The sequence below is a fragment of the Urocitellus parryii genome, unplaced genomic scaffold (assembly GCF_045843805.1).
Source record: "Urocitellus parryii isolate mUroPar1 unplaced genomic scaffold, mUroPar1.hap1 Scaffold_105, whole genome shotgun sequence".
NCBI lineage: Eukaryota > Metazoa > Chordata > Mammalia > Rodentia > Sciuridae > Urocitellus > Urocitellus parryii.
This window is the reverse complement of record NW_027551821.1, coordinates 16,461-160,639: the sequence shown is the minus strand read 5'-3', so window position 1 is coordinate 160,639 and position 144,179 is coordinate 16,461. Positions and strand designations below refer to the sequence as shown.

The window sequence follows — 144,179 nt, the reverse complement described above, 5'->3', positions numbered from 1 at the left end:
TCTCATCCCTAAGGGAAAAGTAATAAGATTAATATAACATGGCCACCAAAGTTCTATTACTTGCTTTCAGGTTAGTCTGTAAAGATTTTTTTTTTCTTTTTACTTTGATTTTTATGATGCTATAAATGGAGGTGTGACATAATACATGTTTCAAGACTTCTGGTCACACTTAAATATCTACAAATAATAATGTTTAAATAGGAACATGGCTGACATGAGGCAGATCCTCTATTCATACTGTGTTTATAAATCAGCATCATATTTTACCCTACTATTTTATTTGGATATGGTTTGTTAAATTATTAATATATTTAAGGATTTAATGCCAGAAATCTATTCTCTGATATCAATATGTTGCAGCTATAGTTCCTTTTTTTCCAAACAAAGGAAATGGACTCAGAATAATATATAAGAGAAAAATAGACATCCATATGTGTATGTGTATGTATGCATGTAAACATATATATGAGTGTGTGTATGTGAGAGGAGGTGATTAAAATTCTTTGAATCAGACACAAAAACAAATGATCACTACAGATTTATGCTCATGAATAGACTTTTAGGGTCCTAATGTTAAGATAAATTATCTCAAACCTATTTCTCTTCTTGTATTATTCAGTCAAGATTAGAAGTTCGAAAGGGAGAGAATGCCTAATTGCACTCTTTTGAATGGGTGTCTGCCTGTGGGCCAGGGGATAAAAGACAGTCCTTTATAGTTGCAGAGTCACAGACTGATTAGATCAGAAGTATTTCTCCAAAGCACAATCATAATGCCATTATACAAAGGAAGAATACCTTCAGGCAGAGGAAAGCAACAAACATTTACTGCTTCAATATTCTCTCAACTCTCAAAGGAAATATGAATATAATAAAATTTTAATTCCCTTTTGTTTCTCAAAACCATTTCTTTTCAATGAAATCCATTTGATCTTCAGAATATAGCCAAGAGTGCAGTGGTTTTCAACATTGGTTTCCCAGTAGAATCTCCTTTGAAGCATAAAAAAGTTTTGACTCAGAGTGGTCTGAGGATAAGGATCAGGGTTTTTTTTTAATAAAAACTTTTTTTAAACTGCTATCTCTGCTAATTATAATGTACAGTAGAGATGAGATCAATTAGCTTTGTTGTTAAAAGACTTTGAGCCTTAGTTGGATTGCATGAATTCAAATCTCAATTAAATGCCTTACTAACCTGGTGACATTGGACAAGTTATTTAAACTCATTTGTAAATTGGACTCTTGCAAAAAATAAATAATACATTTAAATGCACAAAGTAGAGTCTCTGGCATGAGAAAAGGACTCAGCTGCTGTTAATTATCATTATTGTTGCTCAGGTTGACTTCCTTCTTTTTGAGATAAGTATTCATTTTCTTCTTTTACCATTGAGTATTCTCTAATAAACTTTATTAATGAAAGTGCAGATTGATAAGCATTTATGAGAATATAAAGCATCAATTATATAATTTGCAATATTTATTTTTTTTTAGTTGAGACATTCAGTTGTGGAATGAGTGATAAATAGGGGTTAGTTCAACTAACCATAGCAGTTGCTGAGTAGATTAGCAGGTATTACTCTCCAACATGGAAGGAGGCTACAAGTACCAACAAGGAGGTTTCTCTTACATGTGTTTCAGAGAGAATTATTATGTCTAGGGTTCTCATGCCTAAGCATGATTGTGGTAAGTATGCAGTCCCATCTCATGATGCAAGCACCTGGCTTAGAATTGCCCTATCTGGAACAACCTCCTACCTGAATCTTATGTGCAATAGTCAGTGTATGGCTTTTATGGATTGGTTCTTCCTTAAATATAATAGGTAGAGGGACTCTTGTACAGGACCTTATACAATTATATTCCTGAAGCTGTTAGCCACTGAGTTTTATCCTGGATCAGAAATTAATAGGTGATGTTTTTTACAAGAGTGGTGATAATTATGATATTATTGACAGGTGATAACTATGATATTATTGTCCAAGTTTTTGTACCAATATGATTACAATGCTAACTTGAAGTTTTCAAAGTATCTGTAAATGGCTCCACATATTACAGGTCTGGGATGAAAGTCTTTTTTATGTTGATGTAACCATTTCAGCACAAAATTTAGGAAGGAGAGGGGTTAACCTATAAATTTTGTCCTTATGTGTTACTTATGGTATTGGTTCATTTTGTGCCACCATGACAGAATACCACAGACTAATTTATAACAAACAGAAATTTATTGGAGCTCAGTTGTAGAGCCTGAGAAGTCTATGATTGAGGGGCCAGCATCTGGTGGGGTTCTTTCCTTGCATTATTTGGTTGGTGGAAGGTAAGAGGCTTAGCGCACAAGAGGGAGATGCGCTCTTCCTTTTATGATGCCATTAATCTCATCCATAAGGGAATAGTCCTTATGGTCTATTCATCTCCTAAATGTCCTACCTCTGAAGACTCTTACAATGGGAATAAAAGGGAATAAAATTCAGCGTGAGTTTTGGAGGGACTAACCATCCAAATCATAGCAACTTCTTAATTCACTGTCTACATTAGCTTTATAAAAATGGTAAAACTAGCATTGCTTTTCAAGAATTGGGTATTTATAAACTTCATACACTATTTATTTTAAACCTACAATTTTTAAAATAATATAAATCTAATTAGTGAATACAGTAAGACCTGAATGAATATTTATAACTGATGCTAAAAAGAAAATATATTAATCTCCTGACATGACTAGAATGAAATAAGCTTGATAATGTGATGTACCATTTCATGTCTAAATCCATATAATGTATAATTTAGTGAGATGATTTTTGTGAATAAAGAGGAACAAATAATATTTGAACATTTTTTACCCATTAAGTCCCAAATTTGGAATTGGATGTATATTTCAATAAAATTAACACAACTGCACTAAACTAGGTGAAAAAATAATAATCTAGAGCCAATATGTTATTATGTTGATCAGTATTATTCATATTAATTTATATTATAATTACTATATGATTATAGTCTTCTCATTATAATGATCATATTATTTTCACCAAGAGTTAAGTCATAACAATTCCAAAGTAGATATCATATCATATTCAGTATGGTATTAAAATACTCTATGACAAAGAAGTGACAGAGATTTAAAAAAAACAATCAATACTGGAAAATGTATTATGTACTTGATCATCTAATATAATATTAATATTATTTATAGATAAAAAGAAAATACTTGTTAGATGTTAGAAAAGCACTTCTAATTAATCATCCCCAAGATATTAACTTTGAAAATTGACATTCATCTCTTTTCTTATTGTAAACCTCAGTGTTTCATGATTGGTTCTTTGCTGCTTTTTTGGGATTAGTGATGCCTTAGTTTGATTTATGTTGCTATAACAGAATACTTGAGATTTAGTGCTTTACAGAAAAAGAAGTCTATTAAGCTTACAGTTCTGAAGGGCAAAAAGCACAGCCGTGGTATTGATTTATGGTGAGACCCCGATGTAGATGTCATCGCATGGGGAGTATTTGTGTGAAACAGGAGGAGTTGGGCTTGCTCTTATACATTAATGTGTTATTACCAAACTGGTCCTTCAAGAACTACACTAATCCCTTGCAAGGGTGGTGCCCCATGATCTAATCATCTTTTACAAGCCAGTCACCTCAATACTTTCACATCTTCCAGCACATGAAGCTTTGGATCAAACCAACTCCAAACTGTAGCAAGTCCTAATAAGAAATTCCTATGGGTTGCTGATAACTTCAAGGTTCCTTTTTGCTTTTCTTTTATTCTTGGAATTGTTCATTGTATCCTGACCTCACAGTTTTCTTTCTTTTCCCTAGGCCCATCTGCACAGAATATTTAATACAATTTGACTTTCAAAGAAATATGAACATTTTCAAGAATAAATATTGAGGAGATAAGAGTCATAGATGCTCTAAGACACAATTTATACCTAGAGTATGTGTTTTTTTAAGTATTTTGTTAGTTGTAGTTGGATACAATACTTTTATTTTATTTATTTGCTTTTATGTGGTGCTAAGGATGGAACCCAGTGCCCCACACATGTGAGGCAAGCTCACTACCACTGAGCCACAACCCTAGCCCCTAGAGTATGTGTTAATGCTACTTTTTTTTCTTGTTTCTTTGGAAAGGTGAGTTTCCTGGCCAAATAAATTTGATTTTGAAAACTGTTACATTTGTGATACTTTTATATCTGTTTTGTGCAAAGGAAGACTTCAACCAATACGTATATTTTCAGCAACAATAATGTGTTTAAACTTCCATGTATAGTTAGAATCTCTTGATTTTCATGTATCATTTGACTAATGGAGATTAGCTCCATATTAACTTTAATGTTTATAATTACTTAACATCCTGATGGAAAAAAATGAGAAAATATTTCCCTCTCAAAAAATGACTTAATTTGAAATATTTATAAATTTTCATTTTGACTCTTGGATTTTATGATGCAAAAAAATTAGAAAACAACACTTTCTAGTGCAAAAACTTCCCCAGAGGATTACACTAAGAATCAGAACATTTTTTTTAATTTCAAAGGATTATCTATTTATACTTTAGTTTCCCTAAGGCTTTATTCTTTTTAGCAAGAATGTATAAATATCTTATGAACTTTATATAGAACTTTAATATTTAAAGACAGTGTTTTGTAGCCCTAGGGCCCAACAGAAACTTAGTGTGAGGAGGTTTTGAAGAACAGACCAAAAAATTGGTTATTAAAACTCCTGAGTTGTCATACCCACACATATTGCTCTCCCTCCTCTAACTTCAGGAGCCCTCACCTCAAATTGTCATCACTTTCCTTGTCCCTCTTGTTATTTTTTAAGGGACACTGTAGGTGATGTACAGCAAAACATTTGCAAAGTTGAGTGGGAACAATTTTTGAAAATATATTTAACTGTTAAGGAGCTCTCCAATGTAGGGTGACTTTAGGCACTCTAGCAAGTTTTATTTGTCTAAATTATACAGGAATCATTTCTAATTCAATAATTACATCTTTAGACAAATTCTTCCTCTTCATTTGCCATGAAATTAACATTTTTTCTATGATGGAAGTGGTCTACGACATATATAATTTTTATATATATATATATATATATATATATATATATATATATATACCTTATGTTTATCTTTACTTTTGAATCCCACGTACAAATAAAGATGTTGTGTCTGCCAAAAACTAAAATGAATAAATAAATATTAAAATTCTCTCTCTCTCTCTCTCCCCCCCTCACTTTCTCTTTAAGAAAAAAGAACCATGAAAATTTTTTCAAAAGAATCTTTATTAACTTTATATTGTAACCGAAATTTTTATCTATGCATATACACCTATACTCTGGAGTCCCTACTATCTTTCAGATATTTGTTTAGTTTGGTGTGGTTTGGTGCTAGGAATTGAACTCCTTGGGCGCTTATCACTGAGTTATGTTTCCAGTCCTTTTTTTTTTTTGAGACAGGTGATATATCACTAATCTCTCAATAAGTTGCTTATAGCCTTTCTATGTTGTTAAGGCTGTCTTTCAAGTCACAATCTGCTGAGGGCCATTGCCAAGTAGGAATGACGCATCAAAATTTCCTTGCCAGCATATCCCATGTTGCTTAGAGGAAGGACTCATGGAAATGGACTTGCCTTGGACATTCGCTGTGACATTGCATGTATGTTTGAGAAAGGTGACCCTGCTCAAGGACCAGGGTGGATCTGGGTTTAGGGAGGATCCTACTGGATGGGGGCAGATCCAGGTTTAGGGTGTATCCTTCAGGTTTTCGGGAGTATCCCGCTCCTTGGGTTTAGGGCGTTCCTGGTTTAGAACAATCTGGGTTTAGGGCGGTTCCAGGTATAAGTTTATTCCTGCTGGGAATAGGGCATATCCTGCTGCCTGAGTTCCCGTTGAGTTCTGTGGAATTCAAAAAGTATTTGGGATTCAAACCTGGTGGAGTATGTGAATTTTGCGGCAGAACCTGAATTTCCCCAGAACATGTTTGTAGAGGCCGGTGTGAGTTCGGGAATAAAGAATTGCTGTTTGAATCTACAAAGCTGTGAGTGGCTCATGATCTTGCGCCCAGCCAGGCTGCGGCAACAATCCTTCTGACTTGCCTCTCCAGCCTCTAGTATATTGGCCACCACACCTAGCTCTTTCAGATTATTATAATAACCCTTTCAACAACACTGCCCAGGCTACAGAAAATCTCTTTGACTGATGCATTTTATCCCTGTGGAAAGTTTATATGAAGTAGCCAATGTAGGACTATTCTGTACAGATTTGTTGGAATAAACAGGGATCATTGTTTTTTAAGCTCCTTTCTGAACAGCTGTTTGGTATCATTGTTCATAAAAGTGCTGGAAAAAGAATGTAAATTCATTTGTTTGAAATCTACAGAGATTTACATAAGCTCAATCACCTTTTGTTCTAGAGTTTGGAACCTCAGGACATAGTAAGGTAAATAAAATATGTTAAAATTGAGATATTCAGTACACGTATTGACACACACATCCACACATACACACACACAAAAAAAACTTTCTGGGAGCAATTGGTAGTTCTTGCATTACTAATAGTGTATCAGGGACATAGTAACATAAACAAAATATGTTAAATGTGAAACATTCAATACACACATACACACACCCACAAAAAAAAAACCAAAAAATTTTTCTAGGAGGAATTGGTAGTTTTGGCTTTATTACTAGTGTATCAGGGCTGGGGCAGGATTCAGGAAGTGCTAAAATCTCACTCAAGCTAAGAGTAGTTTACTAGATTCCTCCCTATTTCACCTATAATACAAGCTAGAGTGAACTTCATCTGTCAGCAACAGCAATTGGGAAAATACGCTGGCAGATTTTTTTTAGATAAATTGACAGCTTTGATATTTGGGTATTTTTGTGTCTTGGTCACAGCTGATGAAGCACTTGTGAAAAATTTTATGGCTCCTAAATATCACCATTTTTTTGTATCATTTCTTTCATATTTCCTTCTTTTTTTGTGTGGTGCTAGAGATTGAACCCAGGACCTTGTGCATACAAGGCAAGCACTCTAAAAACTGAGCTACATCCTCAGACTCTCTCTCACATTTCTGTTCACTAGAGGTGATGATGGTAATTGGGAATTTTGTCCCAAGTATGGTACATTTCTTAAGACCGGACTAATATCCAGTGTATCTAAATCTCTCTACTCATTCATGATTTTGCCAAAGAGACACTCACAGTAGTTTTCTCTTTAAATGTATCTATAGATGGAGGGAGACTGTCTCATTTAATATTCTGCTTTATTTTCAACATCATTCCCTATTAATATTTGCTTTTTACAGTGTTGCTAAGGTTGGAACTGACTATCTTGCACATTCTGCACACACACTCTAACAGTGAACTTTGCCTCTATGTCCCAATTCTAACTTTAGGTTGGATAGATTCATTCATTCACTTCTAATGTTATTTTTCATATGGTTGGTTTTACATATGCCTTTCTATTGCTGTTAACAATACTATTGATCTACATATGATTTCAGATTTGATTTATATTATGATATATTGGTCTGTATTATTGCAATATAGTTTCATAATATACATTAAATGTGTCTCATAACAATAACTATCTTTGTTTTATTAAAGGTTTTGAGGTATTTTACATATATTTTATTTCTAAGATAATTTTTTGGTCCCTTCTTTTCTTTTCTTTTATTTGGTACTTGGAATTAAACTCAGGGGAATTGAGCCACATCCCCAAACATATTTTATATGACATTAGGCACAGTATCTCACTGAATTACTTAGGGCCTCACTTTTTCTGATGCTGGCTTTGAGCTCACAATACACCTCCCAAGGTACTGGGATTACAATTATGCACCAACAGGTCCAGCTCTCTTCTTTTTATTTATTTTTTTTATTGGTTATTCATAACATTACATAGTTCTTAATACATCATATTACACGGTTTGATTCAAGTGGATTATGAACTCCCGCTTTTACCCCGTATACAGATTGCTGTGACACATCAGTTACCCTTCCATTGATTGACATATTGCCTTTCTAGTGTCTGATGTATTCTGCTGTCTGTCCTATTCTCTACTATCCCCCCTCCCCTCCCCTCCCCTCTTCTTGTATTTAAAGAAAACATGCTAAAATTTTGATAGGAAAATATTATATATTAAATTGAGTTAAAATAGTTGTCTTTATAATGATTAGTTTTATTTACACACATGCTATTTTATGTGCTTTTGTAAATTTTTATTTAGTCTGTGATAAGTTCCACATATTTTCCTTGAAATCCATTATACATATGATGTATTTAACAGATGTAACCTCAGTATAATACTTATGTGGTATTTTGTTCTCTAATTAAACCAAAAATCTTTCTGGGCTCCAGAAACCATTTTTTTTCTCAAACTTTATTATTTTTATTTTTCTAAATCACCTCGTCTTTCCTCCTAGGCCACAGATTTCTACTGTATTGACAAGTATAGCTCTAGTCTTATGCTATCACATACTTGTATGCTGTCATTGTACACACATACAATAATTTCTACAGGTCTAAGCTGCTTGGTGAGGAGTATTTCATATATATATATATATATATATATATATATATATATATATATATATATATATATATACAGTTTTCATGATGAAATAACAGCAACTTCTACTCCATCACTTGTTGATTTTATGTATTATGTTCTTTTATTTATTATCCTTTTTATAGAATTACTTTTTCCAAATTATTGAGATTAATGAATTTTAAACAATTGAGTATAACAGTGCAGTCTGTAAATTTTCTTTTTTAACCTAAGACAAAATACATCCCAATTTTAATAGGCTTATTGTTATGTAAATGAAATTTAAAAACCTGCATATATAACACCCTTACCTGACCTTACTCTGGACTATTAATATCTGGGTGGAGGGGATCTCAAAATGATCCATGGAAAACGCAGAACAGAGATGGATCAGGATGTGACATTGGTGGATACTGAGTATGTAGTAGTGAGTATTCATGAATAAGTATTGGTGGAATAGGTACAGGTAGAGAAAAAAGTGCTGTGAAGAAAAGAGGGAAAGAATGACCAGCTCGAGAGTTCAGATTTAAAAAGTCTAATGGTGGATCAATGATAGTATGAGAGAAAAGGGTAGTTTCTTTGGAGGTAGAAATAAGGTAGAAGTGAAAGAAGAAGGTAACTCTGGCACAGTCCCAATGAGTAAGAGTCAAATGAACAAATGAACACTTCTCTCTCTCTCCCTCTCTCTCTCTCTCTCTCTCTCTCTCTCTCTCTCTCTATATATATATATATATATATATATATATATATATAACATTAGATTAAAGTCAGCCAGCCTCAGCAACTTAGAGAGGCTCTAAGAAAATCAGCAAAACCCTTTTTCTTAGAATATTTTATTAAAGGCTGAGAGTGTTTCTTAGTAAAAAAGCATATCTAATTTCAATTTGTCATATGAGAGAGAGAGAGAGAGAGAGAGAGAGAGAGAGAGAGATCTTGCAAAAATTAAAAAAAGTAATCAGTGACACTGTTAGTGTCAAGGATGTAAATAATTTAAAAGTAATAGTGAGCTAGTTGGAAAACTCATCTAGGTTATTAACTACTGCTTGGGAAGTTAGTCTACTCTCCAAAATATAAAAGTGAGAGAGAAATTCTTTATCAAAGTGTATATAAGAAAAAAGGAGTTTTGACACAGCTTGGTCAACTTTAGCAGGTGATTAGGATTCTGCAAAGATAATAAATCCTTGAGTTTTTTGGAATAATGTGATTTTACCTAGTCTTCATAAATGAAGATTGAGGCCTAATATAAATCAGGCTTGGCAAAGGAAAAACATTTCAATGAAAAATAAATGTATGAATAAACACATAAAACAATATTTAACCAAAAGTCAACATTCAGAATATTTATGCAATTATGTAATCACCAGTAATGTAAAAACAATGACAACTAAAGAAAAAGTGAATTAATAAAAAACAAATAAATAATGCAATGAATGAATTAATTAATGAATAGCTAACAAGTGCAAAGATGTAATGTGACTGGAATTGTCAAAGTCAGCTTGGAGCCATGAAAAAGTGTAAAGGTACATAGAAATGGTGTTTTACTACTTACTGAAACATACACTATGAACAATAAATTCCACTCCTAGGTGGGAAGAGTTGAACACAGAACCCATTCACCTGACTCTATCACTTGGGAACTATGCAAAAAATTATCTTTTTCTTTTCCTCAAGTTGTATTGCTGCTACCAAGAACACTACCCTCTATATTCATGCTATCATTGTAGACTTGTAGCATCTGAACCCCTCTACTGTTCAAGTTTTTCTTATTTTTTTTTCATTGCTCTTTTTCTCCCTACCCCCATATTATCCACCAATACTTATTTTGTATAGCAAAATCTACATACTCAGCAATCACAAATCTTATCTTACTATATCCATTTCCTACCTTGTGCATGACCACTTTGAGATCCCCTCCATGAAAACATCAATAGTCCAAAGTGATCAGAATGGGGGTAAAAATTGCAGAATATTAAAGGTCAGTTAAACAACAAAAAAGCTATAAAGTGTGCTTCATTTAAAGGTGAAAATAAAAAAGAAAATCTTTAGACTTCACTAGTTAAAATAAAAGATCAAAAATTTATGAGTCTCAATAATTTGAATTATACTTGTGAGTCACTTTTTGGGGGGAAGGGATATAAGAACATTGTTAAAGAGTTTAAAGTTCAAACTGTTTTCTTTATGAGACAAAGAATAGAAAAATTAAAAAAATATATATAAAAGTAATTGTGATATCATTTTCATAAAAATATATATACATATTTATTCACAAATTGCTTTAACCTTATAAACAGTTATAAGTGTCAATACATTTCTCTCTGGGCTAGGTGCTATTATTGGAAGAAAACTTTGCCTTAAAAGAACCCCATACAGATGCATTTAATGCAATTAACAGGCTAATAATAATAATAATATTAATAATAATAATAATAAGTGAGGTGAAGAGGATTTCAGGTTGTGAAGCATACCTGTAATATAAGTTACTTGAAAAGACATCACAGGAGAAATTTATACATTGTCTGAAGACATATATGTATATATTATTTATAAAAAGTGCTTGAGTTCTGTAGTGAGGGTGCACAAGTCCAATACACAGTCTTTTTTTTTTTCTTGAATACTTTTTGTTGTAGATGGACACAGTATCATTAGTAGTTTGTTTGTTGGCTTTTTTAAATATTTATTTTTAGTTTTTGGCGGACACAACTTCTTTGTTTGTATGTGGTGCTGAGGATCAAACCTGGGCCGCCCGCATGCCAGCGAGTGTGCTACTGCTTGAGCCACATCCCCCTCTTGGGTGGCTTTTTAATAGGTGCTTCGTATTCAACGTATTCAACCCAGGACCTCATGCATGCTACGGAAGTTCTCTACCACTGATCCATAACCCTAGTCCCCAAAGTCCTTTACTTAATCTTTTTTTTTTTTGGGGGGGGGAGAGTGTGTGTGTGTAGTGCAGGGGATTGAATCCATGGCCTTATATCAGCAAAACAAGCACTCTACTGACTAAGCTATATTCTCAGCCCTGATCTGTAGTCGGTTAACAATGACAATGGAGCAGCCTGTCATTTAGACTTTGATTCTGTGCCCACTTGGCTCAGGTTGGAGGCAGTGCCTGAAGCCTTGACCAATCAGTCACTTAGTTGAGAACTGTCCAATCCTCAGGCAGCCAGTGATGAGGGGGAGGGCTTCCACAATCTTCTGTTCTCTTGGTGTCTGGAACCCGCCATTGTTTCAATCTTTTTGTAGGGTTCTGTCCTGGATCCAGAGCCCAGGTGTCTGTGCTGTGCAGAATCTGAAAACAAACCACAGGGAGAACGCTGAGAACCTTGAGAGCCAGGAAATGGTAAGCGTGCCTTGTTATATTGAGACTGCTTAGGAAGGTGGCTTAAAGCTGACAGGAGTGGCAATGGTGGAAACTGGCAGTCATGGCTAGGGACTCCTCCTGGTTCTCTCCAGAGTCTTGTGGCCAGAGAGTCTCTCTGTGGTATCTTAGCCTTCACCTCCCTCTGACTAGTCTAGTGAGGCTCAGACCAGCAGTTGAAAACCTGGGCATTTTGTTCCATAATTGTATGGTGCTTTCAGCTTCTTTCTAAAGTCCTTTGTGGGATTCCATGTGCCATCAGTCCAGCATGTCTCCAGATTGCATAGTGAAGACTGAGATAATTACCAGGAGAGAACTCCAAATCCATTCATTGTATTCATGCATGAGAGAAGCTGTTAATTTTAGGGCTTGTTACTCATGAGGGTTTGTTTGTTTGTTTATTTGTTTATTATTATTATTATTATTATTATTATTATTATTATTGTGTGTATGTGTTTTTTTTTTTTTTAGTATCAGAAAATCAACCCAGAGGGGTTCATCCACTGATTCACATTCCCATCCCCTTTTTAATATTTTTATTTAGAGACAGGGTCCCTTTGAATTTCTTAGGGCCTCACAAATTTGATGATGCTGGCTTTTAACTCATTCTTCATGAGTCCTGAGATTTTTAAATATAGCAAAAGCAGTATCTCAAATCCAAACAAAAATCTGAAATCCAGAACTTCAGTTTAACTCTCTGTAGGTCTCAGAAGAAACCCCTAGTTTTCTAGCTCTCTGTTCACATATGCACATCTAGGGTTCTATTTTCACAGGGAATAAGTATAAAATAGAATAGGTAGTATAATGACCATGTAATGTGGATAATGGGCCTCACTCAAACACACCTGGTGGCTAACTGAAAGATGTTAATGAGCACCATTAAGGTTTATTTCAAATGTAAAAGGCCTTGAAGCCTTCAACAAAGTCCTTTGTCCCAGGGGTGATTTCTGATTGAATTTGAAGAAAAAAGGATGGTTCACAGAAAGAATGAAAGTGAGGCCATATGGTAGTCAGGATGCCTTTTCCAAAGCCTATTCTAAATGCATTATGCTCCATTTTCTGCCCAAAACTATCTGTAAACTTCTAAGATGGTACACAATAATGAGTTTTTTTTTTTCTGTTATCATACCACATGGTGGGCGTTCTATTTCTTCTTGCTTAAATAGATTTTTTTCTTCATAATTTATGAGACAAGCACCCAGATTCAATTGGCAAACTGAGAAATTTTGTTTCATCTCAAAACTCCACTTTCAGCATTATTGATCATTATTTTCCCATGTTTTATTTCAAAGGTATGCATCATTTATAATGTTTTTCTTCAAGAACTGGAGAGCAATTTTTAAAGATTTTAATTTATCATTCTGAGATTTTCTCATGAGAAGAAAGCAGAATAAAATTAGGTGACATTAAAAAGAATGAATCTCTCCTAAATGAGGTTTATGTGTCCCAATTAAGGATTTTTAAAAACTGTAATGGGTCATCAATTGAGGGTTTATGTATTTATTAATTTGTTTGTTTATTTATTTATGGTCAGACAATCTGGGGTTGTGGCTCAGTGTTAAAGCACCCACCTAGCACGTGCAAGGTCCTGGGTTCGATCTCAGCACCACATAAAAATAAGTAAATAAAATAAAATAAATAAATAACCCACAGAAACATTCCAAACATTTCAGGAAACTCTTTTCTTCTGGTGTGGCAGGAAAAAATAAAAGTGGGACTAACTTAAATTTAAATTACATGCAATTTCAATCTCTCTCTCTCTCTTTCTCTCTCTCTCTCTGTACTGGGGATTGACCCCAGGGCCTCATGCTTAGAAGGCAAGCACTCTACAAGCTGAGCTATTTACTCAGCCCCATTTTTGGGGGGTGGGAGACCAGGGATTGAAGTCAGGGGCACTCTATAACTGAGCCACATCCCTACCCCTATTTTGTATTTTATTTAGAGACAGGGTTTCACTGAGTTGCTTAGTGCCTCACCATTGATGAGACTGGTTTTGAATTATTGATCCTTATGTCTCAGTCTTGTAAACAGCTGATATTACAGGAATGCATCACCATGCCTGGCAAACTTCAATTTTTTTTTAAGAGAGAGTGTGTGTGAGAGAGAGAGAGAGAGGGAGAGAGAGACAATTTTTTTTAATATTTATTTTTTCATTTTTCGGCAGACGAAATATCTTTGTTTGTATGTGGTGCTGAGGACTGAATCCGGGCCGCACGCATGCCACGAGAGCATGCCACTGTTTGAGCTACATCCCCAGCCCCAACCAACATCAATCTTAAGGGCTAAAGTACACACAAATTAGATCAAAGTCCATGTCAATATCTTGGTACTATATATATAAAGTTGTTGATAGACCTTCTATTTTATTTACTTATATATGGAGCTGAGAATTGATTCCAGTGGCTCACATGTGCCAGACAAGTGAGCTCCACTAAGCCCCAGCCCCAGCCCCCTGGTACATTTTTATGGGGGATATTGGAGATTGAACTCAGGAACACTTGACTACTAAGACAAATCCCCAGGATTTTTTTTTTTTTAATTTAGAGACAGGATCTCACTGAGTTTGTTAGCACCTCGATTCTGCTAAGGCTGGCTTTGAACTTTTGATAATTCTTCCTCAGCCTCTTCAGCAACTGGGATTACAGGCTTGCACCAACACACCCAGCCCCTGATACATTTATAATACCTGTTTTATGTAGATTTTAACCAGTAGGCTTAACTTTTTTTCTAATATATATTTGATTTGAATACATAACCCAGAAATCAGTGAAACAGAATCTATTTTTTATCTCCAACACTGCTTTTGTTTATGTCAGTGTCTGAGTTAAGATTCTCCATTAAAGAATTTATTATGTCTTGTGTTCTCATTCTGACCTCCCATAGGACATAGTTCTGAGTTTTAGAATATCTGAAACAAGGTTCCCAGAGATTCCAATTTTTTTGGAGTATTTATAAAACACCACTCTCTGAGTCTTGCCTTCCAGGGACCAGTTTGAATTTTAAGTGTGTAGCTTTTGAAGGGATGGACTAATTGGATGTTTTGCAGCGGGAAGACATTTTCTGATATACTTTGTATCTAAAAGATATTTTATTTGTTTTCTTTTATTAGATACTGTGAATAAAGGTACAATAAAAATAGATGTGTGGCAATATATTTAGCAAAAGAATTCCTAATTTTTTACATATATACCCAGAGTTATTATTACTAGATTGTATGGCTTTTTTTTTTACCGAGAATTATTATTTATATTTTTTATTTATTTAAATACTGGAGATTAACCCCAGGGCAATTTACCAGTGTGCTACATACCCAGTCTCCAACACTTTTATTTATTTATTTATTTTTGAGAGAGGGTTTTACTGATTTTCTTAGGACCTTGCCAAGTTCTTGAGGTTGGACTTTAACTTGAGAATGAATGCCTAGTTTTCTACCTCTTATTCTCCTAAGCCACTGGGAGTACAGGTATGTACGATTTTGCACTGCTACCCCAAATTATTACTAGTGGATTATGTGGCATTTTTATTTTGGGCTTTTAAAGAACCTTAACACTTTTATAAAAATATATTTATTAAATTTATATTGTCACCAACATTTTTACATATTTGTGTACCCTGGAATCCCTATTAATTATGAGATATTTGCTTGGTTTGTATGGTTTGGTGCTGAGTATTGAACCCAGAGGTGCATACCACTGAGATACATCCACATTCTTTTTCATGTTATATTTTGAGACAGGCTCTCATTAAGTTGATTGTACCCTTGTTATGTTACTGAGGGTGTCTTTGTACTAACAATTTTCCTGTGTCATTTTCCATAGATTCTAGAATTTCAGGCATATGCCACCATACATGACAATTTTAGATTTTTATAATAGCCATTCCAACAGCACTGCATAGGCTGAATAAAATCTATTTGATTAATGCATTAAATCCCTGAGGCAAGTTTGTGTGAAGTAGCCAGTGTAGGAGTGTTGTGTAAAGATTAGCAAGGATTGTGGAATGTGATAGACATTATTATCTAAAGTGCATATATTGGGATGGGGATGTGGCTTATGTGGTAGTGCACGCGCCTGGCATGCATGAGGCCGGGGTTCGATCCTCACACCACATACAAACAAAGATGTTGTGTCCGCCGAACACTAAAAAAGAAAAATATTAAAAAATATTTCTCTCTCTCTCTCTTTAAAAAAGATAAAGTACATATATGCAGACAGGAATTGATATGAACATAGTTTATATACAAACAGGTATAAAAAATTGTTCTCTATGTCTAATAAGAATTGTGATGCATTCCACTATCTTGTGTTTAAAAAATAAAACAACAACAAAAAAATGCTTTATATGTTTTTCTGAGAATCAAACTCAGTGCTTTGCACATGCTAGCAAAGTAGTCTACAACTCAGACACAACTCTAGCCCATGTACCCAGCTTTTTATACTCTCTTTGTAGTAATCAGAAACAACTTTAAAAATTAAAATTGCATTTATATCACTTTTCCTAGTACAGTAATGTATTACTAACTAAAATTATTCTTAGTATTTTTAAAAATAATCTAATGGATGACTGTCATTTTTTCCAGAGATTAATTTATCACTTCTTTAGGGCTTGGTGAAGGGTCTTTTTTTTTTCACAATATTGATGTCTTCTATTATCAAATGGGTCCATGCTAAGTGTGTTGAAAATAGTGATTCTAAAAGTTCACACAATCTACACATTTCCAAGACTATAGGGGAAAGGGAAAGACAATATTCACAGCCAAGAAACCATTTCCCATGGAAGCATAGTATCAGTGTCCATCCTGGAGTGTAATCCAGATCTTTCAGTGGTAAGGTTGTTTAAGAACCACAATCATAGGTTTTTGAGATCCTCTAAAGTACACTGAATGGCTTTAAATCACTTATTCTTCAAGATAAAATTTCTGTTACCTACTTAAAAAATAAAGCACTATGAATGAGAAAGGTCAATGAGACTTAAGTTCTATGGAGGTACTGAGGTTGACCTTTAATTATGGTTTATAAATAGTCAAATAAGAACGGCCTTAGAGTTGTCTCATCTTTTGCAAGACATGATATGGAATCCTTAGATGAACTGACATGATATAATGAAAATGCATTTCAGGGAAGTGATATCACAGAAATTTTCATGGTAGAATCTTGGAAATGTGGGAAAAATATATTCATATATATATGCATTTGTATAGAAAAAAATAAGTGATGAGTACATGAGTATGAGGGTAAATTCATTGTGCCTCATGCATTGTAGGTTGAAGGTAATGATAAAGTAGTAACTGAGGAGATACAGAACTCTATAATTGTGGGAGACATTAATAGCAATTTAGAAAAAGAAAATATAGTCAAATCCCTTTAGATTTGTCTATGTCCTCTGTTCCTCTTATGAATTTGATTCTGTCAAATGAGATTATGTGGGTATGGTTCTCTCTGAATATATGTTTTCTTTTGTTTTTAGGATTATGTCAGGTCTGTCATGTCTTAAACTCACTTTGGGGGCCCTTTTACCTCCTGTTTTGGACTGCAGAGCAGAGACTCACCTCACTCATTCTGTGCAATGAATTGACTTTGTCAATCTTTGCAAACAATGATTGGAAGAACAAGCATATTGGAGGGTCTTTCATATCCTATAATATGGTTGTCAGACCCTGTGGGTTAAAGAGTAGTTACTTGCTATATTAGAAACATCTTCCCTATGAGAAGGGCTTTGTCGGAGACCAGCTCCAACAGGGGGTCTCAGGATGGTGAGGAATCAGCGAAAAGGGGGGTGGAGAAACAACACAGACACCAAAGTGAAGGTGTTGATCCCAATTTTTACTTGTGAAGTTGATCATATATACTTTTTATTTTGGCAGGCTCACAGCACTTTGTGGTTACAAAACAGGAATCATTATTCAAAGAAACAAAATATTACGTAGCTACAATTAGAATAGAAGAATGTATCTTGGCTTATGCATAAGCAAGCATTTGCACTTTCAGTTCGAGTTTTGTTTTGAGCTGTTTCTGCTTAGTTAACTTTCAATAATAGTTAGAAATGTCCCAAACTATTGGCCTATACCTTGACTATTCTTTCTTGACTTACTGACTGGAACTGGTGCCATGGTTTCGGCAAGTGGTTGACTTGTTATTAATTTTAATCAAACAAGAGTAAGAACACAAACCATTGTGCACAGGAACAAGAACAAGTTGCCCAGTACAAAGCACTAATCTGTCTTCTTAACATTAATTTTTCTTCTCTAGATTTTAATTGAATTTCTCAAAAACTTCCTTGACAGGAATACAGGGAGTCTGTTTTTAGACATTAACAATTTACACTCCACAGCTGAATCATTGCATTTAGAGCAAACAGATCCATTCTTTAGAAGTAGTTGCATTAATTGGGAAAGTCATGTTTTTTCCTTCATACTTAATGGTCATATGAGAAGTTGCAACTATACTTATTAAAGGAATACAAAAACAAATCAGCCCATTCCCAGAAACATACTGTGCTCCTCCAGAGGATGGACATCTTGCGCCATCCTCAGTAGGGCCTTGCCATTGCCTGAGTCAGGGGAGGGGCACAGCAGGGCTTAACTATATTTTTTTGTTTTGGAAGCCCCATAAAAACAGAAGAGAAGCATGTATGGTTACAAACAAAGGAATGCCAGAAGCCATTAGATAGGAGAAAATACAAAAAAATAAAATCTTCTCATAGAGCTTTTAGAGGTAAAAAGTTTATTTCTGTTTTGTGCAAGAAAACTAAAATTTCTCTTTGGGCTGACAATATTTTGATATTTTAAACTTGCAATTTCTACCTGTGTTTTGAATTCACCTATGCCTGGCTATCCCTTACCAGATAACAACCCTCTCTAAAACCTTACTGGTGCCTCATAAATTCTGGCTCCCACTGACCAAATAACAATTCTCTCTAAATCTCAGTGGCAGCTCATAAATTCTAATGTGTGGAGCTGAATTTATTTTCTACTTTGAAATGTTAGCCATGTAGATCCTTAACCTGCTATTTGCCTTTGTACTATAATTGTCAAAATCTTGCTACCTGTACATACCTTAGACACCCACCTCCTTTGTAACTTTTTGTGCTGTAAAAACTTTTTCTGAAGATCAGGGGGATGATCTCTAGCATAGCATCTTGTAAGGGACAGTCCTGGCCAGCTTTTGAGCACATAATACAATCTTGATTTAATTTGATTTAAAATTTGAGTTGGTGGTCTTTTCTTTGTGTTTTGGTTTAACATTAACCCTTTTTTTAAACTTCACTGTAAATAAAACCAAAGAACAAACCAAAAACTCCTGTAAATGAGCCAGGTGCATACAAATAGTCATTCTTTACTGAAAGCACAGTATTCATTATAGAAATGATATAAGCTTAAAAATTAAAAGATATCTCAAATATCAAGGGAGTTTAGGATTTAGAATTTTTTTCTTTCAGTATATAGGTAGTAAAATAGGACAAAAGAGAAAATGTGAAGCATAAATTTATTAAATGATATGTGAAAAAATCACCAAAATATTTATTACAAAAAATCTTATCTACAGAAATGGTTCAAAAAAGCAGTCTTTTTGTCAGGAATAAACATTTGGACAGGAATGGAAGTTTTGGTTCTCTTTTTAAGTAATTTTACTCCTAGTGAATAATCTTTACACTATTTCTGCATTTTACTGGTTGGAATTAATTATAATTCATATATCTGCAAAAAAGGTACTGAATGCAGAAAAATATTACTGCTCATGTTTAAATCACCTATATTATCTGATCTTTCCCTTTTTAAACCAAAAATCTGCATAAAACCATCTCTTAATAAATATCTCTAACTCTCTATATTAGCAGCAACTGAGTTATAAAATTTGCTATGATAACTTGTCTCTTCATATACTTAAAGACTATGAATTTGCTGCTTAGCACTTAGGTATAATTATCTATAATGTTCTCTAGTTATATATGTCTCTAAGCCAAATTTTATACCAAGCTCTTAGTATGTTCTTTAATTTCTCTGTGTAGTAATGTAGGATTTATGTCTTATTTGTGACACTTTGTTCCCAGAACTGTGTCTAAAGGGAAATATGTACAAAATGATTATCCAGGAAAAAAAATCTATCTAATATTATATTTTATTTTATATTTATTTATATGTTTATGTATACATATTTTTATTATTTAGAAACACACTTTGGTATGAAACTACTGTGATACTAATGTATTTTAGCTTAAATTGGTTGTGAGAAACAAACTAAAAAGACTTTTCTCTGCATTGGTTGGTGATTTCTGCAACTTTAGGAACCTAGTGAATAATAGCAGAAATAAATAAGTAACTATCTAGTTTGATGCAGAACCACCAAACTAGATGATGCTTCTGCTTTCTGTCTTGATTGTTAGAAACATTACTTTAAATTTACATGGAAAACTTTTGGAATTCTGTTCTGTTAGTTCTTCTACAAAATCAATGAAAGCAAAAAATAATGCAGGAAAGAAAAATAATTAATTTCAAACAATTCATTTCTTAAAATAAATATTTTTTTAAATCACCAAAAATTCTAAAATGTTAGAAAAGTTAAAAGCTTTAGAAATATCCTAAGGCAATTTATATTTTACTCAGAAGAGTAGACTATGTCTCCATCTCATTCTTCTCTAGAATTGGACTGTGTGCAAATATGAAAAAAAAGTGCTAAGATGCCCTACATGGCTTATAAGTTTTAAAATCCTGACAGGAGCTCCAATCTGCCATTTTTCTACTTTACAAAATACAAAATCTTAAATTTGTATACTTAACAAACATTTGCAGAAGTGTAATTCAAAGTGACCTAAAAAAATGAAAAAAAAATTATTGAAGGACTGACACACTGAACATGAGGGACTTATAATATTGAATCCCTTATATTAAACATCTTTTTATCATTGTCAAAATTTTCCATGTTTATATTATCAATATATTAATCAAAATTTTTATGCATTTAATAACTAATATCTAATTTCCTATTTTATTCATTCTTTTTAAAAATTAGTAGTAATTAATATTAATAATTTAATTCTCATACTTGTTAAAGTATGCAATATATATTTTAAAAGCTATGGCCATAGCAAGTAAAAAATCCAGCCTAATATCCTTTTAAGATTTGGAGCCATCTCATCATAAAGGCATAAAAAGTTAATCTCTGCTTCATTATAAATTACTGTGATTTGTAAACTTGCTTGAAATCCCTACCAGTGCCTTGAACTCACCCATGTCTGGTTTTCCCTGATGAGATAACAACTCTTCCTGAAACTTTAGCGATGACTCATAAATTCTGGCTTTCCCTGACCAAATAACAACTCACTCTGAAACTTTAGTGGTGCATCATAAATTCTGATGTTGTGATCTAAATTTGCTCCCTAAGTGCTAAACCATTTAGACCCTTAACCTACTACGTGTCTTTGTATTATGCTTGTGAAAATCCTGTTCGTGTAAGTTCACAAGTCACCCCCCTTTTGTAACTTTTTGTGCAATAAACCTACAGTCCTAGAGAACTAGAGTGCTGAATTCTTTTCCCATGGGTTTCAGGAGAGATTGTTATGCTCAAATGCGGGACCCCCAAAAGACCACCAGAGACCAAGATCAATGTAAGAACCAAAGAGGTTTTTATTGCAATCTAGGTCAGTCCTCCACACACACAGCAACTGGTGGCTTAGAGGACCTGAGCCCGGGGTTTTCAGCAGTTTTATAACTCTTTGGGGAAGGCAGGTACCCCACATACATCATAGTGTCTCTTAGCAAATCATCACACACCTTGGGAAAATCATAAACAACTCTAAAACATGATTATTACATTCACTGGTGGGAACAAGTTGGGTAAGCATGATTGGTTAGTACAAGATGGGGATTCATTTGAACAGATTGGCTTAGGCCATGAGGGGAGTATATTCTGCACTATATGATTTCCCAAAATGTTATCAACCACTGTAAACTACTGGAAGTGTCATTTGGAATCCCAGGAATTTTCCCTGTCTCATGCTGATTGGTGGATGCTAGGGGGTTGCTATGGATCCCCTTCTTTGGACAGTCTTTGCTCTGAGGTAGAGGCTGGTTTCTCACCTTTATCTTATGTTTTTTTTTTTAATGTTTTTGTAGTTGTAGCTGGACACAATACCTTTATTTCATTTATTTATTTTTATGTGGTACTGAGGATTGAACCCAGGATCTTGCACTTGGGAGGTGAGCACTCTGCTGCTCAGCCACAATCCCAGCCCCTTATGTGTTGTTTTTATTGGGCACTTTTTCTTTAGGGGTTTTCTTCCCAGTTCAAAGTTCAACCTGTCACCTAAAAAAGAACAGATCAAAAAATAAATATATAAAATTTGATAATTATTGTCATTATTTTATATTAAATCCTGAATAATATACAAGCATATATTATCCATAAACTCAAATTACTTTATATGTAAGTTTAAATGAAAATGTTCTGTTGGTTGGGTTAGTTCCCACTTATGGGAAACAACCTTGCCTTAAAATAACAGCAGCCTGAGACTCTGGGGTACATTTCTCAGATTAAAAAAAAAAAAAAAGCACTCAAAGACCTGAGATTCTAGCCTTTATTCATGCCTGGATTGGATAATAGTCCCTGTCTCTCAAAAAATTGTTCACTTCTCTCAGATTCAGTGTTCATGATCTGAAGCCCTTTCCAATCAAGAGCATTTTGTAGGAATTATCCAATCGTGTGTCATCAGGGAGGGTGGGCTTTTCACTTCTTATCTCCTGAGTCCTCCATTTTTTCCATCTTTAGTCTCACACTTCAGAGTCACATGTTGTTCTGCTTTGCAGAAACTGAGGATCCCAAGTAGTCCTACTTTTGAGAACCAGGAAATGGTGAGTGTGCATTGGCCTAGCAAGGGAGGCTGGTGGAGAAAGACTATTGGAACCACAAGACTGGCTGTGTTGAAAACAGGAGCTAGCAGATTGGGACTCTGGGAATTCTCTGGAGTCTGCAGGCTTAACTCCTCCACTGGGCCACTATTTCTTCAGCCCTACTCACCAACCAGATGGGGAACATGTCAGTGGCAGAGACTCTTTGCTGTCTTCCTTATGCTCAAAGGGAATCCTCAGAATCTGCATAAAATACTATGTGGCAGGTGTGTTCCTGCAGCCCAGTGTCTTACCAGATTCTGGAGATTTGACAGGTGGAATAATTATCAAAATCAAATCTCCAAGGTCCATTTTCCTGCAGGAGAAGAACTGTCATTTTGAGGTACCTAATTTCCTTTTGAGCTAGCTAATTTTCATTTTGACATTCTTTTATTTTTAATTTGTTCATTATTATTATTTTGTTAAAGATTGGTGAACTCAGGGATACTGTACTACTTAGCCATATCCTTGGTAGTGAAGCCAGATTTATAGATAGGTAGTTAGTGTAGTTAGGCAAATTGGGTCTAATATCCAATAAAATCAAGAATGAACACCATATTGAGAATGGAGTCCAGGATAACAGGAATTGAAAATGTCCCCAAGGCCCTAAGCCCATCCCTAGGAAATTTTAATGAAGCAGCTCACAGCTATCATGGAGATGCTAATCCAAAAGCCCTTCCAGCCCAGATTACTCCTTAAGCCCACATGTCCTCCACACTTTGGGTCTTCCCACCTACATTCCAACACTGCAAGATAACAGAACAAAGGACAGGAATGTGACAGGAATGTGGGATAGCTGAAGAAAGACCTTAGCTATAAAAAAGCTAAAAAGACCTTAGTTTAAAAAAAATCCCTTTCATGGATTTTACCTCTTTGGTCCCCTTTTTCTTCTGGTGAGAAGTCTTTTCTACTGTCCTTTAATAAAGCTTCTACTTTCCACTCTAAATGTGCCTTGGTGCACTTCTCTGGGGTTATACTTCAGGATTGGGGAAGCAAGGACTCTTCATCAGTAAACAGCCCTAACAGGTTTACATTTATTTTGAGAAAGGCCCTAGCTAAGTTGCTGAGATTATTTTTGTTATGGTTTGATTTATCTAGAATTTGCTATTGCAATAAAGCATACTGTTTTTACAAACATATGTATTCATATGGGGATCTTATTTATATTGTGATTTTTTATTATTGCAATATTATAATTTCACAATATATATGAATAGTAGGCCATGATAAGTTCCTGTTTTGCTCTTATGATTGAAAAGGTTTTTGGCTAAAGTTACATATAACTTTGTAGATGAATTTTAAAAATTTATGCTTTGGTTTCTTACTTCATTTAAAGTAAAGCTTGATGATTTTTTATTATTGCATTATTCTTGTATTTAATAGTAAGGTTTATTTTGACATAACCATAAAACATGAAATATAATTTGCTCCCCTTCAGTATCCAGTAGTTCCCCATTCCCTATTCTCCTATTTTCTTCTATCATATATTTATATATAGTTTTTTGAATTATTGCTTTATAGAATACACATAAAAGTAGACTTCACTGTGATATATTCATATTTGTACCTAGAAGTTTTGGTGAGATATATATGTTACCGCTGTTGACCGGTGACTAGTTCTTGCTTCCCCGATGTTGAAGAATAACACCAAAGAAGCACGCCAAGGCAAGGTCAGAGTAGAAATTAGAAGTTTATTAAAGGACAAGAGAAAGGACTTCTCCCAGAGGAAGAAGGGGACCCGAGAGGTGGAATCCGTGGAAGTGCGGTTGTCTCCCCTTTTTATAGTTTTGGTGATGGAATGTAGGTTGGAAGGCCCGAGGGGTGGAACACAGGTGGGCCTAATTATCACTTTTTGGGATGGGCTTATCACTTCTCTGGGATGGGCTATTTCCAAATCTGTTGGGGCTGTTGGTTAACACTTCTTTGAGGTGGACTTTGGCCTAGGGCCTTTAGGGACTTCATTAACATTCCATGAGTTGTAGTGTTTTCCCTGAGTCATTCCCAGCATGGCCTCCATTTTAGATTTCACTCGGTATTAGACCTGATTTCCCTAACTACACTGACTGCCTAACTTTATATCTGGCTTCATATTGTCGTTTAATTTGGGGGAAAATTATCACCTTTGTAATGATGAGTTTATTATTTACATGGGATGTATAATTCAGTCTTTTATGTGCTTTTTGTGACTTTTATTTTCTCATAAATTCTACATATTTTGTTTCTAACAATGTACGCATGTGAAATACCACTTGCCTAAGGCACCTATGTAAAATTTATACATAGTGTTTTATGCTCTTTTTAAAACTGGATACATTATGAAATGTGACTGGCCCCAGTGACCATTTTTCCTACAGATTATTATTTATCTCTTCCAAGATGTATATTGTATTGAGCCATGCCCTTGGGCTTCAAGTGTTTGGATGAGTACCATTGCATACTTACATGTTATCATGATCACATATGCTCTAATTTCAGTAAGTCTCTCTGATGGGGAGTATCATGTATATTCAATAGCAAAATAGTTTCCACAAATAGATACTAATTTAAACTCCTTTTGAGTTAATGATTATTAATTTGTTTTAAATGTTCATCAATATTACTTAATTTTTCTCATGATGGGTTTTTATTTTTTGTTTCTTAAATTTCTAAAGATTTTGAATTTTTATAGTTAAGAAACATATCTCATGTATAAACTTGAAGTTCATACTTCTGTCTTTTATATAATTTTGGCTTAAAAGATGAGAAAAGGATCCAAAATGCAGCTAGAGATTGATTTCAAATAAATGAAAATGTTTAAATTATTTTTTAAAATTGACTTTTTTTTTTTACTCATCATTTATTATAGGTTTCTTGTATAATTGTAAGGGTAGATTATTTAAAGTGGATTCTAGGGATTATCTTTGTTAATTACTACAGGAAAAATAAATAAGAAATTTCTCTACACTATGGCTGCAGGAAAATGAATAAATTTCTTTAAAATCATATGGTAATAAAATTGTTAAATGACATATTTATTAAACATCCACTCCTTAAAAATTTTTTTCTGTAATATTTTTGGCAGTGAATCATGAATTCTATTATGTGGACTTTGGAATTTAATATAAAATCATATGGAACAAATTTGGCCAATCCTAGAAATATTCATACATAATTTGTTGTTTACCTAATGAATTGTTGTGGAGATAGCAACTAATGAACATATTTATTTTTAGAAATAGTTACTTTTTTGCTTTTCAGTTTCTTATAAGCCTTTTAGATTTATTTCCTTACTGAGTCACTCAGGGCCACTGATGTGTTTTTTTTTTTTTTTTTTTTTTTGTAATCTGGAGGCATTTACCCTTCTAAGAAATCTGTCTTGTGAGCTCTGTTTCTGAAGAGTTTCTTAATATGAAAGAGAAAAAAGTATTTATGTTGCCCCTGAAATGTATTCTCAATGCACTCTCTTCAAAATGCAGAGAAAATAATATTTCCCCATACTGACATCCCTGTGTCAGGCGCTTACAATACATTGATGGTCTTTGAAGAAATTTTATACAGTTCTGTCTCTGGGTAGTTTTCTGTGGGATGCTGAATTGCCATTTAGTATCCAGATACCCATGTTTTTTCATCTGTACTATGGGAATAATTTTAGAGGGCACAGATGAATAATGCTCTTCATGAGGCTATGAATACCTGTACATTCTGTAGTGCACAGCTGACAAAGCCCCTGGAATACACTGTGCAGATTCTATTTGGTTAACCATTATCTGCCACTCACATAAATTTTCTTTCAAAAGCTTGTAATAACCTTTTCACTTTTGTAGTGCACAGCTGACAAAGCCCCTGGAATACACTGTGCAGATTCTATTTGGTTAACCATTATCTACCACTCACATAAATTTTCTTTCAAAAGCTTGTAATAACCTTTTCACTTTAGGCATCCATGTCATCCACATTCCAAAGTATAAAAGTTTGAATCTTTCTTTTCTGAATTCCAGGTTCCATTTCTCTTGTGGTTCAATGTGGTACAAATAATTATGTTTTTTTTCTTTCTTTTACACTGTGTTTCTAATAAAAATGTTCTCTGCTCTAAACCTATATTTCCCATGTCCAGCTATGTTTAGAAAATGACATGGATAATTGTATTTGATAATTTATAAAGGAGAGTTGAGAATAATTCTTGCTTGTGTTTCCCCTTCTTAGAAACTGAACCAGAAGTGTTCTTGGTACTGAAAAGGGAGGACCATAACTAATCATATATATTTTAAAAATGTTGATTAATTGTATATTCTCTTCTAAAAACTCTCTGTTCAGATCCTTGGCCCATTTCTTGATTGGGTTATCATCATCATCATCATCATCATCATCATCATCACTATTAGTATTATTTGCTTAGTCTTTTGAGTTCTTTATGTACCCTGGAGATTAGTGCTTTGTCTGATATGTGAGGGGTAAAATATTCCTCCTAAAATATAGGCTTTGTCTTCACCTCACAGATTGTTTCTTTTGCTGAGAATAAACTTTTTAGTATGATTCTATCCCATTTATTGATTATTTGTTTTAATTCTTGTTCTATCAGTGTCTTATTAAAGAAATTGGGGCCTAATACCACATGATGAAGATTAGAGCCTGTGTTTTATTCCATTAGACACAGAGTATCTGGGTGAATTCCTAGGTTCTTGATACACTTGGAGTTGAGTTTTGTGCATGGTGACAGATGGTGGTTTGTTGAAGAGGCTATCTTTTCTCCAGTGCATGTTTTGACACCTTTGCCTAATATATAATAATTATAATTTTGTGGGTTAGTCTCTGTGACCTCTATTCTGTACCATTCATCTGCAGTATTTTTTTTTTCAAATGCAATGCTGTTTTTGTTACCATTGCTCTGTAGTATGGTTTAAGGTCTGGTATAGTGATGCCAGCTGCTACACTCTTTCTGCTAAGGGTTACTTTAGCTATTCTTGGTCTCTTTTATTTTTCCAGATAAATTTCATTGTTGCTTTTTCTATTTCTATGAGGAATGCCATTAGGATTTTGATCAGAATTGCAGTAAATCTGTATAGTGCTTTGGTAGTACTGTCATTTTGATAATATTAATTGTGCCTATTGATGATCAAAGTAGATCTTTCCATCTTTTAAGGTCTTTTTTTTGATTTTTCTTCTTTAGGTTTCTGTAGTTTTTCTTGTATAGACCCTTCACCTCTTTCATTAACTTGATTCCCAAGTATCTTTTTTTGAAGTTATTGTAAATGGGGTAGTTTTCTTCATTTCTTTCTCATAAGAGTTTTCACTGATATACAGAAATGCCTTTGGTTTATGAATGATGATTTTATATCCTGCTACTTTGCTAAATTTATTTACGAGATCTAGAAGTTTTCTGGTGGAGATATTTGAGTCTTCTAGGTATATAATCATGTCTGGCATTTGCAGGTAAATGGATAGCATTGGAGAAGATAATGCTAAGTGATGTTAGCCAATTCAAAGAAGAATGCCAAATATAAGGAGGCTGACTCATAATGGGGTAGGGAGGGGGAGCATGAGAGAAATAGATGGATTCTCAATAAAGAAGAGGGATGGGAGGAAAAGAAAGGGGACATGGGATTTGCAAGAATGGTGGAAGATGATAGAAACCATAATCAAAAGTACATGTATGAAGACACAAATTTGTATCACCATACTTTATATACAACCAGAGATATGAAAAATTGTGTTCTATATAAGAAATAAGAATTGTAATCCTTCTGTTGTCATTTCTTTAAAAAAATTGATAGAAATATGAAAAAAAAGTTCATAAATTATATACACTAAATATGTTCATGATATATATATATATATATATATATATATATATATATATATATGTGTGTGTGTGTGTGTGTGTGTGTGTGTGTGTGTTTATATATAGATCTAGGGAAATGCAAGTCTCTTTCCTGAATTTTTAAAAATCAATTAATTTTATTAATTTGTTCTAAACTGCTAATAGAGCAGAATACATTTCACTTCATAGTACACAAATGGAGCACAGACTTTTATTTCTCTTGTTGTACAGAAAGTATAGTTACAAAACCCATGTAACTCTACTTTGTGTACAACAAGATTTTCATCTCATTCCGCCATCTATACCATCTACCATCACCTCCCTCCCCTTTGTCTTATTCAAAGTTTCTTCATTTCTTCCATGCTACCTCCCACTTCCCTTGTTGTGGTTGTGGATCACCATCCACTTAGCAGAGAAAACCTTAGGTCTTTGGTTTAGGAGGATTGGCTTACTTGCCTTAACATGATATTCCCCAACTCCATCCATTTACTTTCCAATTCCATAATTTTATTCTCTATTAATGTTCAGTATTATTCCACTGTGTAAATAGACCATATTTTCTGTATCCATTCATCTATTGAAGAACATATAGATTGGTTCTGTAGTTTACCTATTGTGAATTGTTTTGCTATGAACATTGATGTGGATATGCCTCTGTATTATGCGGTTTTTGGCTCTGGTTGGTCTAAACTGAGGAGTTGGGTATCTGGGTAAATTTTGGTTTCTTTCCAAGTTTTCTAAGGAATCTCCTTATTCTTTTCCAGATTGGTGTCACAAATTTAGGGTCCGACCAACATTGTTACAATGGGGCTTTTTCCTCACATCCTCACCAACATATATTTTTGCTTGTATTTTTAATAACTGCCATTCTGATTGGAGTAAGATTAAATTTTGGAGTAGTTTTGATTTGCAATTCTTTAATTGCTAGAGATTTTGAACATTTTTTTATTGATTTATTGATTGTTTATCTTCTAAAAAGTGTGTCTCTTCAGTTCCTTAGTCCATTTCATTTAATGATTGGGAAATTTGTTTTTTTGTATTAAGTTTTTAAAATTCTTTATATGTCCTGGAAATTAGGTTTCTACTTGATGTGCATGTGGTAAAAATTTCCTCCTATCTCTGGTATCACTTTTTGCCTCACCTTTTTTTGCTAAGAAGAATCTTTTCAGTTTGAATTCATCCCAAATAGTGACTCTTGTTTCTATTTCTTGTGCTTTAGTAGTATTCTTAAAGAAGCAAAATTTCAAATCCCCTACCTGGGATTACAGGTGTTTGACATCATGATAGCAATACAATTCATCTTCATTTCAAGCTCACTTTCTTAAGGGGATTTCATCCTAGAAAGAAAGTGTTATAGACAGGCCATTGGGTCTAAGGCCATGTAATAAAAATAAGAATATTCCATTAGTCAATTTAAATAATAGACTAAAATCTTTGGATCTGGGGAAATAATATATATATATATATCAAACACACACACACACACACACACACACACATACACACACACACACACACACACACACACCATACACTTTCTGGTGAAATCTCCTTGCCCTGACTCAGGGCAGTTTCTCTCTAGTTTTTTTTTTTTTATATATCTCAGGAGAAATATTGGTAAAAAAATAAATGTATCATTCACCTATAGATTAAAAAGAAGTGATCATGTCCTTCATCTTCCTGAACTCAGGACAAGAATAACTCTCAAATATGGTTCTGTGAACTGAGATTTTCAGGAGTCTTGACATAGTTTTGAGGGTGCTGTTCCAAAAATACATATACTTTATTAGTAATATTTTAAATACATAATTGTAATTTTCACATAGTGGAAATTATGGGTTATACTATAAAATTCAATTTTACTATTTTTATATGAATTCTAAAAAAATAATTATCTTTCCACCTCATATAATTTTAATGTTCAATTTGTTTCCATACAAGAGAAGTTAACTGAAATTTTACAGGATTGTAACTGTATTATTTCCATCCATAAATAATATACTTACATATATAATCTACACATTCAAAAGGCCTCATATGCAAGTTTAAATGCAAATGCTTTTCTGAGTTGGCTGGATTTTACTTCTCCAAGGATACCTTGCCATAAATTCGATGCAGCCTGATGATCTGGATTTCAATTCCCAGATCCTCTAAATAAATAAATAAATAAATAAATGTACAGACAAGACCCTACAATTGTGACATCATTTATTTCTGAATTTGAGGTTATCTCCTGACTCTCAAAAACTCACTAGGTTCAGATTGAGCATATGAAGACATAAGTTGTGTCCAATCAGGACCCCTTATATAAGCATTGTCCAATCTACACATATTCAGTAAAGAGAAGCAAGTTTTGACCATCTGGTGTCAAGTCTGCCATAGTGGGTATCCACTTCTAGGCTTCATCACTTATGTTCACTGAACCTGATTTTTTTTCTCCTGTATAGGTACTTTGTGATTTATAGAGAGGACATGTGGTTCCTCAAAATAGAGTAAATGATGAGTGTGCAGTGAAATCCTAAGACTGGATGGTGAGTCTGGTTGAAACTGGCTGCACTGTCTATGGTGGGAACTGGCAATGGTTTGCTAGAATCCCTGGTGTAATCTTTGGTTTCTGCATTCCTGTGTCTTCTTCTGAGAAAGGTCAGCCATGAATTTCCACTGGCCAGTCAACTGGATCATATATTAACAGTAGACACTGGAAGTCCTATAGTATCCTATAGAATATCTTGAGCCCCTATCTTAAATTCTATGTGAGAACATTTGTGGCAATATTTCCGAATCTTCTCAGATTGTGTTGTGGATTCTGGAGTGAGGAGATCATCATAATCACAAATCCATGTGTTTTTTCCTCCAGGATCAGGGTGAGATACTCTATAGGTATCTCAGTTTTTTTTTCCTCCTTAATTCATTCTCCTTCTTTTTGGAGATTGTGGTATTGTGGATTTAGCCAAAGGTACTGTACCACTTTGCTACATACCTGGTACATTTAATTTTTTTTTTATCTTCAGACAGTTGCTGAGTGTGATTTTAAATTAATGCCCCTGTATTGTGAGTTGCATTTATATATAAAATTTTAGCTTTCTGTTCAATGACAACTTCCCCCTTTTCCAGTATTATCAGTTACATTTTTGTAGTATTATCAGTTATTTTACCCATATTATATTTGAAATGAAAGTGGTATTTTCAATTGTTATACCAAAAACTGGATGAGACTTTAAAGTATTTTTATCTCTCTGGGTGCAATTATACATGCATATTAATTCCAGAGACTCAAGTGGGCTAAGTCAGTAAGATTGCAATTTCAAGGTAAACATCAGGAACTTAGGTAGACTAATTAGACAATTAGAAAAACCTGTCTCATAATTTTAAAACATGGCTGGGTATGTAGCCCAGAATTTACATGCTTCTCTTTCAAATCCCCAGTACCGTAGAAAAAAATCAAAAGCAAAAATTTTTGTTGTTGTTGTTTATAAGCATTTTACATAATTGAAAAGTAAAGAAGAATCATTTGATCTTGGAAAAATCATGTATTTCTATTCTTCCTTTGTGTCTCCAAAGGCAGACAACCTGTCAGAGTGTCTTTATGCTCATTTGTGAAATGTGTATGAGAGCATTCTCATTCCATACTCTGGTATTTTCCTGGAACTAAGTTTCAGAACTATGTAATATGAGTATGGCACAGCTGGCACATCTAATGCCTCTCATCAGTCCAGACAAGTACTTGGGGATTTTCTTGTTCAGGAGCAGTATAAATGTAGAGAGCTTAGTTTCTCAAAGAAATAACTTATAGAACTCTCATCTTCCATTTTATTAAAAAAGTCTTCACTAATTTTATAGTCTAGCACAGTGTTTCTTTCTTCCATATTCATATAATTGGAGTACTACTTACTTTTCCACTTTTTGAGAGTAGCCATTCTAACAGCTGTGCTCATGCAGAAGATCTTATAGTTGGATGGTGAACTAAAATTCTGATGCAAGCTTTTTAGATTCCAGGGTGCCTTATGCTCACTGGAAAAAATTGATATGCACCTATTTTAGAAATAAGGAGGGATCTGTGATTGTAACCATTTTTCTTCACTAATATTCAAGATTTTAGCCCATTACAATGTTTGCACACCAATGTGAAAACTGGAGATTTGCACCTACACAGTTACCAGTGCTTTCAATGCTTTGAGGTTTCAGGTGTAGTCCATTGAATGGAAAAAGTTAATATCAGGACAAATTACTTACAGAAAGAATGGGTTAGGTCTGATGTTATTAGTAAAGTAAACTGGGTGAGAGAGCTCAAGAAGTGCTAAACTGCCACTTTGGCTTTCAGTGGTGGTCTGTATTTCTCTGTTAATATTTTGGTAATGTCTAGATAAAATGTTCAACTGTCAGCAACAGCTATTTGCATTTTTAGAAAATGTTGGCAAATCCCTCTAAGGGATAAAGGGGTTCCCTTAAGATTTAACACCTCTTTCACTCTGGTCTAATGGAATAAAGCCACTGTATCTTGCATGGCCATAGAAAACCACTTATTTTTTTTCCTTCCTGGAGTAAATACTCATGTATATCTTATTCCTTCCTCTGTGTGTATAGATAAATTAGCATTTAAACTACAGGCAATTTAGAGTTAAATAATATATTTCAAACCCAAATAAATCTTCCTTTATTTATATTAACACTGGATTTGGGCATTTTGTTCCAGTAATTTTGCATATTGCTCAAATTAGGAAAATCTTCAAGTGCATTCTACTTATGTCTTTTTTTTTAAAGAGAGAGACAGAGATGTTATTAATAGTAATGTTATTATCTATATATTACACCTTGATGTATATGAGGATCAGTAAAATACAGAACTCATTTAAGTTTAGAAAACAAGTAGTTGTCTTTAGCTTTTGCTTAAATTTATTAAGCATTATCAAGTTATTTTGTAGAAATATCAGTCATAGATATCATACATGCATAGTGAAGAAATGTCATGTTTGAAAGAATATAAATGTTTTTCTAAATCAAAAATTACTATTTTCACTTTTGAATACTGAGAAAAGAATTATATGAAATCTATTTTTGATGTTTAACACTGAAGTATAATATTTTAAACTTTAATTTTTTGTTGTATTTCAGTTTACATTTAGGTATTTTTATACACTGAGCCACATTCTTAAGCCATCTCTCCACTTTTTCAAATGTTGAGACTGTATTGCTAAGTTGCTTGAAACCACACTAGGTTGCTGAGGCTAAATTTAAACTTCTGAAACTACTCAGCTTCCCAATTTGCTTGGATTACAAGCATGGACCATCATGCCAGGTTTATAGTGCATTTTTTTACCTATATTTACCTTATGTATGCAATATGTCTTTATAACTAAATATTTGTTTATATGTTAACACTCATGTATTGCATCCTGTTGTTAAATGACAGATATAATAGTGTTCCACTTGACTAAATGTTCTATGTAACAGTAAAACATACTGTTGAGTAAATAATACTCTGGCATCTGTTAATACTTTTACACATTTTAAATAAACTTAATGTGGAATACAATTTGCATAAGTCAGATCATTATTTTTTTCTGTTTGTATTTATGGTGAAATTAAGAGTTATAAGAAGGATACAGATATATGAAAATTAGCCCCAGATTTTCATATCTTGAATTATAAATTTTAAAATTTTAACTTTTTAACATTTTAGCATTTCCTAGTGATTTTAATAGACTGAATTTCCACAAACTTAAAGGTAGCTCTTACAGGAGAGAAGAGCTTTATCTTTCTTGTGTGCATAATGGGCTTCTAGACTTCATCCTCATTGGAGACTTTTCATTTCTCTGTGAATGAGGTCAATGATCAGTGTTTTCATGTACATTAGTAAATTCTGACATTCTTGTTATTCTATAGGTAGTGTTATTTCAGGGCAGGAATTAGAGAAATGGATGTGGAGTCAAGGTTGAGTGAGTCCTTATACTTATGACAAAATAATCAATGAGCTATGTTTTATAGTCTCATTTTCCGAGGACCAAGTAGTAAGAGGTAAACTGAGAAGGTTGTATGTAAAGATTACGTTTCTTATCATAAAATGTTGACTTTTCAGCTACACTGGGTAAAAGCTTCTTATACACAGAATCCATACAAAAATCATATTGAATATAATTCACAATTTTATAAACATTTCATATAATTCATGAAGAACAGAGTTTACAGCAACATATGCTTAAGAACAAGGTCTGAAGAAATTGTACACTCTCCAATATAGACATATTTATACAAATTTAATTATACATGAAACTACACTAAATGAGAAGAAAAATCAATTAGATCAACACACAATGATATAGAAATAAAAACTTGTAAATACTTAAGCAAGAGACCAATAGTGGATGAAGTGTGTTTTCCAATGCTAGGGAAAAATGGACATATAATCAGTTAAAGGTAATTTAAGAAAGATAAGTTACCCACTTGGAGCCAAAACATCATTTGAAAAAAAAAAGTGTCACAAAGTAAGCAAAGATTATTCACTTCCATTTGTATGCTTTGTAATATTTTCCAAAGGTATTCTGCTTATTTTATTGTAGTCAAATTGGGAAACAATCCAGAAAGTTAAAAAAGACAAGTATTTCTCTTCTGGTTTTAAAAGCAAGAAAAGGAATAGAGTGAGATTTATTGAGGTAGAAAATTTTACTAGTTACAGTTAAAAAAAATAACTGAGATTACCAGAGTCTAAGTATAATGTATTTCAGCCATCCCTGGCTGCACAGGGCATTTTTGCTTAACAAAGAATTTGTTCACGTATGTATGCTTAAAAAAACATTGCTGTTTTTAGTCAGTCTTTTTCATTAATAACAGTGATGTACCTTTCAACAGTTTCCAGCCACAAAAATACAAAATTTCAGAAATCTTCTTGTTCATCCTCCCTATATTATGCCACAATATTCACCAGGACAAGATAATCTAAACCTTTTGTCAGCCCCATCAAGGCATTCACTTCTGCTAATTTTAAGGCCAAACATATAATGCATAGAAAAGTATGATACATGGAACAACATAATTTTACTTAGTAAAAATAATTTTTTTGATGAAAAATATATCCCAACTCCTTTGTCTTTGGATTACATTAGAAAAAATATGAGGTAATTATACTGTGTATTATGACCTTAGGCTATGAGCCTTAAAATTACCTTAAAATACAAAAAAAAAATAATGTTTATTTTTAAATATAGTTTTTATATTTTAAATATTCAAATTCCACAGCAACCAATAACACAAAAACATGAGAAAAACAACTGCAGTTTGTTGTCTCATCATGACATTTCAATACCTGCTGTAGATTGCCTGTGGCTTCCACTTTTAATTAAAAAAAAATTATGATTTTTCCATGCAATTTGGGTGAACTGAGGACAAAATCTCTGGCATTGTACTCCTGAGCAAGCCATCATACTTGAAACAACTGAAACCCAAATCAAAATATGTTTACTCTACATTCTAATTATATCAGTTCTTAACTCATCTAGCATAAAACAAATCCACTTTCTTCTGGTTGAATATCTTGAGCTCAAAGATATGTTACCTTGGAGCTAAAAAAAGTATGACCTAAATGAAGAGATCTTTTTTGCATAAGGCAAATTGCACTTTTTGTATTGGATTTTTCTGCCTGTGAAGATCTACATTTATTTTCCTACAATGATATTATGATTGATGGTGACTTGTGTGATTACAGGAGGCTGTAAATGTGTGTTTGAGTCCTTTCCCTGGTAAAAAATACTATAATTTGTACTCTAATAGGAGACTCAAAATGGTGCTAGAAAAAACTATTTTTTAATCTTCCTCTTTATTCATGGTTTTCTAATGGTTTTGATCTAGTCAGTTCAGACCATTTCTGATTATTGGGTGTCATCAAGATGTAAATTCCCTATATAATCATTAGCAATGAGACAATTCTTCCCATTAAAAATAAAAACATTCTCATAAAATCTTTGCTATATTCTAAGGAACCACTCTTGTTTTTGCTTTACTAAACAAAATAAATTCCACCTATTTGAGTCCCAAAGTAAATGGTAATACATTAACCTAAGCACCATGAGGAATATAAGAAACACAAGATCTCACCTTTGAAATATAAAAACAAATAAGAATCAGAAATGCTAAGCCATTACCATCTAAACTATACCAGAGCTTTTAACATGTAAACTTAGATGTTCTACTCACTCTCATAGTAAGATGCCTTAGACTCAAAGATATTTAATCACTCACTAAAAGTCACTCAGTGAATGCATAACAGTTTTTATTCTAAAGATTTTACAGAATTTTTCAGTAATACATTGCAAAGTCTCACCTGTCTTCTTTAGAAATAAGAAACAGTGGTTGTTTTAGTCTGTTTTATAATGTTATAGAAAAATACCAGAAACAGTCCAATGTATAAAAAGATATATAAATGCATAAAAATATTTTCTGAGAGGCTGGTGGTGTGGCTCAGTGGTAGAGTGCTCACCTGTCACATGCAAGAATCTGAGTTCAATTCTCAGCACCACATAAAAATGAATAATTAAACAAAATAAAGGTATTGTGTCCAACTACAACTTATAAATAAATAAAAATATTTTTTGAGTACGTAGTTCTGAAGATTTAAGTGCACTGTAACAGAAACTTCTCAGCTCCTGTGACAGCTCCTTCACCTGCATTACACATGGGGTGGCATTATGGTGAGGGCTCATTTGAGAGTTAGAACATAATGAGACAGGAAGTCAGAGAAATTCAGAAAAAAGACTTGCTCTTTTGTAACAACTGGCTTTAATAAGAACTATGTTGTGCCCCATGAAAGTTACATTAGCCCTTTCCAAGAGCATCTCCCCCAATGATCTAACCACAATTTATTAGATCTCACTACTTAAATATTCCACTATTTTCCAACTCTCTCCCTTTGAAACTAAGTTCCAAACACATGAGCATTTTTGGGACATACTCAAATCATAATGAAAGTAATACGAGAGAGACAATGGTAAAAATGAGACATTGAATGTGATTTCTTAGTAGTTATAAAGATTCTAGGTACTACAATAAAATGCTTTAGACTATAGAAATTATTTTAGGTTGATATTTTATTTTAAAGACAATAGGGAATTTAATTAAATTACTTTTTGAAGAATGAATGAATTTGAATGTGACAAGACTAATGGGCTAGGTATATTAAAATAAGGGAAAAATCTGTGCAAAAACTCAATGAATGTTTAGTAAACCATGCCTAGGTATAAAAAGAGAATGCTGGGCTTTCTGATTATGCTATATAAAGCCAAAAGTTTACTGGCTAAAATCTGGTGGCCCTCAAGCCAGAGCAAATATTCCTATAAAAGATGCAGTGGACATCAGTCTCAAGAACTTCCTACTTAAAATATCTGCTTCCAAAGACTACATAATTCATAGTAATTCTCAGGAGTATTATATTTCTTTCAATTTCAATTTTTAGCTTTCTTTATAGTTATCACACCATCTCATGGCCAGATCAATATTTTCTTGAACTTCTTCATATATTAATATATACACTATCTCAGATATGTTTGTTTCTAGATTGTCAGGGATCTCTCTTAGTGAATTCTGAGGTGTATGAGAGGTTGAACAAGCATAGAAATTTGCTTATGAAAAATAAGCCATGTTGTAGGTGGGAAGTAAAAGGAGAAAAGATGCAAAAGTCCTCATCTGAATTTGTATGTGCTGATACTACACAAGGTTATTCCAATGATGTCTGGTTTGGGTTAAGGAAGCAACTTTTCTTATACACATGACACAAAGTTCATCAAATATGGTTGTTACAGACTTTTTGAGAACACCTAAATTTTTATTAGTAATTTCTACATTGAAAAACTACTGTTACCTTTAAAAAAACTATCCATTGCAATAAATCCGAAATAGTTCTTTAATATTGCAAAACAGAAAATGGCATTATTCACTGAATGCCAATATTTTCCAATAACACCTCATACCACAATATATGTACCTTATATAGTTTAACACATATAGGGATTCTTAACACAATGGATAGATTATTAAAGTAAAGAGTTAAATGAGACTCAGAAACAACTGATTATAGTAAAAATTATTATTACCTTATTTCAAATACTAGTGCACCCTTCTGCATTTTTTTTCCAAAAGTTAATTTTTTTAAACTTTGGTATGATATTTCACTTTATTTAAATACCATGATAAATAGTACTGTTTTTTTCATATTTACTCTCTGATGCATCTCAAATATATTTGCGTACCCCAAGAGCTTAGCAGATTTCTATACACATTATTCACTAGAGAAACAGTTGTTACTTCTGAAATCTATACTGTTCTTTTCAAATGAGGTCTTGCAGTTTTTTAAAAAATATCTGAAATAATTATAATGAACTTATTTCAAATTAACATATAGTGACTGATAAATATTTGTGAAAAGGATGAAGAAATAATAAAAGCATTTATATAATCTGTACAATATGGTATGTGGTATTTCATGATTTTAGCTACAAATTATTGAATATTATAACAATCTTACTATGTGAGTAAGATGTGGGTATGATGAACCGATAATAAATAAAAATTGCATGCTGCATTGTTAGTAATTCTCCAAATATTTTTTTTTTCAAAAACAGACACTCTGATGTGTGGTTTTTGTCAACTCTTATATGAATGAATGAAGCTCAGTAAATGAATAATTGGAACTACATACTTGCTTAGGGTGACTATCATTCATTGTTAAAAACCTTTAGCTATATAAAATTTTAATACTGTATGTACCATTGTGATATAATGGAATTTTGATAAAATTTACATTAATAATGCTAAAGTCTTTCATTGAGTTTAATATCAGTTTATGAAATCAACTTACTATATGTGATTTCCTCAATTCAAAGTGTCTTACGTTTTAAAAAAACTGTGTGGACAATGCAAATTAAAGTTAACATTCTAATATCAAGAGCAGAAGCACCATAGGAAAGATAAAAACAAAGAATTGGGAGATTCCATCATTATAGATGTAATTTTCTCAACATCTTTTTAATGTACCTAACCCACTATTGATAGCAAAATTAATGAGCAAACTCTTCTCGTGCTGATGGTGCATGATGCTATTATATAAAATGAAAACAAACAATTGTGTCAGAGAGGCATTTTACAACATTAGTTGAAAATACAATTGATTGATCAGTATCTCACTAACCCCAGCAAATACCTTCTCAGTGTGCAAGATAAATGGGTAAAAATTTAAAAAATCAAGTAAAATTTATGTTAAAGAATAGTAACTATTTTTCATAAGGAAAATGCTAATGTCTTTTGAAACAACATGACAAGAAACTGTGCCCTATCACATAAAGGAAAGCAACAATTCTGGTAAACTTCTTCATTTTATTCTTTGAATATGCCAAGTATTCTTTGGCAAACTTCCACTTTGCTTTCACCATTCAGCACAAAGTGTTCATGAAAACAGGAAAAACTCAGTAGATATATGATGTGGCCATAAGAAAACCTCCTAAAATATATCAATATTTGGCAAAATTTTGTCACTTGAAAAAAATTCTGAGAACACAGTTGAGGAAAAGCTTCCCTTGGGTCATAACTTAGGAGGTTGGAGTGCATGGTGGCAAGTCCTTAGCTCTGGCCAGGGAGGGAGAACACCATGGCAGAAGGGCGTGGAGGAGGAAAGCAGCTCAGGACATGGCCACCAGGAAGCAGGTGAGCTCCATCCAACAGGGACACAGAGTGTCCCCCAAACGCACACCACAGTGATCCAAGTATTCCAGCCACATCCACCTGCCTACAATTGCTGCAAGTAAATATATGTTAGTGGATTAATGCACTTTAGGTTTGTGGTCTGGTAATCTAGTCCTCTCACCCTTTGTCTCACACGTGAGCTTTTGGACCACCTCATATGTGAACCATGACAGCGAATTCCTGGTCCTGGTAATCCTTCCACCTGGTCAGTTTCCAGGGGATTTAATTACCTAATTTCATATTGACATAAAGATCCCAGGGAAATGACCGACTGTGTGAGAGGCTCATGTGCAGTAGGGGCGAGATGTGTCCAGGCTGTTGCTGGCAGCCCCTGAGTCCCCCCAGAGCAGCAGAGCCAGGCTGACAGCAGTTGATGTGTTGATGTGTCAGGTGGGAGAATTACCCAGGAACAGGGAATGACTGTGGACAGAGAATGTGGACATGTCCTCCAGGGAAGAAAAATAGCAGGTGTTCCTCCTGCTGTCCATCACCAGCACCGTGTCTGCCAAGCCTGTGGTCTGCATGTGGAGCCTGCAGAGTGCACCTCCTGTGTCCACACAGACGCAGGGCACAGAGGATGGGAAGACGTCACAGGGAGGATCATGTTGATGTGTTGGATGGGAGAAGAATTACCCTGGAACAGCGAGTGACTGTGGACAGAGAATGTGGACCTGTCCTCCAGGAAGGCCAGGCCTGAGGGAAAGGCAGTAGGTGTTCCTCCTGGAAGCTCACTGCAGAATAGAGCCAGCAACAGCAACAGCAGCCAGATCTCCTGGGCCAGCTCCTGGGGTGCTGGACCTGACCCACCCCTGACCTCAGGAGGTGGGAGGTGTGTGTCCGCCCATATTTAAACTCCCTCTATTTACAATCCCCGTGCCCTCTGTTCCTCCTTGCAGCTCTGATGATGCCTGAGGTAGAGACAGTGCAGAGTTTTCAGTTCCCAGGTGTCTGCATTGGCTGCAGCTCTGCTTCCTGAGATGTGCACAGGCCCCTTGCCTCTGGGCACACACAGGGATTCTGGACCCTCCCAGTGAATGAGGAGATCTCTGTTTGTACCTGTGCATGGTCTCCATAGAGCTGCTCCTGACCTTCACAGTGTGGGCAGCTTAGGTCAGCGACATCGCCCTGCAGTCCTGGGTCTCATTTTAGATCCAGGTTCCTGACAGGATTTCAGAGGAGCAGAGCTACAGAGCTGAGGACACAGAGAAAACCAAATGGATCACATTCATGCAGCGAGCTCTTGACCTCTCTTTTTATGAGTTTTCTCATCTGCTCCTCTGGGTAAACTAAGGTGAGAGGGTGGGCTTGCAGTTGAGTTTGTGGGTTTGAGTGTGTGTTGCTGTGCAAGTAACCCAGAAATGCTCTGTGTGTTTGTGAGATTCCTCAATTTACCTCTTGATTGTAATGTAATTATTTGTACTTTTACTGACTTTAAATAAATGCTAGAAAATTATGTGGTAAGTTAGTGGAACTTTAGAATTTTAATTTTAGGAACATTAGACCCGAAGATATTATTGTTTGGAAATTCATTTTGGGACAATGGGATTCACTATTATGACATTAACACATTTAAATCCACTTCAGGCAATTATTATAATTCTTTTAATTTCACTGTTACCCATGCTATTTCCACAATCATAACCTTAAAAAATTTCCTAGGAAGTGAGTAAAGTATGCAGAAAAATAATAAAAAGCATGACAGGAAAAAAGTTCAGGAGTGTAGTCAGCAGCTCTTTGAAGAAGCACAGAAATTATTAAAAGGCCATGACTTGAGCACTCAGTGCCTGCTGGGAAAACTCGAATTCTCCAAGACTTCTTCACCTTGAAGGGTTACAAGTTCATGCTTGGTAAATTTTTATTTCATGCTTTGGATTCTGGAGTTATATATAAAACTCAGTAACTGAATGAGACATTAAAATTTATCTTCTTCTCTTTAGAAAAAAATGTGGGCTCCTACTTCAAATGTAAATCCGTAATTCAGTTACAATTAAGACTTTTAGAAAGGATGATTTTTGTTTGTTTTTGAACTTAAAACATCCAGACACTTTAGCTCATGTGAAAATTGATTTCCGTTTATGTGACCAGTTTCTTGGGATGCTGACATATTGGATGAGGGAGCTACAAAGGCCCCTGTTCTTCTCCCTGCCCATAGACCTGGGTCAGTCTATGGCCACTGGTGCAGGACAGAGCACTGTGGAGGAAGGGAGGGCTCATCCTGCCCCCATTACAGAGAGCACATGGGTGACAGGCAGGACCTCTGCTGAAGCCACACTCAGGTGGGGCCCCTTGTGAAGGTACTGTCTCTGCCCCTGCCACAGAAGCAGCAATCAATCATCCTTCACCCCTGACAGGGGGCACCTGTGCTGCTGGGGCCACTGAGCCCCCAGCCCTTAGCACAGTTTGGGAACTTCCCTAACAAGGTCCCCAGGGCAGCTGAGCAGGTCCTGAGCAGCCCCTGCACAGAGTCCCTGTGGAGGTGCAAAGCCAGGCCTGGGTGCTGAGAGCATCTCGCCCATGTCCCCAGCTGCTGTGTGCCCTGTGCTGTCCTCTAATCTGACAGCCACCTCTCCACTCATGGGGCCTGCTGCACTGCTGACCTGGGCCTGCTGGAGGGCCACCCCGGGCAGCCCTTGGGAACAGATGGGTTGCACCTCTACTGCTCTGCCAGCAGCCCCTCAGCTGTCTAGGCTGCCAAAGTGGCCCCAGCACCATGTAGCCCCCAGGACTGTGAGGCCCAGCTGCTCCAGGAACACCTGACAAAGATGCTGTGAATGCACTCCTCAGGGGAAAAAGAACAAGGAGCCCATGGGACTCTTCAGCCACCATTTAGGAAAGAATTATTTGCATTAGGTGACACAGTAGTGGGAGCAGAATGCAAAGTTATAGCATCTACTCAACGAGCTATTTCTGAGGATTTAGAAATACAAGTGATCATGAGGCCTCCTGGACATAATCATTGACCACAGTGGAACATGAAGAAGCAGATGCATGAATTTCCAGAACTGTGCACCTTTCCCAGCTGAGCCTAGGAGCATTAAGAAGCCTGAGAAGAGCAGTGACAGTCACCCAGGTCACATTATGAGTCAAAACCCAGGAGAGTCAAGGTCAAGGGCAGATGCTTCACTGGAGAATTGTACCAAATATTTGAAGACAGTCAATGCCATATTCAGTAATTATTTTAATTCATTTTATACAGCCATCTTCACCTAGACATATGACTGGGGATTTTCCCATCCCCTCTGGCCCCACATCTGGTCACAGTACTGAGAAAGCCCCTGGGGGCCTCTTCCTCTGGTGCTGGTTAATCTTAAACATCCAGGTGGAACTTTCTCTGCAGATTCCTGACACCATGGGGACTCAGCTCTCTCCCCTGCTCCCCAAAGACAGCTGCACCCTGCTGCACCCACCCAGCTCTCCTGGGCATCACTTTGGGGCCTCAATGTGACCCTCCATTTCTCTGGATCTGTAGAGGGTCTGTAGCCTGGACATCACAGTGGACTGTCATGAATATATCCCTCCTGGTTCTGCAGGAAGATCCTAACACAGAGCCCCCACACCCCTGGGGACCTTCTCCTCCTCCTCTGGCTGCTAAAGGGCTCTTCACTCTGGAGGGATAATGCTCCATGAGCTCGGCCTGTGCACGCTTGTGATGGGGGCCACGCTGCCCTGTGCTGGGCTGTGGAGCTGTCCTGAGTCTCTGTGACCTGAGGACAGCAGGTTTTCTGATGAACAGTTGACATCAGGCACATGATAAGGGATCTGGCCCTCCTCCCTCAGTGGCCCTTGGTGGCATGACTGCCTAGAATCATCTGTGTCCTGAGCTCACTGTCTTTTTGTCTGAGTCCTGAGGAGCAAGTCTATCTGGTGACTGAATATGTGTCTCAGCATGTTTTATCCCCAGTTCTGTATCTAAGGAGCCATGTGGCCCACTGTGATGTCACTCACAGGAGCAATTGTGGCCTCACCCTGTGCTTGTGTCTGGTGAATCTCTGCTCCCTTGCAGTGGTGACTATTGATCTCTGGAGGGATCAGACTCCATGAGTTCTGCCTGTGCACGCTTGCGATGAGGGTCACGCTGCCCTGTGCTGGACTGTGGAGCTGTCCTGAGTCTCTGTGACCTGATGACAGCAGATTTACTGATGAACAGTTGACATCAGGCATGTGATAAGGGATCAGGCCCTCTTCCCTCAGTGGGTGACTGATGATGAGTCTCAGCATGTTATATCCCCAATTCTGCATAGGGCTAAGGAGACATGTGGCCCACTTTGAGGTCACTCACAGGAGCAAGTGTGGCCTCACCCTGTGCTTGTGCCTGGTGAATCTATGCTCTCTTGCAGTGGTGACTATTGATTGCGAGCAGAGGCCCCGGGTCCTAAGTCTGGAAAGGATCCACAGAGAACCTCTGAATGGAGGGGTAGTCCCAGTGCATAGCAGGAATCCATCTGAACCTCCCTCTGCAAGTGTTTAACCTGGACCCTATGACATGGGGCTCTGAATGCTCTGGTGTTTAAGATGCCCTGAAAAACTATGGAACAAACACTTCCGCCAAAGGCATCAGGGAAATATACAAACTGAATTAAAAAGTATTACTTTCCTAGGACCCAGGGGGATAGAGAAAAAGCCTCAATATCCAACAGGAAACCAGCCTCAGCCCCTCTCTGCACCTGCTCCTGGCTGAACTGAGCTCCCTGTGTCTTGAGTGCCCCCTGCTGCCCCTGTGCACAATGCAGGGAGGTCAGTGACTGGTCTCACACTGAGGAACCCACACTGTCTGTAGCATAGTAATAGGTGGCCCTGTCCTCAGAGGTCATACTGCTTGTTAGCAGGTACAGTGTGTTCTAGGCATTTTCCCTGGAGATAGTGAATTTGGCCTTTCATGAAGTTGGCATACTTTAAAGTACCACTACCCCGATAAAGTATTAGACCCACTACAGCCCCTTCCCTGAAGACTGGAAGACCCAGTAGCTACTGAAGTTGAATCCAGAGGCTGCACAGGAGAATTACAGGGAACCCCCAGGCTGCACCAGGCCTCCCCCAGACTCCACCAGCTGCACCTCACACTGGACACCTGCAAACACAGAGGCAGCCTGGTCAGGACACTGTCACTCACCCACTCTTCCTCTCACTCCTGTCCACTCACACACTCAGGGTCTCTGGTTCTCCATTCATTACCTTTGAAAACAGCCACCAGGAAAACCCAGCTGAGCACACTCTCCATGGTGAGCAGCTGTGTTCAGTCCTGATCACTGAGTGGGCTGAGCTGGGAGTCCAGGGCTGGGCTCCTGTGCAGAGATGCAGGGTCAGGTGGGCTGGTTTTCATGAGCATAGGGAGGCCCTATTTGCATGTCTTCCTGCTATATAGCAAATATGGTTGGAGGCCCAAGTAGAGCAGCTCTGAGAGCAGATGGGAATGTCATGGGCATCATGGTAGACAGAGGAGCATTAAAGAAGTTAGAATTTCTTCTAATTTAATCTTATTTTTTTCTAATCTTAATTTATTTAATATAAACACATAATCGTATGATGGAGGTGTCTTTGCTAACTCCCTGGTGCAGATATAAAATCACACAGAAGCATGAGTCCTGGTTCACTATCCAATAGCTCATGTGTGGCAAGAGTGACTGGTTATCTGTTCTTTGCTCTCACCTTGGACATGAATGCTGCCCTGTCCCTCCTCCAGCTCCCAGGTGCACACACCTGGTGAGGTCCTCAGAACCGTCCTGCATTGAAAATGTGCTTTGTGTCTTCTCCCCTCTGCTGCCACCTGCTCTCCAGGGAGGCGTTCAGCTGAGGGCCCCAGAGGCTCCCTGCAGTGAGAAGGCTGTGCCTCCCTGTGAGGGCCTCCTTCAGCTCAGGAGCATCCAGTTAGCACAGAGCCCTCAGGTCCACATGCTGTTGCCATCTGTGGTGGGCACAGGGCACAAGTTTGGGTAGGGAGAAACCCAGCCTCTGTCCTCACTTTCAGTTGTCATGGGCTGAGTCCACAGGGTGCCACATATAAGGAGGCACCCTGTTGTGAGGAGCCACATCCCCATGGACTTGGTGCTGTGTCAAAGCACAGTTTTAATTTATCCTCATTCACTCTCAGCTTGTATCTGTGTATCTATCATCCACCAAACAACTACCATCTCCCACCTATCTTTATAAGATCTATTAACAGTTCTCTATCTATCTATCTCTCTCTCTATCTATCTATCTATCTATCTCTCTATCTCTCTATCTATCTATCTATCAACTATGTATCTATCTATCTATCTCTCTATCTATCTAACTATCTATCTAACTATCTATCTAACTATATATATATATATATATATATATCTGTATATCTGTCTGTCTGTCTTCTGTGGTCTCAGGCTCCTTTTCTCCCCCTGGGCACTCCAGGCTTGTGGGAAACAGGGTCTCTCTCTGGAAGAACTGCCTTGGTGTCTTTCAGGAAGCACAACCACCTGCCACTAATGTAGCTGCCCTTTCATCCTGAGCATGTCTATGAGGGTGGACAGAATGGAGAGGACAGCTGACACCCTGGTCCTTGTCATCTGGATTCCTCCAGGGCTGATAGAGCCTTCCTGGCACCCTGAGCCCCAGTGGGACCCTAGCACCACTCAGGGGTCCAACCCCGTCTGCTTTTCTTTGCCTCCTTCCTTCTGCCATGTGCTGCTGCAGCCTCAGGAGCCTTGGTCAGGAGCAGCACCTGGGTGTTTGCACCCTGGTCTCCAGAACCTGCTGCAGCACAGCTCTCTCCTTGTGAACCCTCAGCCTCAGAAGCTGCTCAGAGCAGCACAGACTGGACTCAGCCTCACTGGTACTGGGGCCTGAGGCAGTCATAGTGAGTATCTAAAGAGGTAGACACAGCCCTGGGACTGAGTAAAGTGTTGGTCTGTGCTGGCTCTGATCTGGGAGCTGGATAGTCACTCAGCAGCTAATCTGGCAGCACCCATGGGGTAACTCTGCAGGCACAAAGTGTGCCAGAGTGTGGAGTTAGGTCTTCCTCCACCTGGATTGCAGAGGATGCCCTGGATAGCCCTAGGGCTCAGGCAGAGCTTTGTCCCATGTGTGGCCCCTACACAGAGGCCCCCTAGGGTAATAGCTAGTGGAACCTGAGAGTAAGTTCTTCTAAGACCCCAGCACTGTAGGTCTATGAGGAACAAGGCCAACTTGTATGGCAGCAGGCAGGAGATGGCACCCTATGCAGAATGGCCTGAGGCCAGCAGAGACATGGTGAGGGACAGCCTGTAGCTTGCGGACAGGACTTCTGCCCAATGTCCCCAATACTTGAGACATAGGGCCCAAGAGGCCTGTCCTTGACTTCAGTCCCATGAGTGTTGAAGAAGTTTTCATCATCACCCGATTGTCCCTTAGTGAATATTTTAAAAATACACTGTCCATAGAGGGGAAGAATGTAATTTTGCAATAAAGAATTGTATCCTGTCTTTGCTGGCCCTGGGCATGGCCCTGAAGCACAAGGACCTAGCTGGAATGAGTCAGGCAGAGGGAGACCATCACCACACCATCCCTCATGTGGGGAAGCTACTGCATCAGGTGCTGGAAAGAGAGAGGACAGTGGCCTCTGGAGATGGAAAGGTGTAGGGAGGGTGGGGGTGAGGGTGGATGGTGAGGGCCATGTGCAGAGAGGGCCTTTTTCTGGGGCTCTGCGGCTCACAGGGCACCTGTGGCCCACAGCCAGGCTGTGCTTCACAGTGACTGGGGCAGAGCAGCTGGTGGGCTCCCCACATCCAGGAGGGAGAGGTGATGGACAGCTGGGTGTGCCCAGCCTAGGACTCATCATGGGACCTGGCACCCCTGTGTCAGGGTGCTGTCCTCTGCCTCACTAGAGCTGGGTTTCAGTGTAAGTGTGAAAATACAGCTGGAATGGCCAGGTGTTGTCTGATGGAGAGAGATGCTCACATTCTTAGTGATGTTGGTGATCAAACACCCTCACATGAGAAAGACCACAACATACACCACCTCATTGCTTATTCATGTTTTTCAAAATATATTCAAATGTCAAATCCATAAGTCTAGTTTATGTATCTAAGTGAATATATTATACTCATAAAAACAGGCTTAAGCAATCCAGTACAGAATCTTTGCTATTTAGGGGCGTTTTGTATGTTAAAAGTGCTCCCAGCAACTACCAGGGCTCAGGAAGAAGCCTAGTGATCCCCCCGAGCAAGTCCTGAGAGACAGAAACTACACCACTGTGGAAATTCTCTCTTAATTAAAATGCAATATTATTCTGTTTGCTAAAAAACAAACAAAGTGTAAAATCATGATTATAGTGAGTTAATTGTAAGGCTACAAAGGACTTAAAAACAAAGGCAAATCATTGCATTTATATTTTATGTAAAGAAAGATAATTAATTGAAAGGAGTAAGCCACATACAGAAATGTCAGACACACAGAATACACAGAAGCATTTCCTCTTCACCATCTGTTTATCCTCTATCAACATGTGATAATGAAGCACCCATTTTTCTATGATTATGATGCTCAAATAAAATATTAAAAGTGATCAAAACTTGTATTCATTATTAATAAAAACATAAGATGCTTATGGTGATACAAAACATAAAACTTTAACTTAGGAAATTATAAATGTTTTACATAAAATCAGTGCTGTAGCTCTCAAACCATAATTTGAAAATACATAAAGTGATTTATTTCATGGCATGCTCCAGGACAAGCTTAGGACAATCAGGGATGTAAACATTGCCCATGGTCATCCTCACCCAGACTGGAGCTGGGCTCTAGGACAGGGTGGGCACTGAGATGAGCAGAGACAGAGCCCAGGGTGTCCCTGTCTGTGACCCTGCAAAGTAGCCACAGTGACTCGAAACCCAGGCAGACTCCAGACTGCCTTCTCTCAGCAGCCATGTGTCCTGGGGATCTCACACCCGGGGTAAGCTCCTAACCAAGTTGGGTTCAGAGTGGTCCTGGGCACAGCATGTCTCAGGGTCCTGAGGCCAGTGGCAGAGCCAACCTGCAGTCCATGCAGAGCTGACCACCCTCCCTCCTGGGTCTGTGCCAAGGAATCCCCTTTCCCTCTAAGACCTTCATCAGGTCACCCCTGTCCACAGGCCACACAGCTGCATGAGGAGTGGGTACCTCTGCCTTTTGGGGCCATGGGTTGGGGTTTTGGTGTCACAGAGCATCATCATAAGGTTAGAGCTTACATACACCAAAGTTCACTCTGAATACACACTTTCTGTGCATTTAGACCAGGTTTAGGGCTTCATGTCGGCATCCCTCAGCTCAGTCCTGCTTGGGTTTAGGGACAGAGGAAACCTTGTTGTGCCTGCTGATGGTGGCTTTAGACTATCAGCTGCATCCATGGTCTCTATCACCTACATGGTGGCACGACCGTCTGTTCATTAACCTGTGACAAGACAGACTGTGCCTTGTCATTGTCAAAGGACCCCTGTGGTTGTAAGGCTCAGGAACAATGTGGGCTATGACCTCTACATGTGCCAATTGCACAGATCAGTCACATGATGGTCACAGGGAACACCGGATTGGGAGGGACACTGGGCAGGAGAACATCCAGACCCTTCTGAGAGTGGTGGGAGTTCCCCAAGCCATGAAGTGTCCACACAGCTCACGTGATGGCCCTGAGCAGTGTCTGTCATTGCACAGAAAGCCTCAGCTAGAGAGGAGACTGTGCAGCCGCTGCTGAAGAAGAGCACTCCTGACACACCTCACCTGGAGAGAAATGAGTCGTGTCCAAGGGGAGAAGGCTTCTCTAGGACCCCCATAACTGGGGCTCTCAGGAGGAGCTGCTTGGTGAGGAGGCTCAGGACTGGGGTCAAGTTCTCTCCTCCTCTGCACCTGCTCCTGGGCTGACCTGAGCTCCTGTGTGCTGAGCGCCCCCTGCTGGCCCTGGGCACTCTGCAGGAGGTTTGTGTCTGGGCTCACACTGAGGTCCCCTCACTGTGTCTCTGGCACAGTAATAGGTGGCCGTGTCCTGGGTGGTCAGGGAGCTCAGCTGCAGGGAGAACTGGTTCTTGGACGTGTCTCTGGAGATGGACACTCGGCTCTTCAGGGGTGGGCTGTAGTAAGTGTTACCATCATAACATATGTCCCCTAACCATTCCAGCCCCTGTTCTGGGGGCTGACGGATCCACTCCTCCTGCCTCAGCCTCCCTTGTCGCTTGGATTATAGGCATGCACCTCCACACACAGGTATCTTGGTATCTTTGTCAGAATTATTTTCACTTAATGTAACTGTATTGCTTCCTTTCAATGGACGGACTTCTCCTCTTTGCATTTGGTTCAGTTTTGGGTTGCAGCCATTCCAGGGACACTGTCTTTCCCAGTGAATACTTTTCCTATAGTCATGCTTTCCTTCCTTCCTTAACTTCCCATTTCACAATTGCTAAGGTCTGAATGTTTGCTCTGTTGCCACCTAATCTCCAAGGCGATGGTATGGAGAGGTGGGGCCTTTGGAGAGTTCCAAAGATTCAGACTTAAGATTAGGATTAGTGTCCTTGTCTAAGGACAAGGAAGGTCCAAGAGACTCAATTGCCTCTCCTGCCATGTGCAGACACATCAAAAGTGCCCTCTCTGAGGAATGAGCAGAACATCAGTGCAGGTCAGAGAATCACATGTGCAAATCACTGTCCTAATGCTGAGAGCTAGTGCTTTTTCACTTGTTAGAAGGTAAGCTTTGCTCTTATCTCTTTTACTCCTATTATCTTATTTAAGTTCTCAAAAAAGGTCTAGTGCATGAATAATATTTCTCTCTCTGTTACAAAAAATAAAGCTTATCATTGGTTAGAAGCGTAGAATGGTTGGAATATCTGGGGAAGAGACAGTGGTGGAGAAGGAAGCACAGAGCAGACAGAGTATTCAGGCTGTGGAGCTCTGTATTGGAACAACAGGGCATATTTTAAATTGAAATAAATGATGTTCATAACAGCAGCCTACCCTCTCCTGTGGAATAGAAGAAATTAGAGCAAATTTTTAAAATGTCACTATAAAATAAGAATTTTTTTGATTAATTTGATTAAAATTAATTAATTTTTTTTCTAAGACACTATTTTCTAGTGTCTTAGCATCAGGATAAGGACTTTGGGGTATTCAAGGCAAGAATAAAGCCTCATCATTTTTTTTGGGTGGGGAGCAGGGATTGTATTCAGGAGCACTTGATGTCTGAGCCACATCCCCAGCCCTATTTTGTATTTTATTTAGAGTCAGGTCCACTGAGTTGCTTAGCGCCTTGCTTTTGTTGAGACTGGCTTTGAACTTGAGATCCTCCTGCCCCAGCCTCCTGAGCCACCACACTCATTTAAGAGTCATCTTTGTTCTCAGTCATAAACTCTCCATAGCCTTCCACCTGCAGGGACTGACTGTGATCTGATTTCAGGGACTACTGCGGAAAGCCTCCCGTGTTAATTTTCTAACACCAAGTAACAAAAGTCCACAAATTCACAAGCTTCAAATAATGTGAATTGACTCTCTCACAATCAATATCTGTGTCCTGAGGCACAATTTAGATGGATCTTTGGCTCAGGGTCTCATCTCACAGACTGCAGTGGTTATTGTCCAAGGTGTGGTCACCTCTAGGGGCCAAGGTCTGTCCTCAGCTCACTGGCTGTTGGCAGAGTTCACTTCCTCTGTTTGTAGGCCTGAGTCCCAGGGCTCTAGAAGCTGAACTTCCTCGCCCCATGGTGCAGGTCTTCTTCAAGGCTAGGAAAGCAAACTGTCTCCACATGCTGGAAAGGGATCCAACAGGAAGCACAGAGGGATTGCGCCAACTCATAAGGTTCAAAGGAATGACCTGCCCCTGGTCATCAGGCACAACCAGGACAAGCCATAATGGGGTGGAAGACTTCTGCATCATCTTAGGATTCTTCCTACCACACCTGAGTGGGAGGATGGGATGGTCAGCCATGGAACTACAGAAAATTTGAGGGTCAGAGAAACAATAATATTTGTCCATGTGTCTATTGGAACATCTCAGGAAAGAACACTTCCTAGTTTTGCTATCATTTAAAATCTCTGATGACCTTGTGTCCTAATTTCCTGTGGACAATCCTGACACCTGTTGTCCTGTGCACTGGTGATGGTGTGGTCTTCAATTCTCAAGGATACCTCATTTTGGATAATACATTTTATTATCGACATATTTACAGCCCTATTGCACAAAGGGGATCACAAAGCCATCAGAGCCTGGTGCCACTCAATATCAGCATCCATCTCTTTGTTCAGATGACAGGGTTCTCTAAGCATCTGATCATTTGGATTCTGTGCAGAAGGTCTACAGAGAGGAAGTGATTAGTTGGACTAAGATCAAAGGCAGGTCTACTCGGTGCTCATCTTTCTCATGATTAATGAATGAGCAGACAACCTGGTTTATGAACTTCAAGCTCTTATGTGTGCAGAGAGTGAGGCAACTTTCCCAATGCTGATCAATGTCAGGATACCAAGAACACTGAGTTGCAGCACCCAACCTGAGAGTCATAATGTGATGCAGAACAGCAAGGTCACCAAGTTATAATACTCTCCTCTAAAGCCACACATCCATGCCCCGACCTCCATGATTCTACCTGGGCACTCTTTATGGTTCTTTACTTTTAAAAAAAATCACTCTTTTTAGTTTTACATGACAGTAGAATGAATTTTGATGTATTATACATGGAGTCAACTTCCTATTCTTGTGGTTGTCCAGGATGTGGAGTTACACTGGTCAGGTATTCATGTATGAACATAGGAAAGTTCTGTCTGACTCATTCCACAGTCTTTCCTATTCTCATCCTTTCTCCCTTCCCTTCATTCATTCCCCTTTGTCTAATCCAATGAACTTCTATTCTTGCCTCCTTGCTGACTTATTGTGTCTTAGCATCCACGTATCAGAGAGAACATTCAGCCTTTGGTTTGGGGGGGCGATTATCTTATTTCACTTATCATGATAATCTCCAGCTCCATCCATTTACTGGCATCTTGATGGGTCTTTACTCCAAACACCTCCAACTGGACAGTGTAAAGGCTGTGAGGGAGAATTAGAGACCTCTGTTGGTAGAAAAGTCAAGGTGGGCTTCTCAGAGCAGAGATGAGATATGAACCAAACATCAAAGATGAGAAGTGAGTTGGATCAAAAAACAGAAAATTTAACGAAGTCCACTTTACACTCTTCAACAAGACCCCTTCTTTACCAGCTGAGATCTTGAGTTAGCTATAGCAGGGTACACATTACTCTCTAAGTAGTGACTAGAGACCACTTGTACCACTGTGTTCAACAAGGACCCATCTCCCTTCTATAGCCACAGATTAACTTCAGGCATTCACAGTAAGATTATGAGGTTTTATGAAATATGGAATGCATCTATGAATACCACAGATACTTCATGAGTGTTTTAGTCAAATTTTTCACTGCTGTGACTAAAGGACTCAACCAGCAAAATTACAGAGGAGGAAGAATTTATTTGAGGGCTCCTGGTTTCAGAGGTCTCAGTCCATAGAAGGTTGGCTCCATTCCTTGGGGCTGGAGGTGGGGCTGAACATCATGGCAGAGAGGGTGGCAGAGGGGAGCAACTCACATCATAGTGGTCAGGAAGCAGAGAAAGAGAGACTCCACTGTCCAGATACAAATATATACCCATAGCCACACCCCAATGCCCACCTCTTCCAGCCACACCCATGGCTTCAGTTACCACTCAGAGAATCCATATCAGGGGATTAAATCACTGATTGGGTTGACTTAAACAACCCAGTCATTTCTCCTCTGAACCTTCTTGCACTGTCTCACAGGTGAGCTTTTGGGGGACACTTTACCTCCACACCATAACTCTGAGACTGCCCTGTATGAAGCAGTCACTGTGTGAGCTTCACACTGGTACCAACAGAGGGAACAAAAGGGTCATTCTCAGGTCCCACAGCCTGCACCAGAACACAGAAAGGCTGCGGCCATATGAGCAGTTATGTGACGCCTGACTGAGGCCAATAAGAGGCTGCAGAAGGATGCACCACAACCCCTGCACACACACAAAGATGTTCTTCAGAGAAGTCCGTCCCATGGAAGTGACATCTTCTTGGAAACCTGAGCAAGACTCTTTGCAATGAGGAGCAACTAATGGGCTCCTGAAGCACAAACTTATGAACCTTAAAACTCTTGGAGTTTGCTGTGGACATGGGTGGAGGGTCTGATGGTTTCCTACACCTAAAGTGTTATGAACTCCGTGAGCACTGTCTGCCCCTGGCACGTGCAGAGATATTTAAGCTTTTCAGAAGTAAATTCACATTGCTCTTTCTTTGTTCCCAAAGCATGGAGTAGCATTTCAGAGAAAAACAAATACTTGAGAAAAGGGTGTTTCTTGGACACAGTCCCATTTTGTACTCAATATGCCTAATAATGAGTTCATTTGGACCATCTCTGGTCTCCACACTTACCTTTCAGAATGGTTTGCACTTTTTTGGTGGGGAGGGTATCAAGGATTGAACTGGGGGACACTCTGCCATGAGCCACATCCCCAGCTCTATTTTGTATTTTAGTTAGAGATAAGGTGTCACTGAGTTACTTAGCACCTCACTATGTTGCTGAGGCTGGCTTTGAACTCACGATCCTCCTGCCTTAGCCTCTCAAGCTGTAGGGATGACAGGTGTGTGCCACCGCACCTGGCTGGTTTGCACTCTTATTAGTAATTCAGCTATTGATCTCTGAGCATTGTATGTTATATTCTTTAGGTGGAATTCAAGATTCCTTTGTTGTATTTTCCCCATTTTAAGTCAATGTTCACATCTTTCCTTTAGTTAAATGTGGAAGATGTTACACAATACAACCATACCTGCCCTTATCAGTCTCCTACTTATCTTAGGTACTTTATGGGCATCAACCCATGCATTTATCTATACAAAAGCCATCACCTCCCATGGGCTCTGTTTTGGAAAACAGGACTACTTTCCATTGAGGACAGAAAGATCTTTGTAGAAAAACCCCTTCCCCTGATCTCTGTCTGTAGGGTTTTAGTGATTCTGTATTTTAAAAAAATAGTCTTCCATAATTAAAAATAGCTCCTTAAATTAAATTCACGCAGAATCTGGTCAGCATTCAAGGGAAAAGGACTTCATTGCAATTGATGGAGAACGGGGCCCAGAAAATGCAGAAACCTGTCAATACTTTAAAGATTCCTCTGTGATTTCAGGGCTGTCTGGACCTGGGTGGAATCGCCCCTGACAGCTTCTGGAGACGGAGCCATGCAGAGAGGTGGGGAGCCTTCGCTCAAGGAGGAGGAGATGCGCCTTGAGCTTTGATTCTCCGGTGTTGCACAGAGGACTGGCAGCTTCATCTGCCAGGGAGGAACCCTCTAACCCTCTCCTACTGTCATCCTAACTAGCATAAATGATATTTTTATGGGAACGGAACCACTGAAATTTTCATGAAGGCGAGTTAAAAGGAGACAAGTTTTGTAAGGAAATAAATCTACAAATGATAAATTCTTCAGGAGTCTTTACCCTGGAAATGTGAGGGATGTGATGTTGCAATTGTACCTTAATAATTTATAGAACGTCTACCCTCTCTTCCCCCAACTAATGCTTACCCTAGCGATCTGAGGCCCTGCTGCCAGAATACACTCTTATGAAGTGATATTTCCCCCTTGGTAAGAGGCACACAACCAGCCCCAGAAGCTATCAGTGCAAATCAAAGGTGCTTTCATCAGAGAAAGAGGAAATCTCTCCCAGTTACTTTAAATTGGGAGGAACAAACCCACAAGGAAAGGACATGGAGAGGAAGTGGCCTTGACTCCGCTACCTCAATATAAAATTCTGCCATTTGGGGTTTGAGTGCTTTACTTGCACCCAGACTAGATCAATATGCCCAAAGCAGCAGGCAAAGAAGTTAATAGTCCTTAGTTCCAATGTGAGAAGGCAGAGAGAGAATGAATTATGAACCATACTCAAGTTGTAAGACTTTTCCACTGAGAGAGAGAGAGAGAGAGAGAGAGAGAGAGAGAGAGAGAGATCGATCTTGATGTACAGGCTGATTCGCACTATTTTTTTTTTCCTGAAACGTTCTACATGGTCTTTATAAACTTTTCATGCCTTCATGTATGTACAACTACTTACAGTTCACTCTAGGCCTCTTTATTTCCTCCGATCACCTCAAGAACAGAATAAGCGGTAATCATATTCCTTGCTGCTGTCCTCTCAGATCTTATACAAAGGTCCATCGAAAAGAAGCAAAAAAAAAAGATACTATTAGATGACATGGTTTTGTCTGTGGCTTCACCAAGTGGTGATTCAATGTCTTTCTCTCTAAAATGATAGACAATTAATAAGGATGTCTGCGGCAGGGGGTACGTGAGCTTGTACACATAAGACCTTTGCAAGATGGCATACCCATCGCAGGGGCCCAATAAACATTAGCTATTAGTATCTATGGTAGAACCGAAGTTGACATACCAATGTCCTGTATTGTGAGCATTCTGAATTTATAGCACCAATGAACTTGCCTAATCTGATAATGAAATTCGGTGTCAAGTGAAGCTGACTTGATTTTTCCCTGTTATTATTCCAACCACATTGCTGTATGAACTCCGCAAAGGGTGAAGTTGAAGTTGGAGAAATAAGAGATTGAGACCAGGCAATGCTTCGCCCATCTTGCCCATGCCTCTAACTCTTCAGTCTTGTGCAAAGCTCCCAGACCACCAGGCCTCCATTTCCTTGTGTGCAAAATAAGAAGTGAATGGCTTCAGTTCTTAGTGGCGTTTACTGCTCGTGGTGTACCAGATGCTGAGAAGACCACGTGCAGAAGATATCCTTATTTGACACCCTCACCCCTGCAAGTTTATTTTTTACCTAATTTTCTGGTTTATCTCGTTATGAGGAGAAACACCCCCAATTAGGGAGAACTTGCAATAGATAATTTGCAGCTCCACAGGGCTTGGTTTCTTTTACATATCGTGATACACATGAGGTCAGAAACAACCAGCCTGGCTTTATTTACACGGTGCACCATCCTGCCATTTTGAGGACTCAAGAGTTGATAGCATATAATTTGAGAAACATTGATCAAGGTTAAACTGTTTCTTTGGCAATATGTTTTTATGTATTGAAATTTTACAGAAGGGGTAATAGAGATCTCAATTTCTCTAAAGCAATTGTCCTTCATTTTTTAGTTTTAAATCATCTTGTACAATCCAATGAAATATTCAACTTTATTCCAAGGAAAAATCCACATAGGGATATACATACAAAATAAAAAATATACCTTTGTGAGTGTTTGAAGAGCTATTAGAATCTACCTAAAGAATCTACAAAGAACTATTGGTTAAAATTGTGGGCTATAAATTAATTTGCAAGAAAATACACACTCTATTACTACACAACTGAAGTTTCCTTGTAGATGATGATTCTTATTGATATAAATGTTTGAAATTGAGAACTGTTTTCATTTAAATTTCTAGTGAGAAACAAAAGAAACTCCTCAAACTTGACTTTCCATTAAAACAGATGCTTAGAATTTATAAGGCGAACCATTTTACAATGAGACCTTGCAAAAGTAAAATTCATATACATGCATTAAAAGATAATTACCACCACACAATATTTCAGATTATTATAAATTGATATATGATATTCTTTTTGCAAACTTCTTCATTCATTTATATTTTAAATCAATAATTATCTTCAGGTAAGTAGAATTCAGAGCTACTCAGAGTGTTAAAAAAGCTTCATATGGGACTTTTCAATAGATGAATAATATTGTGACATGCATAGATATAAATTAAAATGAGTAATTTCTGCATGCCAAATTTTATTTTCTGTTTATCTTCTAGAAAGCATGAGTTTGACTCTGTTCCTTTTTGTTTGCTTTGTTTTAAGCTATCAAATGATGCTTCTCCTATTAGTACTATAAAATTTGATTATATAAACATGATATATAAAAATTTATTATAAAATACTGTATTGTGATAATAATAGTTAAACCCATTAAAATTACTTAATAGTTTGAAGCCATCATACTGTGGCTGAGGCTTCGTGTTTTCTCTGTATCAGAGAGGATATGGGTGGAAATTAGCATTCAACAAAAACCCCAGTAAAAGTTGACTCAGGCTTCATATACTATGGCTGAGGCATGGAATGCTCTAGCAGGCTAACCAGTCACAATTCAACCAGAACTCTCTGTCACTGTTCAGTGTTAAAATAGATTTAGAGGTGAGATGAAGGTATCCTGGATATCCATTCACAGGTATCAGTGATACTGGCATCACTTTATGTTTGGGTTAAATTTTAAGTTCATGCATTAACAAAGGAGGATATCATGTAGGATAGAGGAGGATAACAGGTAAGATGTCATGTCCTTTGGCTGGTGGTCAATGTATTGAAGAAGCATCAGCAAAAAATTAGAAGACAGAGAATGAAATAAAGAAATCTGTTCCTGTGAGAGGCTTTGACCTAGAGACAATAGAAGGCATGTTAGTCCTTACTGTGAAGCACTCTGCTTCAGTCCTGATTAGAAGAAGAAAACAGCTGGGAAGCAAAGCAAGAAACTAAAAATCATGACTCAACTGAGAGATCTCAAATCAGAGAGAACATTTGATCAAAGCCCTACTGAGAGCAAGGGCCCTAGGGCTGTTGATTGGAATTTCTGCATCTATTAAGATTGCTTTGAAAACTGGTAGGAAGCATAAATTGACCCAGGTATGCACAATGGGGTACTAAATGACTGAGAACTGGATTTGAAGATTGAGAGGAATGCTTTAGAATGAGATGGGCATCTCTTCATTGTAAAAGTGAAATGTGAATGTCCTTCAATAAAAGATCCTTTGCACATATTCCAGGACATATATGGGTATAGAAATAAGCTCATTCCTAGGTAAACTGACATACGTAGCTGAAGAATGGTTTTTCTATACACTGTAATAGATGCTAAAATATTTTATTGGCATTTTAAGTAAGATTTTATTCTCATAAAACATTAATCAGTAACCATATGGGGCTTTATGAGAATTGAGTGTCTATTCATATTTTAATAATTGTCATTTGGAAAATATGAAATATCTTGAGCCAATAACATGAGGGCACTAACAGGATTTATACTCTGCATAGCATATATTTCCAAAGACTGGGAAGCAGGTAGGGGACTGAGTGTGGTGTCTGCAAAGTTTATTTAAAATTTTTTCCAGAATATCTTTTTGACAAGTATTTTATAAGCTTATATTGTGATACTCAGGTAAACCAACTCACACTTATATTTTGATTTTGGCATTATAGTATACAATGACTACAATTTCAAGAATTTTGGTTAGTTAGACTAATAAGAAAATTGAAACAGTGCTAGAAGGAGATTTGTAGGATTATCTGTCTAGTGAATTTGGAAAAAATAATTGAATCTTACCCTGTTTTAATTTTGTCTGTTTCTATAGTAACCTTATTTATAGTATGCTTATCAAATATACATTTAGAGTTTTCAATATCTCCCCTGTGAGTGTAACAGATATTCTAAGCTTATAAACTATCTGATCAATATGAACCTAATGCAGTGCATCAAATGATACCAACTTTTGGAATCACTGTTAACTAGATAATTTTACTTGACTATTTGAGTGGAGTTCTTTTCTGTCATTGCACTGAATCACTCAGCTTTCTTGAATAGGTTGTGTCAAGGAAAGAAGTAAGAATGACATGATATTGAGAAACATGCACAACCTATAACATAAATATATTTTCAAGGTCATAGTAGGAAGCAGTTTGAAATAGAGAACCTAATATTTAAGATGACCTATTTATTGGCATTTCCACTTCATCACAATATTTTTTATATTTATCTTAATCATTTCATAGATCAATTTTGAATCTGAACTTGATCAACCAAGCATTTATTTGTGTTTTAAATGCTCCATAGATGCACAGACAGGATTCCCCAGGGCATCCCAGATTTTGGCATGCCAAACAAATAATTGAGGGGGAAGTGAGAGGTTTGCAGGCAAAGCCAAGGTTCATTGAATGAGAAAATACACTGGGAGAGGAGAAGGAGTGTAGCTGCACGGTGGAGCTGGCTTTTATTGAGCTATGCTAGGTCTCCCCTTACTCCCCTGGGTAGATTTGGGGTTGAATGACACCTTGATTGACAGCTAAACCTGACATTATTTCTTTTCTACTGTACACACCATAATCCCCCTCCCCCTGAAATACACACAGAAGGGAACCAAACCACAGTGTTAATGACATGTTACCTAGCAACAGGTTAGCTTTAGGTCAATCCAATGGGCGATTGCAGATGCCCAAGATTGGGGACTTCTCCTTTAGGGTCTTGAACTCCCCCAGAGGCCAGCTAACCTCCTCCCTTTAGCCTTAAGATGGTTCAGTTTGCCCTCATAGGAGGGCTTCAGGCAGAGTGATAAAGTGTGTAGTAACCTCTCTTGTGTCTTTTCTATCCCTTTACATGCCCTTTCTCTTAACAATGTAACTAAGCCATAAATTGTTTATAACTTGGGGGGAGATATCCCATTTAACAAACATTCTAGTTGAATCTCTGTATTGTTACACGATTTAGTGTAGTTAAATAACATATAAAATAAAACAAGATACCAAGTATAAATTGCTATGAACCTTACCATATTGTTGGCAGCATATTGCATAATTAACTCTATGTTTAAAGATTGGTATATTAACTGACATTATGATGTATGCTGGAAAATCAACAAAAATTAAACCAATATACTGAGTTGAAACTTGTTAGATACATATATTATATAATTGTTACTTTGTATAATTTTTACAATTTTTTCCAGCCTGGTATTAAAAGCAAATAATGAGGCTTAAAATGTTTGTATTCCTATGGAACCTTACTACTTTAATCTCTCTTTCTCTCTCTCTCTCTCTCTCTCTCTCTCTCTCTCTCTCTCTCTCTCTTTCTCTTCATTTTTCAATCTTTTGCTTATTGGTTATCCTAATTCTATTATGTGAGAGGTGAGAGAGAATGGATACAGGATAAATATAACTTATGTAGAACATATCTAAAAGGTGCAAGGATAAAATCAAGTTCTCAGGTACTGAAATTTTATTTGGAGGAAATATGTATTATGTTTAGAGACAGTTTATCAAGAAGATGGTTTCAGATTTTTTAAAAAGTACTTGATGATCTCAATTATTTTTGTCATGTGACCTGAGATTGGGGCTGGAAGAATCAGTAGAGAGGCAGTGGTCTGAATCTACAAAGCATGATATGCCAGCAAGTCTGTACCATCTGGCAGTGCATGATTAATATCAGTGTGATCACTAAAGTAAGCATTTGTCGTTTTGTTTAAGTACTTGACACAGTGCATCTTTGGGAATTTAATATCTTATGCCCCTATTCCTTCACTAAACGTATTTTTTCCTTTAATGAAAAATCAAGGAACTGATTTAAATAAGAACTTCATTTCAACCTTAAAATGTTAAATGATATGAATAAAGCATTTAGGGTAAAGAAAAGCTGGGGGAAAAAACTTGAATAACAAGATAAAAATTTACAAATAAAAATTTACTGCTATGAGGTTAGAAACACTGAGTAACACCATCTTCTTAGACTAATGGTCATATATGGTTTATCCTGTATAACAATGCCATTTGGTGTGAGTTATATAATTGAAAAGGGGGCTGATATTCTATAAAACATATAAAGTCATGTTGAAAAACTTGACTACAGTAGAGAAGACATATAGCCATCTCACTAATAATAAAGACTGGTATTTGAGCTGAGCCAAGGATGATTGAGATCTTCAATGGATCCTCACTATGCTATCAGCTGCATGAGTGAGAGATGCCTTGACTTTGTCAACAACAGCTCTCAGTATTCAGGGTTTGGCACATACTAGGATTCAATGAATATTGATGTCATGAAAGTTTAAAAATATTATTTTTTCCCTAGGCATGTTTTAAAATATATTTTTTTAAGTTTTTAAATTTTAAGCCTATCCATTTATTTTTATTTCATAAGTTAGAAAATAAACTTGCTCACTGATTTTTTCAAGCTTTCTGAAAAGGGCCCATGGGGAACATCAAGAACATTTTCATTTACGTTTCTTTAGTTAGTAAGTAGAGCCATCTGGAGCATTGGATTATTTGGCTGCTTTTCTTGAACAAGTACATATATGGAGTACAGTTTGGGAAAATAGCATCTAAGGCAACATAGACTAGAGACTGATTTGGAATTCCCTTGAGGGTACCCCTAGAAATGGCAGCACCTCAAGGAGTGACTAAATAAACATAGCATTTCTCATCAGTCTGCTATATCTGCTTCCAGACCTTGTGGCTGGAAGATGGATATCAGAATATGGCTTAAATCTAAAATAATTGAAGGCTTTTACAAGTTTAATCAAAAAGCTCAGAAAACTTGCAAGATATATTGAATGAAAAAAATCTTTGAGTTATTACCTCAATGAAGAATTTTCAGAAGAAGAAACTTCTTCTAATATCAACACTTTGCTAATGCCTTGAGTTATAGACTATTAAAACTTTTCTATTAGCATTTAGGGGTACAGGCATAAAATCATTATAAATAGTTGGACACTGCATAACAATATTCATGTCTTTTACTGAATTTTAATAAGAAAAAATTTAGTGTCATTTCATTGTTAACTTATTTGTATTCATTATAATAGCTATAATCATAATGAATTCATTTGGAATTAATATGGTTGTCACATGTACTTTCATAAGAATTTTGGTGCAATTCAATGTTAATTTAATGTTCTATTCAAATAAAGTATAACTGTTTTAAGTTATATAATAATTCTATTGTGTGAAGCTTTAAAGATTATAACAGTATAGATTCTCTCTAGAGAGATCTGGTCATCCCAGAAGAACATTTCTCAGTTTCCATAGGCTGACTAATGGCTGTTATCATAGGCTACTAATAGCCCTTACAATGATATGAGGCCTCTCCACTATGATATGGTTCATCTATCCAGTAGAAATGGAACATCAGGTTACATTTATAACTTCATAGTAAGTATCAGTTATGTGATCTTCTTATTTAGCTTCATAGTTGTGAATTGTATGAATTCACTTGTAATTAGCAATTAGATAGTCCAATGGATCATTTCTTAAAATTTTATTTAAGTAAAAAGTAAATAAGTAATATATAAATTATTACTTTAGAGATGGAACTAATATAATGACATATATTAAATGTTGAATGAACAATAATGCCAAGAAGGGCAAGCCATTTATTTAGAGAAGAGGAAGATAATAAAATTAGTCAAGATACAATGGTTAGTAAAGATAAAATAGTGGAGGATAATCAATTTAGGAAATTGTATAGAGAATTATAAGTTGAGAGAGAGAGAAAGGCAGAGAGGCAGAGAGACAGAGAATTGATAAAAATCCAACTTAATTGGACAATGTTTTACATTCTTTCAACTATGTGAGTGAGTGGGGAATACAGAAAGGATGAGAAGTTTGTTTCAAAACAAAACTAGCTTTCTAGTAGAGACTGAAGAACCATTCTTAGCTGCTTGGGTGCCAGAGTCCTCGCTTTATGACAATTCTGCTATAATGATAAATCTCATGTAGAAATGAAGAAAGAAGTGTGTACAAGCAGTGCTTTGTCTATTCTATTGAGAAGTAACACCCATGATGGGAAAAAGTGGAACTGTGTGTAACAGGGTGAAGCACAAGACTAGGCGCTAAAGAGGGTTTGGAGGTACAAGCATCTTTGCTCCTCTTCCCAGTGTTTTATTCATACCCAGTGTTAATAATCATTAATTTACATATCCATATGGTCACACATATTCTACCCACTAATAGTGTAATACACTATAAGAACTTGAACTTACATAATGCAAAATGTTGGTAAAATATGCTCATGAAAATGTGGACAGTAGTATGAAATTTGAAAATTGTTGTGGGAAAAGCCAACAACAATTTTAAAGTTTTGAATGGAACTAAATTTATGATCATAATAAAGTCCATTAATAAACTTAATGCTGCTAATGAATAATAATACTAATTCCCTTTTTTAAAACTTTTCCATTAATGTCTCTAATGATGTGACTTGGGATTTCTAAAGGCCCATAATTATTAAGCATCTAAAATTCATCCAAATCTTGTCTCTATTGTACATGTTCAAATTAAGTTTAAATTAGCATCTAGAGAAAATTTTTCTGGTGATTGTTGGTGAGAATGCTGAGGCATAATTTCTCTCTAACAATTCAACTCACATGGTGGGAATGATATGGCAAATTTTAAGGTTCTGATTTATTATATAAAAATCTCCTTTACTATCCTGAAATCATTAACAAATCCTTTCATAAAAATGAAGAGATATGATTTTGTATTTTCAATATTACTAAATTACACTCTGCAAATTTTACCCCAAACAATCATAAAGATGTTTTAAATTAAAATGTTCACCAAATTCTCAAACTTTATTTATTTTATAATATTTTTGAGGCCCATGAAAATGATAATTTTGTTCTGATAGATACGTCATTAAAAATGCTTGCTAAATGAACTGAAATATAAACTATTTTTGTGTTATTAAGGAAAACTTTGAATTCACACATATAATTATGTTTGACATCTTTATGATGGTATTTTTCATTATTTTATGAGGAAAAATAAAATGCAACCACAGGTGAAATCTTACCATTAAACACCACTCCCATGACCAGAAAAATAAGCTACAATTAAATACAGATGAAAACCATTAAAGTAAAATGCTGTGAAATATCAAATTTATACTTTAAAAGTAAAAGTTCAAATAGCTAAAACCACATTTTTCTCTAATTTACCATGTTTATATCAAGATCAGTAGGTGGTAAACAGCACCAGCACCAGCACAAGTAAACCTGATGCAATGACACAAAGGTGGCAGGGCTTCCTGTGCTTTTTGCTTGGACATGAGCTACCCTGTTTTGCCTAACCTGGATGGGTCCATGTTAAAGACAGTCAAAACTCTGAGGACAGAATTTATTCAGTCACACTACTGCAATAGGTAAGGGAATCCTAAACCAAACTCAACTTCCTTGCAATGAAAAGTAGGCGACTTTCAAAATTTTTATTTATTTACCTGCTTATTGGTTGGTAGTACAGATTGAACCCAGGGGTGACCTAACACCGAACTATATCTTCAGCCTTTTTCATTTGTGATTTTGCGGCAGAGTCCAAGACTATCCTCAAACTTAATATGCCTCTGCTTTAGCTTTCCCTGTCCTTGTGTGGAAGGCAATATTTTAACAGCTGGGATGTGCTGTGAAAGGCACTGAGGGATTTGTCCATATGACTAGGTGACCTAGACTTATTAATTGACACTCATGTGGAGGACAAACACTCCTTTCTATTTTTAAGAGACTCCTCCTTTTTTCTTCTTCCTTTCTTTCTAGTATACACATATGAGAGAAAACATTTGACCCTTTGTTATAAGGAGCAGCTTCAGAAAACACTCTAAGTCCAAATTTAAACAAAAGAGAGCTTTATTTACCTGGTCAGGGACTGTCAGCCACCTGTAGAGACAGAAGCTCTGTGGGAGAATAGCAACCCCTCCTGGCCTTCCTTGAGAGTTTAAAGAAAAAAACCACAGCTTAGGGATTTTTTTTCAGCATCATGTAAGCAAGCCAATTGCAGTAGCTACAACAGCAGTTAGTGGAACCTGAGAGCCCTAACAGTACTGGAATCTTCCAGGTGACAAGCAAGCATGTCACTGAAGCTGAAAAAGCAGCTATATTGAACAACTTAGATAACCGCATCTCTGGGGGAGCAGGTGTTAGACAATCATATCCTGAGTTGGGTACATTCTGTGGGGTACAAAGTACAGAAAAACAATGTTTTTATAAGAAAACAGCTTTCATTTCTGTTTCTCAGAAATGGGTCATGCAATTCCCTCTTCACAGAAAACTGAGATGGAGTCTGGAACAGCTAAGATGGAGTCTCTATGGCCACACTCTTTTGTTTGTATAACCACAATGACTCCATCCCCGATATCCCAGTATTAACTTATTTGATATTTACTTAAAACTGAATTTAGCTCATTTACTCATTTTCCTACTGATATCTATAAGCCTTATGTCTGCATAATCAAGCTAATATATTTGTTCATAGCCATATGGATTTAACCTTATCTATGTTAACCTATTCATCTTATCTATGTTAGCCTATATTTGTCTATAACTATACTGGCATACTGACTTATAACCTTTCACTGTTCTATATTTTTTCACAGTAGCTTAAATCCTATGTCTTACAGTTACATAATATACTACTATTACTTAGGCTTACTCCAGATGAACTATGTCCCATTGTTGCTTATCTATGTTATCTTACCTTATTACTATAGTCCATAACCTATGCCTATGACTTATTGATCATATTGATCAATTCACAACACAACAACTTGAATTTTGAATCTGGCTTATTTCACTAAACATGATGCTTTTTAGTTCCATTTATGTTCTGGAAAAATGATATAATTTTGTTCTTATGTATGGCTGAGCAAATCATATATGTGTATGTATTTGTATGTGTGTACACAGCAAATCAGCCATTATATATATATATATATATATATATATATATATATATATATATAATATATATATAATATATATTATATATTATATTATAATTATATATTATATTATATTATATTATATATTATAATTATATATATTATATATATATTATATATATATCTATCTTATGAATTATGCTGATGCATCTAACACTATGCTTTTCTGACTTTCATTTTTTTGAGTAAATATTGAAGAGTGACATACCTGGGTCATATGGTGATTCTATTTTTAATCTTTTCAGGAACTTCCATACTGATTTCCCTAGTGATCATACTAATTTACAATCCACCAACAGTTATATAAGTGCTCCTTTTTCTTCATATCCTCACCAGCATTTATTATTTGTATTCTTGAAAATTGCCATTCTAACTAGAATGATATTACATCTTATTGTAGTTTTGACTTGCATTTTTTAATTGCTAAAGATGTTGAACACTTATCCATATATTTATTGGCCATTTGAATTTATTATTTTGAGAAATGTTTATTTAGTTCATTGTTTATTTGTCCATTTATCAAATGGGTTATTAGTTTTCTTTTGTTTCTTTGGTGTTAAGTTTTTTTTGGTTCTTTATATATTCTAGATATTAATCCTCTGTTAAAAGAGTAGCTGAGGGGATGTGGTTAAAGTGGTAATGTGCTCACTTGGCATGCGTGGGGCACTGGGTTTCATCCTCAGCACCACATAAAAATAAAATAAAGATGTTGTGTCCACCAAAAACTGAAAAAATAAATATTAAAAAATTCTATCTCTCTATAAAAAAAAGTATAGTTGACCCTCATTTCATGCTCTTTATTGTTTGCTTTGCATAAGATTTTTAATTTAATGTCTTTCTATTTATTAAATTTTATATTATTCCTCAGTTTTAGGAGTTCTATTGAAGAAATCACTGCCTATGCCTATATGTGGGAGTGTTCACCCTAAGTTTTCATCTAGTAATTGCAACGTTTCTAGTCTAATTCCTAGCTTTGAGTTTACATTTATACAGGGTGACAGGTAGAGGTTGAGTTTCATTGTTCCACATATCATTATACAGTCTTCTCAGCATATCTGTTTAAAAGCCTGTCTTTAATGTGTGTTTTGCACCCCTATGTCAAAGACCAGCCATGTGGGTTTGTCTCATTGTTTCTATTCTATTGCAATAATCTAAACATCAGTTTAAAGAACTTAGGGAATAACAATGAAATAAGTAAATATGCTAAGTGAAGGTATCCAATCCCAAATAATCAAATGCTGAATGTTTTCTTTGATATAAGGAGTCTGATTCATAGTGGGAGAGAGAGGGAATATGCGAAGAATAGACAAATACTAGATAGGGCACAGGGGTTGGAGGGGAAAAGAGGAGGCATGGGGTTATAAATGACTGTGGAACGTGATGATCATTATTATCCAAAGTACATGTAAGTAGACATGAATTGGTGTGAATATACTTTGTATACAACCAGAGATATGAAAAATTATGCTCTATATGTGTAATAAGAATTATAATGCATTCCGCTGTCATATATAAATTAAAAAAATAAATAAGTAAATAATACTATTCTTGCTTTTGTGAAGCTATGGCATAAAAACAAAATGATAAACACACCCTTCAAAATGGTCATGTACTAAAATTAAAATTAAAATCTGTCTGCCTCTTTTAGAGTAGGACACTTTGTGTGTGTGTGTACGTGTGTTTGTGTATATGTGTGTGTGTGTCTGTGTGTGTGTGTGTGGTTCTAGGAATTGAACTCAGGACTTTATGTATGCAAGGCATGCACTCTACTAACTGAGCTATATTCCCAATCCAAAAGATGGGGAGTTGCTTTTTTTTGGGGGGGTACTACTAGGGATTGAAGACAGGGGCATTCAGCCACCGAGCCACATCTTCAGCCCTATTTTGTATTTACTTTAGAGAAACGGTTTCACTGCTTAGTGCCTTGCAATTGGCTGAAGCTGACTTTGAACTCGAAATCCTCCTGTCTCAACCTCCTAAGCTGCTGAGATTACAGACATGTGCCACTACACCCAGCTCTTGTCTGCCCCTCTTACATTCAAAATAATTTTGGAGAGGTATACAATACAAAATTTTACTTAATTTTATTTTATTAAAATTATTTTATGTTTTATTTGAAGTAAGGCTAAAAGATGTGTTTGAATTATTTTTCATTACGATTAAGATGTCTTTCCTTCACTTTCAGAAGATGGGGTAAATAATCTATTGCATAACACTAAATATGACTAAAATATTTGAACATTACATATAAGAAAATTATAAGGAGATTCTGAAGGGCAGAGAGAACAAGACAGGCTAGGGAACTTGGAATCCAGAAAATACCCAGTGCTGAATCCCCTTGGTTTTCATTTTGCTTCTTAGTAGAGATTGAACAGAAAAAAAAAAAAAACTGCAACATAAATACTAGTGCAGATAAAAAATTACTCCAACGAAAGCTTTATGTCTCTAGAAACAACCAAGATTTCTTCAAGGAATGAATTAATATACTGAAAAACATTTATGCCATGAAATGTAACTCAAAATAAAAAGGAACAAACTAATTATGCATGTAACATACTGGAAAAAATCTTCATAGATTTATACTATGAAAATTTCAATCCTGAAATGTTACTTACTGTGTGAGTGTTTAACATTCTTGAAATGCTAACATTGTAAGAATGGTGTCTAGGGCTTGAGGAGGAGGGAACTGGTGGAAAGTGGTTGTTGTTATAACTGTGTAATGCAGGAGACCTTTGTGGTAATAAAAATGTTCCCTGTCTGAACTGTCTTCATGTTAATATTCTGCTTGTGATACTGAACTATAGTTTTATAAGATGTTACCCTTGGAAGAAACTTAGGAATGAGCTTTGTTTATATTATTCCTTACCATGGCATGAGAATCTACAATTTATAAAATTAAAAATTTACATTAAATGTTTGTTATTTTTATTTGCACTTCTAAGATTGATAGATCCTGCTTAATTCATATGTAATATTTGGGAATTGCAAATTACCACATATCTAAAGGCTCAGGGAAATCATGATATCTATTGCAAAAATTGACGCATCCGATGGTATTGAATCATTGAATCTCTCTGAAGATCTTTTTTTTTAACTTTTTTTGTTAGCTGTAGATGGACATGTACTTCTATTTTATTTAGTTATTCATCTTTATGTGGTGCTGAGGTTCAAACCCAGGGCCTCACACATGCAAGGCAAATGCTCTGCCACTGAGCCACAACCTCAGCCCCTGAAGATCTTTTATAACGTTTATTTCTTTATTCTCATATTTAAACTTTCTATTATTATTTACAATATTCCCCAACATGTTATATAATTAGGTACTCTTTTCTTTAAAAATTAACAAAAATGAAGACTAAAATCAACATTAAAATTATTGCACTGTGGAATGGAAACTGTAACTCAGTAGTTGCAATTCCATGTAATATTTGCATCTAAAGCAATTATAATAAGATGTTGACTTGTTGTTAAAATATATTGTTTGTATGTTTGTGTATTTATGTGGGTGGGGAAAGAATATGTGAAGTAAACAGACAAGATTTTATAGGGAACTCAGGTCTCTTTTTAAAAGACATGTTCTTGACTTGATAGCTGTGAACATGCCAAATACTAGCAGAGAAGCTGGACACTTTAACTAGTTATCTTGGTTGAACTAGGACATTCTTGAGTCTCTGCATGAGCACTGTGGCAACAACAGTGAAAAGCCTTGTTTTCTAGGATTCAGTTGCAACATAATTGCCTCCAGGATCCAAAAAAGTAGTATCTTCTCAAACATCACACCTCATGAAAACCACTTATAAAAACTAGATTTTCTCCATCAATTCTCAGTGCATATTGAATGATAAGTTTTCATTGATTGTGACTAATGAAATATTATAATAACATAGGATTTGGAAGATTTCTTCCTACAAACTCAAAGTAGTATTGATGTTCTTCAGTAAGATGATACATGTGACTCTTGTGGTTTTGATTATCCCCTGACTCACTAAGTTATTGCTCCCTAACACACAAAAGAACTGTTTGATAACATGAGAAATGCTTTGAGCTCTGTATCCAATAATGCTAATTAATTTGGTTTGATTTTTCTGTACTGGATTAACTTGGAAATTTTGTAATGAATGCATGTATTTCCCAATAAATAAACAAAAACAAAAGAAAAAAAAAGCTAAGCCATAGATGGGTACAATTTATACTATAGATTCCTTATCATATGACTAAAATACATCAATGAGTAGGTCATAGTCTCTGATGTATAATTACAGGCTGACTTATGTTTGTATACAATACATCTGTCTGTTTATAGTCACTGATAAAGCCCATGTTAGTAGCTCCCGCAAACACACATACTCTCAGGCTACTACACAATGGGATGACTGGTACTTGAAAAATAAAAACCATGTGTAGGTAGCATGCATAACAGAAACAGTGGAAATTTCATTTCAGAGGGTACCAAGAGAACAGCTGACTAAATTGTTTCTTAGCATCTCTACTTACAAAGTAGCTTCTATGCTCACATTTTGAATGGAATATCTTCTCAGATTCACTTGGAAAGAGATAAACATTTACTGTTATTAGTACATACTGTATTTGCAATAGACTACAAAAGCCAAAGAGACTGTTTTTGACATTTTTTGGCTCCACATAAATCATTATTAAATCCAAGCATTACTGATAAGATTCTTGTTACACATTTAAAATACATCTGCTTTTAAGTGGCTCAGTTAAACTGGACACAATTATAAAGTTATCATATCACAAATCTCTAGAGATAAAAAATTCAAGACTACAATGAAACAGAAGGTTTTGCTCTTCTAGTTCTAAGGAACTGTTGAATTTTCCTGATAGTATCTGAGTGTCAGCGTTAGGCACAAGAGAAGGAATTCAAATTCTTAATGACGAAATAACAGTTAAATTATCTTTGCAAAACAGGAATACCCAAGTCTAAAACAATGATTAAACACAAAGACAACTATAAAAACTTCACAAGATTATAGTCATGGACCATTTTTATTCTGACATAGTCCAAATAAAAAAAATTGAATTAAACTAATGTTTCTTTGGTACATACTGTATCACCTAAATAATATTTTAGTATCTGACCATCCAAATAGAAAATCAAAAAGTGACAATGTTAGATAACTATTAACTTCCTGTTCCCAACAATCAATGCATTGTTTCAATATTGACCCATAATAAGCAACCATAAAAGTTGCAATCAAAGGAAATAAATAATAACACTTCCATATCTCTCTAATGTTGCAAACATACCAAAGGACGTGTGTCAACATTTCAAATGTGTCCCATAAGACATTAATGCACATGTCCACCACTATGCTGCCTTTCATTAGAGCTGCTTGAAATCACATTTGTCATGTGTCTAAGTCTCTTATGTGACACTGAATTTTTTTCCTAAATACCAGCAAGTTCTTTGTCCTGCATCATTAACTTTTCTGGTAAGGTTAGCAATTAACTCTAAAAAATGGAACAGGGAAGGCATTTTATTCCTAAAAAAAAACCTTTAAACTGAAATGAAAGAACACAAGATGAATTTATCTTTTTTTCTCTATCAAAAATTTAATCCCTTATTACATTAGTGAATAATTTAATTGCTTATCCCAACACATAACACATTAAGCAGTTGGCATTTACACAACTTACTTTGTAATATAGTTATGTATAACTGAGCCTCAAAAATGGGAAGGGCTGTTTTCCCTAGTTCTATGAAGGATGCTACCTAGAACTGTAGAGTTGACAGTTCAAGCAGCCTTATATTGTCCTGAAATTTATAATCCCACTTACAAGCCATTATGAAGCACAAAGGAACTGGTAACTGCTATTTAAAGACTTGTATAATTGCAAAAGTAGATGAAGGGGAAAGCAAATTATGTTCATGTAAGACCTCTCCTTCAACAGAAGCTTCTCTTATTTAATCAGCACATGATTAAGTTAAGGAAGTTGTGAATCCTGAATGTAATAGAGGTAGTAAAGGCTGGGTATGAATTAAAAGTCAATCTGTAGAAGAAATTCTTTAGTCAGCACTAATACAATAGAAATAAAATGTTGACCAAGAGCCAACACAACGTTTAAATTTTAAGACATTATTATGTGATTCCTTTTCCTCCATTAGAGTATTTTTTGTGGGCAAAGCAGTAAGAGAAATTCAAAAGCTAACATGGAACCAGACACCAAAGGACCCTGGATGTCTGGTCCTTTGGCTTTTAAAGGTTTATTTTTTCATCATAGATATGTAGGAAAACCTCTTAGTTTAAATCCATAATTATAGACCCTGGTAGAGGCCTCCTGTATTAGAAATTCTGTTCCAAAGATTTAGTTTACACACTAAAGGGGGAAAAATGAGCAAAAGACAAACAAACAAAAATGATTGCCTTCATAGAGAATATTATAGAACTAGTCATTAAAGGCATGATGAGGAGTAGTGGTGAAGAAAATCTGAGTGTAATTGTCTGAAATGTCTGGAAGTGAATAATATCTGGAAACTGGAATTAGAGACTCGTCTGCAACCCAGTCACAAAGTCATGGGGACCTTGACTATAATTTGCCAATGGAAATGGAAAAGACATTTTAAGAGTTTGCACTCCTGTGCACACTGCAGTGACTCTTAGATCCCCAAAGGTGATAGGAATTGAAAACTTGTGACCAGTTGTATAGACTGCACTACTTTTCTAAATCAATTTCATTGAGGCATCCTAAATCACAGAAAAGGAGAGGTAAAAAATCCTTTCACTTTTCTTCCCTGAACATCTATATTGTTATAATTAGTTCCTTTCTTATTTACTCATTTCCTCACTTCAGGAACACACTTATTTTCTATTCCTTTCCTCTTTCCTTCATTCCATAGTAATTCATTTAGCTCAGTTTCATTCATTTATTGTCTTTAGTAAACTTCTATACAGTAAATAAACATCTACAAAGTCTATATCATATATTAAACATAGAATAAAAATAATTTAATTAATTGCAGCTTGTGGATGAAATCAGATTAGTAAATTAAAATGATATTTTAAAATCAACATATGGATTTGATGTCAAGATGGAAATTTGGACAAGGTGTAGTAAAAAGTTAAGGAAAGAGTTCTCAATTCTACAAGCATGGCAAAGAAAACCATTATGGAGGAGTAAGCTATTTGTAAACATTGTTATTTGAGAAGTGCTTTATATGAAAACACGTGTGTATATTCTTGGCTAATAGAATAACATGAGTATGAGTAATCCCAAACCTACACAAGAAGATGATTACAGGTTGGAAAGACCTGTCTATGATAAAGATATCACTTGCAAGTGACATGAAGAGAGTGGAGATACGAAGTGTGTGGCAAGATATATATTTGAGGGATAGGTAAATATATATATATATATATATATATATATATATATATATATATATATATATATGATATCTTATCTTGAAAGGGAAAAAAACATAGGCAATGTGATAAAAAATAATCCAAAGTGTTTTTTGTTGTTTGTTTTGTTTGCTTGTTTACTTCACCTCTTAGTACATTCACATAAAAAAAATCAATGAGAAGAATGAGTTTTTGAGGTGGCAGTTTGGCCAACCATTAGAGTTAATGTAACTGGAATATTAACCTTAGATTTGTTGGGACACAGACACAGGGCCAAGGTCAATGATACTGGCTCCTCTGATCTATTATTCTATTTAGTTAATCCATGTCATTAAGTCAAACTAATTGAAATTGCTGAAAAAAATTTAATTACACTTATATATTCTTATTTATCCCAATAGTAGATACATCTGAATATGATTTTCACCATCTTTATGAAGTAAACAATATCTTAATGCATTCTAGCAAGCTAGTTAATTTTGAAAATACTTCATAGAAGAGAAAAAGGAAAAATAATGTTGAGATTCCAGAGAGGTAATCACATCCCCTTGGGTGCTATACTTTGTTTTCAACGGAGGTTAAAAGTGATCACTAACTTTCTATCTGTTGGTGTGTCTTTCTTTTACAGTTATTTTTGAGTACTCAGTTCATTTTATAGCTAATTTTGCATAATTGCATTAATAGCTACAGTTTTGAAATTGAATCAATTTATAATAAGTTGCTAAAACTCTCAACTCTCCTTTAGGCTAATAAAAGAAATTTTACTGTGACATAATATTATTTAATAAACTAATAAATGTGGGAAAGAGGGCAATGGGTAAGAATCTTGTTTCTTGAAAACTCTTTGTTGTGTGCATTTATCTTGTATAATTACCACTTGGTGTAATTAATATCATTGTGCCTTTGTTTATCTTTTCGGTATAGAAAAGCTATTATTCTCTTATTAGGATGTGTTTTGCCTGAGGCAGTCAATTAAGGAAAGATTTAAGGAAAAACACATATAGAAGTGGTATTTTATTACAGCGTGGTTCTTTGCATTTACATGCATTTTTAAACAATTTCTAAGTATTCTTGTATTAACTCATATGCTGACAATGATAGTGGAGAAATATCAGACATATTTTAAATAAAAGAAAATCTTGGCATATAGACTATATGCAGCTGAGAGCATGCCACAAACAATCTCTCAAAACTTCTACATTTAAAGTGTAAAATAGAAATTTTCTTTTCAAGGACTAGACCATATTGTGCCCTGCATAATACAAAAAAAAAAATAGGAGGATATGAAAAATTGCATTAACTTTGTTTCTGGTCTGTGTGAAGATTATTTTCTTTTGACCTGTACCTTTTTACCCTGAACTTTCTTACACAGCAACTTCCAGCCTGCAATTGATTCTCTTTTATTCATCACAACAGAGATCAATTAAGAAAAGTTCAATTCTTTCTGCTGTAGATATTTTATTATTATTATTTGTATAATCAAACATTTAAAATTATATGGTTTTCTTATCATGAATGAATAAACAACCCCAACATGTGTGCTAAACCTTGCTTTTGGATTGAATTTTGCACACTTAAAAGTCTTTTATGTTTCTTGTGTTAGTTGGTGATTATCTCAACTTTATTTCAGCTTTGCTGAAATACAGTTGACAAATAAAAATTGTATGTATTTACATATAACTTTTAGTTCTGTTATACATTTACACTGTTAAATGATTACCACTGTCCAAACAATTAATATACTCATCACTTCATGTGTTGACCATTTTTATGATGAGAACATCAGTCACCATGCCATACATGAGAGCTGCACATTGTATTTATTCCACATAACTGAAACTTTGTACAGTTTGAACAATTATCCCCATTTCACTCACCCCAGTCCCTGGTAACCACTATTCTACTCTGTGTTAGCAAGCAAGGGCCATGAAATGGACCAACAAGAAGTTGGGAAACCCTCAAATATGTCTCATGGGCCAGTAGTGAAAGAACATATCAACTCTGGGGTTAGGGGGAATATAAGATTGATTACCTGCAACCAAAAATCATGTACAAATGTCTACACCACCCAGTGACTGATCCAGATGGGATTTGTGGATATTTCTGGTCCATCCTGAAACTTTCCAGCAGTCCTCACTTCTAATCCAGGTCCATGGGGCTCTGTTATTATTCCTCAGGTTCTTCAGGTCCTAGTGTTCTGCACCTGCATCCTGCATCCTGCAAAGCAGTTAGAAAAGTTTTTAGGAACAGGAAAGTTGCCATTTTATAGCTGTTATATCTGCTTCTATGAGCTTGACAATTTAAGATTCTGCATTCCAATGAGATCATTCAGTATCTGTCTTTCTGTGTCAGGCTTATCTCAACAGGCTATTCTTTGGGTTCATCCTTACTGTCATAAGGGACTAGATTTCCACCTTTTAAAGAATGATATTCCTCTGTGTGTTGTGTGTGCGTATTCATCACATTTTTTATAATGGCAATTGTCTTTTATAATAAATTTTATGTAAAGTCAGTCACTATAGTAAGTCTAGATATTGGAGATATTATTGAAGTCATATTACAGAATTGGGGGGTAAAAGGTTTTTTGAGTTATCTGAAGAAAATTATCCTTATATAAATAGCAACAGCTGCTGAAATTTCTGTGCTGCTAAGGTCTTAGGTTTTAATTCACCAATCTTTATATTCATATACCTCCATTTTGACTCTTTCTTTCAGTATGGCTGGTAATTTTTTCATTTATAAGTCAGACACACAAATGGCCAGAATGGGGAAAGGTTATATTTCTCACAACTAGTTTTCAGCAACATGCTAGTAATCCTAGTTTGATGCAATAAGAAATTAAATAAAAGACACAGTGATCAGGAAGGAAGAAATGAAGTATCTTTTTTCATAGATGATATTGTCCTCTACTTAAAAATTCCTGGAACACTCCTGAAATATTTAGGTGTAAATCATTAAAATTTTGAAACTCCCTTTTTGTTGTTGCTGTTGTTTGTTTCTTGATGTAAGGGATTGAATTCAGGGTCTCAGTCATATACTCTGTCATTGAGCTACATCAGCAAACACTGTAAAACTTCTTTGAAAGATTTTTTTTTATTTCTAAAAGGAGAGGTATTCTGTATTCAAAAATGGGAAGACTCAATATTGCCAAGATATAAATTTTTTCTAACATGATCTACAGACTGCATGCCATTCTCATAAAAATGGCAGCAAGTTATTCTGTAGACTTTGATACACTAATTTTAAATTCTATATTGAGAATATTCAATGCAATATTGAAGAGGAAAAACAAAGTTGGAAGACTGATACTACTTAAGATTTGCTGTAAAGCTGCAGTAATAAAACATGGATATTGGCTAAAGAGGAGATAAATAGATTAATGATAGGGAAACTAGAAACAGACACATATGAATATAATCAACTGATCTTTAACACAAAAGCAAACTAAAGAAACAATGAAATATTGCTATACACTTATTAGAATGGACAAAATCCAGTACATCTATAATGAGCAAATATTGACAAAAATGTGAAGTAGCAGCATCTTTGGTTTATCACTGTTGGAAATTAAAAATCTTATAGTCCTAATTATATAATTACAAATTAAAATGCATTAAATAATTTTTAAAAATGTTAGTCACTTTGGAGGATAGTTTCGGAGTTCCCCACAAAAGCAGATCTACTTTAATATATCAGCAGTCACATTCTTTGGTATTTACTGAAATGAGTTAAAATTTCTGTTCATTATAAAAATGTGAACATGAATGCTTATAGCAACTTTGTTCATAATTCTCAAAACTGAGAAACAGCCAAGATGTCCTTCAGTGGGTAAATGGATAAATAAGTTGTTATTAATCCAGACAATGGAATATCAAGTGCTAAAAGGAAGTGAACTATCTAGCTATGAAAGAAATGGAAGAAACTTGTATGAGTATTACTAAGTTAAAGAAGCAAACTTGAAAATACTGTATACTGTATGATTCCAACTATATTACATTCTGAAAAAAAGGCATAACTATGATGCTAGAAAAAAGATCAGAGATTTTTCAAGAATTCAGGGAACATAAGTAAAAACAGAAAGAATTCCCCTGCTTCTGAACCTTGTTACACAGGAGAATGTGTTTTCAAAACATGAATATTTCAGGTGACATTTCTACATCTAAACCAAAACATTTACTATCTTTTCACTTTCTTAAAATGTAAATCAAAAGTATATCAATGTTTAGTAACTTCAAATGGGGATGTTTGAAAAGATTTTCTGCATTTGTATTTAAAATAATCACTTAGATATTTGTATTTTCACAGTATGAAATGCTGATATATAAATTCCCACTGTCATTCAGTTAAGCTCTTCTTGTTTTTGGAGAAATATATTTTTAAAAAAACTACTAATCAAGTCATTGAACTATAAAAAAAGAATTTCTGGAACGGTGACACTATTATGTATGATATAATAAATATAGATACATGTCATTATACACTTATCAAAACTCAGAATGTACAAAACCAACAGTGAACACCAATGCAACCTATAGAATCTGATAATCAAAATGTTATTAAATTCTGATTTTAATCTTTCACCTTCAACTTAGTATATAGGCAAAATAAAGAAGTATTTGATTTTCTAAAATTACAGATTTATTTCACTTACTATAAGATTTTTAGTTTTAAGTCACTTTTATATTGAACTGTAAATTAAGAGCTAAATAGAAAAATATAATAGATGTTTAATAGTGTCATTAAAAAATTAGAAGCATGGATATGGTTATGTTTATAAAGATGGATAAAGGGTTATATGAATATAACTTGCTGAATATTAATTTTAGGAAAGATGTGACCTTGTTCTACTGTTCAGAATCTGTGTATATTATCTTTTATGGTAAATAATGCAAAATTAAAATGTAGAAGTTATATGGAAAATAAGGGAAGGATTTTGAGGAATACATCTTATCTTGAATTATCCAAATGAGCCTGAAACTCAATGACAAGGAAAAAGTAGGTGCTGGGATATTTGACCTACTTCAGAGGAGGAGGCAATGTGACCACAGAGCCAAGATTGGAGGGATATAGATCCATAAGTCAAGAAATGCCGAAAGTCACCAGAAAGTGGAAGAAAAGCTGATTTTGGACTTTGAACCTCCATAACTGTAAGAGAATTGTGTTGTTTTAAGCCACTGTACTAATGATAATTTATTATAATAACCAGAGGAAACTAATGCAATGCCCAGATAAGTTCCTTTTTTTCACAAGGAGTCATGTGAAAAACATGACATCTACTCCTTCACAAAGGAAGTTTCTGTCTTTGTCCTTCTTTGGTGAATTTTTTAAAAATTTGAAATACTAATAATAATTGACAAGCTCATCTGTTTCCTGAGGTTGCTATAAACACAAACTAAGTGCTTTATATAAACCAAAAATTATTTTTTCAAGATTCTGGAAGGTAGAAATTTGGAACTGATATGTCAGCAGGGTTCTGCTCTCTGAAGGCTGTAGAGAAGCCTGGTTGTAGTTTGGATTGAAGTGTCCCTGTATTAAGCCTGGTTATGGTTTGGATAGAAGTGATCCTGTATTAATGCAGAAATGTTCGGAAATAAAGGGACTGAATTATGAGAATTGTGACATAATCAGTTCATCCTAGTTTGAACGGACTCACTGGGTGGTATTGGACAAGCGGGCTATTGCTGGAGGGAGTGTGCCCTGGAAGTGTTGATCTTTCCTGTGGCCCCTTCTCTGTCCCTCTTTGCTTTCTGACTCCCATGAATGGAACAGTGCTCATCCATCCCACCCTTCCACCATGATATGCTGTAATACCTTAGGACAAGGGCAATGGATTGGGCATTGTATGGACTGAGACTTCTGAAATCAAGAGCCCAAATAATCTTTACCTCTTCTAAGATTTTCATGTTAGGTATTTTGGTCAGGTCCAAAACTAACACAGAGTTTGTGCTTCTTCCTAGTGTCTATTGTTGTTACAAGTTTTTGAGTTCCTTGGCTTGTGAATTCATCAGTACAATCCCTGTTTCCACATTCCCCCTGGGAATATTGTTTTTTGAGTAAAAATTTCCCTTTCTTTTAATGATACAAGGGGAAACGGATTAGGACCCATCTAAATGAACTCTTCTTAATTTGATTACATCTGCAAAGTTTCCATCTCCAAATAAGGTCACATTCATAATTAGAAACTTATCAGGTATTTGGGCTTCAATATATTATTCGGGAAAGCAAAATAATGTGTTTCTGTCTTTCACTACAATTTTAAAACACTGAAGTATTCCTTCTTTTCTTATTCATTTATTTCATGAAAATTGTATATTCATGAGTTTATACAAAGGAAATGTCAGCTGTACATTGAAGGAAAAAAGATATCAAATTAGTGTTTTGAGAATATATTTTTTTTTCACAAAAGAGATTCAAAGAGAACATTTTGCTATATGCTTGCTTATTTATTTATTTATTTATTTAGTATTGGGAATTGAACCCAGGCATGCTTAACCACTGTACCACATCCACAGCTCTTTTAAAAAATATTTAATTTAGACACAGAGTCTCACTGAGTTACTTAGGGCCTCACTAGGTTGTTAAAGCTGGTTTTGTAATTGCCATCCTCTTGCCTCAGCCTCCCAAGCTCCTGGGATTGCAGGCATATACCACTGCACCCAGCTTATACAAATCCATTTTATAAATGAGAATAACTATGTCTCAGAAAAGTTATGTTAGTTGCTTTAAAAGTGACTTCTTAAAACACTGTGAATACTGCATTAAGTAGAGTATTTATAGACACTGTGCAACTTTGTTATACACTAACAGCAATTCTCTTGTGGCTATTGCTTACTTGTCTAAAGATATTTTGAATTATCCCATACCTTTAAATGTATTATTCAATGTTTAGAGTATAAAATTGGGTCAAGCCTTAAAAAAAATCTACTTTAGAAAAATCTGCAATAATAAAGTAATTCTTATCTCTGTATCTTCTAAACTTTTGTCTATGAGATATGCAAACTTGATTTATATTTTAAGTTAATATTGTAGACATGGTCATTTAAAATATTTTATATAAAAAGAAAATTGTGAAGATATGATACATAAGTTATATTTTTGCCTAATGTATCATCAATAATTATGAACTTCAACTAATTAAATCTACTTATAGTATCAAAAAGAAAGCAGTCTATGATATATTGCAGTGTGGATCTTCTACTTTTTTCTCTAAAAACAGATGAAAAATGTTGATCACTTTGCACACATTATAAACAGACAAGAACAAAGGCTTTGACTTTGGGATAATTTCACTCACAGCAGGAAAATACAGAATGCTCTAAGGAGAATTACAAGCAAGCTTTAGGCTTTTTGAGTTAGAGAAATGCCTGAACATCTATAGTTTATATGCCAAATTATGAATCTATTTTATCTAAAAGTTGTTAATATATTTCATGAGTAGTAAATTTGTAAAAGAGTGTTAAAATTGACTAGAAATGAGCCATACATAAATATTTCCTGTGCTGTTTGCAAAACAAATCCTGAGTTTTAACAGATTCTCAAATCCTGAACCATGCAAATATAGAAATTGAAGATAAATTTTTAAAATGCAAAAAATGTAATTCAAGGCAGACCTCAATAAATAAAATAAACATTTAAATGAATTTACTCATTTATTGTTATATCAAATAGTTGCAGATGAACTAAATATTTAAAACTATTTTGACAAGATATTAAGTCGTAATTTAGGGCTTGGAGAAAGGATACATCTAGTAGTTGAGAACTGAATAATGAAAGGAACAGAAATTTATCATATTTTAAAGGGCAGTTCAAAGCTTTAAAGAAGACAACAGAAGGCCAATTATGCCATCTTATAGAATTAAAGACTACCCCAAGACCCTTTTAAAAGTTATTAAGTTAGCCAAATTTAACAAAATGCAATTTATATGGAATAAAATATGCCCATTAAGTCTTTATTTTTATCACTTTTTTTAAGGTACACAAGTGCAACTACTACCAAATCAGACTGGAATATTTCTGAAACTTATAAAATTCATATTGATCCTTTCTACTCAATTATTCTCTCCTCAATCCCAGGAAACCGCTGACTTACTTCTGTCAGTACATTTCTGGAGTTTCATATAATGTAATCAATCATACATTATTATACCAATTATGCCATTAGCATTGCAAGCATTTTAAATTTTAGCTAGTTTAGGGTATATGAGGGTTTATCTGCATAATAACAAGTGATGATAAAGTCAAATAGCACTGCAAATTTGTGAAACCACTCTGGAAAGCAGTATGGAGATTCCTTAGAAAACCTGGAATGGAATGGAACCACCATTTTACCCAATTATCTTACAACTTAGTTTATACTCAAAGGACTTAAAATCAGTATACTACAATTACTCAGTCATATCAATGTTTATAGTGCCTCGATTCACAATATTTAAACTGTGAAACCAACCTAGGTGTCCTTCAACAGATGAATGGATAAAGAAATTGTTGTATATATACATAATGGAATATTACTCAGCCTTAAAGAAGAATGAGATTATGGTATTTATTGGTGAATAAACAGCTGGAGAATATTATGCTAAGTTAAATAAGCCAATCCTAAAGGATCCATGACCAAATATTTTCTCTGATATAAAGTTGCTAATTCACAATAAGGGGAGATGCTAAGGAAGAACAGAGGTACTTTGGATTAGGTAGAGAAGAGTGAATGGAGGGGAGGAGGTACGAGGGTAGGACAGCTAGTAGAATGAATTTGACATTATTACTTTGGGTGTGTATATGCTACACAACTGGCATAATTCTACACCATGTACAACCAGAAGAATTAGAAGTTATACTCCATTTATATGTGTCCAAATGCATTCTACTGTCATGCATAACTAATTAGAACAAATAAAAAATGTAAAATAAAACAAACAAAAAAGAAAGTAGTTGGGGAGAAAAAGAGAGATTATTAGGAAGGATCTCGGGGAACTTTCTGGAATAATGAAAATGTTTTATATCTTGTTTTGTTTATACATGTATCTGCAATTATTGAAACTTTATGAACTGAACACTTAAGTCTGTGGATTTTATTGTACTACCTCAACAATTATAACTTAAATAAATAAATAAATGGATAAATGCCCAGCATGAAGTAAAATGCACAGCACACACACACACACACACACACACACACACAAATGAAAATAGTGGCCTCATTAATAATTTGGAAATGTATACTCACTGTTTCTTCCCATTTTTTAATTGTTTGCATATTTCATTGCATCATAAAAATTTTTCATATACATATTAATACAATAGTACTTTACATATTTATACATTAGAAACCATTTTCTTCCAGTGTTTTATATTTAAGAGTGTTGCTATGGTTTGGATTTGAAGTGTCACACAAACACTCATACGGAAGGCTTGTTCCCAATGCAAGCAGTGTTCAGAGATTGGGTTTGTGAAAATGATTGGGTCATGAAGACTCTGACCTTATCAGCTGGTTAATCCATTGATGGCTAAAGGGACTACCAGGAGGTGGGACTGAATTGGGGAAGTAGGTCACTGAGGGTATGCCTGGGAAGGCTTTATTTTCTTCCAGACCATTCCTCTTTCTTTTTCCCACCTGTCATGAATTAAGCAGCTTTCTGCTGACATACCCTTTTGTTCTGATGTTCTGTCTCACTTCAGGTCCAAAGAAATGGAGCCAGCTGACCAAGACTGAAACCTCCATAACTGTGAGCCAAAATGAATCATTTATAAATGGTTCATGTCAGGTATTTTGGTCACAGTGAAAAATCTGATTAACACAGATGTCTTTTAAAGACATAAATGTTTAATTTTTGAAAGTTTATTTTATCCTGTTTATCTTTTTTGTTTGTTTTTCATGCTTTTGTGTTCTATCAAAACTAAGAAACAAAGAAAAATTTTAAAAAATTATCAACTTAAGATTGTTAACATTTTCTCCCATTTAGTTTTCATAAAATTTTAATTATATTTCTGTATGTCATCCATTTCAGGTATTTTTTGTATGTAGGGAAGTAAGAATTGCAATTAATTTTTCCCCATTTTTGTATACAGCTGTTCTAGAACTATTTGTTGAAAAGATTCTGTTCTCATTAAATTATCTTTGCAGTTTTGTTGATAGCCAATTTAATTAAACAGAATATTTGTATATTTTGTTTCTTCTGTACATCTACTCTTATGCCAATAATATAATAACTTAATTACTGTAATTAAAATAAATCTTGAAATAATGCAGCTTCCCAAACTTTGTTCTTTTCCAAAAAATGTTTTGGATATCATAGACTTTAACACTTTCATATAATGATAAGAATATCTTGCCAATTTCTGCAAAAGAAATTACAATGGGATTTTCTTTGGAATGTTCAAATCTATAAAACTATTTGAGAAGAATTAATAATACCCATGAGTCATTCTATCCAGGAACACAATGTAATTCATTTATTTGAATCTCCTTCAATTTTTCAAAGCAATGTTTTTAGATATGGAGCTTGCGTATTAAAATAAAAAAAAACTTATATACAATGTAAATGACATTTTAAGTTGAATAAACTTTTTTATAATAGCTTCACAGAAGAGTTATTAAAATGGTTCTGTGAGGTTTTCTCTATCATTTATATCCTAATATTCTTGTTAATAATAATAACATTTCATATTACCATGACACATCTATCTAAAATGTTTAAAAATCAGTATGTGTATATTATTATTAAACTCCAAATTTTATTTCTATTTTATCAGTTTTTTCCATCAATATCATTTTTATTTTCTAGAATACAAACAAGGATACCACATAGTTCTTTGTTATCCTATCTCTTCAGTCTCTCTGGACAATGAAGTTATAGATTTTTGGAATGAGCAGCACAGAAATGATGCCTTACATATCAGGGGTTATGTTATATCTACATGACATCCTTAGTGATGTTAATCTTTATCACCTTGCTCTGATTTTTCTGTAAAGTTACTAATTTTATTTTCACTTAATAATATTACTATTTTATCTCTTCAATATTCATTTGTTTTTACTTATTTTATATAGCACTAAATCATTCTACTCTGAAAGGGAAGAGGGGATTGGGATCTGCATGGGTGACAAGGGATTAGAGGATTGGAGGCACCTATATGTACAATAAAAAGTCTTTATTTTATTTTATTTGTATTTATTTATTTTTAGTTGTAGATGGACACAATATCTTTAGTTTATTTAGTTTTTAATGTGGTGTTGATAATGGAACCCAGTACCTCATGAATTCGAGGCAAGTGCTCAACAATGAGCTACAACCCGAGCCCCAATGACAAGTCTTTATAAGGAAAGTTTGTTTTTTCTTTTTATTTATATATGTGTTCATCCTAATATTTTGCTGTCAGTGTACATTCAGAAATACTTATGTTTGTATTGGATTTTTACTCAATATTTGTTATTTATTTTGTTGCTCAAATTGTTCATTGTTTTAGCTTTGTCTTTCAGAATAGCTCCTCTCTCCCTTTTCACTTGTCATCCCCACTTTATATTTGACAAATCTTCAATTGTTTATTATTAAAACATATCTTTTTTATTTCTGGTATGACAGGATACTCTTAATTTATTTTATATTTTCTTCCTGCCACATTTGTTTAAGGGGTTTGGTTTCTTTTATTGGGCACTGGGTAACTGCTCCTGAGTCCCTTTCAAGAGATTGACTTAAATAGCATATATATATATATATATATATATATATATATATATATATATATATATATATATAAACTATACTGTGTGTTTTCATGCATATCTATCATTGTTTCTCTTTTCATCCATCTAAAAGTGAATATAGCTAAATATGAAAGTGTATTGATGTCTCTGGTGATAAATCAGTACCTTAGGGTTTATTCTAGTCTTCCTTTCTTTCTCTCTTTTATCTCCATCTTTGAGAGTGAGAAATTTGGCTTGCACCATCCACTATCTGTATATTTATTTGCTCAATCCCAGTGTACATGTAAAACTGTTTTAGATTTTCTTTTCTTCGTCATCTTCTCCTTCTTCTTCTTTTTTTTTTTTTTTTGGTGGTGTTGTGTGTGGAGTAGTGACTTGAACCATGGTCTCTGATGGACTCATGGCTCTGTTTGTGCTGGGAACATCCTGTGCAAAGGTGCAGGTCCAGATGGCCCTGTTGCTGTGGTGACACCTGAACTAAGGAGGCTCCATGCAAGGCCATAGAACCTTATCAGTCTGGACCTAGAGCTCGGCACCAACTCCTAGGGATAAAGAATTCTGGGCACAACAAGATAACATGTCCCACAAGTTTCACTGTGACCTTCAAATCTGTCTGCTTTACTGACACTTTGTCACAAATAACCTTTTGATGATAAAACCTATATAATAAATGTGCTGAGACAGCTCTGGGTCACTGTTCCTCCATGAGAGCTCAGTGTCCCACCTGGCCCCAGCCTTCTCTCTATGTATATCTGTTTGTCTTTTTTCAATCCTTCATGGCCTCTCACTGGTTTCTGAATTAATGACCTGCAGGATGCACCTTTGCTGGAAAACAAACATAAGTCCTCAGAAGTTCTAGGCAATTGCTCTACCACTGCACCATCAGAATTAAAAAAGAAAAGAAAAGAATTCATGTAAGGAAGAGTTCCTAATTAGAATATCATGTTTATTATAGCCACTTTTACATTTAGTATTAAGACTTCAGTCAGAAAATCATTTTCCAAAGTTATTTAGGTCAGAGTTTTCCTACGGTTTTCAGGGCTGTTATAACACTGTATAAATATATAGGTTTTTATATGTTTTTCCAAACACATAAAATCCTATATTCACTTCCCTAATCCACACAGAATACTTCCTTCGCTATCAAATTTGCCTTGCAGTTATCATTGTTTCAACTACTTTACTGTCCCTGGTCCTTTGGAATATAGCTTTTTACCTGGCCCCAACCTCACCACAGGGCATTAAATCCAGGGCACTCTACCACTGAAGTATTTATCTATCTATTTATTTATTTATTATTAATTTTTTTTATTAATAGACAAGTTCTTGCAAAATTGCCCAGGCTGGTCTCAAATTTGAAATCCTGTCTCAGCCTTCAGAATTGCTGGAATTATAGGTGTGCTCCACCATACTTGTCTCAACTCTTACTTCTCTCTCTTTTTATCACCCTTTCTTTCTTTTTTAAAAAATGTTTTTAGTTGTCCATGGACACAATACCTTTATTTTCTTTATTTATTTTTATGCGGTGCTGAGGATCTAACCCAGTGCCTCATATATGATAGACAAAGGTTCTACCACTGAAGTACAATCTCAGCTTCGTTCTTTCTTTCTGTTTTAATCTGTATAATTTTGCCTTTTCCAGAATGCCACTTTATTTCAATTTCTCATATTTGACATTATTGTTGTCCTGTGTGATGTAACTTCCACTGGGCTAACATTAGTTTTTGTAACTATGTGTGTGTGTGTGTGTGTGTGCGCGCGCGCGCTTTTGATGAATATCTTATGATTTTCTACGTAGGTGATGATTTCATTTGTGAATGAAGTTCTACTTTTTATTTTCAGCATAGCCTTTAATTTTTCTTTCTTGCATTATTACACTGAGTATGACATAAGGGCACAATCTTGAAGAAAAGTCTTGAGAAAAGATACAATTGCGTTGACTTCATTTGTAAGGGGAAAACATTAAACATTTCACCACTAATATGATATTAGTTTTAAATCATTCATGGATGTCCTTTATCAATTTGAGAATTTCCCTTCTATACCTAGTTTAAAGAGAGTCCCCCCCCTCCTTAATTGAACCCAGGGGCACCTAAGCCCTAAGCCTCATTACCAGCCCCTGCTTTTTTGGATTTTATTAGAGACAGGGTTTCTCTGAGTTGCTTATGGCCTTGTTAAGTTGTGGAGGCTGGCTTTGAACTCATTTCCTTTTGCCTCAATCTCCCAAGTTGCTGGGATTACAGTGCACCACAGTGCCCAGTTGAAGAGAGATTTTTTATCATTAATGTTTTTCGAATAAGGCTATTGTTTTTTAAAAATTTGCCTAAAGATTATCTTTAATGATAGGGGATTTTTGTGTCAAAGGACATATACAAAATGCAAATGGGTTTCCAGAGGACTAGATTTTATTCTCCAAATGCAAATTCTCTTGAAAGGAATCAGAGTTCTCTAAATAAGTATCTTATTGTAAATCCATGGAAGAAAATGTAAAATGATTACAGGAAACATTTTGTCATGCCATGAAACAGAGAAGTTTTGAAAGGTTATTATTATTTTAGCATTAAAGAGCTGAGGAACAAACTTCAAGTGTTTACGACAGCTAATTTGGTAAAAACTGAGCATCAATAAGATATATAAAATATACCAAAGTACATCAAATATGTTCAGCTCTTAGATAACAATGAATAAAAATTATTGACTGGAGACATTTATTATGGAACCAACCATTGGTTTGAATCACGTAAAAATAAGAAAGAAAAACACAAAATACAAAGACAAGCATTAAGTATGTCTTTCCTATCCAAACTATATGTGAATAAAATCATATATTGGAAAAAGAAAAGATTCACTTCATAGATATATGAAGTAGGAAAAATATTTGGATATCACCACTTTATAAATTATTAAGTAATTAGGTAATGGATCTATGCAATGAATATCAATCACCATTAACATCAAAACTAAGAAAACAATCAGAAAGTGTGAAATATTTTATACCTCTGATAAAGTAGTTTATAAAGCAAACAAAAGAAAAACCAGACAAAAAAAAGAACCAAGATATAGACAAGCCTCTAGATTTAACTACCAATTGTCTGAAAATTTAGAAGGTAAATGAAACTCTATAATACTCACTGTATTGATATAATCAGCAAAATTCAGAGTGTAAGGAAGTACAGGATAAAAAAAATACTCATCAATTCAATAAGGACATTTAGAAGCAAGGTTGAAATAGGGTCTTAAAAACTATAAAAAGCAATATATATATATATATATATATATATATATATATATATATATATATATATGAATAAACCCAATATATGTGCTTTATTTGAATACTGAAAGAAATACAAATATGATAAACTCAGGAACATTTGGGTATTGATGAGATATTTTATGCTGATCCAATATTATTATATTTTCATTTTTGGTTATGGTGTTGTACTGATATTGTGATTGTATTACAGAATGAGTTGTTCACTTTTAGATAGTGGCCATGAGTAGATAATTTCTAACACTTGTTAGTTCATTACACTATTTTAGCCTTTTTTTGTATTAGTTATATTAATATATTTCATTTTTATACTTTTATTTCTTATAGTTATATCAATTATTTTATAACAAAAGATAAAATTATATTAAACATTCATTTAAATATAATGCCTATATTAACATGTGGGTGTGGCTTCTGTACTTCTATATGGGAGAAAGGAGCAGAAGAGCTAAACTGTAATCTACACACTACTTTTACTGGGGAGGAGGGTCACCCACAAGAAAGAAAAATGTCAAGTACTATTCTTTATGTCAGTCAGATCTCTTGGAAAACACACCAGCAATATTTGTTTGGAGAAAGATATCTTATTCACAGAATTCCCTTCATGGTAATTGCACTGGCATATTGGTAATTGCTTACTTACTGGAACTCAAAAAGCCTTCATTTGGGAGATGGATGAAGAAGGTAGTGGGGGAGGTACAAAACCCATACAGTGGCCAATACAGTGGAGCTGAAAGTGACATTTTTTTAAAGTATATAATAGGGAATGTACTACCATCTTGCATAGGCATTGCTGAAAATGTTCCATTACAGCTGATATCAGCAGTTTTAATTTGTAGATCTCAATAATGGACCATCCATTATTGAACCATTCTGACTGTTGTGACTTAAGCACACAAATTAAGAGCATTATAATTCTGTACTTTAAATGTTATTCTTCCATGATAGTGTTGCTTTAATAATTTGAATTTTTCAATTATGCTTCACAAAAGTACAAATAAAAATATAACCATTAAAATTACAATTCTAGCATGAACCAGAGGTCACCAAAAACAAAGGCTAAAGAAATCTATTATGGTAATGATAAGATGGAAGGTGATATGCAACTGGATTTAAGAGATAAATAGATAAGACAAAGCATGTTGAAAATACACATAAAGGAATTTGGGGCTGGGTATGGTGAACTAGATGTAGAAGTACACACACAGATACTTTATTTAATAAGTACAGAATGAGATAGACATGCACTTATAAATCATGCAAAAGTTTTTGTCTACCAAGCATACACTATTGTTCAGCCACAAATAATGACAGCTGAAATTATGTGTATACCACAGAAGCAAAGAAACATCATGTTGTTTCAAACATTATCATATCTGAATAAAGAAACATTACCTTATTCAGAGGTTGGAACTGGAGGTGAAGAAAAGAGGCAATTTTGATAAGAAATATATTGGCCCATTCCAATGTACTGCTTGCTGATAGGTCAAACTTAACAATGATCATTCTTTCTACAGTATATCAGGTACCACGTTCCAAGGGAAGCCACAGGAACACCAAAAAGCTTCCCCTAGCTCTTATTTAGATTTAGAAAATGCACTTAGTTTCATATCATTTATTTTTATGAAGATTTTAATGAAACAACAAAAGATATACAAAATTGCTAATATCTTGTCCAAATACAAACTGAACTTTGTTCATCGATTTGCATATAGAACTAGCAGTGCCAAAATCATTTTTTGGAAAATTTCAGTCAACTATATAGTTCTTAAGAAATAAAACAAGGAGGTCTTAAGTTTCCAATATTCTTAAAACTTTATACTGCTGAAAGAGAATGCAATGAATACTTCTGTAACAGGAAGGATGTCATAATGTTCATTCTGGATGACTTTTTAGTTTCCTAAAAACTTGTGCAAGCATTTATTTTTTTTTACATTATAAAAATAGAAAGAGATAATCTTCGAGACATGTGACTACAGGATCCTTATCATTGCAGCTGCTGATAAAAAAGGTGTTACAATGTTGGACTAGTATGAAACCATATTATCACTGAACAGGAAAAGCAGAATGTTGTTCCCTGATTTGGAAACACATTGAGAATGAGAATTGAGAAAAATATTACAATAGAACACTCATTTATATGCTGTTTCTCCCAAATTATTTGATCATCTTTGAAGTGAGTATTCAGAGCTTAGAAAAGGATGGATTGATTCACCTGAGTGTTTGAATAGTAATGCAGGTCACAAGAAAACTCAGGCAGTAAAGATAAAAAGACTCATTTTTTAAAAAATAAGACTTTCAGAAAACACATACAAAAATCACAGAAAAGGGAAACCAACTTCAGCATGACTTTCTCAGTGTATTGAAATTGCAAATTATTTGGAATGCAATTTAAATTTCAAGGTTTCAAAATACCTCTCTGCTTCAAAACAGATTTCACTGAAGAATACATGTTTGCTATAAAAAACATCCACTATGCTTCATAGAGTTTACAAATAAGAGACATTTAGACCTAAATATCTTGTGATGAATCGACACAAAGGTGCTGATTGATGAATAGTTGGTCTACCTAAACAAGGCTATAGCTTCAATGTAAAGAGAAATTTCCAGAGATTTGAAAATGGATTCTAACCTACTGCAGATAGAAGTAAAGTCCTGTCTTCTATTCTAAAGTCATTTCTATGAAATGATATTTAGTTAAAGTTTGCATTTGATTGAATTTAGGTTTGATACCACATAAAAGAAGAATGCCCTAAGTGCTTGAGTTAGTTCATGAAAGTCCTTTTGAAAAAATCAAACAGAAAGAGTAAAAATAGCCCACAGTATCACAGGACAAAAGAAATTCACCTCTATAATTTCTTTTAAATATTAGGACTATCTGATGACTTAGTCCTATATTTATGTTCTTTCTTGGTTTCTTTAAAACTTGTAGATTTTTATTTAAAAATAAAATAAAACTAAAATAATTAATAAACCCACAGATTACCACTCAACAGTTGCAGTCCAACTACTTTCTCCTACAAGACACTGGTGTATTCTGAAAATCATGATTATGATGAGCCATATTTATTTCCAAAGACTCTCCTGTAAGCTCAGTAAGGCAGATTTGCAAAAGCTTTCCTTATAGTTCTAAAACTTTTTTATTAAGACTTATTGTTTTTCATTTTAATCAGAGTATAATTGGAAAATAGAATACATTGTTCATGTACAAAATGTTTAAAGACTTCATTTTTAAATCCTTGTTATGTTCAGATCAAAACTGAGTGAAGATAAAGACTGTCTATATACCTCCTGATTCTATGCATTGCACACAGCATTCCCCACTATCAACCTCCACCACCAAAGGATAGACCATTTGCTAGAGTTCACAAACTTAAATCGACACATCACTGTCACTCATATGTCACAGTTCACATTAGTGCTCTTCTTGGAGTCATAGGTGTGGAATAATGTGGAATGACAAGAATCATCCTCATGGTAGCACACAGAACAGTTTTATTGCCCTTGAAATCCTCTGTATTGCCCTTGCTCATTCCTCTGTTCCCCTAACACCTAGCAGCCATTGGTGGGTCTTCTTACTGTTCTGGCAGGATGTTCTCTTTTAAAAATATCTTACTTTTATGTGTCTTAAGAGTGCACAGCAGTATAGTTTACATAATTTATACATCTAACAAAGAGTTTAAAAGGAGTAAAAAAAAACAATTAAAGGAGCAAATGTTGTCAACTATCTTTGTAAACAATTTATCTTACATAGATTATGATCTGTCCTTTTACCTACTTCGGGAAGTAGACAGCAGAAATATAAGTGTTATTTACCAAGATGTTCATTGGAACATTAGTGTGTGTGTGTGTGTGTGTGTGTGTGTGTGTGTGTGTGTGTGAGAGAGAGAGAGAGAGAGAGAGATCCAAGTTACACAGACCATAGATACTATGATGCATTCATTCAATTCTCAACACCTCATAAAATAAAAAGTTTTATTGAAAACTAAAAAATATTTTTAAAAATGGCTAGGAAATAAGAAAAGGTTAAAACTGATTATTTTGAAGGAATGAGAAGGGGCAGAAGTGACTTTAACCTCTCATATTATTTTCTTCCTCTACTTCTGTAAATTTTAACATTTAAAATAAAATACTGGCAGGGCATTGTGGTGCAGGACTGTAATCCCAGCAACTTTGGAGGCCCCAGGATTGTGAGTTCAAAGCCAGCCTCAGCAAAAGTGAGGCCCTAAGCAACTCAGTGAGACCCTGTCTCTAAATAAAATATAAAATAGGTCTGGGGATGTGACTTGAGTGTCCCTGAGTTCAATCCCTGCCAAAACAAAATTTAAAAATGCCATATAAAATCCCTTTAAATATCTAGTTCTCCTGTAAAATTAAAAAAAAAATCCATTTGAAATATTTTATTAGTCACTCCTTTTTCTGGAGCACATCTGCATTAAGGTACACCAGTGTGGTTATATGACCCACCACCAATGGGTTTCTGTTAGTATCTTCTTCTCCACTATCAGTATCTTCTCTGTTGTGGAAGCTGGCAAATTGCCAGGGGGTTAAAGAGTACCGTAAACTCTCATCAGAAACCTTCCTACAGCCTCCATGCCCATTCAAAGCAAGTTCTATTTTTACAAATGTTTGACAAGTTGAGGATTTTGTCCTATTCTGCATTGGCAGATGGAGTGTCCCAAATCTAATCTATCATGATAATCACAGGATTTTTTTAAAGACAAACTTCTTTATCATCCCTCCCCTCTTCTGACCTAGTACATCTAGGCTGGGTTCCTGAAACTTTTATTTTTCCAAGTTCTCAAGATGTCTCAATATAGAGCTAGATCTAGGAATTACAGCCTTGCTCTGCTTAAGAATTCTCTTGACTTGGAAATTACTTCGCAGTATTGCAGGTCATTCTCTCTAGAATAGAAGTCCCTGTTTATTGGCTTAGCAACAGGAACATACCCATAGTTGCCAGAAGCCTATTGATAGGCAGAGGAATGTCCATGGAAGGACTGTGTTTCTTAAGCTTTTCCAATTGTTTCTTCTATAGAGAATACCCTAGCATGATTGCAGCCTTGATTTTGGCTGAACCCTGATTGAAGGAGGCAGCACTGGTGAGACCCACTTAAAGCAGTCTTCACCACCCATCTGCTTGTCCCCGAGGTCCTGGGAGAATTGGAGGCCCTAACTGAAACAACTTTGTCACCTACCTTTGTCAGAATTTTCCTTGTGGTTCATTTCATGGAGATGGACACCAATTTTTGGGGCAACTCAGCCTAGTCTTGAATGTAGATGCCTTTATTTCTTTTTTAATTTAAAATTATTTATTTATTCTAAGTTGTCATATATGACAACAAAATGCACTTCAGTTCATACTACACATATAGAGCACAATTTTTCATTTCTCTGGTTGTACACAAAGTAGAGTCACACCATTCGTGTTTTTTATACATGTACTTAGGGTAATGATTGTCCATCTCATTCCACCCTCTTTCCTACCCCTATGCCCCTCCCTTCTTCTCTCTCCCCTTTTTCCTATCCAAAGTTTCTCCATTCCTCCCATTTTCCTGTCCTCCATTATAGATCAGCATCCACATATTAGAGAAAACATCTGGCTTTTGGTTTCTTGGGATTAGCTTATTCCATCCATTTACCTACAAATGCCATGATTTTGTTCTCTTTTATTGCTGAGTAATATTCCATTGTGTATATAGGCCACATATTTTTATCCATTCATCTACTGAAGGGCATCTAGGTTGGTTCCACAGATTAGCTATTGTGAATTGTGCTGATATAGATATTGATGTGGCTGTGTCCCTGTAGCACTCTGATTTTAAGTCCTTTGGTTAACTAACCCCATGAGAAATCCTGAGTCAAAAACCACCTAGTTAAGCTCTTGAATCTGCCAAAAACTGAGGAGTGGGTTAGCTGGGTGAAATGGTGGTTCCATTTCATGTCAATGTAGATACCCTCTTGAATTTGGATACCTTTCTTCCCTCCTTCACACTCTGCCATTTGACCCATCATGCAGAGGTTGGTCCAAACTGATAAGAGAACTGTCTCACAAGACTTTTGTTGCTTTTCCTCCCCTGCTAGAGACTTGGTTTGCTTTTCTTTGGCTCACATTCATTTAAAACAAAACTGCTTTCCTACCAAAGGAAAGAGTATTTGCTGGCCCTTCCTGTCTCTCTAGATTAATTGCTCACTGCCCCCACCGCTTTTGTACCCTTTGCCGTGACCCTTCTGAACCCAAGGTGGTTCCCTTCAGGCTCCAAAGGTGCCTGCATGCTGTGCCTCTGCACCCCCTTGCTCTTCCAGATTGGCAATCCCTGCCCTTCAATTCTAAAGCAAGCCTGTAGAGCAGGTTTCCCCAACACTTGCTCCAGGTTAGGCCCTCGGTAAAAATCCAATTCCACATTCAGTAAATATCATTTTACTCTCCAAAAATTCCAGTTGTTTATATTTGCATAGATCACCTCTGAATGAATCCTAAAAGTCAACAATCGTTTAGGTGGTTGAATGGCTAAGGGATGGGGTGGAAGGGAAATAATTCATGGTGCATACAAAGTGATTCTTTTGAACTTTCATACTCTATATGTTTATTACCTATTCCAATAAATATGATTCAGATTTAAAAACACCAACACAAGGCTGGAGTTGTGGCTCAGTGATACAGCTTGACTGGCATGTGTGAGTCCCTGGGTTGGATCGATCCACTGCATATAAATAAATAAAATAAAAGATCCATTGACAACTAAACACACACACACACACACACACACACACACACACACACACTCACACACACACCTGAGCTGTAGAAGAAAATTCCATTCTGTACTGTTCTCAGATTAACATCTTATAGGCAGATTTCTGAATCTGTCTCTTTTTAAGACCTTTATTTTTAATTTCACAAGTAATATGTAAATTTCCTCCATTGTAAATGCCAATGCAAATTAGTCTTTCTGCTACAAGATTCTTTTGACATAATACTCATGTAATTTCCATTCTGGTCTTAAATGTGTTTTAAGTAGGGTATATTAAAGGCATTTTTTTCCTGGCATATATCACAAACCTGGAGAGGGAAAGTTGTTTATAAAACGTAGATTTGAGGTGCTTTTAAATTAGCAATGTTGGGTTTTACTGAAAGGGGTAATTAGGGTGGTCAACTGTCCAAGTATTCCTAGTACTTGGAGGGAATGAGAGATGTTCAGTGCTAAAGCTGGAGAAGTCCCAGGCAATCAGGGATAAATTGGTTACCCCAAATTAAACAAGGTGCCTCGCCAATGAAAGTGACTACAGGCTCAAAGAGAGGGATGTTCTCTGTGAAAACCCGCACTGGGTATGGATGCATGGTGACTGATTACCAGCTCTGGTTGCATAGTTCTTTCCTCATCTTTCTGGAAGCAATGTTCATCAACTCTATGTCAGTAAAAAAAAAAAAAAGACCTTCAATTCTACTTTAAAATTCATAATGACATAAGTAGCATAGAGAAGGGATTTCTGTGACATTTGATGCTATTTTGTTCTTAACTGAAGTTGAGAGATTTATCACATTTAATGGTGCATGCAGAGTCAATCTTATTTTTTACTTTAGAACCCTTGAAAAAATTCCATTTTGATATTTTTCCCCCTTTTTTTTTCTCTGAAATGGCTCAAGGTTTACTAAGAACCACTGAATAATGTTGGGATGTGAGGGTAGAAATAAGTAATTAAAAAGTAAGTTAGCAGATGAAAATAATGAGTTTGGTAAGGACTTAATATGAAGAATACATATTATTCTTTCTCCAAAGAAGATATTTCAGAGGCAAACAAGCATATGAAAAAGTGCCCACTGTTTTTTTTAAAGAGAGAGAGAATTTTAATATTTATTTTTATTTTTTTAGTTTTCAGCAGACACAACATCTTTGTCTGTATATGGTGCTGAGGATTGAACCCAGGCCGAGTGCACTACCACCACCTCTCACGCCACATCCGCAGCCCAAGTGTGTGTTTAATCATTAGGAAATGCAAGTTAAAACTACAAGCACATACCACACTATATACACAAGGGTGTCCATAAACCCTCCAAAAAAGGAGTGCTTGCCTTGCATGCACAAGGCCCTGAGGGCCTCAGTCTTGGGCTGGAGAGAAGAGAGGAGGAAGGACTTAAGGTGAAAGTCGATGGGAGTGAGAAACTGAGAGGTGGCAGAGATGGGATTGTTCAGTGCATGGTTCTGGAAGGTAGTTCTCCATAGGATTATTGGTGTATGTTTCATTGCATTGATTTGGCATTTTAGTACCTATTTAGTGGATAAAAATATAATTGAAGCCAGGCACAGTGGCATATGGCTGTTATCTTTTGTGACTTGGGAGGCTGAGGCAGGAGGATCACAAGCTGGAGACCAGCCTCAGCAACTTATTGAGTCCCTTAGCAACTCAGTGAAACCTTGTCTGTAAATAAAATATAAAAACGGGTGAGGATGGGGCTAAGTGGTATAATGCCCCTGGGTTAAATCCATAGTATAAAAATAAAGAGCATGGATTCCACAGTGTGTGTGCATGTGCAGGGGGGTGTTTTTTAGAACCTTCTTTGAATTCATAAGAAATCTTATCTAGAAACTGGTTTGTAGACTGTGTATCATGTTCCAAAATTAAAATTAAAATGGCAAATATGTGTTCTCCACCTTCATAATGTAAAGCAGTAGAGGGAAACAGACAAACATCGCCTCAATAATGATGTCAATGATCGAAATAAATTAATTAGATTTAAAAGTCAGTCTAGAGAGGACAAAGAAATCACATCAGAGTCAGCAACCCCCACAGCTGGACTGGAACTCAGGCGTGTCTTCACCCTCATGTGAGCTCGCTTAACTCTGGAATTTCTGTTTTCCTCTGGGTGGGTTTTCTTCATCTGCAAAATGGTGCAATGCCATTTGCTTCTGACAAAGTCTCAACTCATTTATTAAGATTCTGCGTAGGTGCCAGGGATGGTGGTGCAAACCTTTAATACCAGCGACTTTGGAGGCTGAGGCAGGAGGATCACAAGTTTGAGGCCAGCCTCAGCAATTTAGTAAGGCCCTAAGATACTTAGTGAGACCCTGTCTCTAAATAAAATACAAAAATGGACTGAGGCTGAGGCTCAGTGATTTAGAGCCCCTGGTTTCAATCCCGGGTAGCAAAAAAACACCCAGAAAAATTCTCCTCAGTGCCACCACCCCCTCAGCTCCTCAGCCAGGGAGCAGAACTCCGGGGCTCATCCTTCTGTGCTCACACCCGCAGAGCAAGCTGGAAGTACTGTTGCCAGGGAAGTCAACCCAGAGCCACAGCGGGAAGTGTGTGGGTGGAACTCTACCGGCAGGTGCCATAAGCGCATGCCTGAGCCAATGGAGAGTGATAGTGTTCCAATATCCTCCAATGGGGCGCCAGCGGAGGCGGGCTCTTGCCAGCCTCCCTAGTAATGGCCACTTGGTAATCCCTGGGGGGTTGCAGGTAGTGGCTCGTGGTTCTGCGTGGGTTGGGCTCTCGGCTGGCACCTTGAAGATCCAGGAGGTGGAGAGTACCACGAAGATGCCGCGCATTGCTTCACACAGCCACGGGAAGGGGCTGGAGCTGGATGAGAGCACCCTGGCCAAGCAGGCAGCTGTGGGGCTCCTGGGGCAGGAGAACCTGCGAGAGGGGCCGGGGGCTTGGGAGCACGGGACCGTCCTAGCATTCCCCAGGACTCAGTGTCACTTTAGTGACCTGGGTTGACCCAGGTGCGTTCCCCGCAGAGCCATACTGCGGCCCTTTTTGTGTTTATTCTGAGACAAGTTCTTGCTGAGCTGCTGAGCCTGGCCTCCACCTTGCAGTCCTCCTGCCTCAGCCTTCAGGTGCCCTGGAATGACAGGCCTGTGCCACCGTGCCCCGACCAACCATCCTTTTTTCAGTCAGGTCTACTTTTATTAAGTGGCAACTGTACCAAATCCCAGCACTTATGGTAATTATTATTATTATTATTATTATTATTATTATTTTATTTTTTCAGAAAAAATGGCCCATCCATTGGCCACCCAGTTTAGTAATGACAGCTGGGGGTTTGCACTCCATAACCTCTAAGCTGCTGGACCATAGAGTCATGGCCCGTGGTCTCCCTGAAGGCTGAGCAGCTACAGAAACCTGCAATTTACATGAACTTGTGACTATGGCCTCCGAGCCTCCTATTAACAGAAAAGGTCAAAGAAAAGCCTCTGGTTTCTTGTCTATGTCTTTTTTTGGGGTGTGGGGGGTGCCAGGGATTGAACTTGGGGAGCCCTCGACCCCTGAGCCCCTCTACAGCCCTATTTTGCATTTTATTTAGAAACAATGTCTCTCTGAGTTGCTCAGGGCCTCACTTTGGCTGAGGCTGGTTTTGAACTGATATCCTCCTGCCTCAGCCTCCCGAGTCCCTGGGATCACAGGTGTGGGCCACTCTGCCCAGCAGACTTTTCTCTCTCACCTCCACTGTTGGGGCATCCAGAGCAGTGCCTGGAAGGTGCTGGCATCCAGGGTTGGTTGGACCAGTCTGTGAATTGTTTGGACCAGGGACTGCATTTTTTCCCCACTGAAACACAGTAATAGTGACCATTTCGTCCCTCTGTGCTGCAGGCAGGTGATGGCATAGAAGAGTTCATCAAAAGCAAGAAGATGGAAGGAAGAGCCGTGCTGTGGGAAGGACCTTTGGGAACTGGAAAAGTCTTTGTGTTCTCATTGATTTCTGCTGCCCAAGAGGACTATCCTCACGTAGAAGCCAAATGGAATATACATCTTAACTAGTCTTTGTTTTTTGACGTGGGTCACATGTGTGTTTCAGAAAGGAATCTGATCCCAAACTCATGCTTCTTGAATGAAAATCATCCTGGCAAGAGGGGGAGAAAAGTCCTTTGAGGGGTCTGGTCGCTGGGATGGTTCTTGAACTCTTTCAAGTCTCCTTTGCTTGGGAAATGTATCTCTTTTTCTTTTCTTTTCTTTTCTTTTTTTTTTTTTAACCAGTGATTGAACTTGGGGCACTCAACCACTGAGCCACATCCATTTTTTGTATTTTATTTAGAGCCAGGGTGTTGCTAAAGTTGCTGAGGGCCTTGCTAAGTTGCTGAGGCTGGCCTCCAACTTGTGATCCTCCTGCCTCAGCCTCCTGAGAGATAGGATTGTATGTTTGCACCATCGTGCCCAGCTGAAAATCCATTTCTGTTGGTCCAGGGCCTCCTAAAAATTTGTGACAGCCTATGGCTGTGTCTCAGTGGTAGAGCACTTGCCTTGCACGTGGGAGACTCTGGGTTCAATCCTCAACACCATATAAAAATAAAGAAGTGAAATAAAGGTATTGTGTCCAACTACAACTAAAAAATTAATATTAAAAATTAAAACAAAGATATTATGTCCATGAACAATTAAAAAAAATATTAAAAACATCTTCTGTGGCACATTATTGGAAGGGGAAAATGAGTCATCCAGTATTTTTTTGAATGCAAAATTTGCCCACCACTATTTTGGCTACGAGCATAATTGACAAATAACAGAAACGTTCTTTTGATCTTCAAGGGGCTTCTAGTGTTTTCCGGGCAGAGAAACAGGAAGTCTCCTGATGGCACAAAATGCCTCAGTTGCATGCTGAGCTTCAAACTGTGGGCTGATTTTATTTATTTAATTATTTTTAAAGAAAGAGAGAGAGAGAGAGAGAGAGAGAGAGAATTTTAATATATATATATATATATATATATATATATATATATATATATATATATATTTTAGTTTTTGGCGGACACAACATCTCTGTATGTGGTGCTGAGGATTGAACCCGGGCTTCACGCATGCCATAGGAATGTGCTACTGCATGGGCCACATCCCCAGCCCCTGCTGACTGATTTGAAATGCTGGAATTGGGCAGAGGGTTTGATAATTCCCCTGGAGTTGGGCTTTTCAGGGGACAAAAGAGGACACACGGTGCAGCTACTTGGGATCTGCAAGGGGATTGACCAGATCCTCAGGCTTCCCAGAGCTCCTGGTCTGGGCATGGCTTGTTCTCTGGAAGGGCCTCTTGGCATAAGAGAGTAGGAGCCTGCACTCCTGTATGTAAAGAAGTGGGCTCTTACCAGATGTGGTGGCCCCTGCCTGTTATCTCAGTGACTCTGGAGGCTGAGATAGGAGGATCACATGTTGGAGGCCAGCCTCAGCAGTTTCACCAGGCTCTAAGTGAATTAATGTGACCCTGTTCAAAAATAAACACCCTAAAGTTATGGGCTGCATCTTGGTGGGTATTGATTGATCAGCTGGGAGGCCTGGGGCCGGCTCCTGACCTTTCAGAAGCAGAAACACAATCAACTGTGAAATAAAAGCTTGAATTCTAATTTTGAAGTTGTACATATGGAGTTGCCAGGGTGTGTTGTGTGGTGTCTGATGGTGGATGAAGAAGTCCTGTGTCTGGGGGAAGTTTTTTGAGGCTGGAATGCCATACAGCATGCACTTACAGGAACATTAGCTTGTTCAAGTCATCTTCCATTTTTTGGGGGGGGTTACCAAGAATTGAACCCCAAGAATTGAACCCAGGAGCTCTTGACTCTTCAGCCCCATCCTCGGCCCTTTTTACATTTTATTTAGAGACAGGGTCTCACTTAATTGCTTAGGCCTTCACTTTTGCTGAGGCTAGCCTCCAACTCGTGATCCTCCTGCCTCAGCCTCTGGAGTCACAGCACCAGCATGATAGCAGTTTCCTTTGGTGCTGTTTCTCTCAGTGTTATTTGGTACTTTTTGCCTTCCACTGTTGCTCTTAAGATGTCTGATTTTCAGGGTTGGAACCTTTCTTTCTGGATGTTTTGGAGGTACTTTTGGATAGGGCGCCCTCCCCTGATTTCCCTTTCTTGATGTCCACAGGGCTTTCTGAGTCTCATTGTTTGGTGTTGTTTGTTTGGACACTCATCAGCTCTGAACCCCTGAGTTGTGGACTTTTCCTGTTCTCTCTGTGCTGTTTCTGGAAGTCCAGCTAGGTGAGAGCAGCTCTGCAGCGATTTTTCAACCTGGGCCGATTTGTCCCCCAGGAAATATTTGCCAGTATTTGGAGAATCGTCTCTTGTGGTTTTCAAAACATGGTGAGGGGACTCCTGGTATCTAATGTTAGAGGCCAGTGATGCTGCCAAGCAACCTGCACTGCAAGGCTGTTCCCAAAAAAACAGAGGAAATACTGAGTTATCCTTTTTTTTTGGGGGGGGGGGGCTACCAGGGATCAAATGCAGGGGTACTTAACCCCTGAGCCCTGTCCCCAGCCCTTTTTGTATTTTATTTAGAGAAAGGGTCTTGCTGAGTTTTTCAGGGCCTTGCTAAGTTGCTGAGGCTGGCATCCAACTAGTCATACTCCCACCTCAGCCTCCCAAGCTGCTGTGATGACATGCATGCACCCACACATACTGCTCTCAGTTTCTTAATCCATAAAATACAAGTTAGTGGGCTGCGATTGTGGCTCAGCAGTAGAGCGCTCACCTAGCATGGGCAGGACCTGGGTTCGATCCTGAGAACCACATAAAGATAAAGGCATTGTGTTGTGCCCATCTACACCTAAATCAGTTATATCAGTTCAGTTACCTATATCAGTTCATTATTTGTTGCTAAAGGGAGGGGTGCTTAACTTTATAATGGCTTGATTTTTGAGCATTTTTTAAGATTTAATTTGTTCCCCTAATTTAGGGCTGGAACAAAATTAAACTTGTTTTGAAGAAAAAAATTAAAAATAAATAATGCGACCCTGTTCAAAAATAAACAACATAAAGGTCTGGGATGCATCTTGGTTGGTATTGATTCATAAGCTAGGAGGCCTGATAATATTAAAATATTAAAAAAATACAAGTTAGACTTTCAAGGTGAGAGGCTGTGAAAAGATCAGTGAGATCTATAGAGCTCCATAGGAAAGGGTAGGTATATGTGGCTTTCTTAGATGAGTTTTTTTTAATAATATCATATTTTTTAGTTGTAGTTGTGTATTGGACACAATATCTTCATTTTATTTATTTATTATTATGTGGCACTGAGGATGAAATCCAGGGCCCTGCACATGCTAGGTGAGTGCTCCAACATTGAGCCTCATCCCCAGCCCAGCCCCTTCCATGAGTTTTTAATTGGAGAAAGCTGGGCAAACATGGAGCCATTCTTAACCAAGTATTGATCCTATTTGAATGGAAGGGTATTGGTCGCCCCTTCAGTATTAGGTGGAGGGAGGCAGGGATTCTGTTCAGAGGGACATTTGTCTCTGCCTTTGGGACATTTCCATATCCGCTCACAGGGAGCCTGATGACCGCCTGCCAGCACAGCAGAAGTCCTCTGTGGCCTCCCCTTTTGTCAGGAGAGCAGTGACCCTCATCTCTTCTTCTTCTTCTTCTTCTTCTTCTTCTTCTTCTTCTTCTTCTTCTTCTTCTTCTTCTTCTTTAAGGAGGGACAGCAGGGATTGAACCTGGGGCACCTAACCATGGAGCCAACTCCCAGCCCTGTTTTGAATTTATTTGGAGACAGGGTCATACTGAGTTGCTCAGGGTCTCACTGGTCTGCTGAGGCTAGCCTACAGTTTGCGGTCCTCCTGCCTCGGCCTCCCTAGTTGGGATGACAGGCATGGGCCACCACTACCTGTAGTGTTGCTCTCCACTCATGATGGTGTCTCCAGGTTGTGCTGTAAGGTGACTTGTCAGTTCTTGTGCTGTGGCAGTTTGATGTAAGAAGGTTGTTGGTGGGGAGGAGATGGATGTGGAGAGAAGGATGGTCCCACTTCTCACCATGTTCCCATTGGCCGTCCCTCCCAGGGCTGCAGATAAAGGAGGCCAAGGATGTCTACAAGGGGGAGGTGACCAAGCTCACGCCATGTGAGACCAAGAACCCCATGGGTTGCTATGGCAAGACAATCAGCCACGTGATCATAGGGCTCAAGACAGCCAAGGGCAACAAGCAGCTCAAGGGGAGTCCATCCTAAGCCCTGTCCTCAGCACTGTGGCATCAGGCAATTGGTGTGACCTCTGTGTCCTCCTTTCCTTGGCCTCTGCACTGTTGATGCCACATGGGACACTCAGGATAACACCGTGTAGTATAAAGGGACACCTTGTAGAGGGCTTGGACATAGGTCCATTCATGAGGCAGCTCTTCCTTTGCTCATTGCTCCTGGGAGTTGTGTAGTTAAGTCAAGAAATTGCTTCTGCCTTCTCGTCCCCCACATGATGACCATTGGCCAGCCAGGCACAGTGGAGCATGTCTTTCATCCCAGCTGCTCAGGAGGCTGACGCAGGAGGATCACAAGGTGGAGGCCAGCCTCATCAACTTAGTCAAGGCCTGAGCAGCTCAGGGAGAGCCTGTCTCTAAATAAAATACACAATGGTACTAGGGATGAGCCTCAAGTATAAGTCACCCCTCGGTTCAATTCCCAACACTATCCCCTCACCTCTCCAAAAAGTCAAATTGGACATAATTTTGTTTTCTTTTTCAAAATGTTTTTACTCATCCACTGTGTTATGATTGACTCACACTAGCTCTGTACCTGTCCCCTGCTGCATAGCCAGGTCCCCTGCTGCGGACTTGGGGAGGTATTTTACCTGTGGCTCCTCACAGCTATGTGCCTGTGTGCGCAGACACCATGAATCTCATTTCCCCTGTTTTCCAGATCAAGGCCACAGGCTCAGAAAGAGGCTCAACAGTCATCCTGCGTCCAGTGCTGGCTGAGGGGCAGGGTGACTGTGAGTCCCCTGGTGCTGGGTGATCCCTATTAGTCCTCTGAGCTCTCTGGGACTCAGTTTCTCATCTCCAGACCACTCTCCATCCACCATAGAATCTCTCCATCTTTACTCCTTTTATAATTTGATGATTCTTTGATTTTCTGAGGTGGTTTCTTGGTCACTGGTTTATGGAGATCATGAAAATATCACTTTTTCCAAGGGCTATTTTTCTCTTTCTTAATAGGGAGCTTGGCTCCGCAAACCTCTCTCTCTCTTTTTAATTCCTCACCACATCCTGTCCACTGTGGATTAATGAGATTCTGAGAAGGTGGCCCCTTCTCAGGAATGACACCTTGAGCCAGTTCATCTGGAAAATCAATCGTATAAAAGGGCCTGAGATGAAAAGAGAAAAATTGTCCTCTTCCATGTAGGAGAGAGGACACAGGAACACAGTGGAAATTTGAGCCATCCATTGGTCTGCTTTGTCCAGCTTCTCAAAAAAAGAGGCTAAATCAGAAGAGGAAAATTGTCTTCCAAAACGAAGGTGGTGCCCACCTCTAATCCCAGTAGTTCAGGAGGCTGAGGCAGGATGACCTCGAGTTCAAAGCCAGCCTCAGCCAAACCCAGGACCTAAGCAACTCAGTGAGACCCTGACTCTAAATAAAATGCCAAACAGGGCTGGGGAAAGGGCTTGGTGGTCGAGGGACCCTGAGTCCAATCCCTGGTACACCCAGCCCCCAAAAACCCAAGTCCTTCTGGGAAGTTTTTCAACAAGGATGAGATATTGGGACAGAAGGACATCAGGTGTGTTGTGTGGAGATGTGAAGTTCGAAGGAGGCTTATGAATCTTGACCTGGGGCTCCCCAGCCCTGTTCCTGTTTGCACAGTGCCCAAGGAGGCCAGAGAGGCTGTGTCCTGGCAAGCTCCTGGAAGCTCTGTTGGGGTGCAGTTGTGAACACAATCCACCCATTTTAAGTGTGTGTGGCCCACAGGATTTTGATGCATGACACAGTTCACACTCCCCATCTTAATTCTAGAACATTGTCATGCCCTTCCAAGGGACCTCATTCCCATAAATGGCCTCCTGCTGTCCCTCCCCCTGGCCTTGGCCACCACATACCAACTTTTATTCTGGATTGGCCTTTTGGGGTCCCCCTCCCGCCGAGGGAGCCCTGCATTGGGTGTTAGTCTGTGTCATGTCCCCCGCTGCCTCCCTTTAACACTGGACTCTGTCTGGGGCAGAGATCAGTTTTGTTTTCACAGGGTGGCCATCTGTAGCAGCTTCTCTGGAAGCTCAGCCTCAGGACCTGTCTGCCAGCTGGGTCCTGCAGAGGCTGCAGTCCTTACCCAGGGCACATCCCTGGGGAAGAGCAAGGCCCCGTAGAGCACCGTCAACCTGAGATGTGTGTGCACAGCCCCAGGAGCCAGGAGGTGCTAGGATTTGCTTTTTTCTGGTCCTGGGGTTCTAACCCAGGGCCCTGGTCATAGTGAACTAGTGCTCTGCCACTGAGATGTGCCCCAGCCCCAGGGCCTAGCTATGTGTTCTAGACAGGCCTCCACCTTGGTGATCCTCCATCCTGGACTCCTCTGTGGGTGGTTCTGGGTGCTGTCACATAGATGAGGAGACCGAGGCCCAGAGAGCCGGAATCATGGGCCACGTCAAATGCAGCCTCAGGTGGCTAAGCAGGAAGCTCTGGTGTCCCTAATCCAAGGACTGGAGCTGTAGTGGTGATACTGGGGGGTGCCGTGGGGCGTGGCCATGGACACATGTCCCCTCTAAGGGCAGCTGGGTCCCTATGAGAATGCTCCTACAACTTTTTAACCCCTGAAGGCAAGGCAAGGAAGAGTAATGGTGATATTCTCTTGTCTCCTGCAGGCAGACATGGTCACCCTCAGGTTCACCTCCGGGTGTTCTAAGCCCCCAGTCCAGGCTCTTGTGCCCTGCCACATACACTCATACCCACCCACTCCTAGGGTCGCTGTCTACCTCAAATCTCTGTCTCTCTCTCTCTCTCTCTCTCTCTCTCTCTCTCTCTCTCTCATTTTTAGTCCTGTGAACTGAACCCGTAGTGCTTAAGCAGGGAGACAGAAGCCTGCCCTTTTTACTTTGCTTTGTATTGTTTTGAGACAGAGTCTCCCCTTGCTAAATTGCTGAGGGTGGCCTCCAACTTGGCAATCCTTCTGCCTCAGCCTCCTGAGTCCCTGGGATGACAGGTGTGCACCACTGTGCCTGGCAACTCAGGTCTCTTACTGAAAGTTGACTTCCCTTGGGATCAGAAGGAACTGGAACATGTATCATGGTTGTCTGAGTCCCCCTTTGTCTGGTTTGGTTTGGTTTTACCTGAACCCTAGCATTTTTGAAAGTCTGCAGAAGGAGCGATTGGAGGCCAGGGACATCATCTACCTGGAATGTATGCTCCCTGGGGACAGCGCCACGCCAGAGGGTCTGCCAGAGGGAGACCTGGGTGACCAGGGCGTCACTGTGATCAGCAGGGGTTGGTGGGGGAAGGTCAGCAGCTGTCCCTTTACTTAAGTCACCTTGGCTTTTCTCTGTCTTCCTCTCCTGGTGACTTCAGCAGGCAGAGTGTGCAAGACCAAACCCTGTGGGGGACAGGGACCAGACAGCCTTCGTCCCTTCCCGCTGCACCAGGCGGCGTCTTCCATCTTCCTTTATCTCCCTGGTGTCCTTCCCTGAGTCCTGAGCCTGGGGACTGCTCCAGGTGGCTCCTACTCTATCTGCTGCTGCATCCCATGGTGGCTGCACCTCTGTGGTGCATGGATGAGCCTCAGGCCTCGTGTCACCCATAAATCACAACCTAGAACAGCCCAGGTCCCCGGCTCCAGTGAGTCCACTGGATGCTCCTTTTTCAGGAATGAAAAGTAAGGGAAGAGAGTCTTCAGAAAGTCTCAGGTGTTGCCCGGGCTGGTCTGGGATCCCATTGTGGCACCAGGCTGTGGGGCACAATCGGAGGGCGCCATTGGGGGCCATCGGTGGGCAGCGGAGACCTTTCTGTCACTGAGCTCTGTGTGGTCCCGATTCCCCATGGCTCTGCTGGCAAAGGCAGAGGCCGAGGAGTTCACCCTGGAGCCTGATGAGGACATGCCCTGCCCAAGGGCAACGTGCACAAGAAGAAGGAGGTCATCCAGAATGGAATGTTGCATAACCTGGATGTGGCCCATGCTAGGCCCCAGGGACAGGCCCTGCTGGTCCAGCGCATGCCCAAGGCCCTGGTAACCAGTGTTCAGGGCCATGCTTTCCTCCTAGTGGCCCTCTGGGAGGCTCATCCATGAGGACGACATGAGCTTCGGCCCCTTTGTCCCAATGTCCAGATGCTGTCACAGCTGATCTCTGGGCATTGTCTGCCCCTGGCCATCTGCCAGCCTGCTTGGGGCTGCTCTCCACCCCGGGCTGGGGGTTCCTGGAGGGAGCCTTCACAGGGCTTAAGACAGCCTCACAGAGGCTCTGGCCTCTGCAGAGCCTGAGCTCCGAGTTCTCTAGCTCTCAGCTGGTGCTGCTCTGGGTCCCGATGCACAGAGAGTCAGGTTTGCTCTTCATCCTGAAGGGGGCCTCCTCCTCCCCACCAGGAACTGGCTTTCTGCTGGGAATCTGGTTTTTCTTTTTGTCCCTTGGAGCTTTGCCTGGGAGAGGCCAGAGACTCTTGGGATTGGAGTTTCTTCCTACCTGGTCAGAGGTTTTTTAATTTTTATTTATTTATTTATTTTGTACTGAAGCTTAAACCCCAGGGTGCTTACCCATGGAGCCCCATTCATAGCCCTTTTTCTATTTTATTTTATTTTATTTTTTTTTTTTTTTTTTTTTTTTTTTTTAATTTTTAATATTTATTTTTTAGTTCTCGGCGGACACAACATCTTTGTTGGTATGTGGTGCTGAGGATCGAACCCGGGCCGCACGCATGCCAGGCGAGCACGCTACCGCTTGAGCCACATCCCCAGCCCCCTTTTTCTATTTTAATTAGAGACAGGGTCTTGTTGAGTTGCTCAGGACCTCACTAAGTTTCTTAGCCTCCCAAATTGCCAGGATTTTTAAAGACACGTGCCACCATGCAAGACTCTGCTTGATTCTTGCTGGTCAGGGGAAACCTCAAGGGGATCCCTCTGAGTTCAGGAGCCCCTCATCCTTCTCAGAGGTGCTGTGCTGGGCCTGTCCACCTCAGGCTTCCAAGTTGAGTGACATCAGGGACCTGCAAGAGGCAGGACCATGGGCCTTGGTAGCAGCCTTAGAAAGTCCTCTCTCCTACAGGGGGACAAGACATCCTGTGCATGATGGGCCAGTTGATGAAGCCAAAGAAGACAGAGATCACAGGGAGGATGTGTGGCAAGGCCTGAGCCCAGAGGTGAGTTGAGGCCCTGCCTCTGACATGCTCCTGGCTCTGAGCGTCCCCCACCGCTCAGCTCTGAGTCTGCTTTCCCTTTAGAAGCCGTGGCCACACTGTGTGCTCTGGCCCAGCTGAGGTCAGCATCTGCTTCTTTTGAGGTCCCAGAAAGGTCGCAACTTTGACACCAAGCTGTGGGTCTCCCTTGCTCCTTTGTGCAATTATTATTATTATTATTATTATTATTATTATTATTATTATTATTATTTTATGCCGGTGATTGAACTCAGGGGCCCTTGACCACTGAGCCCCATTCCAGTACTTTAATTTTTTTTTTAGAGACAGGGCCTGGCGGAGTTGCTTAGGCCCTTGCTAGGTTGGTGAGGCTCTAACTTGTTATCCTCCTGCCTCAGCCTCCCCGGCTGCTGGGATGACAAGCATGTGCCATCGCACCTGGCTCTTACCCAGTCTTATGTTCTTCTTGGGCCCATTACCACTTTACTCTCTGAAAACGTAAGTTCAACATTTATCCACTGTTGCCTTGAGGCCTCGCAGAAGCCTAAGCTTCCTCCATGAGTGGCCAAGAGCAGATCTGTCTCTGAAGTCGGTGTTGACAGCCCTGCATCATGGCTCTGGGTGAGGACAGGCCTCAGATCCCAGTTATTTGGGAACAGCTCCAACTTGAAGACAGGGGGCACTGGTTTGGAAGGTGAGGGCTGGGGACTTTGCTGTTCTGCAGGGGCTGGTGGTTCTGGGCCGAGGCTGGGCCTACTCTGACTCTCCTTGCTCAGGTTTCCTGGGGAGAGGATTCTAACTGCACTTGATAGAAAGTTAATGAACCTGAGCATTGTCACACAGGTCCCCCCAAAGGTCTCTTTGACTGAGTACAGCAGAGGAGAATTCGCATATGAAAATGCATCTCCCTGGGGCTCCTAACTGGGGTATCTTGGCATCAGGCTTCTGGCTAGATGGGGCAACTCCTGGACACTGCACCCCACATAGCTCCTTGGACGGCTTTTTGTGGCATTGGGGGGTGATGATGCCTGCTTTCTTTTTTTTTTAAATGAAGGTACAGGGATTCAACTCAGGGGCTCTCGAACCCTGAGCCTCGTCCTCAGCCCTATTCTGTATTGTATTCAGAGACAAGGTCTCAACTGGGTTGCTCAGGTCCTTACTAACTTGCTGAGGCTGGCCTCCAATTTGCAATCCTCCTGCCTCAGTCTCCTAGTCTGCTGGGGTTATAGGCATGTGCCACAACACCTGGCATGATTCTTGTTTTCAAATGATGACGCCAAACCTGGAATGGGTCCAGTACCAGCCTGCGGTCAGAGAGCCAGTAGGAGAACCAGGCTGCAGGGTTGGGTCTGGAGGGAATTGAGGTGTGGAGAAGAGAGCAGGTGACATTTCAGAGTTCAACCCAGTAGCCCCAGAAACAGTGATTTGTCAAACTGTGAGAGTGGAGCCAGTGTTGTGGTGGAGAGCTCAGTAGGCGCACCAGCTCTAGGGAGTAGTCCCACATCAGATCAGGCTGGAGGGATGAGGAGGCTCAAGCCCTCGGGGACCCATATCACACCATCAGGTGCCCTAGTTCCCACCTGGAGCACTAGACTTAATGCAGGACTAGACTTACCATGTGCCCTGCTGTGCTTTTTGAGTTTCCTCCTTGCTACTGTCCTCTTCTTCCCTTTGGGGCTAGTTGTGTTGCCCCTGTGTAGTTGTGTCTTGGAAACATGTTGATTTTCTTTTGATTATTAATGAGGATTGCAGACAATGCAGATACAAAAGGTTTCATCATGCTGCTTTGCTTCCACCCATGACAGTCAGTTACTGAAGAGGCAGAGAGGTGGGAGAGGAAAAGGCTTCATTGGCAACAATCCAGCATTTCAGAGATGAATGGCTAACTTTCCAATCTGGAACAGTTGGTTGTCAACCACAGAACCAAGGCTCCTCTCCTTGATATTGAATTATCAAGCCCACTTTGCTACTGAGCAGTGAGGTTTGTACCCAACAGAACCTGCTTACACACATAAGTGAAAGTGGGTGTGATACTTTCACTTACATGCAGAAGAGAAATAAAGGGAGGACAATATATGACATGCATTGAAATCTTACTTATAACCAGAAATTTCAGCTGTGGGGAAAGACAGCACGTGTTCGAGTGCTTGCACCTGCTGCTAGTGAAGAAGCTTGAGTTGGTTAAAGAAAGAAAGAAAGAAAAAGTACTAGGATCTAGTTCAAACAAGAAAATCCAAGAGGGAGATGAAGATGGAAATTAGTGTTGGGACACTTAGTGTTGGGACAACCTTATTTAAACTAATAAAAAGGAGAAACTAGATTGAACTAGGGATGACATGACAAGGTCAATTACAGGCTGCCTCAGTCTACCCACAGGTTGTATTATGACCCTTCCATGGATCCCTTCAGTTGTCAATAATAATGTAAGGGTAAAATTTCTAAGCTGATTCTAAACTGCAAAATTAAAATATAAAAGACCCGAGCATCGCAAAGTTCCTCTGCTACACCCAGAACTTGAAATTCCTGAGATAGTTAAGACAACGCCCTACTGGCCATTTAGCCTAGGGCCCTGTGCAGTTTGTCACAGGGCCCGAACCAATCAGTTTTAATGTGTACCCCGCTTAGGAATGACCAATCACCCCCGTCCGACCTGTTCCCACCAATGAATGTACTAATCATGTCTCAGAGTTGTTGTTCAATTTTCCCCCGCACCTCATGATGATTTGTTCTGATGTATGCAAAGCCCACCGCCCTCTCCAGAAAGTGTACTTAAGCTCTGCTTAACCTCTGCTCTGGTCTCTGGGCTGCTCTCCCTTCTTGAGGGAGCACGGAGCCTCAGCGAACTGGAATGGATCCCCAATAAATCCCCTTTTGCCAATTGCATGGAGCCAGTCTCTTGTGTCGTCTCTTTCTCCGACGTTCCGCCGGACCCTTACAATAACAAATATAATATTAACAAGATTGAAATTTTTAGATTCATTGGGGTGAGATTTATGTGCCATCTCATACTGTTAGCATATAGTCTATGTATACTCACTATAATTTTAAATTTATGTTGAGTTAATGTGTAGTGTGAAAAAATGAGCACTAATTTTCAGAAAGTTTCCTTATTCTCCTGAAGCACCCCTTACTACTTTGTCTTACATAATTAGAGCCAAGGGATGGAGTTTCCTATAAAATCTTTTAAATATTGTGTCTTAAAGTAATGGTCATTTAAAGCAGGCTTGATTAAACCATTTTAAGATCAAAATTCTTGTGACCAGGATGAATCTTGATGATACAGATCCATCCCACCCAAGCATTGTGTGAAGCCTAGATCCTGGCCCCCAAACACTAAATTGGTGTCCCTCAATATCTTTGATAACTAAAAATTTTTCTTAAGATCTGTTCTTCCTCTTTGAGAATACTATTAAGAACATATCCATTATCTACTTTATTTTAACAAGAAAGGGATGACAAACAACTTCTTTCTGGGAAAATTATTTTTTTCTGATGTGTATGATATATAAAAAAGGCCATGATCTTGGTTAGTGACACCTTTGTCAATTATTCTAGAATCTTGGAAGGTAAGGTTGTGTTTGTCTGTGTTTAATGGGAATTCACATTATAATTGTTGACATCTAAACACTAATATCATTCTAGTAGTTTGATGTGAGAACAGAGTTGGGAAGTGACAGCAGTGTGTATGATAGCAGTTCTGAGTTGAGTAGAATATACATTCATGTCATCATTTTGGGGGGGTGGGTTACTAACTAGGGGTTGAGCCCAGAGGCACTCTACCACTGAGTTCCAGCCCTTTCTCCCCTTCTTTAACAGTACTCCACTTCTTTAACAGTCTCAAACTTGGGTTCCTCCTGCTTCAGCCTCCCAAATTATTGGGATTAACAAGCAAACAGCACCATGACCAGCTGTAATCACTTTTAAAACAACCCTTTCTACTTACTGGTGTTCATATTAGCAAATTTGGAAAATACAGATAGATGTACATAAACCAGACCTCATGGTATGACTCATTACAAATTATCTTTTCATTTGAAACACTGTTAGTTATGATAGAGAAAAATTAAAATAGCGTTTAGCTCAAGGTAGCTTCAATGTAACAAAAATTTCTTCAACTTGTTTAACTTTAAAAAGGATGTTTATTTTGACTTTTCAAAAATCTTGTAAGGTGTTTGTTGCTTATTACTATTGAAAGGTGCTGTGGAAACAAACATGTAAGTAAAGACTTCTCAGAAGAGAATATATTTTCAATTGTGTAGAGATGTATTGAATCTTGTTGACCTGAGAAGTCAGCCAAATTGAAAATAATTACTTTTTTAAAAATTTTAAGCAAGTAAAATGTCCCAGAGTAAAAGAGGTCAGTACTGTTAAAAATACTGTTAAAAATCATTACTTTTTTTCATATTCACATATTCCTAAGTAAACTAAATAAATAACAAGTTACAAAGATATCGAAAATGTTCCAGTTTCTAAGCATGGAGGAAATCTCAAATGGACAAAAACATCCATGCCTTTATGAAGTTTTACATTTGAAAGACATAAGAATTAATTGGAAAAAAAAACCCAATAATTTACGATACAATTCTGTGGTTTATAATTAAGGCATTTCTTTGATTTTTAAGTTGCACATCTGAGATGGATGGAATCTTAAAATTGGCATTTTGTAACCACCTGGCAATTTTTCTTCTGAGTTGTACATAGAATAAGAATGTTCTAAGTGCCTTAAAGGTGATGGCATCTCAGAGACAATGAAATAGGAAATATATAAAAATGTCAGCTCATTGGTTAATTTTACTACCAAAAACTATTCAAAGGTGACTTGCAAAAAGAAGTTACAGATTTCTATATCCTTTTTTTTGGAGGGGGGTGAGTACCAGGGATTGAAATCAGGGGCACTCAGCCACAGAGCCACATCCCCAGCCCTATTTTATATTTTATTTAGAGACAGAGACTCACTGAGTTGCTTAGTGCCTCACCATCCCTGAGGCTAGCTTTGAATTTGAGAGACTCTTGTCTCAACCTCCAGAGCTGCTGATATTACAGGCATGTGCCACCATGTTCCACTTCTAAATCTTTCTGTCTAAACTAGAATTCTTTTTTTTTTTTTTTTGCAAAGGTCAACAATGTTTTATTGATGCTTGGGGGAGAGGGGAGCGCTGTGCTGCCCTGCATCCTGAGCGACTGTTTGGATCCCAGAGGTGGGGAGAGGGAGGTGGAGAGGCCTGGCAGCTAAGGCCAGCTGGCCAACCAGGGTCCTGCCCATTGGCTCATGGGTGGGCGGTAACCAAGGCTACAGCCATTGCTAAGGGCCAGAGCCAATCAGGGCTCACCTGGGCTGTTTCAAAAATCTCCCTGCAGCGCATGGGGGAGGGGAGGCCAGAAAGGCGTGTGGGGGAGGGGAGGTAAAGTCGTGGCCCAGGGGGATGGTCCCCCTCCACATTGTCCCCAGTGGGGGCGGGGCGCTCACTTGCAGCCCTTGGGCACCTTGGGGACACTGGACTTGGCTGCCTTCTTCAACTTCTTGCTCCCCCGCCGCTGCCTTCTTGGCCTTGGTGCTGCTGCTGTTGCTGACCTTGTCCTTGGTGGCAGCGGCCTTCGGGGGTGCATGCTTGTTGGCTGCGGCACCCTTGGTGGGTCAGGGGTTTGCGTGGCGCCATGCTACTGGCTTCTTGGGTTTGTGCACAGCAGGCTCGGAAAAGGGGCGCACCTTTAGCTGGCTGCCAGCTTTTGGCAATGGAGCTTGAAGGAGCCCGTGGCGCCTGTACCCTTGACCTACAGTAGCAAGTCATTCTGCACCAGCATCCACCAAGTACTTGAGGTAGGTGCGGCTGTTCTTCTGGTGGAACCCCACCACCTTCCTGGCCTCTGCATAGATGGCTGCCAGCGACAAGCCGCTGCTCGCCCAGCCTGCTGACGTCTCCACCACCAGCTGGCTGTACTTGCCCAGCTGGTTCTTCTTGCAGCTGCCCTTACACTTGGGGCAACCACGGCCCTTGTCTCTGCCCCCCCACGCATCGCCGCCCGCCTCCCATGGCCCCCTCGGGGCCCAGGAGTGGCAGGGCCTCCTCCAGCTCCACCGACATGGTGGCCAGCGGGTTGGTGGCAGGAGGTGCCTGGAAGAGGAAGGTGAGGGGGGGTGCTCAGGGCGCAGGTCCTGGGGCTGGGCGGCAGGGCTCGGGACAGATGGACGAGTGCCATAGGGGAGCCAGGGTGGGAGTCCAGGGCAGCTCTGGGGCTCAGGGAGGGTTCCAGCTCAGTCCGAATCCCGCCGCTGCTGCGGCACCGCTGCTCCAAAGCTGCTCGCCTTCTGAGCGAGTGCGCTGCACTCTGCTAAACTAGAATTTTTTATTCAGAAGATTCCTATACAGATCTTTCTCTTTGTGTAAAACAAATGGAAGATCAGTGTTCATTAACCTGAGAACAATTTGTTTTTTGAAAAGGGATTGAGGGAAACAAACTTCTTGGTGCTTTTCCATGAAAGCACATGGTGGGCAGTTAATGCATTTGAGGTTTAGTTGTTCAGACAACACAGGCAGAATTTATGAAATATTGATTATTTTTGTTTCTTTGCCCTATTCCTGAAAGTTTGTAGGTCCACTTATAAATTTTTTCAAGTGAGACATCCTTAAGTTGAATTTCAATGATTCATAGTTGTTATTGTTTTTATAAGAATGTATTTGAAAACATTTATTCTCTGTGTACACAGTTTATGTAGGAAACTAGCTCCATGATATATCTTGGCTAGGAAGCCTGTATAAGGACTTTTTCCATCTGATACTGTGTACAGGTTTCATGGGAAACTCAACCATATGAAGGTTACATACTTTTTTCCCCCAGGTGGACTTCAGCTTTGCTTATCCAAGTGTGGTCCTACATCCTGGAACTTGTTTGAAATGCAGACTTGTGGTGTACATGAACCTGTGGGAAGAACCAGAAAAGATATGTGACTCTCAGACTTGAGGGTATTACCAGGATTGCTGGACTAGTACAAAGTTTCTGATTCAGTAGTCTGGGTGGGAGCCTGAGAATTTTAATTTTAACAAGTTATCAAATGATGCTGATGCTGCTGGTACAGGGGCCATACTTGAAGAACCATTATACTTGAGTGTCCTCATTGTACATTTTTCTCCCCTTTCCAAATTTCTTACTCATTCAAATAGCTTTTTAAAGACATATTATCATATTCTTTAACTTGATTGAAGAGGAAAAAAGCATTTTTTTTTGCAATGACCACACCAAGATTGCTTTTCAGCATCTAATTTCAGAGCAAAAAAATCTCTTTAAACCTTAGTTTTAAGTCTTATCTACGGGTCTCTCTTTCTCTTCTTTCTGTAAGTATTCTTTTTAATGTTTAAAAATTCTTTTAATGTAGATAACATGTTCTTATTATTCAAAAGTTAAAATGACACAGGCATGCTTGGGAAAATGTGATTTCCAACTGCTTTTGCCCCTCCTTCACCCCTCTTTCTTAGATAACCACCTTTAATTTATTTCCCATAGATGTCAATTGTTTCATTTTATAGTAGGAGAAATGCCAGTGTACTCTATTCTTTTTATATAAAATGTAGTATACTATGTAAGTAATTCTATCCTATGGCTTTTTCTTTATATGCTCTTGAGATTTTTTCCTATTAGTATTTATTTAGAAATAATATAATATTTGTTTATAGGAAACACTTTTTTAAAAAACAGCTGTGTTTAAGCAGTGTCTATTAAGTGCCTTGTTTACTTAGACAGCCCCCGTGGTTTGTGTTTGGGTTGTTTCTAGGTTTATCACAGACCATACTATAGTGAAACAGCTTGTATAGATATTATTTTATACATGTGCAAGTACATCTGTGAGATACATTCCTAGAAGTGGGATCACTGCACCAGTGGGCAGTGAATTTATAATTTAGTTAAATGCTTCCTTTCTTAGGAGTTGCACCATTTTAAACTCCCACAAGTACAGTTGCTCCTCATTATCCATGGAGAATTGGTTTGAAGACCCCTTTGTGGATACTGAAATACAAGGATGCTTAAGGCTTTTATATAAAAAGCATAATATTTGCATATAACCTATGCACTTTCTCCACATACTTTAGATTGCTTAGAAGATGTAATACAATATAAATACCATGTAAATAGTAGTTACACTGTATTGTTTAGGGACTAGTGACAACAAAAAAGTTGGTATGTGTTTAGTATGACAATTTTAAAAAAATATTTTCACCTATGATTGTTGAATCCAGTCTGAATACCACAGATACAAGAGAGCATATTGCAGTGTATGAGAGAGTTCCTATTTTTCTGGGGCCTTTCCAATGTACTGTGTACAACCCTTGAATTTGTTAACAGTTTGATAGATGAGAATTATCAATATAGAGTAGTTTAATGTGAATTGTTATTATTATTTATAAGGCTGAGCATATTATGCTCAAAAACTAATTGTATTTTTTTTTCTTGTTAACTCTCTGTTAATGGGTTTTTTCACATTTTTGTTTTGGGTTGTTTTTTTCCCATTATCAATTTCTAGAAATTTGTAAATTGGAGGGATTAGCCCTCTGTGATATCAATTATAGTTTTCCCCAGATTGTCACTTATTTTATTTACCTTCACATATTTTGATATTCAAAAGTCTTACATTTTTTCTTTGAATATTACAGTTTATATTAATCATTATGGTATCTTGATTTTTAAAAAATCTTTCTTTATTTCCATGTGGTGCTGAGGGTCAAACCCAATGCCTCACAAGTGCTAGGCAAGCACTCTATAACTGAGCTATAGCCCCAGCCAAGGTATCTGAAGTTTAAGTCACTGAAAGGCCTCCAAGATTTTTAGAATTTGCCCTATGGTATCACTTTTACATTTATATTTTCAAGTTAGGATTTATTCTGGTGTTCAGAATGATGCATAGGTTCAACTTTATCTTTTTCTGTGTGCCTGTTATTTTCACCTGTTGATTTTAGAGACCTTCTTTGAATCTCTTATGATATTGTTAACTTTTGGATGTACTGGGATGTCTCTGGGGTTTGTATTCTATTAGTCTTTTTCTTCATATACCAGTATCACATTATTGTTTTTTATAAAAGTTTTAATATTTTTTAAAACTAGTTTCCCCTTGTTGCTTTTCATATTCCTGGGAATTCTTGCTTGCTTATTTTCCCATGAGTACTTTTAAACTGTTTTGTCTAGTTCCAGAAAAACAGAAATCTAAAGGAAATAAACATCAGATTAAATGTATACATTTAAAATCTATTTAACTTCTTCAAACTTTTTGTTTTTCAGCTTCTTAATAAAGGTATTATAAAAGAATGTAAGACAGGAAAATAATTAAATATTTTTACTCTGGTGTTTTATAATTTTACATTTAAAAAATTTATTATTATTATTATTATTATTATTATTATTATTATTTTAGTCTGCTTCCTTAATGTGTAAAAGGGATATTGTTTTAGGAGTGTTTGAGTTCATAGAACCTCTGGATGGTATGGTGGATGCCAATAATGTTGGCTGTTTGAATAATGATGTTTGTCTTTCCCTATCTCTTTGACTCTAATATTTTAATTTCTATTATCTTTTCATTTTAAAGTGTGGTTCTGAGAAGAAGATCCTGTATTACATTTACTTGCAACATTCAATGAATTCTTCCACTTAAATAGGAAGATGAAAAGATTTGAAGTAATTTTGGTGATATAGAGGCACTTCTTTCTCTTAAAAGTTTGTTGTAATATTTTATTATAATAATTAGAAAAAAAATTACCCATATAAAACAACATAATGGCAAAAGTAAGCCCTCAACTCCTGCACAAAGAAATGGCCAGAATTAACTCACTTTTAGAAACTTATTGATGGATATGAAAGTATATATAAGACTTTAAATACACAGCAGTCTCTCTCTCTATGTGAAGCTATGTGGTCATTTTTACTGTGTTCTATATATATCTATTTGTGAGTTGAACTTGATGTGCATAATCATGGGTGATCATTTTACTGGCTGCCTAGTTTTGTTTTTTTAATTATTTTTCTTAGTTGTCAATAGATATTTATATATGCAGTGTTGAGAATCAAACCCTGTTCTTCACACATGCCAGGCAAGTGTTCTACCACTGAACTAAAACCTAGCCCTGCCTGCCTAGTTTTCTATTATTTAGAGGCATCATACTTTATCTAGATACTCCTTTCTTAACCATTTAGATTGTTACTTGTTTTATTAACTTGTCTTCTTAGAGGTATAACAGCCAGGTCAAAGATTATATACATTTTAAATATTGATGAATACAGCTAAGCTGTTATATGTAAAAACTGTCCTCAATGTCCATGAGAATCCTATTTTCAAAACCCTTGCTCACACCAAGTTTTGTTAATTTTTTAAATCTTTGCTAATCCAATAAAAAAAAGTACATTTTTGAGATAAAATGTTTTTTATTGGTACTGGGGATCAAACCCAGGGCTACTTCACTAGTAAATTAGATCTCCAGCACATTTTATTTTACTTTATTTTATTTTATTTTATTTTATTTTGAGACAGGGCCTCACTAAGTTGCTGAGGCTATCCTTTAACTTGTGATCCTCCTGCCTCAGTCTCCTGATTTTCTGGGATTATAGGTGTGTTCCACTGTAAACTATTAAGGAAACCTTGTGTTATTCAAAGATTTCTTTCATTCAACATTCTTATTAACATAAAGAATTCCCTTCCTTAAGAACATCCTAGTGATTCTTACATGTCAGATATTCTTAGGGATTTAATGTGATGAAAACATTTAAATATATTGAGTATTTTTTAGGTCTTTTGCCTTGATTTTAACTCATTGTTAATATTTGAAAACTTGAGGGTTGTGGATGTGTCTCAATTGGTAGTACACTAGCCTGGACTGTATGAGGCACTGGGTTCAATCCTCAGCACCACATAAAAATAAAATAAAAAGATTGTGTCCACCATGAAAAAAACCCTAAAAAGCAAATATTATAAGCAATATTTGAAAACTTGATCAACCAGCTATAATTGTTGTGAATACAGAATGTTTTCTTCTGCAAAGAGCAGTACTTTTTTGTTTTATTCACCTGAAGGAAAGCCTAAAGTAACTTTCAAAATAAATTTGTTAACAATTTTCACACATGGCTAACAATGGCTGAATAGCATACAGAATATTATTTCCATAATTGGGTAATAATATAGTTATACTGTTTATGAGTTATGTAAAGTATATGATTGTGCGATCATGTGTAAAACTATGTGTATCTCTTCTTTCCAAAGATTTTATCACTTCCTGATGTAAATATAATTTTTAATTTTATGTTTGCTTTAGATTTTATTTCAATCAAATAAGAGTTACATATAAAGATGGCCTCACATGAAGCAGATTCACAACTTTATCATTGACCTACTGTTTATTCTTTGAACTGTCTTCTCTATATAAAGTACATCTAGATTGCCTTTACTGAGAGTGCTTTTCTTTTCACTTCAATTAACATTGTTTACTGAATAACCCAAGGCTGGGACAATATGGTCCAACTGGAGATTTATTCACCAGTTTTCATTAAGCACTGAATACCTACCTACCTGGTAGGCATCCACAGACACCAAAATCATTATTTACTTCTTTGTTTAATTTTTTGGTACTGGGAATTGAATCTAGGGGCACTTTACCACTGAAACACATCCCCAGCCCTTTTGTTTATTTATTTATTTTTTTTAAATTTAGTCAGGATCTTGCTAAATTGCTTAGGGCCTCACTAAGTTCCTAAGACTGGCCTTGAATGTAAGATTCTCCTGCCTCAGCCTCAACTTCCCAATGGTTGATGTATATTGTCATTATTAAGTTCAAGATGCAAAAGAGAATAGTATACATTTTAATTTAGAGAAGACTAACATGGTTTCTCTTAAATTTAGATGTGCATAACTGTATGGCACTTGCTGCCATAACATTTGATTGTACTTTATTTCAAATTTGATGTGGACTGCATTCTATTTAGTTTTGAGAATCATATAAGTCCTGTATTTTAAATCTTTTTTTAATAGGCAGAGTAAGTATTTAAACTAAGTATGCTGCTTGATCTTGTTTAAGATCTGTTTATATTTCTCAGTATAGACATGGCAATATTTTTCACAAGAGGTTGTTTGAAAATAATGATAAAGTAAATGCCCCCCAAAATAAAGTAAATGTAATTGTATGGTTCACATTTTTTAAAAAATAAAAGCAGAAAATTAGATTGCCAGACTTTGAGTAGAATGAATAATAAGTTTTTGTCGGAGGCTTGCCTGTGAAGCTTTTCTGACTCCTAAACCAGTTTTTCACAGCCAAAGTAAACAGAGAGATGGAACAATTAATGATTTAATAGATTTAAGCAGTATTTTAGTCTCTATTTTATATACTTTATTTCTATTAGAATACAGGATTCTAAAGAATACATGTAACTTGTTTTAAATATTATTTTTGCAGCAGTCATTTGCATGTGAAATTTTAAAAGCAATTAAATAGTCCTATAGCAAGTTTTATTTGCACTTTATTTTCCTAGCAATTGTTTCTTTTTTACTATTTATTTTTTGTTGTAGTTGGATACAATACCTTTATTTTATTGATTTATATGTGGTGCTGAGGATTGAACCCAGGGCCCTGATGTGCCATGCAAGCACTTTACTGCTGAGCCACAACCTCAGCACCTAGAAATTATTTCTTAATACATAGTCTTAAATTAAATCAAGGCAGACTTGAAATTACTGAGTCTTCATTATTTGGCCAAATTAATGAGGTTTTCCTGGACTTTTCCTTCTGGTATCTTATTGTGGCTAATGATGTAATCTTATTTGTTTTCTAAAATATTGAAGTTTTAGGTTTTTGAATATTTTCTGTGGAAGTATAGGAATTTGTTTATACAGTGCCTTTCATTTTACTGATGAGTTAATTTCTTTAATTTTGTGTCCTAAAACCTACTAAAAATATTCCTGGAAAGTGAAGGATTAAGCAGAAGTTCTAATAAAAATGATGCCTTTTTCTTTATTTCTCCTGTTAGCTGCATTTGGTAGAATTTTTATACTACATTTAAATAGATATTAAGACTTTATTACAGGGCTGGGATTATGGCTCAGTGTAGAGCACCTGCCTGACATGTGTGAAGCACTGGGTTTGATCATCAGCACCACAATAAATAAATAAATAAACCAATTATGTCCATCTACAACTACCCCCTCCAAAAAAAAAAAGACTTTATTACATATTAAATAGGTTGGTTTTTCTGTATTTGAAACAGTGTCTTTCTATATTAGGCATAAATTTTAATGTAGACTGGCAAAGTAAGTGATCATTTGATTGGAAATTTGGGTAGAGAGTCTTTGGTTAGTTTCATTCTGTAACCTTCCAGCTAATTGTTGAATTGCATACTCTTTTGTTCTTTGTTCTTTCTACTTTGGATCTGGTTTTATGGTTGGTTGAAATAAGGATTCATTGATAGGAACTTAGATTATTTTCTCATTTGAACAGATTGTGTGTTTTTCTGACAGCTGATTCTGTCACAGGCAGAGTGAATCAACCAGACCCTTGTGCAGAGGTCTTAGTATATGATTTGGGCAGCCATTTAAAAAATAACACCTTTATTGATATATAATTCACATTACCATCAAGGTCACTCCTTAAAAGTACAATTCACTGAGTTGTATATTCACACAGTGGTGTGCCTATCCTGCTATCTAATACTGAAAACACATTTGTCATAACCAAAAAGACCCATGCCCTTTAGCAGTCAGTCTCCACTCACTCTTGCTCCATGTAGGCATGTATCTTCTTTCTCTATTTGTGAATTTACTTGTTCTGGACATGATATATAAATGTAATCATTCAATATATGGCCCTTTGTATCTGTTTTTTAGCCTGTTTTTGAGGTAGCACATATCAGAACTTCATTCCTTTTATTGCTACATAGTGTTCTGTATTATAGATATATGGCCCTTTGTGGTTTTTTTTCAAGAGAGAGAGAGAGAGAGAGAGAGAGAGAGAGAGAGAGAGAGAGAATTTTAATATTTATTTTTTAGTATTTGGCGGTCACAACATCTTTGTATGTATGTGGTGCTGAGGCTCGAACCCTGGACACACGCATGCCAGACAAGCACGCTAGCACTTGAGCAACATCACCAGCCCCATTATGTCTGGATTTTAGGCCTGTTTTTGAGGTAGCACATATCAGAACTTCATTCCTTTTATTGCTAAATAGTGTTCTGTTATATAGATACATTGCAGTTTGTTTATCCATTTTGGGTAGATACTTAGGATTGGAATTTACGGGCCATAAGTAACTCTGCCAGACTGTTTTATAAGGTGACTCAACCATTTTATATTCCCATCAGCAATGTTTGAAGATTCCATTTCTCCATATCTTTGCCAACATTGTGCCATGGTATTTTTCCATAGTAGTCATCCTACTGGGTATGAAGTGGCATTGCATTGTGGTTTTGATTTGCATTTCCCTGATAACTAATGATATCCAATATCTTCCTGTACTTGTTAGCCATTGTTTATCTTTGTTAGACAAATGTGTATTCAGATTCTTTACCCATTTTAAAAATTGAGCTTTCCTATTCTTGTTTAGTTGTAATAGTCTACTGTATTCTGGATATACACAAATGTACACTTATCAGATATATGAAGTATAATTTTTTTCTTATTCTATAGTCTCTTCATTCTTATAAGGCCAGTAGGTTTTTTGTTCAAGTGCAATTTACCAGTTTTTTGACTGCTTATGCAGTTTTCTCTGAAATTTTCTATAAGTTTTAAAAAAACAGACTTTATTTGTCAACATCTTCCATTTATTTTTTTTCCTACAGAAACAATGATCATTTAGTTAACTACACAATGGGTTAGAGATATTAATTTTTTTTGTTTTCAAATATTTTCATCGCATTTAATGAAAGAAGCCCAAGTGTTCTAACTTGATATTCAGTGCTCTTTTTTAAAATCAGAAAATGTCTTTAATTTTTCTGCTTATCTCAGAATGCACACATTATTCTGTAAATATTTACAGGTGTCTAATGTATTCTGAGGACTTGACTGGACTTGGAGATCCAGGGATGCTTGGAACATAGTCCTCTCTTTAAGGAACCAGAGATTATGTGCCAGGCTACAGATTTCTACAGAGGGTAGTGGCACCAGTGGAGGAAGAGGGCACTGTATGGGTGAGAAAGCCTCTCAGGGAGTCAGTGCTGGTCCTCTGTCTGCAGAGATTCATCGGTGATCAGAACCTTTTGTTATAGCCTAGGATTCTTCCTTTCAGACATTTGCTGCTGCTGTGTGTTATATACATTGGCACCAGTTATTTGTAACAGCAATATTTAGGGATATTGATTTAATGAAATGTATACATCAATGTGATGACATGCAAATGCTTTTCTGGGTTGGCTGGATTTTACTTCTCCAAGGATACCTTGCCTTAAATTTGCTGCATCCTGAGGATCTGGATTTCAATTCCCAGAGCCTCAAATGAAAAATAGATAAATAAATAAATGTACAGGCAAGACACTACAATTGTGACATCATTTATTTCTGGATTTGAGGTTATCTCCTGACTCAAAAAACTCACTGGGCTCAGATTGAGCATATGAAGAAATAAGTTGTGTCTAATCAGGACCCCTTATATAAGCATTGTCCAATCTATACATATTCAGTAAAGAGAAGCAAGTTGTGACCATCTGGTATAAAGTCTGCCAGATTGGGTATCCATTTCTAGGCTTCCTCACTTATGTTCAGTGAACCTGACTTTTTCTTCTGTATAGGCAATTTGTGATTTATAGAGAGGACATGTGGTTCCTAAAAATACAGTAAATGATAAGTGTGCAATGAAATCCCGAGACTGGATGGTGAGTCTGGTTGAAACTGGCTGCACTGACTATGGTGAGAACTGGCTATGGTTGGCTAGAATCCCTGGTGTAATCTTTGGTTTCTGCAGTCCTGTGTCTTCTGCTGAGAAAGGTCAGCCATGAATTTCCACTGGCCAGTCAACTGGACCATATATTAACAGTAGACACTTGAAGTCCTATAGTATCCTATATAATATATTTAGCCCTTACTTTAAAATCTATGTGAGAACATTTTTGGCAATATTTCTGAATCTTCTCAAATTGTGTTGTGGACTCTGGAGTGAGGAGATCATCCCAATCACAACTCCATGTATTTTTTTCTCCAGGAGTGGGGTGAGATACACTATAGGTATCTCAGTTTTTCTTTCCTCCTGAATTTATTCTCCTTCGTTTTGGAGATTGTGGTATTGTGGATTGAGCCAGAGGTACTGTACCACTTAGCTACATACCTGGTACTTTTTAATTTTTTTTTTATCTTCAAACAGTTGCTGAGTGTCATTTTAAATTTATGCCCCAGTATTGTGAGCTGTATTTATATATAAAATTTTAGCTTCCTATTCAATGACAACTTCCCCCTTTCCCAGTATTATCAGTTACATTTTTGCATTATTATCAGTTACTTTACCCATATTATATTTCAAATGAGCATGGTATTTTAAATTGTTATACCAAAAACTGGATGAGACTTTAAAGCATTTTTTTCTCTCTGAGTGCAATGGTATATGCATATTAATTCCAGAGACTCAAGTGACTAAGTCAGTAAGATTGCAATTGCAAAGTAAACATCAGGAACTTAGGTAGACTAATTAGACAATTAGGAAAACCTGTCTCAAAATTTTAAAACATGGCTGGGTATGTAGCCCAGAATTAACATGCTGCTGTTTCAAATCCCCATTACCATAGAAAAAAATCAAAAGCAAAATTTTTGTTGTTGTTGTTTATGAGCATTTTTACATGATTGAAAAGTAAAGAAGAATCACTTGATCTTGGAAGAATCATGTGTTTCTATACTTCCTTTGTGTCTCCAAAGACAGACAACCTCTCAGAGTGTCTTGATGCTCAGATTTCCTTTTGTGGAATGTATATGAGAGCATTCTCATTCCATACTCTGGTATTTTTCTGAAACTGTATTTCAGAACTATGTAATATGAAGATTCCACAGCTGGCACATCTAATGCCTCTCATAAGTCCAGACCAGTACTTGTGGCTTTTGTTGTTTAAGAGCAATATAAATGTAGAGAGCTTAGTTTCTCAAAGAAATAACTGAAACTCTCAACTTCCATTTTTTAAAATGTCTTCAGTAATTTTATAGTCTATCACAGTGTTTCTTTCTTCCATATTCATATAATTGGAGTACTACTTACTATTCCACTTTTTGAGAGTAGCCATTCTAACAGCTGTGCTCATGCAGAAGATCTTATAGCTGGATGGTGCACTAAAATTCTGATGCAAGCTTTTTAGATTCCAGGGTGCTTTATGCTCACTGGAAAAAAGAAATTGATGTGCACCTGTTTCAGAAATAAAGAGGGATCTCTGATTGTAACCATCTTTCTTCACTAATATTCGAGAGTTTAGCCCATTACAATGTTTGCACACAAATGTGAAAACACTCTTTTTTGATCTAGGGATATTTTCACCTGCACAGTTACCAGTGCTTTCAATGCTTTGAGGTTTTGGTTAGTCCATTGAATGGAAAAAGTTAATATCAGGACAGATTACTTACAGAAAGAATTGGTTAAGTCTGGTGTTATTAGTAAAATGAGTTGGGTTAGAGAACTCAGCAAGTGCTAAACTGCCACTTTGGCTTTCAGTGGTGGTCTGTATTCCCTGTTAACTTTTTGGTACTGTCTAGATAAAATTTGAACTGTCAGCAACAGCTATTTGCATTTTTAGAGAATGTTGGCAAATCCCTCTAAGGGATTAAGGGGTTACCTTAAGATTTAACACCTCTTCCACTCTGGTCTAATGGAGTAAACCCCATGGATATTGCATGGCCATAGAAAACCACTTATTCCGCCCCCCTGGAGTAAATACTCATGTATACCTTATTCCTTCCTCTGTGTACAGATTAATTAACATTTAAACTACAGGCAATTTAGAGTTAAATAATATATTTCAAACCCAAATCAATCTTCCTTTATTTATATTAACACTGGATTTGGGCATTATGTTCCAGTAATTTTGCATATTGCTCAAGTCAGAAAAATCTTCCAGTGCATACTACTAATCTCTTGGTCAATATTTTTTATTTCAGTTTTCCAAACGTGTGCCTCTTATTCCTTTACAGTTTTAGAAGGACTCAAAACAGTAGTATATATTTATTTGGTGTATCCATAAATGGAGGAAGGCTTATATTCTGCTTTTATTTATTTTTATTTTATTTTTAAAATTATCTCTCTCTTTATATCTGCTCTTTGGTGGATGCTTGTGTATAATTCCAGTGTCACACACATTCTGCACACAAGTCACTTTTGTAATCTATGCCTTATTTTCTAACATCTACCTTGAGTTTGGATTGTAGCAATCATTCACTTTAAATATTTTATTGATATGTTTTGATTTATATACTTATAATAATTAACAATAAAAAGATATTTGCATACATATGAACTGCTCTATATAGTTTTCTGTATTGTGATTTCTTTATCTTAAAATTACTACACTATTGTAATATTATAACATGTATTAGTGTCAGGTAATGATCACTAGTACATTAGCTCTCATATATGAGACAGTACTTGTCTAATTTTATATACATTCATCTTTACAGGAAAATTTTAGAAGTTTTTGCTTTGATTCCTTCTTTAACAACACGTAAAGAATGGTAAAATTATGACCAGTTATTATTAAAGGGTACCTTGGGAAAAGTGATCATTTTCATAATAGTTTTATCCTTTGTAAATATGTTGAATATTTGAGATTTTATGTTCTTTTTTGTATTTTTTATTTTCTCAAATTCTTCATATTCCTTTTGTAAACATACATGCATATGAAATGCAACATTCTTGTGACATCAGCATAAAACATATATGATATTTTATAGTATTTGTCAAACTGGATATAATACATCAACAAAAATTCAAGCTCCTAGAATTTACATTTTACAAAATTTAATAATTATTTCTTCCTCTCTAGCCATACCCCTTGGTTTCAACTCTGGAAGAATGTGGCTGTATTCTCATGTACAGTTGCTGTAATTTTAGTCTCTGTTTCCTGTGGGGGTGTATCATATACCTATGATTACAAAACAGTTTCTACAAATGGATAATAAAAGCTTAAATTTTTATTTCAAATTTTTATTGCATTTATTCCACATATTCATCAATACTATTTAATTCATCTATATGATGTTATTTTATTTAATGTTACCTAATTTCTAAAGATTTTGAATTTTCATGATTATTGGACACTTATATTAATCCTTTTTAAAGTGACTCTTCAAGAATTTTTTTTCTTTTGCATTTTGTTGTATTTCTTCTTCTTATAAGTGTTTGATTATATGTGAGGAAATTAGGGTATTTTTACCTTGTCAGTTTTGCAGCTTTTAATGTAATCATTTGATGAATAGATTTTTTGTGTATTGATATTTTGTAATTCATAAGTTTAAGTCTATTATATTGTATAATTTTGAAAAAACAACCTTTTTTTTTCTTTTTTGATATTAGGGATTCAACCAAAGTGTCTTAATGCTGAGAATATTCTCAGCTGTGTTTTAAATTTAATTTCCAGATGGGGTTTGATCAATTTCTTTAGTTGGCCTTATATTTTGAACTTCATGCCTTAGAATTGAGAATAGTATATATTTCAGGTGTGCACCACCATATGAACCCTATCTTTTGTATGTAAACTTTTGAGCTTTGTACTTTCCTATATATTTCAGTATTATTTATTAATAACTTATATTCAGCATTTAATGTGTCAAAATATGTTGTTATGTTTTATGAGTGAAGGGATAAAATAGCATTTTATTATCACACTCTTTCCCCAATATCCTAGCATGTTTTAAGGGTTTTGTTGGTGGTGTTTTCTGTAGTTCCACCATTTATTTTATTATGAGTTTACCCTGATTGATTTTACTTTATAACATCAATCGTGTGGCATCATGGTATTTTGGTCAGCAGTAGACTTTATGTACAACCATGGATCTAGCAAATATCTTAGCCATGTACTAGTCTATACCATCTAGATTCTGTCATTGCACTCAGAGAATTGGAAAATTGCAGAAGATTCTTAGGATAAATTTTCCAGAGTGTATTTCCATTATATATGCCTATATTATATATGCCTATATTATATATGTCTATATTTGCAATTATATACTGTATAATTGATACAATTTTTACTTATTGAATTTTCAAATTCGCTAGTGGTTTTTTAATTGTAACTGCTTTTTAAAAAAAATTGTACTGAAGATTGAACCCAGGGGTGCTTAACAATAAAGCCACATCCTCTGTCTTTTTTTAAATATTTTATTTAGAGAGAGAGTATTGCTGAGTTGCTAAGTTCCTCACTAAGTTGTTCAATACAATATATATAAGACAATATTATATATAATATTGTCTTAGAATTTATGATCCTTATTTATTATCCTCCTCAGTCACTGGAACTACACTTGTCCATCACTAGACTGGGCTCATTTGCTTTTTAAAAGCACCAACATTGATACTGGTAACTCTGTGTTATGTTTATCTTTAATAGCTTCTAATTTTGCTCTTTTGCTTGAGGTTTCTTTACTTTTAGTTTTTTAATTATACTTTTTATTGGGATGGATGATTTGATAATAAGTTCTAGTCATTTTGTGGCTAACTACTTTTTTGTATGTTTTATTTTCACCTTAGGTATAGATGAATTCCAATTTTCCAGCTGTATGGAGGTCTAAGTGAAACATAATAATATGTATGGATATTGTTAAAGAAATGGAACCACAATTTTATGCAGTTTTTTGACTGCACTGTATATGCCCAAAGGACATAAAATCAGCATACTACATTGACACAGCCACATTAATGTTTATAGCAGCACAATTCACAATAGCTAAGTTGTAAACCCAACCATGCAATGATGAATGGGTCCATTCAATGATGACAGGATAAAAAAACTGTGCTTATGTACACAATAAACTATGAATCGACCATGAGGAAGAATGACTTTATGACATTTGCCAGGAAATGGATGAATCTGGAGATATTATGCTAAGTAAAACAAACCATTTCTTTAAAACCAAAAGTTGAAAGTTATTGCTGATATGTGAAATCTATAGCTCATAATGTGGGGAAGGGTAAGAAAAGAAGATCAGTAGATTGTACAATGGTGAACAAAAATAAATAAATAAATAAATAGGACAAGGATAGAAATATAAAAGATATATATCTGTAAGTGAATCCTACCATTGTAGCCACCAACAAGAACAGGATTTTTATTAGGTTAAGATATATCCCATGCTTACATAATACCATAAAAATCGATTTTACTGTCAGGTAGAACTAGAAAGAACCAATAAAATTAAAAAAAAATTATATTTGTTTCAAGAGCTATAAGTATATTCTATTATAAATATCATACAATATAAACATCAGTCAAAGTTTGTATATATATATATAATTTTGTATGCTAAAAAATGTTAAAATTATAAAAAGGAAAATTCAAACAGTATTATTGTTGCTATTTTTATATTAATAACATACCTAAAAACCATAAAATGTTTGAAATTAAATAAACTATTAAATATTTCCATTAAGTGGTCTCTCTACCTTGTTACATTTCAAAATTTCTTTTATACCATTGATATTAGAATTACTAGAGATCTCACTACACATTCTGAATAGCCAGCTCTATCAGAGAAATAACAAATAAGATCCTACACATTAGTAAATCTCTGATTAGTGGTTGTACAATTAAAATTTGAGGATTACCTTTCTTAATTACCATGATTTTCTCATCTGAAAATATGTATAATTTAGATCAAGATATAAAAAATTACAAAATATATATTTTTTTGTGATAATGCCTGAGTTTTATATTGTGTTTCATAAATGTGGAGTATTTATATTTTTTGAACTTAATTCACTTTTTATGCAGAAGTAGATAATAGTATTATTGTGTTCCAAAACACTACCTACATGATAGTCTACTAACTCTAATTTCAACTGTAATTACATTAAAGACTGTGCAAATATTCCTGTATTCAATGTGTTATTTATTTACATATTCTTATTTTAGGAAATGTTAACATTTATGGATATAGCCATTGATTTTACTGAAGAGGAGTGGGAATGCCTTCAGCCTGCTCAGAAAAATTTATATAGAGATGTGATGCTAGAGAACTATAGAAACTTTGCCTTCCTGGGTAAGTATAATTTCCCTTTAAAATTATTAATTACTAATTATTATTTAATTTACTTCTGTTGCAGATGATCTTCTGGGAACTTCTCTATAAAAATGAGTTTCAGATTTGTGTTTCAAAGAAAAAGGGCATTTTTAGTACAGATATTTTACTATCATATATATATATATATATATAATTTTTCTCTTTAACCTGACTCTTTCTTGGTGTGTTACACATCCTTCACTTTATATAAGTAGTATCTTGTATAATTTAGTGATGTAAACTAATGTAGACTACACATAGCAGGGGACAAAGTTGAGTCATTCAAATGTCAAGGAGAAAACCAAACTGAAAAATGTTGAAAGAGTAGTTATCCAGCAGAAAAAATTTTCACAAGCTTAGGTTTATTTATTTTGATTGCAATCATTTAACACATACTGCCCTATATTTATCACATTTTCAAATCTATTGTTGTTCTCTGTTTTCTTCTTTAGAGATGTCCCAGTTTATTCAGATTAACCATCAAAATTTACCTTTTGTTGTTAGGGCCAGCGTGACCTGTTTCAAATCTTCTTGTGAGAAAACCTTTTAAAAAGCAAACAGAAGAGGGAGACACACACACAGTGAAAAGGAAAAAAGAAAAAAAAACTGGCCACCCCTCTTAACAGCTGCACATATAATACCCCAAAATTACATAGCTTCTGATACAATGACTACATTCTAACCCAGTGTTTCTTTAACCCCAAGTGATAGCTAACCAAGATTAGGTACAGTTAATACAAATAAAGAGCCCCTTCTCCCTAATGAAATTACCACAGAAACTAGATAGTACACCTGTAGAGTTGTCTTAATAGCTTCAGGGAGAAACTGCTGGGCATTACAATTGTGGGACTCAGGGTGCCAGTTACAATTACCCCCAAACTTTCCTGTCTATTCCAAGGCCAGAATACCTAATACCTCCCCTCTTTTTTTTAAGGCCTTTTGAATAAATAATATTACTTATCTCCTTAATGCTGGTGGGGGCAAAAAATAGGGCAGGCATAGACAAGAGCAAGTTCCAACATCAGTAAACATCCACCTATGAATATTTTTCACCCAGATAAAATTGAGTAAACATGAAGTTAACCAATCCAACAATTCCAAAATCCATCATCTTGTTGAACTTTATTAATGATATCTTTGAGGTAATTTAAGTCTTTTGAAATAAAATTACTATTATAACTTAAATTGAAGAAACACATGGTATTAAACTTCTGATATACTTTATGATGCAACAATAACAGACAATCAATTTCAGCATGATTGTCAAGTATAGCTTGACAATGTTGTTTTTGTTCTTCATTAAGCATATTTACATCCATGGAGGCATGATTAGTACTGTTTATTATAGCATAGGCGAGTTTCATAGTAGTTTTATAAGCTGGTAGAGCTAGTACAGGTAAACCCACCAAGGAGAATGCCAAAGCCTTAAATTCTGCCTTAGAGAGAAGCTTCACTGAATCATCACAGGTTTTACCAAGAGGAATAGATCTTTTATGAATAAATTGCACAGGATGGTGACCTATTAAATACTATGTGGATGGTAAGCACACATTCTGTTAAGACAACACTGAATATCATGAGATATTTTTCCAGGTATATCATAATTTTATGCAAGTGAGTCAAGATATTGTAATGGGTTCTAGAAGTCCAGGATCTGACAGTACTGAATTTCCCAGAGCTGGTGTACAAAAACAGAGCAAAATTGTTATTAAGACCAAAGCATTTACAGAGTTTTGTGTGAGTTTAGCAATCAAAGCAGTAACACAGTTATCTAGATTATATTCTAAACCCATTTTATCCAAAACCTGTTGAGCTGAGGCTGTTAATGGTTTTTATATCCCCAAGTAACCAAAATTCAAGTATCTTGGGGTCCTCTTTTATTGTTTCTCTTCTTTTGAGGAGAATAATTGTTCTCTTGTTTGGATGAACTCTTATCTTCCAGGGTTAAATGAAACTTAGAAGTCAGCATGTGAAGTCCATGATGAACATTTATAACTGCTATTTTTCAAGCATGAAGCTAGAGTCTAAACAGGACATGTTGGCATAAGTGTAGCAGTCTATGCTTTTCCCCACATGATCAAAGGCAAAGGATCTTGTCATGCTGGTCAGGTGGAACCTCATATATTACATAATTTTATTGATAATGTCGGTTTGAGAATAAAATGTCTATTCAATGCAGATGACCAATTTTGAGTATTAACTTTATGTTGTATATTGAGCCCCTTAACTGTAAATAAAACAATATTCAATGCATATTGATATAAGAGAGGGTAGATCTTTGTATGTTTCTGTATTAAAAGGCAAGTATTAGGATACAATTTGCTCACTCAACAAAAGCTTGTTCAAAAGAATTATGAGAAATTTCATGATTTAACACTATATCTCATTGATTAAAAATTGTGCAAAATGATGAAATGTAAAGGCAGGAGCATTATCCATCTTTAATCAAATAGGGCCTCTAGGAGCAGATCATGCTTGGTTTCTTTCCATGCTCTCTGCTGGAACTGACTTGACATTTTTTTTTAGATTCAATTCTGTTAGTAAATTTTTTCTTTTGTTTTGTGTTTTGCAGTAATGCACTAGTAATCATAAATATTTTGAAGTGAATAAATCATTATACTTCTACTTTATAATTTTTTACATTTTTTTTCTTTTAATTAGTGATTTAATTTCTGGTTTAATTTATTGTGGCATGCTTGGATTCTTTTCACACTTATATATATATATATATATATATATATATATATATATATATATATAGAGAGAGAGAGAGAGAGAGAGAGAGAGAGAGAGAGTCTTTGCCTATAATATCAACCCTACACAAAACACACTGTGTGTGTGTGTGTGTGTGTGTGTGTGTATATATATATATATATATATATATATTTCCCACTTCGCTTTATATATCCTATAGATTTTTAATTTTTACAGTATTTTACAAGTTGCTCCTCTTAAACTTGGTACTGGTTAATAAGCCTCTTCCATATTTGTAGAATTTCAAATTTGCACACTAGAAATGCCCCTCTCATTTTTTCTTAAAGAATTGTTCACATAAACATTGTGCTCATTGATGTTAATATTTTTCAATTTCACTCTCTAAACATTTTTTAAATAGTTATTTAGTGTTCTTTGAGTAATTCATAACTGTCAGTATCCTAATGTTAAATTCTTCATGTTTTATTTTTCTTTTTTGTCACTTGGATTTAGCTCATGCTTCTCTTTGTTTGTATTTGCTGTACTATTTTTTATTTGTTCAATAAAGGAGCCATCAATAGATTATATAGTCCATTTTCGAGAAAAAAAGTATAAAAATTTTAAATAAAAAGAAATAGGCAAGAACAGTGCTGCATCCTTGTAATATTTGCTAATTGGGAGGCCATGCAAAAGTACTTTATGTTTGAGAGAAGTCACAGAAATTTAGAAACAGAATGGCTCAAACAATTTAAAAAAGACATGTGTTGTCCGTGATATAGAATTTTTGGGGTAATCTCAAGCATTACACATGAAACATTAAAAGTTGGATGACCTAAAGATCCAGAATTGCCAGTACTAAATATGTATCCATGAACAATTAAATCAGAAAATTGAAGAGATACCTCGGCTTTTGTGTTTAGTGACAATATTTTTCTCAGTATTAAAGCTAGAGACTCAATTTGGGTGCCCATCAATGTCAAAGGTTTTAAAATATGTACTTATATACTATTATTATTTAGTTATATAATATTTTTGTCTCTTAAAGTGTTATAAGAAATATATGCAGGACTTTGAATTAAGTGAAAGGTGGCAGGCAGATATTAAGTTGTAGGAGCTTTTGATTCAAAATGTGGAAGTCAGAAATTTAGTGAGCAAAATTTTGCTCAGCAGGTACTGTGTTTTATGTAGGGTTGATGCTATAGGGTTGATATATAAAATATTTTTTTTTATTTTATTGAGCATAATAGGGTCAGAGTTTTATTTTACCACATAGTGAGTGTATTATGTTCTTCATAAATACTAGTAGAAGGAATACAATACCTTTTAAGAAAAAAATTGATAATTTATATGAAATAATAATTTTGTTAATTCATTCTATTTAGTCATTTTACCTTGTATATATAGTATAAAGTACTATGATATATTTATAAATAAACAAAGTTGTATTTGTGAATAAAGGAAACTCTCATCACACAAATGTAATATTATAAAAATCAATTTATTATACTTGATTGTCATGTGTTGAATTCATCCAAATATTATGGCCATCACCTATACAAGGTTTTTATAGTCTTTTAAAATGTATTTATGAAAAATTTTATAGATATATATGTGTATATTTCTTAGTAAATTTTTTGTTCATATTTCTTTTTAAGAGTCCATTGCCTCTTTTCCTTGTTGAATATTTATGGTATTATCATTCAAAATCTGCTAGATATTTTCATGACTCTATGTCATGGAACACAAAAACTTTATTTTGGACACTCTTTAAAAAAGCCAGAAATGTTTGTATATGTTTTAGATTTCTCTTATTCTACTGACAGTGAAGGTAGATGGTAGATATTTCCTAAATACACACTACTATCTTATGAAGGACAAAGGCTATTAATGATACTTTTCTACACTTAATTATATTACTCTTTTTAATGATGTTCTCATCTTGGATACTGTGGTCTCTACAAAAATTTGGATAATATTCTCAAGGTAATTTTTTCTGTACATTTTCATTGAACTAATATTTTTTTTTGATTTATGGTGACTTTGGATTTACTAATCTGCTACACTCCTGATGTATTAATTTTACCTTAATTTCATGTTATGTATTAAAAATATATTTATCCCAGTCTAATAGGTATTTTTTTTTTAATTTTTGTTTTTTTCAGTCATGACTCTTAATCAGGGCCTAAAAAATAGATTTCATGAAGTGATAATTGCAAAATATAAAAGTTGTGATATTAATTATTTACCACAAAAGAAAATATGGAAAAATATAAGTGAGAGTGAACACAAGAAATCATACACAAAATCAGGCCTTGTTCACCATCAGCGAAATTATACTGGAGAGAAGCCCTACAAATGTACAGAATGTGGCAAAGCTTTTGGTGACAAATCACATCTTATTCGCCACAGCAGAACTCACACTGAAGAGAAGCCCTACAAATGTACAGCATGTGGCAAAGCTTTTGGTGAAAAATCAAGCCTTATTCGCCACAGAAAAACACACACTGGAGAGAAGCCCTACAAATGTAAAGAATGTGCCAAAGCTTTTGGTCAAAAATCAATCCTTATTCGCCACAACAGAACTCACACTGGAGAGAAGCCCTACACATGCAAAGATTGTGGCAAAGCTTTTGGTCGAAAATCAGACCTTATTTGCCACAGGAGAACTCACACTGGAGAGAAGCCCTACAAATGTACAGAATGTGGCAAAACTTTTGTTGAAAAATCAAGACTTATTCGCCACAGAAGAACTCATACTGGAGAGAAGTCCTACAAATGTAAAGTTTGTGGCAAGGCTTTTGGTGACAATTCAGACCTTATTTACCACAACAGAACTCACACTGGAGAGAAGCCCTACAAATGTAAAGAATGTGCCAAAGCTTTTGGTCAAAAATCAGTCCTTATTCGCCACAACAGAACTCACACTGGAGAGAAGCCCTACACATGCAAAGATTGTGGCAAAGCTTTTGGTCAAAAATCAGACCTTATTTGCCACAACAGAACTCACACTGGAGAGAAGCCCTACAAATGTACAGAATGTGGCAAAACTTTTGGTCACAAATCACATCTTATTTGCCACAGAAGAACACACACTGGAGATAAGCCCTACAAATGTACAGAATGTGGCAAAGCTTTTGGTGAAAAATCAAGCCTTATTCGCCACAGAAAAACACACACTGGAGAGAAGCCCTACAAATGTAAAGATTGTGGCAAGGCTTTTGGTAAAAAATCAGACCTTATTTACCACAGGAGAACTCACACTGGAGAGAAGCCCTACTCATGTAAAGATTGTGGCAAAGCTTTTGGTCAAAAATCAGTCCTTATTCGCCACAACAGAACTCACACTGGAGAGAAGCCCTACAAATGTACAGAATGTGGCAAAGCTTTTGGTCGAAAATCAGACCTTATTTGCCACAGCAGAACTCACACTGGAGAGAAGCCCTACAAATGTACAGAATGTGGCAAAGCTTTTGGTCAAAAATCACATCTTATTCGCCACAGCAGAACTCACACTGAAGAGAAGCCCTACAAATGTACAGCATGTGGCAAAGCTTTTGGTGAAAAATCAAGCCTTATTTGCCACAGTAGAACTCATACTGGAGAGAAGCCCTACAAATGTAAAGAATGTGCCAAAGCTTTTGGTCAAAAATCAAACCTTATTCGCCACAACAGAACTCACACTGGAGAGAAGCCCTACACATGCAAAGATTGTGGCAAAGCTTTTGGTCAAAAATCAGACCTTATTTGCCACAGCAGAACTCACACTGGAGATAAGCCCTACAAATGTACAGAATGTGGCAAAGCTTTTGGTGAAAAATCAAGCCTTATTCGCCACAGAAAAACACACACTGGAGAGAAGCCCTACAAATGTAAAGATTGTGGCAAGGCTTTTGGTAAAAAATCAGACCTTATTTACCACAGGAGAACTCACACTGGAGAGAAGCCCTACTCATGTAAAGATTGTGGCAAAGCTTTTGGTCAAAAATCAGTCCTTATTCGCCACAACAGAACTCACACTGGAGAGAAGCCCTACAAATGTACAGAATGTGGCAAAGCTTTTGGTCGAAAATCAGACCTTATTTGCCACAGCAGAACTCACACTGGAGAGAAGCCCTACAAATGTACAGAATGTGGCAAAGCTTTTGGTCAAAAATCACATCTTATTCGCCACAGCAGAACTCACACTGAAGAGAAGCCCTACAAATGTACAGCATGTGGCAAAGCTTTTGGTGAAAAATCAAGCCTTATTTGCCACAGTAGAACTCATACTGGAGAGAAGCCCTACAAATGTAAAGAATGTGCCAAAGCTTTTGGTCAAAAATCAAACCTTATTCGCCACAACAGAACTCACACTGGAGAGAAGCCCTACACATGCAAAGATTGTGGCAAAGCTTTTGGTCAAAAATCAGACCTTATTTGCCACAGGAGAACTCACACTGGAGAGAAGCCCTACAAATGTACAGAATGTGGTAAAGCTTTTGGTGAAAAATCAAGCCTTATTTGCCACAGTAGAACTCACACTGGAGAGAAGCCCTACAAATGTGAAAAATGTGGCAAAGCTTTTGGTCAAAAAATAGACCTTATTCACCACAGCAGAACTCACTGGAGAGAAGCCCTACAAATGTAACGAATGTGGCAAAGCTTTTACTCAAAAAACAGGCTTTATTTGCCACAGAGGAACTCACACTAGAGAGAAGCCTTACAAATATAAAGAATGTGGAAACTCCTTCAGTCAAAATAGTACCTTATTTGCCACAACAGAACTCATACTGGAGAGAAGCCTCACAAACGCAAACTGTGTGACAAAGTTTTTACTCAAATATTTCACCTTATTTGCCACAGGGGCATTTACACTGGAGAGAAGCATTATAAATATAAGAAATGTGGCAAAGCTTTTAGCAATAAAAGAGGCCTTATTCACCACAACAGAACACACACTGGAGAAAAGCCCTACAAATGCGAATAATGTGGAAAAGCTTTTAATAAAAAATAAAACTTTACTCACCACAGCACAAGACATCCTGGTGAATGTGAAATGTGAATAAAGTGATAAAACTTTTAAAGAAAGACTAAACCTTGAGGCTGGGGTTGTTGTTCAGTGGTAGAGTGCTATCCTCACATGTTTGAAATTCTGGGTTCGATTCTCAGTAGCACAATAAGTGAAATAAAGGTATTGTGTCCAACTACATCTAAAAAATAAACATTAAAAAAGAAAGACTAAACCTTATTAACAACTGAATTTATATAAAGTATGTGATAACATAATGAATGGTTTTGTTATTTTTTTGGTTCTAAATTCTAAAAGTTATGCATTTATGAATTAAAGTATTCACTTTTAGTTATCTATAAAAAGTATTTATAAAGCAACTAAGTTCATTACAATAATTGTGAATTTTTACAGCTACTTTATGTTTCTACTAGATAGTATAGTCTTGAAAAAATTGCAAAAACAGGTTAAGGACAGAATAGTAAAATTTTTACATATGAATCAAAAGGGTATTTGTTTTTTTTACTTTTGTAACTTCCAAAAATGCTTGTAGTTTTTTCAAACATAAATTTTGCATTTCAATTCTAATGAAAATTATGACTTTAAAAAAATCTTACAGAAATAACTTATAGAAACATTGTAAGATAAGTATCATATATTTAACATCAAAATAGATTTTGATCAGATTCACCTGTTGTTAACATTTGCTTTATCACTTGCTCTCTGGTCTCTTTCTCTTCTCCTCTGAACTCTGTTAGCAGAAGTTACCTACATGCTGTCCCTTTAATTCTAAGCATACAATGTATATTTCACAAAGATATCCCACATATTCACAGAACAGCTATCAACTTCAAGAAATTTCACTTTCACATAGTACTTTATAGTCTGAATCTCAATTTTGTCATTTGTGTTAAAAGTCATCTTTATATATACTGAACTGTTCATTTATGCATTAGGATGCTGCCTTTAGTCCTTCAGGAATGTTAAAATAAAAACAATCATATGAAACTTTCTGTGATAACCATAGTGAAGATGTGGAAGATGTCATCCACGATATTCCAGATATTCCAAGGTGTTGCCTTTGCAAAGGGCCATAGCAAAGCTTGAATTGAATCTTCCCACCAGAAGTAGCTGCAAGTTTTCTGAATATTCATGCACACAGAGCATGTTTTGATGCTTATTTTGGCTACCAAGAAATCTAAAGCCAGAATTAGCTCACAAATCTGGCAGGAATATATGGTGCTTTGTTTTGCTTTGTGCTATCAATAAGGGACAGACAGATGTAAGTGGTGGGAACACAAAGTTAATGGAATAATTCTATAAAATGGGCCACTGTGTTGACCCCCCCATACTTTCTTTTCTCAGAAGTAATTTACTTACAGCCCTGCCTGCCTTAAGTGGACAGGATAAGTCACATTCCTCAGTAAAATACCTGTTACCTAAATAATGTTGATAAGAGAAACACAAGTTACCCTGATGGAGGAAATTTTGTGATCCTTTTCATAGACTAGATCCCAAAACTCAAAAGAGAGACAAGGATAATTCCTCTTAGCCATAAAATTTGTAAGAATTTGTGGTTAAGAATTCAATTAGAACTGTCAGCATAAGTCAAAGTGACCTAGAGTTGTCATGGCAGTGGGGAATTGAACGTCTGATGTCATCTTGCTGTGAGTCAAAAGTCAAAAGATGGATCTGTGTGGGGACTCTCTGGAAATTTCTCTGGGATCCCTAATAAACGTGGGGTACACCAGAGGCTTTCTGTACCTTTCCTCTCTGAGAGGACACATTTTCTCTATATATAGTGTCCTTGAAGGATACAATAAATAACATTCCCCAAGACAGCCCCCAGGAAGAAAGGAGGACACAGTGGCCAGGAAGGAGGGAGGTGGTGAAGAAGACACAGGTTCATCCCTTCCCATTGGCAATGGATCCTGAAAGGAGGAAGTGGGTACTAGGCACTGGACCCTGAACTTTTACCCTTTCCCATTTCCAGTGAGTTCTGGAAGGAAAAAAAAAGCAAATAAAGTGAAGCTCTGGGTAACAGTGGATCCAGGGGGAAGAAGATAAGCAATGAGTATCAATTTCTGGGCTTTTATCCTTTCCTAGTAACATTGAGTCCTAGAGAGGAAGGCAAAGGATTAAATGAAAAGGCACAGAATTATCAGATATCGATAACCTTTTATAGTTCATAATCATTCCTATGAATAATAAGAATAAAATCTTTGATCTTCAAGCAACAAACTATAGAATAGTCTTTTAAATCAAGGCTTTTTTGATATATCTTGCAGTTTTTCAAATATTTTTATTCAAGTGTTGTTTATAAAAAAAAATTGCTAAGGATGAAGATGTAGCTCAGTTAGAAGTACATTCCTAGAAAGCCCTAGGTCATGATTTCATTTCTAGGCATCAACACAAGAAAAAAAAAAGAATGAAACAGTAGCAGACTTTTTAAAAACGCAATGATTCTGAAATGCTTTTTCTCATCTGAATGATTCTCTCAATGCCTTATGGATTGCTATGACTGATAGTTATGGAAAAGAGAAATTTGTGGCTGAAGATTTTCCCAATTCTACCAGTTCTTCTTGGTTCTAATCATCTCTGAAGCAATAATCATTTCACCATTTCTTGATGGCACATCTACTCACTGTAGATGAATTACATTGTCTCAGATTTATTATTTCCAAGAATATTACCTAGCTAACTTCTTTTGTTTATGTCCATTTCCCCTACCCTGAATCTTTTCAAAAGTAATCTCTAAATCTGTGGTCTTCATTCTTTCCATTTTACATTCTGTGTACAGATGATTCCAACTTCTTCTTTACTCCAAATTTAGAAAATGTTCAACTTTTGAGCCCTTCCCACTTGCAAAAAGACCTGATCAGAAGACATAGGCTTCCAGTTTAGTTATGTCCTAAACTCTAGGTTCTAATGGTTTGTGTTTAGTTTTGCTAAAAGGAAATTCTTTTACTTTCTACTTAAAATGTGTTCTGTTGACAAGAATCATAGGAATAACTTAGATAATAATGGAAATGTAGAAACAACACCTGATTTAGAATGTGCATTTCAAATAGGGTTCCTAACTGATGATTTATTAAAGTTTTAGAGTTTTGTGTATATGTAGGCTTTTGCCAAATATTCTGCCTTAAATTTTCTTGTAAGAATATAACCCCAAATCCTTCCCTCTGACATCCAGGTCTTAGAAGGAGACCTGGTATTTCAAAGGACATCTTAGAAAGCTTCAGATTTGAAAAGCACTTCTTACCATTTGTACTCTTTTCTACTTTCCACATGCTGTGTATTACCTATATGAATCATTCTAGGAGGTAGTAACATTTTCTGTTTCACTATTGTACTTGTGCAGGACCAACCATATGGTTTTATACTTGTTTATGGTTCTATAAATATTAAATTCTGCATTATCAGGTCTGCACTCCTCAATTATTTTCCAACAGTGACTGATGCAGAAAAAAGTGATGAAGTTTTACACTATCCCCATTCAATTTGAAAGTGGGAAATCAGCAGTGTACTCAAAATGTTTCCATTTTGAGTACACTGCTGCTTTTCCTTCTAGTATATGACTTAACTTTCCTCCCCAATCTATATATACCTGCTTGGTTTTCCTTCTCTTATTCCATGTATCTCTGCCATTCCCATTCTTCATTCCCTCTCTCCTCTCCTATTTCTTCTTTGCATATCTTGTGTGATTTATGCATATATTAAGCTGGAACTAATAGTGACACTGTGAATATAACCTGTATTTGGATATTTCTTAATATGATACACCACTTAATACCTTTCTTTTTTCTTACTATGTATTTAATATGCACATTTATCTAACAATTAGAATATATTATTGCTCATATTTTTCTTTTTAATTTTTTAAATTATTATTTATGCATGATGTTTGAATATTTTGACATACATAGATTAAGTAGAACTTCCCATTCTTGTACATGATGTGGAGTTACACTGATTATGTACCAAGTTGTAGTATGGCTTGGTGTTGAGGTGGTTATATTCATAGTTTTCTTGAGGAACCTCCACACTTCTTTCCAGTGTAGAAGTTTGAAGTTTCAGTCTCAAAAACAATGTATGAGAGTAAGTGTCTGTCTACTTTTTTCCTCCATTAACTAATGGGATTTGTAGAATTTTTCTCCTCAGCTTATTAGAAAGGAGCTTCCCCTTTTCCACCCTTTGCATTTTCCCCTAACACTGCAACAGAATATTTCTTTTGTGAAATAATTTAGTACTCTAAAAGCCAAAATTCTGGGTTTCATTTGGTCTCAGGCTCTCTAAAGTTGGTCTCCGGCTCTCTACAGTTGGTTCATTTTTAAAAATTTCTTCTCTATTTTCAGCTGCTGTGGGAATTCTCAACTCTGAACTGTCATTTTTTAAGCTGGTATGATAGGGGCCTACTAGGAGTTCAATAGCTTTAAAAGCAGGAAAGTGCTGGAACTTCTGTCAGTGCTAACTCCTCTTCAGTTTCTACCTAATTTTGATCCTTCTACAATTCCTTTGGATTTTTTTTTTGTATTTTATACAGGTTCATGACTGTTACCTGAAGAAAGAAAAAGTGTTTTTTTTTCAAGATAAGTCCTGTTGCTAGAGGTGCAACGTCTGCATTTGGCAGCTCATATTTAATGGAAACCCTGAGGACCTAAATTTATGGTGCTTTACGGAAGAGAATTTGCATATGCTTTTACTTGTAAGGGGATGCTACTACTGAGTGTAGGTCTAGTCCTTTCTTGACTTTGTGTCAATCCCTTCCTCTTGCTGTGGACCAGAGAATATTAGGATAGTCTTCCTTTATTTGCATACATGTGGGCCTATTTCTCCTATTTCTCCTTACAGTTCAAAGTTTAGGTTAAGTTTCGCTTTATGCACTCTCTCTCTTCCCCCCTCCCTTCCCTAAATCTAGGAATACAATAAAAGTATTTAATAGTGAATATTTTCTTGTTTGTGAAAATGAGGGCCCTTTAGACTTTCTAGGCTGTTGTACTGCTTGAACTGAAAATCGAAGTCTTCAAATTTTTATACTTGCAAACAGCACTTTACATTGTATAATTTAGTTTCTTGCACAGCTTAGACAAAGTTTTTCTTGGAAGCTTTGTTTAGACTTTTGAAATTTTTATAAATCTATTATTAACTCTTGTACTCTGATCTTTTA

At 36.6% G+C, this 144,179-nt stretch overlaps 1 protein-coding gene and 2 pseudogenes across 1 annotated transcript; 2 read left to right on the top strand and 1 right to left on the bottom strand.

Moving 5' to 3' along the window:
- Positions 1-98,508: 98,508 nt before the first annotated feature.
- LOC144251539 (ruvB-like 1) lies at positions 98,509-109,136 on the top strand (annotated as a pseudogene).
- A 5,465-nt stretch (positions 109,137-114,601) lies between these two features.
- On the bottom strand, positions 114,602-120,710 carry LOC144251538 (uncharacterized; annotated as a pseudogene).
- Positions 120,711-131,198: 10,488 nt separating this feature from the next.
- On the top strand, positions 131,199-138,652 carry LOC144251537 (uncharacterized). The gene is made up of 2 exons (XM_077794397.1): positions 131,199-131,291; positions 136,466-138,652. The coding sequence occupies exons 1-2, from the start codon at positions 131,199-131,201 to the stop codon at positions 138,650-138,652; spliced, it is 2,280 nt and encodes a 759-aa protein (XP_077650523.1).
- Positions 138,653-144,179: the final 5,527 nt, after the last annotated feature.

What these genes read in the sequence shown, in the direction of transcription:
- LOC144251537 (XM_077794397.1), top strand. Translation starts at nt 131,199, where the DNA reads ATGGATATAGCCATTGATTTTACTGAAGAGGAGTGGGAATGCCTTCAG. An exon ending in ATGTGATGCTAGAGAACTAT is followed by an intron (nt 131,292 to 136,465) that starts AGAAACTTTGCC and finishes AAGCCCTACAAA; the next exon opens with TGTACAGCATGTGGCAAAGC.